Source organism: Pholcus phalangioides, unplaced genomic scaffold (genome assembly GCF_987345545.1).
Source record: "Pholcus phalangioides strain wild (caught in Gottingen) unplaced genomic scaffold, Ppha-v1.0 ptg000015l_1, whole genome shotgun sequence".
Taxonomy (NCBI): domain Eukaryota; kingdom Metazoa; phylum Arthropoda; class Arachnida; order Araneae; family Pholcidae; genus Pholcus; species Pholcus phalangioides.
In genome coordinates this window covers 57,614,793-57,758,971 of record NW_028301608.1, presented here as the reverse complement: position 1 = coordinate 57,758,971, position 144,179 = coordinate 57,614,793, and the positions used below count along the sequence as shown (strand labels likewise).

Below are 144,179 nucleotides of genomic sequence, written 5' to 3'. Positions count from 1 at the left end.
AAGCAATTGGGTGTGAAGGAATGTGTGAAGATGGGAAATAATCCTATTCATATCCGAATTATCATAACATCAATACGTTATTTGAAGAAAGCAGCATCAATACTTGAACGATCAAATGAACCCCCCCCCCCTTGAATGATCACCCTGTACATATTAGTTTGATGGAATTTTAATAAACGTTTGAAAGTGAAATGAATGTACAGTTTCTAATATAATCTTGACAAAAAGAGATAATATGTCATGCAAAAAAGTTTTTCATGATGAACTGATATCACTATCTTCGTGGTGAAAATCGTAACACATATGAAAAGTTACCAAATGTGGAGAACAGCAGGCTAACGGCCAGGAGAAGAACGAATGCGACTTTCATCGTCATGGTTCTGTATCATGGGCTGATTGAATGAAAAATATGATATCAGAATATAATATAGGAAGAGTATTTTAAGCTATTTGTTAAAGAAAATATAGTAATGTTGCTAGTAGGAACCTCTCTGATCCGGACTCCTAATTAATTTAGATGAGGGTGATTTTGCGGATTATAGATAATCTTTTGTTTTTTGCTCAAGTTTTCATATTTAAAGCAATAATATGCTTTTACGAGGACTCTGATTCGTACTTTTATTTGAAAGAAAACTAATAAAGTAATATACAGGGTGTTCTGTTAATGGATCGGCAAAATCAGAGGATTGTTAGTAGACATCCAGAGGAACAAAAATTGCAATGGAACATGGTGTCGCAAACCACGTTGAAAGGATGGAAATGCGTTTCGCAACGTTGCTTAAGTCAGATATGGTGAGCGAACCCACGAACGCATTCAGAGATCAACTGACATCCACCTTTCGTCTCTGGATGCATGCGTTTTTCGATATTTTCACCCTCTCAACCTGGTTTGCGACACCATGTTCCACCGCAATTTTTGTTCCTCTTGGTGCCTATTAACAACTCTCTAAGTTTGCCAGTTCATTAACAGAACACCTTGTATATGCATGCGATAATGGATAAAGTTTTTACCATTGATTCTAATTAACATACGGTTACTAGATATCTATAGAAAGAAAATTCTTTCACTTATTTTTCACCCTTTAAGCAGCGGCATTCACGAATATTTCACGTCCTTAAAGGCACCTTATTCAAGTATTGATTGGTTTCTAACGGAACGATTCTAATGGAATATATAATATAAGTTGATTTCTCAATGGAACATTTTTCCATATACCTTTAGTTTGAACCTTAGTTTGCACCTGCTGAAAATCGGAGGATAGTCTGTTCAATTAAAAAAGCTATTGAGTTTTATAGGATGTTTAGTGATTTCTTCTATGTTGGTTAATGGACTAAACACTGTTTGTTGGCACTGCTCCGGATCTTAAAAAGACTAAAACATATTTTCATTTTGCTTGTGAAGATCGTATATATGTAAACGATAGATGTTCCGATTCCAAATTCTTCACGCAACATTCGTAATGTAATCGGGATCAGCTTTATTTTTTATTCAAATTGATTGTGGGTGTAATCGAGTACTATAGAATCAATGAACAATAAAGCTGATCCCAATGATCTGCATTACAGCTTTTTCAGCAGTCAGCTCTCTCACATTTATTCCAAGTATTATGTTGCTGTCTGCCGCTTGTACCTGCGTGAAAAGTGAAATCCTACACTTGGATTTCACTTGAAGTCCGACAACCGCAATAACACACAAAATACATTTAAAAATTTATATGTACTGATAGAAAAAGCTGAAACTGAATTTGGATGAAGAAAAAGTATCAGAATGCCCGGTTTTAGGAGAAAAAAATTCTTGTCAAAGAAGAGTCTTTATTGAGTTTGTAATGTAAGCCGGAAGTTTAGATCATTATAAGTATGAAATAAACGAGTATTTTTAATATACTAGTAAACTATAACGATATTTTTATCCAGGTTCTCATCGTGAGCTACAGGGCTGTAGGACAGATAATTTTTCAATACCTAATAACTAATAAGTTTACCTACCACCCTCCCCCACGAGGCTTCGACTTACGTAGAATTTTCCTGTCCCTTCACGTATATAGCACAACTATTAGTTCCCTTATTTTTAACAATATAAATTTGTGTATTTTAAGGTGAGTGCTTAGAATTCGACTATTGTACATGATAACCAACTATTACGCGTAATAACCAATAAAATTCAATTATTATGCATATTAGCGGATTCACCCCAATTTACCTTAAAATTCGCAATCCCGTAACCTCTTCACATCTGAGATAAAACGAATTATTAAAAAAATATATTTATTTATTTGTGTTTATTGTACGTCAAAATTAAAATTAGAGATTAATTCATTTATTAAGTTGGGCCGATAACTTTACTAGGGCCATTTGACTTACGTACACATATATATGCATCGGATCTTAACTTCGAACAAGAATCATTAAGAGCAGTTAAAAATGAGATACGAATGTGTGTTCCAGAGCGAAGAAGTCAAAAATATAAAAGCAGGTCTATGACCACTGGTTGAATTTATTAGAAAATAAATCAACCAGATCTGTTTAGAAATTCGTTTTGTGACGACTCACTTAGAAACTAAATGCTAATTTCATCTCGTTTACGCAAAATATCAAACTTACTAAAACTAAACATAAAATATAACCAAACTATACTAAACACACATTTAATTTTCTACCAGATTCTTTGGATTTCAGCGAAATATCGTCAATACTTAGCATCTTTCCCATGTACCGTTACTTATCCCGCCATTAAATGAACTTGGCAATGAAAACTATTATGAAAACACAGAAATACCTTGTGTTAAGAAAAATTAACCAGAAAAATAATTTCTGACATACCTGACACGAATAAAGTTTAGTTTAAACCTTACGCGATACTTTATCGTTTTTAAATGCATTCCCATGTTTATATATGCACGTGTCCAAATAGTAGTAGCATACGCGAACCTATCGCATAATTGTTAGGAATTCCCAAAAAAACTGCAAGTTATATTATCGTACAATTTCGCTTTCGGTAATAAACCCCGTTCTGTTTATTTTCGTATAATTGCTTGTTCCGTTTGAATTTCCGTTTGTTTTCCCACAAATACACGAACATTACGAATCAGTAAGACCCGCATACATAACAAAATAAAAAAATATCTCATTTCTTTATTTATTATTATTTTTATTATTCACTGCAACTGATGATCAGGTTAGATTACGGTCAATTTTCTTGTTGGAGTAAGCGAAATTTTATTGCTCTACATTACTTAGCTAGTAAGTTGAAATACGAAGTAATAGCATCGTTTTAAGGAAGAGAATGAAATAGAAGGGAAAATATGGCTCCATTCCTTTCGACGTCATACACCTTTCAAAAGTTGTCTGATAATAGCCGGCACTGCCCGGGTTTCCACAATATACTACTTTACCGCACACCAACTCCAGTCATATATCGCCATATGGCAATTTCCAACTAGACGGAGTTGGAGAGATATAGATGGCTTTTTTCCCAGCCAGAGATATCAAGGAAACAGTAATTTTCCGGATATTATGCTGAGGTGAGCTCGGAAAGAAAAGTCATCACGTCTCCGCCGGGACTCGAACCCAGGCCCTCTCGCATACCGGGCAAGCATGCTACCATCTACACCACTGGAGACACATGAATCTGCCTTCCTAATTTCACGCACTTTGTCGTGAGGCGCTGAAGTACGGAGTTGGGTGGAGGTACGGAGTAGACGGAGTTGGGTGGAAAATGAAAGCGCCATCTCTGTCGGTGGTCGCCCAGGATTAATATGTAAACAATTTTTCTGATGTTCTTTTGGCTCGAATCGAACCCATGGACCTTCATAGTGTAAGACGAGCATCTTACCACTGCGCCACCCAGACGTTCCTCAACATACTGGGATCATTGAAGAAGTGGCAAACCATTGCGAAGAAATAACCTGTCTGACGCATTGTTAGGAAACCACGGCAACCCAAGTAAACATTCTAAAATTCGTTGTTGAGGCCCACAAACCATTGCTTCCCGACGGATTTTCGCCCATTTCGGGAATTTTCCCTGCTCTGACCAACTTTTAAAGTAGCTTATCATTCACTCCGGGTCTTGCTTGGTATATTTGGCTGCTGTCGGGACAAAATTGTTAATTTGTATAGAGAAATCGCAGACAGACCCACATACACCATACACAGGGAATCAATTTTATATGTATTGACGTATAAACTTTTTTTATGTCAAGTATTTTTCTGTAAAACGTAATGTAATTTTCGATAGCTCAATTTTTTTAAAACTTTGCATTCCAAACACCCAGCAGAGTTACACGCAATCTGGATGGCGGCCACTTATGCAAAACATTTTGCAGAAAAACCAGTGTTAGGGGCCATACAAGTATTGCGTGAGCATCGATGGGGGGGGGGGGGGGGGAGCGGGTTTCCGATTTGGTGACTTTTGATGACATGGGGGGGGGGGGTTGGATAATACTTACATCATCAACCATCCTTTATGAAATATTCTTAATGGCATCTTACTGTGTGCCCCAAAAACGAGAAAAACCTTTCGATAGTTTGTGGGCACTTGAAGTAACATCCCTCCCCTATTGATAAGTCCCGTACAGCGCCACTAATCGTCATATTCTGTGTTTTTGGTTTTTAAAAAAATGTATATAAAAACATTTTTTTTAATTATATTATTTTCTCAATACTCTGTATACTATATTAACAAATATCAACTATTGAGCATTGTACATGTCGAATTTGATAAAACTACATGGTATAGTAAGTAGCTGTTCAGCTGAGAGTTAAGACATTTTTGTTTAGTTTTGACGCATTTTTACTTACGCTACGAAACATGAAAATAAATTTCTTATTTGGAAGTTTTTATTTTGGAGAATCGATCGTGACCCCCCAGGGGTGCACGACCCACACATACCTCTGTAGGACTTCCAACGAACTGATACATGTTGGAATGTGCCTATAGGTGTTGCGAACGGGACGTGTGAAATTTGTGTCTGTGTACTGCATGTTATGTGTAGTGCCGCCATCTGCCTTCAGTTTTTTTAACTATGAGTGAAGTGTAATGACTGAATAATTGTATCGTTGTAGGGCTCTTGCTCTCTCGAGGCCAATTAAAAAGTCTCACTACAGAGAGCAACGAACACATGGGAACCACTGCTATACGCGAATAAATGCGGTAATTAGTTTCCATTTTTGAAACTCTTTAGTATTTACGTGGAATATACTGTAAAAAAGATTTAATTATAATTATCTTGCTTTTCCGATGATATTCCTCCGCTGATATGTTTTTCCCCTTCTTTTTTGAGGGGAAGGGGGGGGGTGACGTAAAACGAGTATAAAGAAACTATTTATAGTAACGGAATGAAGAAATGAAGATGACCAAAGTAACAGCCTGCTGATACATTAATCTTCGGAAATTCTCCAAACCAGTAGCTTAAAATAACTAATTAGCTTCTTATAATTACGGTCAAATTACTCGGTCATTTTGTACCACATTCGAGAGAAACTGAACCAATTTTTTTTTTAATTCTTTTTTTTTCCCCCTCGTTCAAGTTACCAGAGATCAAAGTGGAAGAGAAAGTAGTAGTGGAGTTACAGAAGCGGCTTTGAAATAATTACATGGTATTTAGTGACTAGAACTAACAGAATTACTCAAGCTTGATTGATGTCTCAAGCCGCGTTAAATCGCCAGGGCGTGGCGCTCTTAATTACTTTGTTGGCTACTTCCGAACATGAGTTGGGGGAAGTTTGAGCTGTTTTCGTTCGCAGCCTAAATTGAGCGCCGTGATTCCGGTGCTTGATTCCCGGTAAAAAAAAAAAAGTTTTTGCTTATTATTACGTCCTGTAGAATATACATTATGCTATTTTTTATCACATTATATAAAAATAATTATACCATTATATATATTCTAGCCAAATGAATTGAAATTTATGCATTAATTACATCAGAAAAATTAAATACTAAATTAGAAAATGACTATGAAATAACTAATGTCAGTTATTACAGAAGAAATTATGTAAACATGAAATCTTTAATTATGATGTAAATGATAATGGATGTAGGATTATACAATACTAATAATCCCGTCAAATTGGGTGACTTGGGCACATACCTTAATTTTTTTACTTTATACAGGTATGACGCTATAGCCGCCGTGAAGGAAATAGGGAGGTGATTCCAGATCCAGCAGCAAGAGGAAGGCTCCATGATTCAAAATTGTGCCAATATCTTTCATAATCACCCCGAATTTTTTCCTGTTTCTGCTTTATACTTTTATCACGACCTGTGCTTTAAGGATTCATGAAACCATTGCAAAACATTGTTTACAGAGTTTAATGGTTACATGATGTAGTGTTGATAGAAGTTTGCTTTGGTAGGTATACTTGGGGGTACGATTTAGCATTCAATTTTCTCCATTACAATAAGTTACAAAATTATTGTCTTTGCATAAAAAAATAACTTAACACTTCCTCTTTCTACAGGTCCACAACTTTAATAAAAAATATTAATTTATCAGGGAAATAATACAGAAAATGTCCAAAATAATGTTTTAAATCTTAGTGCTCATGTAATTCATGTAATTATTTTTATTTTAAAATATAAATTTCATAGAAACTCGTGTAAAAAACTGATGTTAATATTAAAGATTATTGTCATCTTGAAACCTTGAATGGTAATACAAGGGCCCTCGCTGTATAGGCTCAACGATTGCCTCTTTATTACATCTATGCAGATTTGAAAACATAAGTGTACTAATGAAAAAATATCAATAGGGTATAATGGGGAATACTTTAAATTTTCTTTTGTCTAGGGCTGGAATAATAGAATGGATCCAATAAAATCGAGTTTTATGGTAGGAGAGTTCAACTTATTTCTCAGGTGAAATTTTATAATACATCCGAAATAAGAGGAATTGTCTGTATTACCAACACTTCAATTTTTAATACCATCAAACGTCTCCAATAATTCACAAAATGAGCGCAAGCACCGCAGCGAGAAGAAATTGTGATCAAAAATTAGTAATGAGCAAAATTTACGGAGTCGCAGTTTTCTACAATGATGCGTATTCAGAAAGGTGATATTTTCCTTTTTTTATGGACAGCATGTATGGTTTTGTATGACATTTTTACGGAAAGAACTAAATATCTGAAACTAATATGAAAAATTATACTGTAGTTTTGTATTATAGACATGTTGTCTGCATTGCAAATTTGCTGCATATTTTAGGTTGAACAATTGGCCCAAAATATAGATTTCTTGTGCTATGTTTCTTATTTTTTAAGAGGTTGATTTTATTTACATAAATATGCTGCAGATGGAAAAATATCAACGTTTCTTTTCTTTTTCTTTTTTTGCGCGCGCATTCTCATTTTTCCTCACTTTATATATTATTCATTCCTCTCCCTCTCTCTCATAATTAAAAAAATATTCCCCGTGTTATCGTGTCCTAACTTATTAACCATCACTCAAATTTTGTTTCGGCTATCTAATTTCAAATTTTAAAAATGCGAAGTGAAATTTTTATAATTTGTTTTTCCCATTGTTATTTATTTCACTATCGATACTTTTCTCACCTTGAAAAATTGTAGTGGGAAAAAAATGTTTACTTAAAAATGAGTGAACAAAAATAAAGTATAATTTGATTTTTAAGTCACAGTGCGATACCGTGTTTTCTTTGTGAGGGTCATTAGATAATTTTTTCCTCTCTTTTAGCAAAATATTTATTCATCCATGTAAGATTATTATTTTTTTTTAACTCTCGAAATCGGCTGCGAGAGAAATTATAAAAGAACTGCAGAATTTTCCTCGGGTACTTCTTGCTGCATTTGTACAATTCACTGGTACCTCTTCCAATTAACAATCGATACCTACACTTGACTGTTTAGGAAATAAGACTTCCTTCATTTCATAAGTATTACCTTCTGTAGAGAAACAAAACATGTGTATTACATGTATTATTGAAAGGAAATATATATACATTCGATCCCGATTATATAACATTCCCACTCAGAACGTTTTTCCGCTTTGCACGACCAATTTTCGTGGGCCCCAACTCTCTTTTGCCGCCTAGAACGTTTTTCACGTCGGCGACGGTTTTGTGGAAAATTTTATGTACGGGATCTACTGTTCAATTATTCTTCCCTCCATGATTACCTCCACACAAAACAAAATGAACATATCTAGCGACGCTCGGCCATCACAAGTCTATACCATTTATACAAAACAATAAAAATAAATAATAGCCTGGAATATATTAAATAAGAACAATGTCATGTAACCTGTTGTTCGATACAACACTATCTGATAATGGGGAATTTTCGAGGGGGGAAACGAAAAGAAGGTCGTAATACTACCCTGTTCGATTTTTTCCCTCCGACTATCGGTACCGTACAAAGGACTGGAACCCACATTAATATTCAGAGTGAAAACAGAGAACCTCTCCGATATCGGTTCCTATTTTAAAGGGAAAATCCGCCGCTTCTCAAAATGTTTAGTCAAGCTTTAAACGTGGTGAAGAGATGTACACCCAAGGGAATGGAATCGGCTGAATCACGCCATTGAATATGAAAATTCACAATATTACTCTCTTTCAGTATTCGTACGTTTTATGAATTAACATGTTAAAATGAAAAAAAGGCAATGAATTTGTAGTTTTTTACTTAATTTTTTTTCCTATATGCGTACTATTTCCGTACACCACTCACACTCAGGAAAGTTAAAATTTTTTTCTCCTAATGAGCACATGTAACAACTATTTCACCTTTCCTTTGAAAAAAAAAAACATTGTATATATTACAAAGAAATCTAATCTTGTAACACAGGAAAATATTGTTGTAGAGCAGTGTTTTTCAGCTTTCTTCTCTGCCGCGGTGGTGGTCGGGTAGTCAGTGACGGACTTGCCATCCCATTGTAGCCACAATGCTGGTCAGCTGAAGTTGGTTTCATGTGGTTCCCATCTTCGAGACGCAAATGCGGGCCGATCTCCCCGTTAAAAAGTCTCGCCACACAGAACAAAAAGGTCTACAACGATACAGTTATTCTATCAGGTTACACTTCACTCATAGTTAGAAAAACCGATGACAGATGATGGTACACACAACAAACATTACACAGAAACAAATTTCACGTGAACGTTATAACACCTACACGCACATTCCAGCATGTACCAATTCGTTAGAGGTTTCGCAGAGGAATATGAACGAGGTGCATGTGGGGGTTTAGTAGCCTATCTTCTCTCGTGGCACACTTGAAGCTGCGGTTGAATTTTCGCGGCACATTTGAATTGAGATTTTTGAAAATTAGTTTTTTTTATGATTTAATTACTAACCCACACAAGATAATTCATTTCAAAATTGTGATAAAACGATACTTTACATTCCTGAAACAAAATTATAACATTCTAGCAAAAAATACCCGTTGCTGCTCGGGTTTTCTCCTTAGACTGGGCGCATTGAAAAGGTGACTAAACATTGTAAAAGAATAAGCGAATATACCCCACGGTAACCATTCCAAAAATCATTATTGAGGCCGAGAAAAACCATTGTTACCTGGAAGTTTCGCGCCCATTTCGGGTATTGTTCCAATTCTGACGAACTTTTAAAGTAGCCTATTGTTCAAGTGCAGTCCTGTTCGGTAGATGTAGAACATTTAGCGGCGATCGGCCAAAAATTGTGGATTTATGATATTTTATGGAAAACACACACACCCTCGCACACAAAAGGTAAATCAAAATTAAGTGCAAGGTGATTATAACTAACTTTCCCGTATTCTGAGTAGTTTTTCCTCAAAAACTGCTTATCCGTATACAGCCAAATTTTCTTAAGGATATCTTAATGACACCATGAGAAAGAGAGAGAGAGATTTGTGGAATAAAAAGTAATTCAATCTTCGACCATCAAAAGTAGCACATTTTTATTGCATTTCATAATTTACCATGGTCCATATAGTGCATATGTGAAGTTTCAATGGAATACGTCTACCAAAACTGGCGCTGCTTCTGCCTGAGTATAGTTTTAGTAAAATGACACTGCTCAAACCGAACTGCTTAGTGTACGGGAACTTGTGCACTTGGTGCGTGCGTGTTAAGTTTGTACAAATCATACAAGTTTTGCATCTACCATCTCCAAATTTTTCATATATACGAAACAAGACTCGATTTGAACGATAGGTTCCAATAGAAGGTCGCCAGAGTTGGGAAAATGTGTCCGAAATGGGAAAAACAGTCGGGAAAATTTTTTTTCTCGGCCTTAACAACGACTTTTAGAATTCTTACTTTGTTTAACATGGTTCCCAAACAATGCGTTTCAGCCATGTTTACTCCCTTACAATAGTTTTCACATCAATGTTCCCAGTCTATAGAATAAACCCGGCCAGCACCGGGCATTATACTACTACTGCTACTTCACCGCACATGCACCTCGTACAAATTCCTCTACGAAATTTCTAATGAATTGATATATGCCGGAATGTGTGTGTTGTGTAACCTAACGTGAAGTTTGTTTTGCGTGTGTATAATGTTTGTAATGTGTAGTGCACTGCCATTTGCCATGAATTTTTCTAACTATATAGTGAAGTGCAATGATTGAGCCGGACGTTATAGCTAGTTTTATATGCATAGTTATTCCTTTTAAAAATTGTTGGACACACCTAAAATCCTCTCACGGCACACCGGCTGAAAATCCCTGTTGTCGAGGAATTAACGTTATATCGAGAATCAGCATTAAACTCAAGCGTTACCAAATTCATGCTGTTTTGACATCTCTTTCTTAATTTGTGTTGCTCGTACCACTTGTAATTTATTTGCTCAGAAATGTATATTATATAATTAACTATTTATTTGATTAATAATATTAAGTTACGTTTGTTTCGCCCCTGTAAAATGGTATTATTCGTTTTACGGTTGTGTACTACACGGAAAAAAGCGATACTGACAACTTCCTTATCCGTCATCAGGTGATGTAAACCACCGTTGCCCTCAGAAACACGAACAAAGGCAGGTAAAAGTTTGAAAAATATATATATATATTGAAGTTAATTTTTTTAGCGAGATGGTGAGATACAAAAAGAAATTATTTATAGTAGTTTCACAATTTCTTCAAAAAGTGATTTTTCAAACCTGGACAAATCTCCAAAAATTCACATGACTATCTTAAAATATTACATTTTTGAATCAATATTTTGATACGCTAGCGTCGGTCCTGTGGTTGAAAAAAAAAATCCATGTCTTAAAATGCAATATTCACTCAGATATTTATATTCAAAAATCACTGAAAATCAAAGGAAGAGCAACATAAACTAACGGACATCTACACTTCACATGCTGTTCCTTCTCTCATTTCTAGTGATTTTTGAATTCTAATATCTAAGAGATAGAATAATACGTGGAAATATATTTTTCTCTCTCTAGAGAGATAGGGCAACAACGTTCTAAATATAATATACATTTTTGTTCTTTATTTAGCCCATGGAGGACGCTAGCTTGTTGAATAAAAGGAAAAAAAATCTGCAGAAACGTCATGACGTAGAAAAATCTACGTACAAAGTAAGAATTTATGTTTGTGATACAGATTGAAAGTTTTGAATGCAGTAATCATAATATAAAAACTCAAACTGAAATTTCCAAGAGGCATGGAATTTCTAAAGTTTGCTCTATCAAAGATTACGAAAAATGTGGATTAAATTTAAGATTTGTGAAAGGACGGAAGCTCTTGATCAGAAAAAACAACGGAAGGGAAAAATATAATTTAGACGGTGTCGACTAATTTCTATTGCAATGGTTTCAAGCTAAAAAAAGCCAAAAATGCATCAATCAATCCCGCTATCATTAGGCAAAAAAAAAAAAATCTCCATAGATTTTGAAAATCCGAAAATATAAAAACATATAATAATTTCAATTTGAAATTCTTATTTCTCTTTCTCTCTCTCTCTTAATTTGCTTTCTGGATTCATTTCGTCCCATATACATATATTCTAACTGCATTTGGCGCTGATATTGGTATGTTATTAATTATATTTTTTTTAAAATTTAAAATATGATACTTAGTTCATTCTGCTCTGATATATGCTCGGATAATATGATAATTAAACAGTGGGTGCATATTCGAATATCTCAGTGAAGATTGCACTTAGTAACGTGGAATTTTTTTTCTGCCATCAAAAGAAACAGGGCAACAATTTTTGTAATTGGATTCTTGAGCGCAGGGTGTCAGTATAAGAGTTAACATTTTTATTTAAATAACTATACGACATAAATGACATTCCTGAGTACTACACTTGATTGGATACTTTTTCTAATTGGAAGTATGACAAGAATCAACGACTCGCCAGTAACTTACGCACCCTGTATATACAGTGTATTTTTTCAATACAAAATATATGCAGTCGAATCCCGTTTTAACGAATACCGTTATAGCGAAAATCTCGTTTTAACGAACACTTTTCTACTTCCACAAATAAGTTTACATACGAACAATGCAAACCACCTGAAATTACTTTATATCGAAATTTCGTTATAACGGAGTGATTTCTCCAGTCTTTTGGAGTTCGTTATAACGGGATTCGACTGGACTACAGTACTGAATTGCAATCTAATTGCTACCCACTTAATCGGATATTATGAGCCGGAATCGTTGATATCCATTTAAGCGGTGCCGAGTATATTTATCTTTAATTTTGAAAGCAATCGTAAAAATTCGTAAAAATTCTATTTCTTTCGGATACGTTTCGTAAAACACCCAGTATATAAAACTCAACCAGTATTAATATCGCGAAATTTCTGATACATATATGGAGTCTTTCTTGAGGAGGGAATCGTTATAAAAATGCCGCCTTGTCTTAGTCTAAGGTATGTGTGAGCGTGTGCGTGTGTGTCTTACTATATCTTAGAAGATGATCCGTTCTACGTGCTCGAGAATATACCAAGAGCTTTTATTGCTTGGAAGGTGTTCAATTTCGTTCTTACATCTGACGGCCAATGTTCTATCTTAACAATACCCGTGAGAGAACCTCTGATCTCCTTGTCATGTGTTCAATCATTTTCTGTCATGTTGTATCCGGACTATCGACGATAATAGGCGAGCAATATATCACGATATTTGCTCGAGTGGATTGATGGCAACCTCTCTCCTCTCACTCCCCTTCTCCTAATAATTCTCTCCATTTTTTGCTTCTTCTCTTCCATTTTCCTTTAAAGATTTTCAAGAAAGTAATCCTGAATAAGAAACCTTAAAGGAGTTTCAAAAACAGTGTGAAAGAAAATATTTCCACTATATAGGAAGCAACATCGCTTTTAAAAATAAAATATTGTGTACCAAGCAAAGTAAAAAAAAATATGTTTCCGGTCTCTGTAACATTATTTATTTTCTAGTTTGAAGATACAGGCTCACAGCTATAATAAAGCTTTCGATTTATATAGTGAAATCTTATTTTCGAGGATAAGATATTTATTACTATAGATATTACTGAAATATTGGAAAAAAATCCCTTCAGATATGTTATTATTAAAATTCCTATTATTCGAGGAAACCGATGATTATTCTCTTGAGGTACGCAATTTTGAATATTCAAGAATAATTTATTATACATTTTCTGGCTTCCTTTTACAAAAAAAAAAAGTAATCAATTTGAATTACGTTGATTAAAATTTGAAATTGAAAATTGAATTATTATTACTTTTTAAATGCTGATGCTTTTGAAAAACTGAATATTAATAATGACGGGGGATGAAACTAATTAAATTATGAGCACAAAATGATATCGCGAACAAAATGTAATCAATTACACGCGTATATCGTAATAAGGAATCGTAAATTAAAGTTCTAAATTATTTCTGGTATTTCAATATTTAGAATGAATTTGAGGTCATGTATAATATCCGAGAAAATTATTTAATCATATTAAATTAAAACCATATTTCTTTTATTCTATTTTATAAAAGGAGAATGTAATCACGGAATAAAACTTCAATATTGCTTTATTAATTAGGAACCATTCAGGCACGGAAATCTTTCAGACATGTCGGAATATATTTGATTTGTAAACGTGGAATTGTTTATTGAAATAATATCATTGAAACCACCGAAGTGAATTTATTCTAAAACCGTAGTGATTAGATCGGTGAGATAGGAAATTGCTCAATAACAAAGAATGAGAAATCACCATAAAATTCTTTCTGGAATAATATATGTTTACTGAATTCCAGAAACAGAATGTAATGAAATATGTCCCCACACAAGCAAGGCTATCAGAAATATACAATTTATTTTTTGTATAGTGGTATCTTCCCCACTTTGATTTAAATAACAGCTTTTTCAATTTGAGGATTTTTCTAAACCCATACAAATCATCTTGATATATCAATTCATTATGAATGCAGTATTTCTTCAAATTCACGGGAGTTAATTTCGTCCAAAGATCCATGCCGTCGATTGCTATGCACTTCCCATTTGCCATTTAATATATATTCATTAGTTTTTATTCAATTCTTATTTTTTATAAGATTTTCTCACATTTCCTCTGCTTCACATAAAAAAATAAATTATCCGTTCAATATATTCATAAAAAAATCATTGAGAAATTATGAGAGATTCAAATGAAATTTAATTCAAATAATTTTATAAACATTTCGTGTTCCGTACGTTGAGCGATGAGTTTTTCTTCAAACGACCCTTGAAATCGAATTTTCAAAAATGACTTCAAAATATATTTCCTTCGATTGCAAATAAAATACTAAAAACTTCGTATCAATCGGTAAATTTGTCCTTTCATAATTTAAAGAAAGAAATACACAGAATTATATATAGTGTAAACGTATATTAGAAAAAACACTTTGAACTTTTCTCAGATTGCAGTTTTTCAGCTCATCCGCAAGATTTAAAGAAAACTACTGCCCCAAAAATTTCGAATCTTTGTAGAAAAGTGTAGTCGATATTTGTTAGTAAAATACTTCGGATTTAGCAATTGAATAATGGGAAGTATTTTTAAAACATGTTGAATTTAGTATTTTGAAATTTATATATTTTTTTAAATTTTTTTTTAAAAATTCATAAAATTCCAACGAATGGTCAGACATCAAGGTTCGAGAACAGATATCAAGGTAACCCCCGTAATGCTCAAAATTTTTTTTTCAATTAATTCCAAAGAAAAAAAAGAAACACAACACTGTGTGTGTGGAAAACTCACATACACGCCACGATAAAAGGAATGGACGGTTGTATATTGAATATGTTTGATTTTATGACTTTATTAGACGTCCGTGTTTCTTTTACAACAATACACAATCTATATATATATAATTGATTTTCTGTATGTCTCTATGTCCTCTATACAAATTTACTATTTTAAACCGATCGTCGCCAAATTTTGCATATATACCAAATGGGACCCGACTTGAACGCTACTTTAAAACTTCGTCAGAGCAGGACAAATACCCCAAATGGGCAAAAAACTGTCATGCAACAATGGTTTTTGGGCCTCAACAATCACTTTCCGAAAGTTTACTTTGGTTACCGTGGTTCCCTAGCAATGCGTTTCAGACGTGTATATGCCTTTACAACGGTTTTTCACTTCTTTAATCCTGTTAGTATATGTATAATAGTTTATGCCTTTATAATGGTTTGCCACTTTTTCAATCCTCCCAGTAATGAGACTTTTCGAATAGACGTCATAATCATCATCAGCATCAGTTTGAGGGTCAGGCAAAGGATGATTTCCATAGAAATCAGTGTTAAAATTGCCGATTTTACTGTAGAAATGCGGAAATTTGGTGGGGTTTTCCGCCCCATCAATAATTTTAAAAATTGTATTGAATTCTCGATTTTTGGAATATTCAGTTCGCTTAGAGAGATATACGAAGCCCGGTAGCTTAAATATGAAGTAATTAGTCGGACCTACTTTTGAGTTGGATATCCATGCAATAACATTGATTTCAACTTTTTATTTATATCTTCTCAAGCATGAAAATTAATGTCTCCGTATTGTCTTTTGATATTTATTTGCATAAATTCATGTGGGTTAGGATATTTTAAAATTAGTTATGAGCCCGTAAAAAGTGGATCGAAAAAATTCCACAGCTTTAATTAAGCATTTTTTGAAAGCTAAAACAGGCAGATGGGTAACTTGAAGTTCAGGAGGTGGAGGTTTATCGAAATACCTAGCGCCCCTTAAAAAAGGAAAAATATATATTCATTTCTACGTTTCTGTAAATCTAGATTTGTTCATTTCATGAATCGCGCAGGAAATCGCCATATTGGTTAACTTGGACACGGTTTTTATGTCCCTCAAGAAAAAGAGAGGGAGATATCACGTGATCCAAAAAAGCCTCATTGAAGAAACCCGGGCAGCGCCGGGTATTATAGCTAGTCCATTTATATACCGTGGGGTAATTACACTGACCGGTTTGAGTGAGACGTGAAGAATTGTTTTAGAATATTGACATTTGCGGCTTTATGATCCTTCGGGCATGAAAACGAGGCTCTTCTGTTGAAATGAACATGTGGAAAAGTCTGATAATTTTCAACGTATTTTATGAAATACTAGCCATAATACCCGGCGCTTCCCGGGTTTTCTTCAATTACTGGGGGATTGGAAAAGTGACAAAGCATTATAAAGGAATAAACTGTTATAATGGCAGAATTAAAGATTTGACAAACCATTGTAAAGGCATATATACACGTCTGAAACGCATTGTTGGGAACCACGGTAACCAAAGTAAACGTTCCGAAAGTGATTGTTGAGGGCCCCAAAACCATTGTTGCCACACAGTTTTTCGCCCATTTCGGGCATTTGCCCAGCTCTGACTAACTTTTAAACTAGCCTACGGTTCAATCCCGGACGTGTTTGGTATATATGCAAAATCTGGCGACGATCGGTCTAAAACTGTAGATTTATATAAAGAGCATACATACATACATACATACTTTCACATTTATATATAAGATACAGGGTTTCCTCTAAGTCTTAATTTGGCTTTTATTTCATCAACCGTTCGTTGTAGAGGCATGGTTTCAATTTAAAAAAAAAGGTCAAAATGTGTTCAGAAATTACCTTATACCAGTTTTGAGAGCCTTAAGACAAAAGAAAAAAAATGAAATTGTTATATGTTCCAATGTTCTCTACCTTCCAGGTAAAATGTTGCTGCTCTGTCTTAAAAAGAATCCCGCGTTTTTAACTGCAATATTCGTTAAGCTATTTCAATTTAAAATCGGAGAAATATTGGGAAAAACAGCATAAATATATGAGGGAAAGCAGCGTCATGCTGTTTTTCCCCAACTTTACTGTGCTTTTTAAATCCATATATACCAGTGATTATTGCACTTAGAAACATGGAATTTTTTTATTCGCCTCAAAAGAGACAGGGCTCCAACTGTTTGTTAGAAGTTAGAGGGGAAGGGGAATCTATATATATAAAAATTTAGATATTTTATTTTGTGGCACACTGTATTTTTACAAACTGCTACATAGTAGTTTCTGAATACACACATTTTTGTGAATTTTTTTTAAACTGGAACCATACATCTACGACAAACGGATGATGAGATAAATGTAAAATTTGGACGTACAGGATACCCTGTATGAGAACACTAACGTATGCTTCGGCACTCATGAGTCGCGTTTCCATGGTGGGAAACAAAGGGGGTAGCGTACTTACTCGGTTAGCAAGAGGACCGAGGTTCGATTCCCGGCGCAGACAAAATGACTTTATCTCGGTGCTAATATCTAGAATAGGTTTATTTCGTTAAAAAGGTTCTTTGCAAACGAAAGAATTGGTCAGAATGAGGAACGTTGAAAATCCAGTAGACTTTCGATAATCCCATCGTTAGTTAACCCGGCCCATTCAGTAATCCGATGCTTTTTACGTGGGTTCTCTTTGAGCATAGAAGAGGAAAGCATGTCACTGTATTTCTGTGTGCAGAATTTTATATTATTAAAATGGGCCTTTTCAATTGACTTCTAGTAATCTGGCAATTCCAATAATCCGGCACACTCTAGTCTGATATGTGCCAGATTATAGAGTCTACTATATTGAGTCGTTTTTTCTAGACTCAGTTATTGATTTCAATTATTGAACATGTACTTGGCAGCTGAAGATAGAGATAAAAATAGATGTACAATGCATTCACCATACACTATTTAAAAACACTGAGTTCAAACCATTACGACTCTAAGATCATATCACCAATGTTAAACAATGCTTACCACAATATTCCTAAAAAATTTGATATATTTTAACATTGTTTTACATTAAAAAAACACAATGAGGGGCAAACCAATTCAATACATTGCAACCTGGATATAACGATATTTAAAGTCAAAGCGGAACAAGAAAACATATCGTTGTAGAGGGATTTTAGTCATATCGAAAGGCAATATTGTGCCACCATATTCATGCTTTTGTTGACATCTTTTCTAAATCTGCCTTGTTAGCACCATCAGGAAATGCGCTTTAAAGTAGTTATTAGTCGCGAAAAACTGTAATTAATTCATTTATTAATGAAATTCATTCAGATGCATTGCCTCTGTAAATGAATTTACCGTATTGAACTTTCCTTATTATCAATATTTTCAGAGATCGTGTGATGCACGATCAAGCACCTAAAAATATCGTTGTAGAGGGATTTAAGGTCATATCGAGTATGGTTGTAGTGAGGTTTTACTGCATAACGAGTTTCTCGCTTATCCTTCATTTGCATGTAAATAAAACAGACTGACAGACAGTTGCCAGAACTATCAGAGTCAGAACGAAAATTAAAAAAAGAAGAGCCCATCTCGGCAATATTTTATCATTTTTTAATAACATCACCAAAGTTTCAAGATACGTAATCCCACATATGTAGTTCGTGTACATATATATTAGATTTATCATCATCATTACTATTGCATTTTTTTATAATCTTGATTTTGACAATCCCCCCCTGTAAAATATATTGGCTTTATATTGGTAACCATTGATTCCGTGACAATGATTTTCGGCGATTCACGCTAGGGGGGATTTCACCTCAGCGTGACCTGTCACATCACTCGCTAGTATTAATTCGGGTGACTGGCTTTTATAAAACCACCAGAAAGCTCACGTGGGGGGGGGGGGAGGGGGAACGTTTTTTTTCCAATAATCTCTCTCGGATGAAATATCCTGAATCGTTTGGTGAAAAAGTCCTTCGCTACTTACACTATAAGATCGCCTGCAGAGCCGTTTCGAAAAAAAAAATCTAAGAGGGGAAAATGAGAGGATCTATTTTTGGATAGATTTCACTTCAACTAAGGTCAGAATATCGTAGGAAAAATACGAAAAGAAAAAGTAGAGACAAACAACCGAACTCCAACCTACGCCATACGCACACACAAGAAGAGTTTTCCACACTTATATGTTGAGGAAAAATATGAAAGGAAAAATACATGTATAAATATAAGAAAAAAAATTCTGAAAGCTTAAAGTTGCATTCAGCCATATTTCACCACGGGATATTCCTGTGTGAACAGTAAGAGTAGAAAAAAAAATGGTTTTTAAAAGAAAAAAAAATTGTAATAAAAGAATGAAAGTCCTACCTATACCTTGGGTTTTAGCTTCTCAATACCACGACCTCTGCTTATACATATCTATGCCTATCCTACGCCAAAGTATGAATAGAGTTTTCTCGCTTGGGGCTTTCATGGTCTCCACGTAAATGTATTGCCCGGATTGTTTATGCATTTCCACACTCCCGGAACCTCAACCTTCTTATATGGGTGAGAAAAGAGCTGGATTTATGTCCTCCGTGTTTTGATTCAATTTCTCGCCCGCCTTCTGTTTGTGACTGCTTTGTGATTGGAATACTTATATAACTTCGAGACCAAAATATTATTTTGAGGAAAATTTTGAAATGTTTATAATTCCCATTCGGGATCGATTTTTTTTCAAGATTTATTTTTTTCAGATGGCGTAAATATGACTTTCCGCTTCAGTTTTTCCAGGACTTGGGTCAAATGTGATACAGAAAACGTTTAAGTTAAAAATATACTTAATATTCAGGATAATTCCATATAACTGGCCGCATTTTACTCACAAACCGTTGATCCTAAAGGTATTATTCAAATCTAAAAAATAATCCAAATATCAGGTAGAACTCAGATACGCCATTCATGGTGCAAAGGTTTGTATACTTATTAAAATATTAGGATAACTTTTTATACAGACTCCCTGTCCTCAAGAAACCAAGAAACCTCCAGAGCTCTTGAGGCACCGAAAAATTCCACGTTTTTGATTCAGAAATTGGACAAAAGTTCGAAAACGACAACATAAACTGACAGACAACGTTCGTTCCCTGATTTATGCGGTTTTACCCAACTTTCCTCCAGCATTTCTGCGAATATTGCATGTGGGAACGTTTTTTTTTTTGGAGGGGGCTCCGGCGTTACAAGGAAGCAACTTTGTAATTGGGTTTTAGAAAACAGGATGTTCATAAAGAAAGCTAATTTTTATATTTATATTACTATATAAATCTTTGCAACAGGAATGGGGAATCTGAATTCTACATGTTATTTGTATACTTTTTTTCTAGTTGAAACTAGCTCTAGAAAGAAAGAGAGCAGCATCCACGGTTCGACAGCAAAATGCAGCAAGGGGATTAGAATCACTTTGTATATACAATTGCGAGATAATACAATGCAATTTACAAAAAATACAATGCAATTCTCAGTATAATGCCTGTATCATTAGTATACCCACATTCATTGAGAGTTGGGGAATTATATATATATACAGGGTGATTATAAAAAAACTATCCCGACATATGGGCCCCTAACTGTCATACCATTCACAGAAACTGAATGAAATTTTGGCATAAGGTATTTTGATGTATGCGCTCAAGAATGATATGGAAAACAACAGTGTCACTTTAACAGTTACGGTTACAGTGAGAAAATTTCGAAAATATCAAATGGCAACACCAAGTTTTTTGTATTGGAATGTGATCTCCATTGTGCAAAACCCTAAATAGCGTTCGAACGGCAACTGTAGCATGAAAATCACCGGCGGTAGATAGGCTAAAAGTGAGGACAACCAATAAGGACAGAGAGGCAGCATAAAATAAAGCATTTTATTGTGTTTCACAAATTTTCCACATGACCTTGTGGAGGGCTAATCAGGCTGGGATCTCAGCAGCCGAAGAAACGGTGTGACGAATGAAACGAACATTAATGCTCTGGTGCACGGCAAAGTCCTTTTTACTTTTTCCTTGCCTAGCTCCGGGGATTTTCGTGCTACAGGTGCCATTCCAACGCTATTTAGTGTTTTTCAGTATGGAGTCGCATTCCAATACAAAAAACTTAATGTTGCCATTTTCGAAATTTTCTCACTGTAACCGTAAATGTTAGAGTGACACTGTTGTTTTCCATATCATTCTTGAGCGCATACCTCAAAATACCTTATGCCAAAATTTCATTCAGTTTCTGTGAATGGTATGATAGTTAGGGGCCCATATGTCGGGATAGTTTTTTTATAATCACCCCGCATATATACTACGATAAATGTGGTAAAAACGGTTATTGTGTACAATAACCCTGTTTTATGCATACTTACCAATTGTCTTGCTACGTTTGATAAATTTATCACTTTTTGACAGGTGAATCTGCAGCCATAATGACCAAGTGTCGTTGGTAAATTTGATAAATACTTCAAATTTATCGTCTTTATCTATGATTATTCATGTGTATTTGGTGTGCTCTCTCTCATGTTCTTTGGTGTGTGTGTAGTTGGTGAACTTGATAAATATGGAAAAAATTCCATATGTGTCTAGTATGTGTGATGAATATATAGCCGGACCCCCGATGTAATGATAACAATTTTTACGATCGTACTACGATATAATGATACAATACATGCATACATTATCACGTATAGTATATCATATAGTACGCTTTATCATGATTATTAATGGTGCGATGCTAGGGTATTATGCATTATCGCCGGCAAAAGAGATAAATTTAGGGAAATTTATTAAACTTACCAAAATGCTGGGCGATTGTGCATAATTCACCGGATTTATCACATTCACCGTAACATATATAATTAGCATATCTTCAACCATATTGGCTTGTGAATATGTTGAATATGTGAAAATCACTGTTTTTTATGAGACGTTTTAGGCAGCATAGGCAAAAACTTTGCATGGTATGTTATGTTATACAAGTTGCGTGAGTTTAACTATCGGTCTTTACGTTTTCTGGAAGATCGAACGTCTTGTAACTGTAAATATGCGATTAGAGTGCATTCAGTGCAGTTAATAGACGTCCAGAGCATTCCTAAAAAAACAAGGACCAATGACCTAACTCATAAAACCTACACAACTACTACAATCTTTTGCTAAAGCTGATTGTTTTCATGCTAAATTCGAAATAAAACTTTCAAAATTACCATGTCTTTACGGGTGAATAATCCACAGTATAAGAGTTGTCTCACTCCCAATTCCGAAAAGATGTTTCTATGCCATGAATATATGAATGTGCAGGTGTACAGTGAATGTGCAGTACGCATGTATGTCATAAAGACGCAATACTCTCATTCTTGTAGAAACAATACGAGCCACCCTGTACATTGATTATTTATTCGTAATGAAACATATTTTCTCTGATTTATCTGTATGGACATGAATATATACATTTTGTATTTTCTACATGATAAAAATCTTAGCTGTCGCACGAATGTCAAATGTGTCTTCGAGACATAGTGCATTTTCATCAATCTAGAAAATCTGTATTATTGGCTGCAAACGGCGCATAAAGAATGAAGGAAAGCCAATGAAAGTCTGCAGCCTAGTAGAAATACCGATGCCGTAATCGTTTAGCAATTACACAGTATATTTTCCACCGCTTTGAAGTTTGACAGCCTAATTCAATATACGTACATACATACGCGAGAAAACGTCCATTTTCCTGGTTTTCTGATGCGTAAGTCATGGCGGCTATGCAGTATTGTGTAACGACACGAGATATATACAATAGCGACGTAAACGCTTTAGCCAATTAATATAATACACGAGTTCTGACACCGACGCAACTAATATCGCTCTCGGATATGAGATACAGCAGATGGCTTCCCGGCGTTCCACCCTCGATGCAAGTCTCCCCCGAATAATTCTCATTTGCCGCATCCCACCGACCGCACTTCGGCGAGCATCGCTAAAATTGACGTTATCGATCATTAGCCCAAAAGGATCATTAATTACGAGGAGATTTTTAATTAGTCAATGCGAACCTTTCCTTTCATATGCGCATGCCGAACGATCACTTCACAAAACGACACACAATATTATGTCACGGCCCCAGAAACACAAAAAGAATACTAGCAGGGGAAACACACAGTAGCGAAGTTAATATCAACTTGGAGTTATTTTGGAAACTAATAACGCGATTTTCTCTAGAATTCAACGCTCCCAGAGCTGAATAACTATTACGCTAACTATCTTAGTGCACTAATATTCAAATCAGAGGCAAGTTGTTCAACAAATGAGACGCGGAGATGATCGGTTTTACTGCGTTCGTGAAGGAGTAATTAAATTAATAATTAAATTTCATAAGGATCACGAGATATTTTGAAGATGAAAAGAGATAAAATGAACTTTCCTGATAAACCCTAATTAATATCTCGAGCTATTTTAATTAATTTCAATACGAATGAAGCATTTGGTAGGTAGTCTTAGAAAATATATTAAAACATAAAGACGATATTTGTATACAGTAAATACATGGTATTATATAATTTATTCGCAATGAAAATATTTGATTAAAACCCTTGCATCCAAGAAATGAATTCTTATATTAAAGCTCAAAAAGCTCTGTTGGAAATCGAGAAACCTTTGTGTTAAGAAATTAATACTCAACCAATCGGCCACGTGGTAAATGTGGCCCTCGGAGCCATCTGATGTAGCCCGTCATGTGGAACCTAATTTTTTTTAAAATGAATTATGTGACACGTAAACTGATCAATAAAGTGTGTTCATTTGAAGATCACTCAGGTGGCGCCTGCGAAACATTTAGAGATCGCTTAAGTGGCGTGCGATGTACCTACGGAGATCACTTGAATGATCTGCGATATATAGGATACAGAATATATTGAGGGAAACACGAAAAACAATTCCAGATCACTCAATCAACACGCAACACATTTCCAGATCATTCTGTGATCTGAAAATGTGTTGCGTGTCTGGAATTGTGTTGTGCGTCTGAAAAAGTGGTTCACGGTGCAGTTCCCCATCATTTAAGTAACCCGCAGTGTATCTCCAGATCACTTGAATGACCCGCGACATACTTAGAGATCACTTAGTGGCCTGCTACATATTTCCTTCATGAGCTTAATAACTATTTTACGCTCACTCTACCTTATTAGTCCATTAATATTCAATTCTGAGGCAAGGTGTTCGAGAAATGAGGCACGGAGATGATCTGTTTTACTGCGTTTGTGAAAGAGTAATTAAATCAAATCATTAATTAAATTTATAAGTTTCACGAGAATATTTTGAAGATGAAAAGAGATAAAAAGTAATTATACACTTGATAAGCCCTAATTAATATCTCGAGCTATGTTAATAAATTTCAATAGGAATGAAGCATTAGAAATTGTATTCAAATGTATTTAATGAAGCTTATATTTATACAGAAAATGAATTTTATTATATTATTTAATAGTAATGAAATCATTTTATTAAAAGTCTGCTTGAAAAAGAAATTGGTTCTTCTTTCTCCTATTTTATTTAACTCAAGAAAGCACAGTTGGAAATCGAAAAACTTTTGTCTTTAGCATTACCATCTATTAAAACTGATTCAGTTTTGTATTGCATTTTTCATGATGCAACCATGTAAAGTTTTATTGATTAGGATAGGATTGATTGATGGATATGCCGCTGTGGTGGTCGAGTGCCGCTGTGGTGGTCGAGTGGTTATAGTGCCGGACTCGTGATGCGAGGATCCGGGTTCGAACCCCACAGTGGTGGTCGGCTGAAGTTGGTTTTCTGTGGTTCCCAACTTCAAGGCGCAAATGCGAGCCGATCTCCCCGTTAAAAAGTCTCGCCACAGAGAGCAACAGTCCTACAACGGTAAATCATTCAACCATAACACTTCACTCATAGTTAGTAAAACTGGGGGCAGATGACTGCACTACACATAACAAGCATTACACAGAAACAAACTATACGTCAGGTTGCACTACACGTACACGCACATTCCCGCATTTACCGATTCGTTGGGGGGGTTCATGTGTGGGGTAGCAGTAGTAGGTAGGGGCTCGGGGATCCATGATGTTCTTAAGTCAGCCACTTCGTTGGGCAATTTGCCTGTTGTGGCGTTGTATTTGTATATAAGCAGACGTGAAATTTCTTGTATCTCAATCTATGTGGAATCAATTTAAATTTATGCCGGATGAAACAATGGAACTATAGTTTTCTGTAGGAAAAATATTGGAAAAGTAACGTGTTGCTGTTAAATGGAATATATTCAAGAGAGGCTGATAAATACAAGGTGTCCCATAAATTATGTACCCATGTGAATAGTTTAAAAAATCATAAAAATTGAAGGAACTGGTATATTTGAATTAGGGCTGGTCTGATTAATCAAGTAATTGGGTTGGTTAATCGATCAATTGTTAATCGCATTTAAAAAATTTAGTTGAGTTAATCGATCAATTTGATTAAAATTGATCAAGTAAAAGTTTGGGAATTAACTTGATTTGTTTGAAAAAAACCGACCTTATAAATCATGTTCTGTACAGAACATTTCGGTTAAGTGACTATATTAGCACAAATATTTAAATCAACATTTTGATCGAATTCGATTCAATGAGAATTGATGATTTCAATTTTAAAGTGATTTTGATTGGAGTTTTAAAAGACAAGACCAAAATTCACTATCTCCAATATGAACAGTAGTTTTCGTATTCGTGGAAGCATCAGCTCATCTCCTCACAAGTAAAACAAGCAACAGTATAATCGAAAGTAACTTCGAAATCTGAATAATAATCAAAAATAACCGTTCAAAAAAACGACAAGTTTTGGCAACTATTGTGTTCAGCACACTAACTTGCTTGAATTATTGAACATTGACGAGATGCATGTGTGGATTAGTAGTGGTAGTAGCCTCAATTTCTCAACGAATTCCTATATCTGTTTACATCTACCGAGTAGGGGAGTGAAGTTAATAAATTAAATTTTATAGCATCTGTTAATATTATATGGTCACAAAAAATATTCGATTAAAATTCAATTTATCGGGTGATTAACATCTCCACTTACAAGCAATCGACAAGAAATTCGGAAGCTCTATATTTTACGAATCTGCAATAACTATAGTAACCTTGTGTCCTAACCTAACCGAACGTTAGAAAAAGAAAAAGAAAGTAGAAGAAGAGAGAAAAAAAAAATGAAAGAGTAAAAGACAGTGAAATACAGTGTAGATAAATTGATAAGAATGTGTACAAAGTTGATATTTCTCTTTTCACCTTTACCCTACCTGTTCTCTTTCACTCTTATAAAAACATACATCATATATGAGTGAAAAAATCACTTGTCAGGGTACACACACAAAAAAAATGAAAAAAAATTGTAGGGTTGCAACAAAGCTTCGGAATGATGACGAGAGAGAGGAAATAAAACAATGAACTTGTTTAAAAATTTATTTCACTGGCGTTAGGACGCAATATTACGTCCTTGCTCGTAAAAGGGTAAATCGATTAAAATATTTTGATTAGCCAGTTAAAAATTTTAACCGATCTCAGCTCTAATTTTAATGCAGTTTGCGAAAAAAATTATTTTCTTCAGACTAAAGGGGTTTTTTTTGGTGAAGAAAAACAAATTAGTTCAAATTTTCGTCGATAGAAAAGCGCTGTTTGAATGAAAATCACAGGAAATATGTCCAGCAAATGAAAGTCCTATAAATGCAGGGTCAGCGACTCATTTCTGAATTTTCCTGTTACTGGCGCTCACATAAGGTTTACATTCCGATGATGATATTGATGGATAAGGCGCTATTGTCGAAGTTGTTTTACCTTATCCACGAATCACCGATTGAATCTTTTCAAAAGTTCCGGATACCGAATAGATGGAGAAAATGCCAAAGTCCCATGACTGCCAAAACTAAATAGTTTTTCTGGACCAAAAAAAAATTTCTTTTGTGAAAATTACTTTTTCTTTGCAAAACTTGCTCCGGCCCTGTCATTTGGGGGGGGGGGGACGACGACGTTATATATATATATATATATATATATATATATACATTGAGTATAGGATCTTTGCTCCCTCTACTTAGAAAAAGTTGAAGTGACGGCCCTGACAGAGGGAGACTTGCCCTAAAAACCCAGGTTTCATTCAAGAGTTTGTTTCTTAAAATATTTTTAGATTCATTTTTAATTTTAATTTTGTATTTATAGAAATATTTGTTTTTATTTCACGGACATATTATTCTGTGGAAGTAGCTTTTAAGACGCTTCTCTGAACAAAAATGTAATGAGGCCTCGTGTGTGTGTGTGTGTGTGTGCGCGTGCGTGTGTGTGGTTGTGAATTCTATTGGAGCTAACGTTGTTATTCAATATGGTAAATATGACAGCAAGAACACGAAACAAGCGCAACTCTTGAAACATAAATACGTTAGGGTCACGCACGCACACGTACATGCACGATTAAGCAGTAATATGGTTGCTGCACATTTTTAAACAAACGAATATAATTTCCAGATTAGAATTTGATTTAGTGAAGAAAACTTTAATTACCAATTTTTTAAAATAATTTTTTTGATATCATACCAGCAGTTAAGCGTAAGTGTCTGAGATATCCATCATATATTACTAACTCCGAAATCTGCATTTTCGATCGTAGTCGTCGAATCTTGCATGAGATCTTGTATGTCCTTATTTTCTCCTTCGATAATAATAATAATAATTGAAAAACGATGAAGAGCCTTACTTAAACGAAATTGGAAAATTGGGAAACGGAGGGAAGAGAGAGAAAAATATCACCTATGCGCAGAAAATACTAGTAATACTTAATACATTCCCTCTCTCTCCTCTCCTGCCTCTGTATTCTCTGTATATTTGCCTTTTCTCAGATAACTGCTTTGCATCGAACAACGATTCCACGACCATTTTCTGGAGAGACGCAATAATTCGATCTATGGAACAGGGGGGGGGGAGCAAAACGACACACAAAGAAAGAAAAAAAGAGAAATGAGTTATTGAAAAGTAATAAAGAGGTCTATTTGCGGGAACTGCGAGTTCTTGGAATTAGGTTCTCATGTGAGTAATGATGTCGGTTTCTGCAAAATGTCTTAGTCTAGAGAATCGCCATTTTCCCAATAAGGCACATATGCGACAGCAGCAACGAACGTTGTTCAGCAGCAGAGGCTCTTTCAAGTTTTACACAATCTATTTTTATGTCATATTTCATTCCGAACATATCTTATTCTTGTAATTGCATTTATAAATCAACTGATTACAATTTCTTATTCATCCAGAATGAACGACTTTCAAATGGCATTCATGTACCCTAACTTCTAACTAACTAACGACGCCTAACTAACTAATAGTTCATAGATTATTCAGTGCACTAGAGGTAATTAACGAATGGTGAATCGACATCAGCTGATGTGATTCTACTTTACCGCACACCGACTCCAGTCATATATCTATCTCCATATGACAATTTCCAACTGATGTTGGGTGGGAAATTGAGGCGTCATCTATCGGTGATTTAATGTGATGCTGGAAATCACAAACGTTTGGTAGATTTTACATTTCCCCCCTGTTTTTTTCTCCCGAAAATCACAAAACACTAAATTTATTGTATATTGTATGACAATCATAATGATATTGAAAAACCCTTTAAATATTAATAACTTTCTGTTAGTAATATTTTATCTACAATTAAATTTTTAGTTTTTGATACATCCTTTTGTATGTACTGGAACCGAATCCCAGAAATTTCGTGGGATCTCGTATTTCTGAGGATGGAAAAAAACCCGGGAAATGTTATCACTACATGTGAGTAATAGAAGAGTTACGTTTAGGGTGAGGGTCTGCGTCAGTCAGCAACCAAAAGAGTTACCTAGAGAGTGTACAAGCATATAAACGATTAAAAGAATGAGGGGGCGGAATCAGAGAGCGAACATCTAAATCAGTGAGTGACGAAAAGAGACAACTATAGAGTGTATTAGCATGTGAGTGACCAAAAGAGTTGCCTAGGCAGTGAGAGTCGAGTTCAGTGAGTAAACAAAAGAGAGTGTGTGTAGGTATGTGAGCAACCGAAAGAGTTGAAGATAGAATGAGAGACTAGGTCGGTCAGCAACCAAATGAATGACCTAGAGAGTGTATAAGCACGCATGCGACTAAAAGTGTGACAGAGAGTGAAGGACCAGATCAGTCAGCGACCGAAAGAGTGGCGTACAAAGCGAAGGACTAGGTCATTGAGCGACCATAACAGAACTAGAGCGTGAGGGAGCATGTGAGTAAACGCATTAAGCATCAGTCAGTAGCACTAAAGTTCATGCACAAGACTATATGCACTCTCAAGACTGTTAGGTACACATGCACACTTCCGGGACAGCTCATTCAGTAGTGAATTGCTATAACACGATAGACTTACGGGACCATCATAAGTCATTGAACATGAACATTCAAATAGTCATTGAACATGAACATTCAAATAGTCATTGAACATGAACATTCAAATAGTCATTGAACATGAACATTCAAATAGTCATTGAACATGAACATTCAAATAGTCATTGAACATGAACATTCAAATAGTCATTGAACATGAACATTCAAATAGTCATTGAACATGAACATTCAAATAGTCATTGAACATGAACATTCAAATAGTCATTGAACATGAACATTCAAATAGTCATTGAACATGAACATTCAAATAGGCATTGAACATGAACATTCAAATAGTCTTCATGACTGTTTTCGACGTGATGTTCTAGATACAAACAATTATCTACATAATAGAGTATTGTTGATCCAATTTAACATACGTCAACTTTATTTGCATAAAGTTTTACTACTCGTCTATAAGAATCCTGATTGGCACCCCAGAGTGAATATACAAAGAAGCACTATGAGATCACAATATCTATACCATTACCTAAAAAAATATTTTCAAAAATCACTGTTTTCTTACTCTGAGAATATGTTGAGAACTTGATGTTGTTATTAGACAGCAGCGATCATTTTATATGTTTAAGAAGGCTATAAAAGATCGAAACACACTGGAAATAAACACATATTGGGTGGTTCGTTTCATTCGATGGTTAATGAATTTGAAAATGAATGTGTGTTGTCGAAAAATATATCAGTATTGTAACACATCTCAGACTCTAACATAACATATGAAAGAAATATATTTGGTGCGACTTGTCTGCAGCTATTGCAGTAGATGATACCTTCATATGTTGCTAAGAAATTTTGTATATAATTCATTAGTACGACCCATGGAAGGTTATTTGTAACCCTTTGGGTCGAAAAGCGTTCGCTTATAATTCATTGTCTGTTATGTCTGATGTGCTGTTTGTTCAATAAAAAAAAAATCAACCCATGGCTCGGGGATCAAATGTGGCGCTGGTAGTTATCTTATGTGGCCCACGACCTCAAACCTGATTTTGCAAAATTGAACCAGGTGGCTCATAAACAGAATATGCCACGGTGTTGCCAGTAGCATCGTAGCCAGGGGTGCAGTGTTTGCTCGTGTACATGATAACCACATATCACACACCGGCAATGCACTGTACCATCGATCTGAGCACCTCCCAGAATGCATTCAGAAATCAAAATTTGCCATACAAAGCACAAGTCAAGCACACGCACAGTAATGGTTTCGTAACACTTACGTCTCCTCTGCATATATCCACATAACACTTGAGTAATGTGCGGCACAGTTCAAGAGCACTTGAGCGGCCCGCGATAAACTCTCAGATCTTTTAGGTGACCCAGCGGAGAAGTTTCTAGATGGTTAACCGTTCAGTGAAAAAAAAGATGTATTATTAGCATAGGCGGAAGATCGAAAGTGGACATTCACGCAACTCCCTAATTCACTCTTCATATCTTCATACCCTCGTTGATTCGCCCCCCCCCCCCACCTGTTGGAGGAGACTGTATCTGCTTATGGTGCGGTTTTAAATCCCTCTCAAGCGGTCATCCGCATATTTTCAGATTACTCAAGTGACCCGCAGCACATTTCCAGTTCACTCAAATGACTGCTGTTCCAGATCACCGAGGATCACCGCCGCATTTCCAGATCGCTTATGTCGGGGGTGCACCAACTCCGGCCTGCTAAGGGATTATATCCAGCCAGCGAAAGGCGTTCTGGTCGAACAGTACCAATATTTTCCACTATATCAATACGTGCCACGATAAATACTTGGGCTGACCAAACTTCCTTCATAAAAAAGTAAGGATCTAAATGCCTAATTCTCGAGGAATATGAGACATCGGTAATTATGGCCCAAAAATTGCCAAAGGCGAGTAAAATTGCGAACTACAGGAAAAAACTGTCAGGTGCAAGTGAGAATGCCGATTTCTCTCTGCCAAAAACTGTCAGAAGTTCATTAAGTTGTTTGCTATCACTAAAAATTTCTGAAAAATTGTCAGTGACGGGAAAATAGGGCTACTCCTATTTGTGCAATGGAAGAAGGAGGCACAGGACTGTTACAAAAAACGTATACGTTTGACAGATATGGGGCATGCATTATGTGATGCCACACATATTTATGTGATAATTAGAGTCATAATCATCATACGTTCATTTGAAGGTCATGAAAATAATCTAAATTATGATTACAGTAAAGAATGAAAGCTCAAGCAAGCCTCGTTTAAAATGCTGAGAAAAACGGGACATCTGATAAAGAAAGTGGGACTATGTGTGTGTGTGTGTGTGTGTGTGTGTGTGTGTGGAATGTTCCGTAAAATACAGATTATGTGGCCATTCTTATATATACAAGTTTCTGGCCCGCGCGAGTGGCAGATAATATCGTATGTCTGGCCCAGTGACTGAAAAGTTTATACATCCCTGACTAGTGAGATCCACGACATATTTATGAACCAATTGAGTAATCCATGCCTAAGTTCACTAATCCCGCCTGATGCACATGTATAGATGATTTTAGTAATTTGCGTGTGGTCCCACATCACTACAGTTAAGTGGCTCGCTCATAAAGGTGTACAGTATAATTTTTCGGAAACAAAAATACCTTATAAATCAGTGGGTGCTGGAGTAACCACATACTTTTCCAGAAGGGGTCTGAGCCCCCCTCAGAATTAAACAACGAATGACATTTTCCTGGATAAAGCTCAATGTTAGCACCCACGTGTCTGAAACATTTCCGACGTCTATGGTATCTGGCCACAAAATATACGCCTATACTCTAAGTCAAATTGATGGTCCTGTAATACACTTGCTGCCAAACTTTGTAAATAAGAACTATGCTATGTAGGATGATTAAATAATGTTTCCAGAAGTTACTGTGACTGTAGGTTCTGTATCAGATATCATTGGAAAACAACTATAAAAAAAGTTTCTCTCTTTTCATTGCTTCATAAAATTTGAAATGACCTGTATAAGAGGAGTAGTATTCGGCAGTAGCGTCGAAGCCGGGGATGCAGGGAGTATTTCAGCACCCTCAATATTTTGTTGCACTTAAACCTTTGCACGTAATGTCTTTCAATATCACTATTGGGTGCTTGCAGGGTATTTTTCGAGAAAAAAAAATTGGAAGAAAAAGCTGCAAATTGAAAGCACCATTTCGTGAGCCTTCGTGCTCAGTCCAGCACACTCAAGGGTGACGTCATCTAATTCTTCAGTTGACAACAGACGCACAAATACGTTGACCATGTTTGAGGTGTGGTTGTTCCATTTAAGGCAAAACTGTTGTCTCGACATTTTGCTGCAACTAATTAGTCTATCAAAACAAAATGGCGAAACTGAAGAACGGTTTGCCGTCTACAAAATCAAAGCATTTTATTTTGCTTGCATGTATTACTATCTCTGAAATGCTTGGAAATTGTGGAATGTGTACGGCATGCAGATGCACATATGTACTATTTTATTTTGCATTATGGTTCCCGGTGATTGCTTTACGGCTAGAAATCTCGTGGGATATGGACAGCCATCACACGGTTAGTTAGTTAGTTAGTATTTTGTTGCACCGGTCCGAGCACCTCAGAGATAATTCAGAATTCAAAATCTCTTTCATAAAGATCAAGTCGAGCACCTCAGGTCTGAAACACTTCTCTGTCATAAATGTCTTGGAAACTTAACTTTCCTAGCAAAAAAAAATATACGTTAGAAAAATAAAAAAGAGGTTTGTTTTTATTCCCACGTGAGTAGTTTTTCTAAAAATATTTTTGACTATTATTAAACAGCAAATAGGAAAAAATAATATTATCAAGGATGAGACATGGAGAAGCGGTCCACCGAACCTGTTTCTTTGTCATGATCACGTAAACAACTCATTTATAACAATCTACTCCTCATAAATCAATTTTTTTTTCCCTCGCTTGCTGCTATCCATGATGGATGTCAAGAATATTTAAAAATATTCACCTTCAAAATTCTCAAGAATGTGTGATTCAAGTTTTTCCTGTTATTCGTACGAGGTTTTACCTCGAATCTTCTAGAATTGAGAACCAAAATAGATTTGAGGCTGTATAAAGATATATATCTAAAAAATGACAGAATTACCATGTTTGATTCAAAATTCCTTGGAAAGATGTTGCTTTTTTTCGTACATGTAACCTAAAATCTGCAAGTGCTGTGAATAATGCGCACGCATTGAAAAACGGGATTCTTTGTAGACGGATGCAATAGATGGCAAGATTTAAAGTATGCGATATTCTCTTGAATAACTAAACGATGCCATTCAATCAAATCATCACGTATAGAAATACGGACTGACTACATTTCCCGTATTCAGTGGAATCTCTCATTATCGGATAACCATGACACCAAAAATTTGTCCGCTAGCGGGGAGGGCTACGATATAGAGTGTAACATCGTTTGTACAACTTTTACATTTTTCGACGTTCTTTGTTCGATAGCTATCGATTCCCATATATTTCAATGTTCGAATGTATGTTACTGTGTAAAGCGATATATCGGTGGTTATGGGTGATTACAATCAAATCGATAAGCAAAGTTTAATTAAATGTCGCTACATTTATCACTTTTTACGGCGAATATGCAAAATTCACAAATAAAGTTGGAAAGCTTGATAAATATGTATAAAATAGCTTTTCTTCTCTTCATTAAACCAATCAATTATCTTTACCCATACATTATTATGTTCACTGCTCGTATTTTGGAATAAAAACTAAATTAAAATTAAATACGTTTGAAGAAGATAAAAACATTCAAGACAATATTATCAGTCTTGTAATGTTGGCTTCCTTCACATGTATCAACAAACAAGCATTACCGTTCGAGTTCACCATCCTGGAGCATAGTGATGTTCAGTTAATTATGCATACGAAACTAACTGACGATTTATCATGTTTACTAACACGAGCTGAGATTAAAATAAGCTTAGCTGAATATGATAAATTTTCGGTTCATGAGCAAAACTTAATAAATTAGAGTTTGGAAGAAAAAGAATAATTTGATTTTATTAAAAAAAAATCCACATTTTATTTCTCAAATTTATCAGTCACTTTCCTGCAGATATAGTCGACGCCAGATATAACAACTGCCATACTTTTACGTAAAACATATGTTTTATTGAGTGGTCCATACATCGAAAGTCTAAAATTAAAAACAATAAAAATTAGGCTCCTAAGAAAACGACAAAGTATTATTCATATTTTATGTCATTTAAGCAGTAGCAATTAAAATGTATCAGGTTAAGAAATTATAACAATAAATTTAAGTTAATTTAAGGTACAAGTACGATAGGGTTTTTTGAAAGTTAGTATATAACTAAGTGCAAGTTGCCATAAAATAAATTTTTACTGAATTGTTTTAATTCTGTTTGTGTAGTTTCACTTACTTCAGAAAACTACGGGGAATCGATTTTTACGAATTTGAATTTATTGAACTGTAGAAAAAAATGACTCTCAAATTAAAACAAAAAAGAAGTAAAAGAAATTTAATACAGAATAAATACATGTAAAATACGCATAATTTACAATCATTACAATGCAAAATATCAACACACTTCGTACACGTGGTGTATGTGCACGATAACACTCTCTCAAATATAGCCTCGTGTAAAATGGACACCGATCAAATTGACGGCAGGATTCTTCTTTTTTTCCGTAATTTCTTTTGTTTAATTATATTTGCAACAATTAAAAATGAAGTGCAGTGATTATAAGATAATAGAAATTCAAGGAAAACATTGATTACAAAATATCTGAACACAATTACATTATAATAATGATACCATTTTTCTGAAGGCAAAAAATTTTAAAGTATATAATTTGATCAATTTTCCCATAAATTTATGTCATGCGATAATATTAAAATTTAATCATGATAATTACGGACACACGTGATAAATTTTTATATCATTTACACATTCATTATTATCAAGAAAACCATTGTGAAATATATCAATGAAATTTAGAAATACAATACCGTCGTGCAGATAAGGATGAGAAAAGCGAGACTCATTAAAACTCATACATTTTATACACGCTCAAAACGTTTTGTACACGCTTTGGAGAAATTCATAAATATTGGAACTGAAGTCACTGCATTGACGCCAGAAAAAAGTTAAAACATCGATTGTTGAAATCAATAGTGTGATCATTGAAATGCGAAAGTCACCAATCATGCTTGTTCTTATTAATCGTCTATTATATTACAGTAACGTTAGAAAATACCGTGTACTATACGCGTGCATCCCAAAATACGTAGCAATATTAAATAAATATGTAAATCGGTAATCATTTGGAAGACGGTATTTTGTGGAGGTTCGTGCAACGATAGTAGAAGAAATAATTTTTTTTTACAGCGTTGATGAGATAATATATAACAACAACAAACATATAATATTGATTTACGTTTTACAGAATTCAATATTTTACGGATAAGTATTAAAAATCGTGATTCATCTGTTTATAATTATTTCCGATACGTGCAAGGGAATTAATCATCCATTATCACTTTCTTTATGTATATGTATATATACTCATGTATAATGAGTGTAATATGATAATTTCTAAAAATAGGAATACGTGAATGTTCACAGAATTTATCTTGAAAGAAATATACAACAAATTCATTTTTTTTCTTTGGAAGAGCACCGAAATCTTTCTTAATAGTTTTCTCAATGAAAATCTGACATTTTTTGTGTAAGCAGAGTGAACTGCTTTATAAAGCAAATAATAAATCCCAGTGATAAGTTAAATTTATTTGTTTCTTGAATATATAACTGCACCAAGATGTAAACTTGATGAATTTTACTGAGCCGTGGAAGTGTTATCAACATCAAGTTTGCAGAAGTGAAATTGTCCCAAACGTTAGCAATCGAAAAACTTACAAATTAAAATTTTCACTCAAATCGATCAGAAAAATTTCCCGAAAGATTTATGAACGAAAGGTTAGACCGCAAGTTTTTTCCCCTTGTCCGAAGAACACAGTTTTTAGACTCCGGTGACGCTATTGAGGAACCTAGACGTCCATGACAATGGCCGCATTAATCACTATAACTCATGGTTTATAACCTTCAAGTATTTGTGGAATGATTAAATTTTCTTAAATATTAGTGTATTTCAATAATCCTATTTGTTGGAGTATTAACCCGGGAACCCATTTAATGACTATAAAACTCCGTAATATGTGCGTTCTGTCTATAGGCCTTGAGCATTTGTGGTAAGGTGAAGTTGTTTTACAGTAGTTCTTCGTGGACTTCCCTGCCCTAGGAGCAGATTTAAAGAGTTTACCGAACTTAAAATCTTCCCTGAACCAAAAGTCAAGGTAACATGATGGGAAGAAGATGTCATGTTCAGAAGATTATAAAATTAGAGAAGTTCATTGTTTCCGACAACGGGGAAAAACCTTTTTGGCCGTCTTCAAGTCACTCAAATTAATGAATTATTGAAAATGTATACGTTCTATTTGTTTGTTCATTAGTGCGAAAACAATCAAGGTCATTTTTAATCATTATGCAAATTTGGATGGTATTTGAGTAATTTATGGGGTGGGGGGGGGCGCCTAAAATATAGAATTAAGCAGAGTTTCTGTTAACTCGCCACGCACTTGTTTCCTATGTACAGTGAAATGAGATTATATACAAATTCGAATACAATGAAAAAAGGAGTTATTCACAAATCAACACATCTCACACATACACGCTGTCCGAGATTTTGCATACCGGATAAAATTATGGTTCGTAAGTCTTGTTTCTACAAAGCCATTGAAGTGGTGGCAATGATACACACATAAGCGAATTCCCCAGCACTTGATATGTGTAAGTGCACTATTAGTTTCGCTGTAGAAACTGAAAAGCAACCAAAAACGGCAGTGTACCACCGATCGCATCCCATCCGTTCCCAAAGGATTCGATTTCCGCGTACAAAAAAAAACAAAAAACCGTTGCATTGGTTTGAAAAATTTCCTCGGCGGTCCGTAAAAAAGGAGTTGGTTCCAGGGAGCCGAGAGGGATAAAGCTGTTGTAACCAGGAGTGGTTGCCTCAATTAGGGTTTTGGGACACAGTTTCGGCTTCGCTTAAGGCGTTTTGAGCGGTGATAGCAGTTTCATCTGTCACGATTGCGGCTGATATCCGAGATTTTTCCGCTGCAGGAAAAGGTGTATCTCCCTGAAGTTCGGCCTGTCATTCTCATTCCTCTGCCAGCATTCCTTCATCAGGTCGTATATCTCCCTGGGGCAGGAAGATGGTTGAGCTAAGTAAACCTGGTGGCCATCCGAGTGGTAGAAATGGTTGACGTTCTCGATGACCCTGTCGTCGCTGAGTTCTGAGAACGGTTGCTCACGGGCGAAGGTCAAGATCTCCCACAGAGTTACCGCAAAAGACCAGATGTCGCTCTTTGTGGTGAATCGACCCTGAAATGAAGGAAGAAAAAAGTACACTTAAAAGTAAAAAAATAATAATAATCCCCTTATTTTTTCGTGTACATACAAGGCAACTTCAAAATCAAGACTGCTGAAGTCCATGATTTGACAAGATCGTGGGGGTTTTTCATTGACCTTTTAGCGACGGAAGATGAAAACAGCTGATAATGATCGAAGAAATAACTAAACAGAATGAAACAACATATTTCCTATGTGTATTTTTGAAAACAAATACGTGCTGTCGTACCATAAGAAAACTTTCCCAGGCCATCCATCTGATAGGGAGCTTCGTCCGTCCTCCGACTCTGTAGTAGTCTTTGGCGTACGCATCGCGACTCATTCCAAAGTCTGCTATTTTTATTGACAGAGCACGTCCCACTAGGCAGTTCCTCGTAGCCAAATCTCTGTGAACGAAATTCAATGACTCTAGATACTTCATTCCTGAAGCAATTTGATTCGCCATGAATATCAAGCTGCCGTAACTGCAATGCAAAAATGATTTCAATTTAATGTCTGGAACCAACCATTGTAGTGATATTTCGATACTCTCACAGTCCGTGTATTGCGTTATAACGTTACGTTCATTTTCACTCACCTTAATGTATTGCCACCATTTGACTTGTAGGGGCTATTACCGGAGCTGTTGTCAAGGACATGTTTGCGAAGAAACTGCGTGAGGTCACCGTTGTTTGTGTATTCAACCACCATAGAAAGCGGCCCATCTTTCGTGCAAACTCCCAAAACATGGACAATATTTGGGTCTCGAAGTCCAGAAATTATCTTTACTTCCTTATAGAAATCATTTCTCGCTTGTTCAGTAGCATTTTTTCTCAATGATTTCACGGCTACAATAGTCCTGTTCCCGTGGCAAGGGATATCCACGAGTTCTGGTATTCCTTCAGCTTCACAAAGATGAACCTACGAGACAAAAAGCAAAATTCCAAAGCAGACACGCAATGAATAACTAAGATTAATTGAAAGCTGGTAGATTGATAGGTCATGTTATACAGTGAAACCTCGATATAACGATGATCCGAGGACCCAGAAATATATTGTCGTAGAGGGATAAGCGTTATATCGAGAAGTAACATTACCATCATGCGCTACTAAATTTATGCTCTTCTTGACAGCTCTTTTAACTTGCTATTAAATTTATGCTCTACTTAACAGGTCTTTTAAGTCAGCATTGTTAGAACCACCAGAAAATGTACGAATAAGTAATTATTCGCAAAAAAAGTCATAACTAATTAGTTAATTACTAAAATTCAATTATATATCTTGTCCCTGTTAATAAGTTTACTGTATTACACTTTTGTGTACTATTCAGAAACTACATTTAGATTCGTGGCAACTTCATTAACACTTTCAGGGGGCACGTTGCGCAAAACACTGATGTGACGCCATTTGAAGAATAAAAACCGACTGGGAATTATATATGTATATATGAGAAATATATTAAAAGCGATTTTTAGCGAACTACAATGAAATATCGTTGTAGCGATTTAAAAACGTCCAAAAAATGTCGTTATAGAGTCATTTATCGTAGTAAAGCATATCGTTGCATTGAGAAGAATTTATCATTAGACTATAGGCAATTCCAAACAAGATTTGAAAAAAAAAATTGTCGTTGTAGATAGATTTATCGTTGCAGCGAGGCTTCACTGTATCAGCAAAATATATATTCATCATTTTGATAGAATTTATCCTTCTTCTATTAATCTTATAATGCCCAATATTGTGGTGAAACTGTCAATGAACATCGACCAAGCTGGAAACATCGATTTTATTTAATAAGAAAAAAAAACATTTTTGTTCATGAAAACACTTTTTTCAAAAGGGGGGTGTGTGAGATTCTAAACTTAATTTTCAAAACAAAAAATCAATCATTTCAACGTATATGTTATCAGTTATTTTTTTAAATCACCAATGTTCAACGAAGAATAAAATATATATTTTTTGTATTTAACTTTAATGTGTTATTTCTATGGACTTGGATAAAACATACAAAGAATGTTTTCATGAATTTTAATGATTGATATATGTCTAAACTGGAGAATCAGAAGGGAAAATAAAAGGAAAAAATACACATAAAAATCAATCTAAATCTGATTTCGGCTGGTAAAAGGTGTTCATACGGGGGTAGTTGTAAATAAACTGACAGTACTCAGACGTATGTAGCTCCCATTCTGAGGATGCAACTTGTTATATTTATGGACTATGGGAAACGAAAGATTCAATTACAAAAGCACTTTAATTTTGGAAAACCAGGTGAAAAAGTGGTGCTTTTTATCACAGTTATCTTTTTTTATGGTCTAAATAACGTATATATCAAGTTTCAATAAATATGTTCCTCACAACGGGCACTGCATAAGTCGGGGTAGTGTCAGTATAATTAGCACCATCTACAGCAGAAAGTCTCCGCGCGAAGCTCATGACGTCACTGAAGAAGTCCATTTCACCTATAGTCATTGGATATACTGCAAAAAAGGATAAAGATATCGCACTCGTCGGCCTGCTATATCCAATGGCTACAGGTGAAATGAATTTCTTCAGTGACTTCAAAGCTTCGCGCGGAGGCCTTCGGTTATAGATGGTGTTTGATTATACTGACACTACTCCGACTCAGTGTGATCCGAAAAAATGGTTTTGAGGAGTAATTTCACTTCTTTCCAAAAGTTTAAGGTGTAGTTTTGTAAAAAGAGAGGTTTTTTTTGTGAGAAACAGAGAAATTAGTCTATTAAAAATAAAGTTACCTAAAAGTAATTTCACTCCTCAACGAAATTTGGAGGAGCAAAATTTAGTTTTGATGCGTGAATCACGTATCCAGATGCATATCGGAAAACACTGCCCCCACTTATGTAGCACCCGTTGTGGCGAACCTAATTTATTTCATTAAAATTTGGTATATATGCGTTATTTTGACCATGGGAAAAATATGACTGTGATAAAAAAGCGCCACTTTTTCACCTGCTGGTGAATAATTGAAATATTTTTTAATGAATCTTTCTTTTTCCCATGGTCTATATATCTTATACAGCAACTCTCATAGGAATACCTCTATCACAATGGGCACTACATCTGAGTAGTGTCAGTTTATTTATAATCACCGTGTATTTTTGAAACTCGATGAAAACGGGGTGTAAAATTATTTTAGTGGCTTTACCTCTCCAAATTGTCCATCCCCGATCTTCTCTATGAAGCGCAGATTTTTTCTCGGTATCTCTCTAACGGCATTCTCTTCAGCGTTCAATAGATCCACACTCGGCACTGCATAAACGTTGTTTCCACTAACGCCTTGTATGTTAGGCAGTTTAGCACCAGCCGTTCGGTATTTTTCGGATGCGTGTCTAGATAACGGTCTCGGAAGCGTCTGAGGAAAAGCAGGCTTTGTCAGGGAGTTGCTTCGCTGTTGGATAGACAAAGTGGACGTCGCGCTCTTGGTGATGTCCGGAACAGCGTACTCTCTGGACTCATCCGACTCTGAAGAAGAAGAAATTAGCATTCATATACAGAATTGCTCACATTGTGCAATATGACAGAGCCACCGTCCTTACGGATGTGCGGCAAAAGCGGTCGCACCGGGGGCCTACGCTTCGTGAGGCCCCGCACTCACGGTAAATTATTAGAAGCTCCCACAATATGTTTCATTATTTTTTTTTAAATTTTCATCAATTCTGTAATTATGTTTCCTTTAATTCTGCAATTATGTTTCCTTTAATTCTGCAATTATGTTTCCTTTAATTCTGCAATTATGTTTCCTTTAATTCTGCAATTATGTTTCCTTTAATTCTGCAATTATGTTTCCTTTAATTCTGCAATTATGTTTCCTTTAATTCTGCAATTATAATTCATCAATTCTGCTATTATGATTCATCAATTCCGCAATTATGATTCATCAATTCTGCAATTATGATTCATCGATTCTGCAATTATGTTTCATCGATTCTGCAATTATGTTTCATCCATTTTGGAGTGATTTTTTATCGATTCTGGAATTATCTTTAATGAATTCTGGAATTATCTTGTATGAATTCTGGAATTATCTTTAATGAATTCTGGAATTATCTTTAATGAATTCTGGAATTATCTTGTATGAATTCTGGAATTATTTTTCAGTATAATTCTGAACTTTTACTATAATTTTGAATTTTATCAATTCTAATTTTTTTTTTTTTTACGTTTACTCTGATATTTCATCTCTAGAATTTTTTTTCCATCAATTCTGGAGTTATTTCTTTCAATTACTTTTAATTCATGAATTCTCAAATTTTCATTAGTTTTTTGAGCCTTTTTTTTCCTGTCATTAGTTTAAAATTACCTTCAGGGATGAATTTTCATCAGTTTTTGTGTTAACCTACATTTGTGTGTTTAAATTGTTTTGCATGGATATTTCTCAGCATTTTCCTGTAGGCCTATATTCTAAAATAATGGCTGCTGATTCCCCTCTCCCACGGCAAAAGAGAGGTTCTAAACGTTTTTGGTGTACCCAAATTCTCGAGACGCATCTGACATCGCTATTATTTTCGCACCGAGCCCAGCGTCTGTCGAGAGCGGCCCTGCAACATGACAATGTCATTGACAAATATTGTAGGAAAATTAAAGTATAAAATACATGCCGGTATTCCGTGGGCCAGAATACAATCCTTTCAGTTCATGCTGCTCTGGACACAGCCTCCTGTGCACGCTACTGTCATCGAACTCATCGTAAATCGATCCATTCTGCTTCTGTTGACAAGGCAATGGTAAGCAGGGTGAGTACGTCAGATCCAATGTCTATGAAAAGAAAAAGATCCAAAAAACAAAATTTTCAGATGAATACTGATGAATCAGGGACTAACGAAACGAAGGAATGTAACATATGGCTGGTTTTTGACATTACGCAAATAGATTAGTCCGACTAACCTTCATGCTAACTGTGACAGTGTTATCTACAGAGTTAAGTATGCTGTGAGGGGACGTCTGTTTGAGCCTTTTGTTCCTGAAAGTTATGATGACGATAGCCAGGAGCAGGGAAAGTATGACACCCGCCAGTAGACCGATGACCATACCGACGTGACGATGCGTCGAATCGTCCTCGCTTATGGCCGTGCTCACTGAAACCATGGAGAATCGTACTTTATATGATTCCACATCATTTACTAGAATGCAATTAAATAATGGTTAATCTTTTTTATTATAGCGAAGCCTCGTTACAACGATACTCCATAAAACTATAAACCCCTCTACAACGATATTTCTACAGATCTTGTTGTAAATTGTTCATTGCCTAATAGGTCTATGAGCTGAACTCTTCTCGATGCAACAATATCTTTTACTACAATAATTCCCTCTATGGCGATATTTTAAAGAGATTTCGAAACAACTTTAACTCCATTTTTCCCCAAGATATCACTCAAAAAATCGTCAGGAATTTAATTTTATCTTCGTCACTTGTTTTCGTTTTTCCGAGGACGTCTGATAACATCGGTGTTGCGCACTAAGTGGTCACAAAAAGTGTTAACCCTTTACGATGCCAAGACGAGATATCTCGCCTAGATTAAAAGCCTCTAATTTTAGAAATGACAAGCCCAGATATTGTGTAGTTTATTTCTCAATAGAAAACTTTTCCCTACAACGTCAGTTTGCATGTTGAAAATCTGAAGAAAGCCTAATTCATTAAAAAAGATATGACATTTTGAAATGGGGGGTTTAGTGATTTCTAAATGCAACTTAAAGGGTGATATTGCTTGTTTCTGTGTAGGACACAAAAGTGCAATCCGGTAAACCTCATTACAGGTCCATTGCATGTTTTTGCTGATTTTTGATGAATGTTTATTGCTCAGCTAATAAATTTTTTTTTTCTTTTTCTTGTGGCTGATAAACAATTGAGAGCACTCTCTCTAGTGGTAGTGACAACGCGAATTTTGAAAAAGATCTCAATAACAGCATAAATTTGATGGAACGGGCTGGCAATGTTGACTCCCGATATAGCGATAGTCCCTCTACAACGATATGTTTTCTTGGTCCCCAGATTATCGTTACTTTCGAGGTTTCACTGAGTTTTTATATTAATCAACCAGATTTTTTTCAGACTTTTAATGATATTTTTAGAGCTCACCGATAGGAGGATCAGGTGGTGGATCTTCTTCTGTAACATTGGTGGTGACAATAGCTACATAATGAAGGGGAAAAAAAAACATGAGTGTACGAATTATTATCCACGGAAATGAATGTATTCTAAATGAATTGTGCAATAAAATAAGTAACAAATAGAAAAATCTGGTATCAGTTTGATTGTGCTTGCACGAGCAAAATGAGAGTTTTTATGATGCATTAAAATTAACATATTCCCGAAATACTTACTGGAAACAAACGAAACTTCGCTGATGAGAGTCCACCTCGAAGCTAAACTCAACTCAATCCTAACGTATCGGCCGACGCGATTGTGGAGGTGAATCGTGACATCCCTGGCTTTTTCGAGCATGTTATCCGGCATATAGGAGAATTCGACTGGTGGGTTATGGAAGTATTTCCCTCCGACGCTGAACCATATCTTCGCAGAAGTGAACACTTGAGCGCCTTTGCTGAACATATTGTTGCTGTTGAAATAAGCCATCGAGAAATTCCTCACTGTATCGAACTCGAAGTTTATAACTATGGCTTTGGACTTGGTTGTGTCATTTCTCCAGCCCACCCAGCCGTATCCTGCAAGTATAAAAATTCTCAATGAAATTTTAGGAAAGAAAACTGAATAAAATTACCATGAAGTTATTATTTTTGCCCTGCATATGTGGGTGATGCCTACACTCAAAATAAAAGTCGGTTCTGTATAAACTGAATGAGAATTAATACAACGTTCTTAACACCTTTTAAATATTCCATTAGTTATTCACATGATGCCTTTACGATAGATCTGATTCAAATAATGCGGCATGTGCACTCCGTTATTGGAAACTTGTGATATTTTTTCACACCCTTTTTTTCTCCAGAATTTGTTTAACCATTGCACGGTTAAACGTATCAGAATAATTATTGTAATACAAATTTTGAAACTTCAATCAGAACATATTAAAATTCAGATCAGACGCTATAAGTTTTAGCATTTTGAATTAGAAATCTTAATTTCGTGTATTTACCTTTTCCCAAACCGGCCACGTCATGTCTAAAATCATCAGGACCTTTCCAACCATCCGTCAACTGCCCCAAACCCGAATGAATGTATCCACCATCTTTGAGACCATCATAGACTTTATCTGTGAAGTCAAACTCACCTCGGCGTTCTCCACCCGTCATTGAATACGATATCAGTCCATCTGGAGAAGACAAAAAAGTTTAACAGAAACCATAATGACATTTTCAGAAATTAATTATTTTAAAATTCCATACAATTTCAACCAAACCTCACAGATCAACTCGCATGAGCAGAATCAACATATAATAGGAAAGACAGTTCATCGATGTAACAAGAGAGTAACTTTTTCCCCAACGCTAGTTGATGGCATCATTAAAGATATTGTCTACGTTTTCTTTCTGGGTTATTACCATATATTTAAGGTTCTTCCTGCTTAGCGGGTGCTTTCGCCTCAGATTAATTGTGAACTTGAATTGTGGTTTCATCAGCCTGTGTGTGATCCATATTCGCAAGTCGACAACAACCAATTAAAGCAAAACAGCGTTTGCAGCAGAAAGATTAACAACATAGACATCTCAGCCAGATTCTGCGACGGATATGGCTGATGCTCAATTTTCCTCTGGCTTAAATGCTCAATTTTTTTTTTCTCCACAGCTGATAATTTATTTTCATAGTTGGTGACACGTATGCAAAGCCTTCTCCTAACCAGAACATGGCCAGCCTCTGCCTCAACGAATTAATAAAAGCAGCATATAGAATGCCTGAAAAATCATTAAAAGTTTCTCAAATTGTACTACTTCTATAGGGCCTCAAAAATCGCTCATAAAATATATGTAGTGAAGTAATATTACATCCAAATGCAATGGTCTGCAACAAGCAAAGGGTTGTGTCGTTAATTAGGAAGGACATCTGCCAGCAAATTCTAAATATAAAATGGAAAGAAAATGACCTCAGCTTATGTTCAAAGTCGATGCCGAATTTCTATCTTTAAACTCACTACAGTACTGGACGTCTAAAGGACCCTTTGCGCATATGCAAAGCTACGTATTTAAGGGTTTGATGCTGCGAAATAATTTATGCAACGCCGCTGACGTCACGTAGCATGATGGATTTGCTTATTTTCGGAGAGAATTATATTTTTTTGATTTCCAGATCCCATTGATCATGAGGGAGAGGGGATTTGTAATATTGGTAGGTTAGTAAGAAAATGCATTTAAATCACTCTATTTCTACCGGCGACGGCTGCAGAAACGCGATCAGTTACAATGAAACCTTGATATTCTGCGGGCCAAGAAAAAATGTCGTTATAGAGAGAGATTTTCGTTATATCTAGAGGTGACATTGTTATCATGTAGCACTAAATTTATGCTTTTGTTGATATCTTTGCTAAATCTGCGTTGTTAATACCATCAGAAAATCTTCTTTATATTATTCATTCGTCGCAAAAAACTAATTAATTAGTTTATTAATGAAATTTATACAAAAATGCAATTGCCCCTGTAAAGAAGTTTATCGTATTGCACCATTTGTGTCCTACACAGAAAGTGACAATAACAACATGTTTATCAAAATTTTCGGTGATCATGTCATGCGAAACACCGATGTTATTAGACGCTCTTGGAAGAATGAAAATAAGTGAGGAAGTTCAAATTAAATTCAAGACAATTTTGAGAGAAATATAAAAAAAAAATATCGTTTCAGCTGTTTCAAAATATCTTAAAAATATCGTTATACAGGGATTTATCGTACTAGAGGATTTCGTTGTATCGAGAGATGTCTAACATTAGACTATAGACAATTCCAAACAGAATTTGAAAATTAGAGGGAATTATTGTTATATCTAGTATCGTTGTAGAGGGATGTTTTCACTGTATATTAAAAAAAATATATTATTTTCCGCTTATATTTTATCAATACAATTGGTGTTTTTTTAGAGATTTAAAATCACTTCGCTTATTTTATTCTTGAGAATGATTGAACTTTTCTCTAAGACAGACTTGAGGCGCTTCCAGACTTTCTCCTTATTCTTTTCCAACCGTTTTCAAGTGGCTGCTCGTTATGAAAGAAACTTCCGTTGGTCCTCGACCTTGAGGAAAAAAGCTCACGAAGAGCATTGGGAAAAGAAAAATATAAAATTATTTTTCCTTTCGCTTTTTCTTATATTCTTCCTCCCGCAAGCTATTTACTTGGTGGGAATTTCGCCAACTGAAGAGAGGGTTCCAGTTCGAGAAAAAGGAGGTAGAAAGCTCGTGTTAAGGGTCTGAGGAGTGATTGAAGATCTAGTAGGGGGGCGGAATGGATTTTGCCGTGCAAAAGGGACAGCCGCAATTCGTTTTCACCTTAGGAAAGTAATGAAGCGTGGAGGGCGAAATCACCCTCCTTCGCTCACCTTTACTTAAATAGAACAACGATTCTCAACATTTTCCTTCGGCATCGAAATAGTTGCGGTCTCCTCTGGAGGAAATCCTTGGTGAGAGAACAGATGGTCGGGACCATAACCTTCAGAATGTGGGCACGTGTAGAGCTGCTACCACTACGACTACAACAACTTCTACCAATGTACCACACGCCTGTATATATCGAAGGATAAATATCCCTTCTCCAAAGTTGTGTTTCGAGACTTGGTGCGTTCAGAGTTCGAGGATAAATGACCTTTCCGTGTTACCATCTCAACACTGAGGAACGGCTGCCGTGGATTTCACGCCACTGTTTCGAACCCTCTTATTGTATGTGACACGAGAAAACGATAAGAGTAGGTTCTGCAGTAAGTAACAGGTATATTTATGGGAAGAAAAAGTATATATATGGGAAGGTGATTTTGTGTGTGAGGGTGAAGACACTTTAATGCTTTGCGTGGGATGGATTCAGCAGCTATTTGTGACTGCATGGGTTCACATAGTTCGTAAATACATACATGGGAGATATATACACCGTGCTTCTATGCGTACAATCCATATAGGATTTTATGGAGAAATACTTCTGAATTTTTTAATGCCAAATACAAGGTCCCACAAATTCGTAAATAGTAGAAAAATTCATAAAAATTGAACGAATTGCTACTCAATCGAATGTTTCGACGAGGGGACACCAACGAATGATTCCTGGTTATGGTGTCTTAGGGAATTTTTCTCAGACAGGGTTGTGCATAAATGTAATAACTTAACTCTGGTTGCCGTGAATTTTACCACAACTGATACGTTTAAACAGAAATACGATGTTTATAATGGGATGAATCGAGAAGCTATTCATACTTAGATAAGACAACTATGAGTTTTAATGGGCAGTGTATTTTATTTCATCATTATCATTAGTTTTTATTAGTTTTATTTTAGTGTGTATTAGTTTTTTCGTGAAAAATTTCTTTTATTTTGGGATGCCCCTATTTTAGTTAGTATTAGCTCTTACTTTACAGGCCACGCCACTTAATATGATCACATTGAGACTCGCGGTCTCTGATAGCGTTATACATACGATAACTATATTCGAAAAAAAATCCGTTTGCGAGTAAGGAAATTATATATATCCCGTTTAGTTGAATAAGACGTGTGGTAAACGTGTATTGGAAAAACGAGAAAATTCTGTTTTTCTTTCCCTCATTATTTTGCAAAAATGTTCAAAATCATTCCATTTTTTTAAAATTTTATTCTAAAACGGGACTTTCCCTTTAAGCCAAAGTCCTGCATTTTTTTTATTCAGACATCGTGAGGCGTTAGAGGGGTAGTAATATGGACTATGAAGTAAACATCATTCAAACCCCCCCACTTTCCTCACTTTTCATCAAAAATCAGCAAACCCGAACCCCCCCCCCCCCTTTTTCACTTTTATCGATGGTGACGCAATACTTGAATGATCCCTAACAGTTCATAGGGGATTCAAATTGTGTATTGTATATTTATGGATGTTTTTTCAATTTCCAAAAATGTTTTTGATCGTTTTGATAATTTTTGTCGCAACACGGTCATCTTCTGCACGCACACGAGGGCTAATTATACCGGGACCTACAATTCATTGACGATTCCGAACGGTAGCCTTTTTCATACTCGCCGAAAGGTTGGCGGCGTACTAAATCCTCCAAAAACTCCAACTTCAACTTTCAACCATATTAATGAAGAAACACACTTAGTGATTCTATTATTCTCTAATTCTGTGTAGAAAAATATGAGGTCTGTACATTTTTCCTTAAAAAAAAGTGTTTAACCTTTCCAACTGCATCCATAGAGCTCAACTCTCATGCAGACTGTCTTCATTCTGTTGCTGAAAGGCACGAAGCGTACTTTGGAAGCGATGATCGGTGGATCGACTTTTCGTCTCATGACCGTGTACGTATTTGTGTTTCCGGAAAATACCTAAATAAGCAACGTACATGTTATCTTAACATATCATTTAAATTAAAAAAGCAATAATCATGTAAATTGATCTACTTTCACAGAATAAAGGTGCAATATCGGGAAAATTACCTGTTGGCCGAACCTGTTCCTGAACCGTAGCCACCTTAGAAATCCAGGCCGCCAGTATTCAAGCATGTATTCTTCGACGAACTCTTGACCTCTGCCGTCTCCATACCTTCCCTGAGTGGCCACTTCAGTTATCACTTGGATCGAATTGAATGAAATTTCCAGATATTCGTAAACATCCTTCGAAATCTGTCTTTTAGGGCACCAAGCTCCACTATTAAGCTCTTTGTTCAATCTGCTCACGGACGAATGATAACAGAAATATAAACAAGCAAAAATAAACAAATATATTCATTGTGATCATAATTAAAGTTCCATTTAATAAAAACGCATAAAATGAAACTTCTGTATGAAAATTTTCCGAATTCAGAATGGTATGAAGGAGGTCCTGAGGTTTTATGTTCTGGGAAAAAAAATGGAAATAGTTCTGAAATTCACCAGTAGGAATCAAATGAAACTGCTTTTAGTTCAATATTGTATCACGTGAATCTTCAGGAATGATGGTGTTTTTGTTGTATATATATGAACAATTCGAAAAATAAATTTGAATAAATTCTAAATTTCTTGATAGTTAAACTTCAACAGCGCTGTATCGTAACCATTGACTCTTAGGCAAAACCGAGGGTCAGATTCAACCTGAATTTGGCAAATGTATTGAAAGTTTACAGATTTGAAAAATTTAAAACAAATTTATTTAACATTTTTCGCCTCTGTTCCATGGACTATTTAAGGCTATTATAATAACGGTTATAATAGGGCTGTTTCTCTACTAATGTTGAAATCCGTCTGGACAGCAACATTCTTTCAGTCCCATCTCCATCCACGATCCAAATTCCACTTTTGAAACGTTCCAAAAGCACCGTTTCGTATGTAACATTACAGCTTTTTGGTAACATAAGAAATGGTCAAAACTGAAATATACAATCGATCGCCTCATAACAGTGAAGCTCATGTTCCCACTCAGATAAGGATGAGTGTTGGCGACCAGAATACCTACGCGACCAGCTAACTGATGACTTAGAGTGCTAGTTTTCTCACTACTGCAGTACCTTAATTCAGAAATATTTCTTTGTATTTCAAGTATGACTTCTTACACATAACTAACGCACCTGTCATGTTTCTATATTGTGCACTGCTCGTTTTTAGTCAATTGATCGTTCACAGTTCATGTGTCAAAATGTCTCCTCAAGTTTAAATGCGATAATAAATGGTTAAATTTTTAATAAACGTTTTTTCGTAATATTTAGTATTGGCAAATATTTTCGTGAACGTGTGAATGTAAGGAACTTGAAGATCTCTCTCCGTAATTGTTTTTTTCGATTGATTTTCGAGCTACTCGAAATCGATTTAAGCATCCTCGTATATGAGGGGGGGGGGGGAGAGACTTGGTGAATAACGTAATGCTGCTCATTACCTTGTTGTAGAAAATGGTGGGCAGCAGGATGAAAACATAGTAGGTAACTGTGCTTTGTAGAATTTATTACAATTTAAATATTCAGACCCAACCTCTCCCCGCAATAGTGACTTTTTGAATTTCTTTTCTTAGAATATAAAATCCATGATCCACTTCATACAGTTCTCGAGATCAGAAAATTTTGGTCCAATATTTTTCATAAAGTAAAACCAACTATATAATTTCCGTGCATATTAAAAAAGAATGTCTAGATCCCGGATATGAAAACTCGATGGAAATATAAGAAAACGTACCTCTCTACTAACTCATATGTAAATAAATTTATATTCAATTCTTTGCTGCTTATTATTCTCACAGTTTTATTCATAAAACATCATGAATTCTTCGTATTTATCTTCAGAAATAATATACTGGGAGAACATATTTAGCATACGCATATGTGAAAAGAGTGGGAGTAAAATTTAAATTTAATACGCAATATGGGATACGTCAACACATGAAACATACATGAGCATACAATGCAAAATATATATATATCTGTATATGCTTCATCTTGTTTGTAAAACAAGATCTAATACTTTTTCTTTTAAGACTTTCGAATAGAAAATTGTTTGTTTTTCTTCCTCCTCCCGAATCTTACCTTATTTAAAAGCAGGAAAACCGACAGCCTATACGGAAGAGTTTTAAATATTAATCCACTCAACACAAAACTCATCTTAGCGGTTTCGGATGCGTTCAATCTAATTCCGGTGAAAATATTAATTTTTTTTTTCTTATGCGTATACTTCGTTTCCTTATTCTTCCAAAAAAATAAGAGTATAAGGCTTTTTGTTTCGGGCTCGTGGAGCTCTCCTGACGCGAAATTCCAAGATAGGTATTTTGTTTCTCTCGTGCAAAAATAAGTAAGAATCGGGTTTAAATTATGCAACAACCAAAAAACAATCTTGTATCAGGTGAAATGAGATGACTTTCCATTACATTCACGATTCATTTTACTCTCCTCTGTGAGATAAACACAGCCTCACAGCTACATGTTTGTCCGGAATGACGTTGTATCATGCGTTTTCGTGTTTTTCCCTTCACGATTTATATTCTAAAATAGATATAAATATTTTCAATGTTCATAGGAATTGATTTTGTTGAGCATGGTACTGCCGAAGTGTGGCTCGAGTCCGATTTGCAGAAGTTATTTTGGCTTTGACCGGACGATTCGCGAATTGGCTGGAGATCCCTGGCTAATATTCTATATGCTCATATAAGACGGTCCCGTAGGCACCAAATCATTTTTTTTTTCATCGCCAACATGTGACACATGACTATAGATATAGTATCTGCATTGGTTTAGCTCCATGTGAATGAAGAAATTAAAAAAAAGTAAAGTTTGAGAGAAAAATCATTTATATAATTTCATAGACACATGCTGCTGTGTTTTTACGCGTGTTTTTTCCGATAAATATTGAAAAACAAATATTACGGCATCGTGACTGCTATATGCCGGGTTGCCATTGTTTCCGTGCACATAATTCCAGCGAAAAAATACGCCAAATGATGACCCAGAATAAATCCTTTTTGACTCACGCCAGGGATTTACAGCCACTTCGCGAACTGGCTACTACTTCACCAAACACCAACTCTGGCCATATCGCTATATTGCAGTTTACTGCCATTAATGAGATGGGCTGGTGGTCGCCTCAAGTACGTTAGGGAAAATATCTTATCTATATCCTCCCTTGAGATTCTAACCCAGGACTGTGACAGCAGCCTTCACGGTGGTAGACAGGTATCTTACCACCACGCCACTCGGGAACCCCGAGTTGGCTGGCCAAAGCCTGGAACTCCAACATTGGCCGGTACAATTTATAATGAAATGAAATTGGCCACTTCGCGAACTGGTAGGATTCCGGCTTCAGCAGTAACATGTATATAAAAGTGAATACAATGTTACAAGGTGAAATATATGTTTCATGCATTAATATGGATGTATCAATAATCTCGGATTATCTCACGTACCGTGCGTTGTGAGGGCCAACGCTTGCGTGGTCGTGAGAAGAACTGGCGCTTATATCGTCATCTGGAATGCTTCCAGACTGCATACCAAGCTCGGCTTTACAGGTGTCTGCAATAAAAAAATTGATCTCAGATGTTACAATGACCTCAAAGGATAGCATTTGTCAGATTTTTGAGCAATATATTTCATTATTGGGAGAGTTAATTTGTTTACATACAGTATATAGGGTTCATGAGTTATATATATTTTGAAACTTCAGAGGTTCTCTATCAGCACCTATCGGTTTTGTTATACAAGTGCACGCTGCTTAATGATATGATAACATCGCTCGATGATATGATACTCGATGTTATGATAACAATCACTGATTCATAACTATACCCGAAACAATATATATATATATATATATATATATATATATTATATATATATATATATATCATATTCAAGAGGGGAGAAACACCCTGAGCCTCGAAAAGCCTAAATAGATGCTCGATCCTCCGACGTTCAGTTATTGTACCAATGAAATCAATAATTATAGAAAAATCGAGAGAATAAAAAATTATTAAAGCCGAAAATTGTTGTCCAGACAAATATTATAACCAAGGGTTGCAGTCAAAACATAATCAAATAAAAGTTACTAGTTACTTACTCTATTCTTATGTAACATTTTTCTATATATATATATATATATATATATATATATATATATTAGAAATTATGAGGAGATGGAATAGAACAATCAATTTTCAAACATGCCCTTTTTTTTTACTACCACCTCTTAAAGTTTTTCCTATCTTTTCTGTATCACCCTGTATACGTCCATATTTTGTAAACTTATTGACCATGAAAAAATGTTGCCTATCTTAGTTACTTATGTCTAAAACCACAATAAACGGTTAAAAAATATAATTTTATCATAAAAATATGCCTTCTAGAAAATATTGAAAATAACTATGCGGAGTACAGTTTTAAATATTATATGTAAAAAAAGGAATGAACTGCAACCCCTTCTGCCATCTATGCAATAAGAACCACAGCTTATAATTCTTCGATTCATATTGGTGACCGGTTTTCATTCATGTACCGCAAGAAAAAAAATACGTTACGATATATATAATTACGATAAATATTTTATGAGCAATAATATTAGCTTAAATATCAAGACAGCTCCAAAATTTTAACAGTAGCTATTTGCATATTATAAAATAATATCAGTCCGGATTCCGGGATTTCTATAGGATCCGTGACGTTTGTTCATGAGGAACCCCAAAGAAGCTGTCACGGAACCACCGAGTTCCGACGAACACCAGTTGGAAGCCCGTGACTTATGGGGGTAGAATTAAAAATTCTGGTTTAGCTTCAACTTCAAATTACGCAAAAATGAAAAAAAATATTTAACGAAAAACAATTGATAACATAAACCGAATTCTTGATTACTGCTCGCCCCAACTACTCGCGAATTTTTCCCCGTGCTATGATATTGGTCCGTTCCGTTTTTTGCGAGTCATAACAATACCCTAATGAATGATCCGTGATTCTAGTGCATACAACCGGCACGTCTACTATAAGTATTTCGTGTGGAATGATAATCCACAGCATTATTTAAGATTAAATACAGTGGAGCCTCTCTTAACAGTCACACCACTTTTACGGCCAAATAATAATAATGTTTTATTTGAAAAACTAATAACCGTCGGATGGTTTCTTTTGTCCCGTCGATGTCTGCGGGAGTTTTATTGCACTACCAATAAATTGAATTCAAAAAGTTCGTCATCTCCATATTGAATTCTTTTTTTCCCATAACTATTTGGGATTATATGAAATCGTATTACCCTAAAGTTACCTTAAATTACACTAAAGTTCATTCAATACAACACATAATACTAATAGGATGTACTCCATACAACAGGTGGAAAAAAGCTAATATTTTTCCCCATTGTGAATAAAAGTTCTAGTCTTTGCATATTTCTAGGGAGTGAAACACGCACTGTATATATATATATATTTTTTTTTTTGTCTAATACAGAAATTTTTTTCCTTGTGGGACATAAAGTATAGATGAACACTAGTATATTCTACACGATTCGGTTATACGGATTCAGCGCACGATCTCCGATGATGCCGACTTTCCTCTTAATCATTCAGTCAACGTTTCCAACTGGTGTATATAAATGCATATTGTGAGTATTGCAGTGAAAGTTTCTATTTCAGCCTCGATGCATAAAAATATTGTTCGAAAGACAGGAATATTTGAAAGTAGAAAATAAATATTCTAGGATGTATTGAAATTTGAAACTTCTCTCGTAGACTTTATTTCGATTTTCAATAATTTTTTGAAGAGTAAAATTATACCTATTTCTCAGGGAGAAAGCGGTATTTTATATGTGCATACATATTCAAGGTTTCTCATTTGATGTACCGGCTGTCCCAAATTGTTTGCACTGGGGATATCTCTGCAACCATACACTAGAATAACTTTCAAAACAGTTTTCAAATGACGTGTTGTTACTCAAAATGTCTTAAATTTCTCAAGAGGTCGTATACATAGACAAATAGAAGAATTAACTTTTATGTAAATCTTATGTGCCAAAACTTTCAATTAGTGAAATGTAAATGTGGCTCTAAGAAGTCAATCACAAAATAGCGCATTATTTTTTAATCAAATATTAACGTAGATATTTGAAGTTTTCAGCACTTACCACTGGTGATTCAGGGTGTGGTTCATAAATTGTGGAACGTAGATTAAATTAAAAGTTGTAAAATTCAATTATTGGCAACAGAATTGTCAAAAAATGTAATTGGTATTTATTCTGAATGGAAAAGTAAAATGGTTTAGTCCATTCTATTTGCGTGCAATCCCTAGAAATGACAACTTTTGAGCTAATGCAAATTTGTCAACACAAAGTTCCCGTAGTACAATTATTTTATGTATTCGATATCTCGATAAATATAGCATTTTATAATATTAAATATCACTTTTCAGAGCAGGATCTACATTTCAATAATTGAATAGCACACGGAGACCGTATGAAAAGTCAATTTCTTTATTTTTTTATGTACACGACAACTCAAACAAATTTTGAGATTTTAAGTAATTGGACTTTATTTTAATACGGTTTATAATTAAAAGTGTGTTCTGTCAAGTCACTGTTGCAGAGATATCCGTTGTGCAAATAATTTGGCATAGCCTGTATAGTGATAAAAGGTAAATAAATAAAATAAAATGAAAAACAGCTAAATTTTCAAGAATGACTATAAAACATACCCAATTATGAAACTGGAGAGGAAGGGATAGATAGTTTTATTTATTGTGTTCATAATTTCCAATTTTCCCTCACGGGCATTCTTATCTTATGTAATATTTGCATCAAAATCATTGAAGTACCAAGGACTTTAAAAAAAAGACACGTGCATTTTACAAAAATGAGATAACACAATGTAAAAATAAACAAGATAATATACATAAAAATCGAGTAATGAAATTAATATAAAAAAAATTCCCAACAATAATTTGGAATAGCATTGAATTCTATAATTCGGTAAAATGACAAAAGAAAATTAAAAATTAAAGACAAAAATTGAATATTTACGCAATAATAAACCATCAACTACATAACGAAATATTTTCGATGCCTACTTTGCTTATTATTACTATTATCAATGAATACTTTTGTTTCTTTCATTTTGTGAGGAAAAATTCGAAGATTTACGTGAAAACATAGGAATTAAAATCGAAAATATTTTCTCCAAATGGAAATGACATGAGAGAAAAAAAAATACATTTCAAATATTTATGTTCGTAAAAGGAAATTTCTTGAATTACAACGTTAATTTTACTAATTAGGAATTCGCTCACGTTAGGTTTGTATGAGAGGTGCATCGTTTTTATTTAATTTATTTAAGTTTTTTCATTATTTAATTTTATTAATTTCTGGCTTTGATAGTAATGAATCTTCTCTGACGAAAAGTAAATAAATAAACTAATTAGTTATAATGATTTATTTTGCAATGTTTAACTAAGAAATGAAGTACTCGCGATTGATTTTTTGCTAAAATGCATTCGTTTCCTTTTAATTTTCAGTTATGTTGAAGAGCAATGTTTTTATACATCGAATAAAATATTTATTATTTCTTTCCAAGCTTGTATTGGTACATGGATTCAACACCACAGAAGCAATGGATGTCAATAAATTATTAAAGTGCCACATTTCTATCTAATTATTACTATAATCAAACACAATTCTCTTTTAAAATTTATTTTTAACAAATCTTTTCCAAACGCAGTTTTCAATCGTGTGGGGTGGTTTGATTAGTTTATATATCCCTTCCAATTACGCCTAACAACTCATAAATTCATTAGGATATATCGGTGTTTTCAATCTAAAATCGATACGTCTTTTGAACGGAAAGTGTATTAGTCATAATATAGAAAGCCATTTTGCTGAAAATATCATTGACCGTCGAAAACATTCCATGTATATTCTTCATCTCTAAGCTTTCCACTCGTATCACAGTATAGCCACATGGATTATACTTACGCAGCATGAAAGGATTATTTTAATGCTGAAATAAATATTTGTAGAGATTATTATATGTATTCTTATAGTGAATCTATAATATAGAAAGCATGTCTGTTCGGTTTCAAATCTTGTGATGAATTATATCAGATCAATCTTTTAGGTAAATAACGAAATTTATTTTAAACTGCTTTGCGTTATGTAAAGGAAGTGTCATCAATGTTTTACACCGGCATCCAGACAAATAGGTGGCAGTGGTTAGAAAATTTCATTCATAATAATGTGAAGGAATGGAATAAAAAAGAATAAAAATAAAAAGTTAAATAAGATCTTCTGATAATCTGATATTCCATTTTGTGTGACGCATCTGTGACTTCGTGAAATATATTTCAGGAAGTCACAGATTTCATTCAAGATGACATAGCATTTAATAAAAAGAGATTGGCAAATTATCACGTGTACTAAGAGAAAGTGAGAGAGAGGCCACGTATGTACATCTCGTGCGGAAGCTGGAGATCAACCTTCTTAAATTTTGATACAGACATGGCCCTTTGGTTCCTCCGAAGGGGCATCCGATTACGTGATCACGCCGTATTTCAGTATGTACTGAAATGTCTTCTGCTGACCACAGTGTCCTCTATTCTTGGGGAGTTTTGAATATTGAAGGACCGGAAACACCCTGCTTCACATCTCAGAGAGTTATCGAAGCGTTTCCGAAGAATGAGTTTACACCAGTGAAAACACAAGCAAACCTCACACTCACACATTACAAAATTGGAAGTATAACATTCCTGCTGAGATCATCAAATGAACACTGCAACCCTCAATAAGAATATGAAATATCGAGTAGCCGCGTGCCTTTTTTAAGAAAACGGCAAAATTCACAATGAATGAGTGGTACTCGAAATAAAAACCGTGCACAATCCAAGGTCTGTTACGTATCGAACACATAATAAAATTTATGGCATCTCTTGTGATGTACCTCATTTTGTAGGGACGGTTCTATATAAATCGCAAAATAATTGAAGCTCTACAAATCCCTGAATAGAAAACTATATCCACAAATCTAGAACCTCAGTGATAAATTCTACGGTATATTTCTGAAAAATTCAAGTTTTCTGACTCTTCTTGCTTTTTTATTCCAAATTATTTAGTGTTTGTAAGACGATATCTATTACTCATATATTATATTTCATGAACGAATACCGTAACCTTTTTTAATAATAAAGAATTGTTCAGATCTGATAAATCTACTATCTGAAGTTTTCTTCTTGGAGATCTTTGACAAATCCATGAACGCATCGCTCAATTTAACTTCTTTACGATCATGAGCGTAATATAACGTCCAAACACCAGTGGAGTAAATTCAAAAAAGTTTTCCGAGTTTTCTTTCTTCTCTCTTCACTATCGCGAAGCTTTATAATAACCCTATTATCTACAGAAAATAACTTTTCTTTCTCTCCTTTCTTTCTATGCTCCTGTTAATGATTTTTTCATCACACATATAATGAATCTTTCTGCTAAATGCATGTAAAAGCAAAAGAGGCGAGGGTGAAAAGAGGACTCTAAAATAATAATCTCTTATCTACCTTATCTATTATACCTTTTCCTTTTATATTTGTTTATTTATCCCTTTTTCCTTTTTCCCAATGAGCACTAAGGCTAGGACAAGGTTACCAGATTTATCGCCGATTCGTGAAATAGAGATAATCCAAAAGCTTGTACGTAAAATGATTTAAAAAAATGGAAAGCTCTACTACTATCCACACTTGGCGATATTTCTATGCTGTAAATATTCTCATAAAGTAAGAAATTCTAAATTAAGAAAAAAAATGAAAAGGACGAGAAGGGATTATTTGATGTCAGCGACTCTCCATCACAATTTGACTGCGTGTGCCATCTGGCTCACGCGTATCTAAATGAAAAAAAAAAGTCATTCCATCTTTATCAAACACTGACAGGATAGAAATATGAGAAGCTATATTTTCAGGTCGGAATTTAAAAGAAGTTGTCTCGTGTGAGTAGAGTAAGAAGCTTTTCCCCTATGTATCTCGCTCACTTAAGCGGTAGAACAGCGATAACAACTTCTCCAAGGCAATGACAACATTGAACGTGTTTGCTCTGCTGTCAGCGGAAATTATCTCTACGAACATTTCCTGTTACGTAATACGCAGGTGAATGTTGGGAAGTTCCTTAAGAATTTATGAAGTTTCCAGTATCGTGTTACGGCTTCGCGAAGGAGAAAACTGATACGCCTCGTGATAGGATGGATAACTCTCGAATGAATCTTCATTCTTCACAAATTCACGAATCCACCCGATCTTTTATTATTTATGGTGTAATACATCAGAAAATATACGAATTTCCTCTCTCTCTCTCTCTCTCTCTCTTCATTCATCGGTTCAACGAAACAAGCCTTAGAAATTCAAATTTTGCATGCGTTTTAATTTATAAATACGCAAAAAAAGAAAAATAAGAAAACAGAGGAGTGAGCATCAGCGTGAATATAATGAGCGTTTATCGCTACAACCGGAAAATGATTCGATTATCCATGAGCTAAAGTAAATAAAACGCCGAAACAATATTTACTCGATGGTTAAAACATGAAAGCCAATTCGGAAGTCGAAGAATTAGTTTCCGTGAAATTACTTTGCTTTAACTATCACTTAATAGAGCGTAATGAAAATATTCCACTTCTTTTTTGTTATTTCATTATTATTGTTATTATTATATCTTCCTAGACGTACGAGAAAATTAATACATCAAAGATGGTGTGAGCGAAACATGAACGACGTTTGCATACTTAATACCAACAGCATCATCCATTATTCTAAGAGAGATTCTTTATACGAGTAAGAAGTTCGACTAAAGAAGCAAAAGGAAATATTCTTTGGTATTGATGGCGGGCGATGGAAGTGGTGGAAGTTTAGGAGGGCATCAGTAATTAGCTTCTCTCTTCGCCACCAATATTTTTCTTCTCCTTTACCTTCGGAGGGCAGAAATAATGAATAGAAACTTCCTGGAAAATATCGCGTGATTTGTCGAATAATTTCCAATCACGAATTTCTCCCGCGGCTGGAGGAAAGTTGGTGCACACATATACAGTGGAACCTCGTTTATACGACGTTTTGGAGGCCGGGCCAAACGTCGTATAAATGCGTAAGTCGCGAAACTGAGACTTGTTTAAAAAAAAATTACCACTCTTCCCAACAGGCATACAAAATGCAGTGAAACCTCGCTACAACGATATAACGGTAAGAAATCGTTCTGCTACGATATTTTTTTCCAACGATGCCGTTACTACAAAAAAAAAACCCTGTACGAAAAAATATAACGGAATTCTTCGACGGTATTTTGAATCCGCTACAACGATATTATTTCTATTTCAATCAAAATCGACTTCGATATATTTTCAAATTCTTGTTTGTTCTTGCGAGGGTTTTTAACAATGTCGGTATTTCGCACTATCTACCGTCCGGAAGTGTAATTGGAGTTGCCGTGAACATATTTTCTGCGTAGTACACAAAAAAAGGCCTGTGCGCAAACAATTTTGAAGTAAACTAACTAAAGACAACTAACTAAATTTTATAAATGAATTGCCTTCTTTTTGCTTTCGTTGAGAATATATGCATTTTATGGTATTATCAACAACGCCAATTCAGAAGAGATCCCAACAACAGCATAAATTTGGTGGCGACTTATGATGATATGCTACCTCTAGATATAACGATAACATCTCTACAACGATACTTTTATTGGTCAGCAGAGTATAGTTATATCGAAGATTCACAGTATTATAAAAATCAACGCATTTGAAATTGCACCTCCAATTCTGTAAAAAAAACATTTTAATCATACGCGAGGGGAAGAAGAAACAAAAAGAAAATGAAATTTTAAAATTACATTTCCCCAAAATTCATGGCTGATGCGGCGATTATTCAAGAAGTGATTCAACAACGCGTTTTCACGGTCTACAAAAGTTGCGCGTATTTGATGGATAGAAATGACGTCTGTTAAAAAGATATGGAGTTCAAGAAGGAACGTCGAATAATTATGGTACTATGTTGAATAAATGAATTATTTTAACATTAAAATGTATGGGATCTCCGATTCTAGCTCACGCATACACTCCCAATGGAATAGCCACGTTATCAACTGGACGTCTACAACTAAATTAAAACGTAATTACCTAAATAACAAATTATCATTCAAGATCAATCAAGTTCAAGCTCAGATAGAGATTGAAAAACCAGCAACTCAAACACTAAAGCTTGGGGAAATCCACTCCCAGACCTACTAAGATGCATGGGGAGCTGTGGTTCTAGCTCACGTATGCACTCCCAACCCAATGGGATAACCCCTTTGTCAACTGGACCTCGAAGCTGAATGAAAGTTTAAATTTTAAAAAAACTTAAAATTTAAAAAGCTGAATAATACCTCAGAGGCAACGAAATGTCAATAGAAACTGCCAATAGTTTACAATTAGAGCCATATTTCTTAGACGTACAGGATTCTCGCGCTGTATATGGAAAACTTTGCTAAAAAGACTTCCAAAAAATGCTTAACAGATCTTCAGACATTGATCCTGAAGGTACTTATTGCGATGTACATGGTACTGTACTTACCATCTCGTGAATCTACTCTGAAATTCTTACATAACATATGGGCCGATTTTGTAATCTGAGTTATTGTGGAGATATATACGCTTATATATACAAATCAATAATGGATTGTTAAACACTTGAAAAAAAATTCTATGGCCAACTGTTAAATTTCCTTTGTCAAAAAAATCGAGTTCATTATTGCTTTACACATTATTAATGTGTTTACTTATTAGAGACTAATGTAATAAAACAATGTGACGCGCGTCATTGTTTGATTACAATTTAGAAGCTTATTTTCCGAAGGGAACATTTCCACTTTTGCTAATTTTACAGTATAAGTAAAACACTTTTTTCCTCCGGAATGAGCTCTTTTACAAAAATTGAAAATAGCCCAACAAGTAACAACAGGTGGGAGTGGTATAAGAATATTTGAATATTACGTTTCTTGATCAACAGTCAAGGGATTTATCTACATTGATATTCTGGAAATGTTCTATTTTGAAAGAAAATTAGTTGAAAGTTAGCTTTTGGAACAGGTAAAGTCTGAAAAATCGAAAATTTCTACGTTACCCTCTGATTCCAGAAGGTTCCACTTAGCCAAATAGGGCACCCTTACTTCTCTCTTATGAATACCATAAAAGCACGATCATTCTACAGTAGAACCTCCCATGAAGGACACACCCGTTAGCGGACACCGCCCTTCCCCCTCAAAGGAAACGTTTTTGAATAACGTGGCAGGGCTCAATGTATTTTGCTATCTATTAACAGACACTATTCGTTAGAGGACAAAATATTCGGTCCTATGGATGTCCGTTATCGAGAGCTTCTACTGCAAATGCGACTTTGAAAGTGCTTCTGAAAATGTTCCGTTTTGAAAAAGAAATTTCCTTCAACGACTATGGGACAACTGCTTTGCTATGTTTCCTTTTGAATGAAAAATACCGAAGTGTTAATGAACAAGGTAGATGTGTTCCTTTTTCATAGAAAAGACTCACTTTAAATATTCCCGTTTGAATATGCCCGTTGGATAATCATCAGCTCTAATATAAAGATTCAGAAATCTTTGAATGTTCATTTCGAAAAAAAAGTTGAAATGGGTCTGTTTCTTCAATATCGGCCAAAGCCAAACGTCGTATAAATGTGCAAGTCGTATAATTGAGCGACGTATAAACGAGGTTCCACCGTATTTTTCTTTCATGGATTTGAACCCCACCTTTTTCCATTCCGACATTCCACGATACCTGATGCTCCTTTTTAATAAATCATTGATATACCTGATACTTGAGGCATTAACGTGCACTTGTGCAACTAGCACTCACTAACTTCCCACCCCACAGCAATATTTTCACTCGGCACCAGCGCGCGCGCACCATGTACACGGTAATTTCCTACCTGAGGCAGCAAAACGATTGTTCTTGCATACAGGAATCGATGTTGCGTTTCCATGGTTACTAAGAATTTCCCAAGTTCGAGGTATGCAAGGCACGTAAGCAACACGTACTTATATATATACACACTGCATGCACACATATAACAACTCCCACCCACTATCCTCGAATACCTATAATACTTTGATACTTCATACCTGAAGCTTTCAGCACAAGAAAAGAATTCCAACTTAATATGTAAGTAAAAATATTTTCTGTCCCGAGGAAATTTGCTGAAATATTCTTGTAGTTGAATTTCATAGCGGAATGTACTCGTTCCGTTTCCTCACATATTATTTTCCGCTTTAAATTTCATATTAAAGATTTCTCAATATATTTTTTTTCCCTGAAGGAATTCAGTTTTCGCTTCGGCATATTAAAGTAATAGCAGCATATAAAGTGGATGCATTAAATTAAAATAAGTGAATTAAATTTTTTATATAGATTTCTGAATAATTGAAACAATCAAACAATTTTCCACAAATCGGGCTGTTACAGTGCGGTATTATTAATACAATTATTCACTTTTTTAGGTGTAGTATTTAACGAAAATTCCCTAAGAAAAAGAATGGAATTCTGAAAGTCTAATCCGATTACCAAAATTTACACATACAACAAAAATATCATTTACTAAACACAGAAACATTCATAAGTTCGGGTTATGCGAGGTACGTAAGCATCACGTACTTGTATGTATGGTACGGTAAATGTGATAAGTGCGGCAATTATAGATAACAACCGGTTATAATGCATGCTTACCAATCATTTTATTAAGTTTGATAAATTTTCCAAAATGAATCACTTTTACCTGCAATTATGCGTCATTCAAGTGTCGCATGTAAATTTGATAAATTCACTTAAGTTAATCACTTTTGCCGGTAATTATGCATAATACCCAAGCGTCCGTCGTTGTTAATTAGGATAAATCATACTATATGATATACTATACAAGATAATTTATACATATATTGTATCATTATATACGGGTAGGATCGGGTAATTTGTTATCACTGTATCGGGATTCGACTAGATTCATCACGCATTCCAGACTCATTTCGAATTTTCTTCATATCTATTAAATTCACCAATTACACTAGGGTATTATGCATAATGAGAAATAAAGGCAAAAATTTAACTTAGTATTTACCAAATTAACCAACGACACTTGGGTAGTATGCATATTCGCCGGTAAAACTGATAAATTCATCATACTTACCAAGACGATTGGTAAGTATGCATAATAAGCGATTTTTATTTTAATAACCAATTTATCACATTCACCGTTACATATACTCAATACGCACACTTATAGCAACCCCCCGTTCCCGAATACCTAAAATAATTTGATACTTTACCTGAAGCTCCCAGCAGAAATAAAACAATTTCGGCTTGATTGGTAAGTAAAAATATTTTCTATTCTAAGGAAATTTGCTGAAATTTTTTTGTGGCTGAATTCCATAGCGGAATATACTTGCTGTTCCTCCTACAAATATTATTTCCGCTTTCAATTTTATATTAATGATGTTTTTTCCCCCCCAAAAGAAATTCAATTTACGCTTCGGGATATTTCAATAATAGCGGTATATAAACTGCTTGTATCAAATTATTTCTCAAAATTTTCAAATTAAAAATAAGAAGTAAATCGATTTTTTTTTCTGATTTCTGAATAATTGAAAGAATCGAGTTTTCCATAAATTAAGCTGTTACAGAGAGCGGAATTATAAATATAATTACATGTTTTTTTTCGAATCCAAGTGTTTAATAAAAATTCTCTAAGGAAAAGAATGAAATTTTGAAAGTCTAATCCGATTAAGATTCAAAATTCACGAATATTTCAGCACAGAAACAAAAAGAGAATATTATTATCTAAATGCAGTAACATTATATTTTCAATAATTTGAAATTTTTTTTAAAGAAAATATTCAACAATTTAGATTACATTTTGCAAACCAAAAGTTAAAATAACTCGTCATTTATTTTTAAATAATTTAATAAGTTAGAGCAGTAATTTTTGTTTGATAAATCAGAAATTTGTAATATTTGGAATAAAACTCAAGAGATATCTTTTAAATGAAATTGAAATAATAGTATTTTAATAAAATTTGCGATAAAATTATTTTTAAAAATTCAATAATTTGTACAAGAGTGAATATATCTATTATATATAATATAATCGAATTGAAAAAAATTGGCTATTCCATGAAAAATTGAAAAAAAATTAAAAAAAGAACGGATCATATAATTGTCTTTGTAAAACAAAATTGCAGACTGTTTTATTTCAAATTCATATTGCAAACAAATAGATTTATATAAATGAGCAATTCATAACGTAGTTTTATTTTGAGAAAAAAAGTAGGTTCAATATTCAAGAAGCACGAGTAATTTTTGAGAAAAAAATTTCAATGATAATTATTTTTCTTTACTAAAAAAGGAAGAATATACAGCAAAGATATAAAAATAGATACGTATTCTCCGGAAATGCAGTGAAACCTCGCTACAACGATACATATGTTTAAAAATCTTGTTCGGAATTATCTATAGTCTAATCCTAATGTTAGATTACCCGCGATTTAACGATATCCTTCACCACGGTAAATTCCTCTACAACGATATATTTTGAGGAGATTTCAAAACTTCTACAACGATATTTCTTTATATTTTACTTGAAATCGTTTTCAATATATTCTTTTAATTCCTCATCAGTTTTTGTTCTTTCGAGGGTGTTTAATAATATCGGCATATTTTGCACTATTTCCCCTCGTGAAGTTTTCGTGAAGCTATTTTCTATGTAGTACACAAAAGTGTTCCCTAGGCAACTTCATTACAGGGTGAAAAAATTAACTAAATTTTATACATGAGCTAATTTCACAACTACAAATTTTTTTTAATGAATAAATGCATTTTGTGGTGGTACTAACAACGCTAATTCAGAAGAGGTACCAACAACATAATAAATTCCGCGTTGCTTGCTGATAATGCTACCTCTCGATATAACGTTATCCTCTATCTATAGGTCCGACACACGTGTACCGTTTTATATTTTCCTTTATTTAAGTTTTTTAAAACACAGTTACAAAACATTTAGGGGCTAAACAAGAGTATTAGAGGTCTCGCTATAATATCTGAATTTAACAAAAAAGTCAGAAACATTTTCAAATTGACCCAACAGTCAAGGAGTTTCACCGAACTAAAAATAAATATCTTTCGACGGTCTTAAAAATGATCAAGTCGAACTTTGTTAATTCGAAGTCCAAAGTTAGTGGAAAAAATGTTCGAATTAGCCAATTAATCTATCCTAGATCAGTAAACTTACTACAAATTGTGAAAATTAATCATCAACATTCACACAGGATAATAATTATCAATTATTAAAATTTTGTCATCGGTTACGAAACTGTTTCTCAAATTTTAATGATTTAGAATTATAATAATTGATTTTAGCTGCTATATTTTTCTACTGTTCTGGAATGAGCATCACTGCAGAATTTCGTGACCATGTTCAAAGCCGAATTAATGGAAACAATTCATGATCATGATTTACGTAACGGTTTCCCAAATTTGGCTTATCATTCTTATGTTACCAAGGAAATCTACTTTCATTAACGTATTTTGCAATTTCAACTTCCCGATGCTTTCCAAACTTGGCAAGCATTATCGGTACTAAGTGTAACACAATCCCGATGCGCTCCAGCTGAAAAATGTGGAAATGGGCTAACTATTGAGGGAAAACATAATTTCCATACTTTTATAAGTCTTTCAGATTCACAGAATAACATGAAAATAAACAACGAGAAATTTATTCATACGAATAAGACATCGTTGATTGCGGACGGCTAAGTGATTTTTCCTTTTCCGTGGAAGCGAGCATTTTCGTTCACTACTGCAGTGCCACAGTACCCCCCCCCCCTTCCAGTGCTGGTCGCACGAGCTAATTACAGTCGAATTCCGTTATAGTGAACGCCAAGAAACCGGAAGAATCACTCCGTTATAACTAAATTTCGTTATAAAGGAATTTTAGGCTTTTGCACTGTTCCAATGTAACTTTATCGGTGGGATTAGAAAAGTTTTCGTTGCAACGAGATTTTCCGCTATAAGTGTATTCGTTAAAACTGTATTCGACTGCATTTACAAAAAAATAATGCGTTCACCGATGCATTATCTTTTTTTCGCAATTCGTATGGATAAATTTCTCGTTGTATATTTTCATGTTATTTTGTGAAACTGAAGTTCGTTTCCGGGGGGGGGGGGGTACTGTGGCGCTGCAGTCTTTAAAAATTTGTTGTTTAACAACTTGATAAAGAAAAGCATCGAGAAAAGCCTGGATTCTTGATTGATGGAAAAAGTATTTTCCACACTTCTTACGATATCCCGGGCTGCGGTCTCCGACCCTTATGCGCCACTGGGCGCGCGTGCAATTTTTCCCCCTAGTCATTCGATTCAGTCACCCATTTTTGTTAAATGGCTTGCTCGTTGCATCGAGTTGATGGCTGTCTTCATGGGGAGAACGACGGGAGTGATTCGAAACTTGCGAGCACGGGGCAAGGGAAGCAACCGCTATAAATCTTCGCTAACTTTTCCGACACAACTCTGCCTCTTTTGAGGTAACGGAAGTAAGGTGCTTTGTATCAGTCCGGGGTTTTGAGCGGTTCCATCTATCTATCTGGATTCCTGCAGAATTCTTCCAAAGTAAATCTGTTCACCGAAAAATCATGTTTTCCTCCCCCCCCCCCCCACACGCACGCACAACTTCGAATTACCCAAAATTTAAATTAACCGGGTTCGAGTTAACAAAGTTCTACTGTAACCGGGTTAATCAAACAGTTATTAATGAAACGACTCGAAATGGATAATGATGCATTTATTCAATAAACAATTTCCTCTATCGGAATTGGGTGACATTAAAGAGAGAGAGAGAGAGAGAGAGAGAGAGAGTATTATTCATAGACTTCAAAGAAAAATAAGAAGCAAAGGATATTGATTTCACAAAAAAATAAAAGTAAAATAAGGGGGTGAAAAAAAGAAGGACGCCGTGAAACATCCGTAACTCCAGACTTTTTATTTTATTTTTGGAACATCTGTTCCGAAATTGTTTAAGAGCTTCCACGCAAAGAGCTTAGACACAAGGGATAACAAAAAAAAAAGTATCGTCAGCTCTTAACAATGGCTGTTTTGATAGCTTTTACGGGGGAGGATGTTGCACAAAATAAATAAAAGTAAAAAAAAAAAATCACAGTGCCATTGTAGGGCCTTGCAACTGGCACTCGTCTAAAAACCGCGGTTTACGGTTATCGAGCATGGAAGGCCGTAGATAAGAGAACAAGGCTTTTTTTTTTTTTTTTGGTGGCCCGAATGTTTCCGAACGATTTGGTACTTTTCGGTCCGCACACGATCCACGTGTTTAAAGCTTCTTTTATTATTAGGTTTTTTTTTTTTCACTGTTTGCTATGGTAGCAGAAGCGCTGCCGACAAAGAGCGAGTTCACGTGCGTGGCCAGGGCAGTGTAATATATTAGTACTTCGGATGTAGAGGATCCCTCTATTCGTTCCCTTTATAGATAAACTTGAGACATTTCACGGAGATAATGGACCGACTAAAGCACATTCAACCAGACAGGACACGATCTCGTGAGGCCGAACCCGTTTTGTTATTAGATCGGTCTTATGTGTCTTCCGAGTAAATAGATAAAGCGCTCATCCGTTTAATACCAAATGCTGATATTACGGGTTAAAAGGGTGGGGGACAAAAGTAAATGAAGGGTTATTGAGAGTGAAATAAGTATTTAATGTGATTTTGAAGAGTATTTTCATGTAATATGTATTTAATGCTAAATTTTATAAATCGAATCGGTTATTATGCATAATCACCGGTAAAAGTGTTATTTTAGGAAAGTTTATCAAATTTTCCAACGACGCTTGGGTACTGTGCATAATCGGCGGTAAAAGTGACAAATGTAGAAATATTTATCAAACTTACCAAAATGCTCGGTGATCATGCATAATAACCGGTTTCTTATGCATAATAACCGGATTTATCACATTTATCCTAACGTATACATGCATAAATTACACAAGTAAAATTTGTTTAAAAGACTTACCTAAGTCTAAACTGTTACTAAGTGTCATGAAAAGTGTCGTTGTTATCAGCACGTTCAATAACACGTGATGGAGAAGATAATTATGGCCATGGGAAGGAATAATTGACTCTCTTTTTGTCTGCAATAGATTCATTTTCTTTGTCAATGTTTGGTTGTGTGTGACAGTTCAATGTTCATTCCATATGCGCGACTTGAAGCGACGAAACACAGACCGTTCGACCGTTTTCGTCGACGTGAGAAAAACATCGCTTCCACTTTGCCGTCTGCGTTGCCTGATGTAAGAAAAAACCTGTGAATAAAAAATGGTAATAATTAATGAAATTAGAGTGCCAACGTTAAGATGGAAATAAGTATTTTAGTACGCAAAGTATGAGATGGACATCATGATCACGTATCGAGAAAGAAAACTAAGAGTGACACATTCAGAGTCCCTCAGAAAAATTGGGTTTCCCAAGATGTTAGCCCTAGATAGAGGTGCGATAATATGTACAGAAAAAAACATTTAGACTGGAGGATATTGTTGTCCCTGTTGAGAGGTGATATTTCTAATAAAAAAAGACGTTCAGTTGTAAGGACTATCGCTAGTGGCTTCGACTTGTTCAAATGCGTTGATGAGCTTTCAGATCCTTGAGTTTGTGTGAACCGAATATTGGTTCTCTGTTGGTCGTGACTTGCACATTATTCGCAACTTGCAACACTAAAAAAACAAAGTATGTCATTTATATTAATATTCGTCTGATTCACAGTTTCTTAAACGTTTTTGTTTTGCCGATATGTATATAGTATATTTGGAAGCATTAGGTTCATCTTCTCACAAGTACCATTAAAAAGTAGTTTCTAAAATACAAGCGGCAGTGCAATCGAAAGTAGTTTCGAAATCAGTGAATAATAATAATAATCTGTAGAAAAGTATTGATGAAACAGAAGCACAGTAAAGCAAGCAATAAATCTGTCCAACGACAATGCAATTTCCCATCTCCGAGAAATCCTAAAAATGAGGCAAAAAGCCTGTCAGTGGATACATTATTTTTAAAATCACACAAAAGAAAATGAATGCAAACGGTCAGTTCGTAAATATCGTCCAACATTAGATAGTCCTCTTGTCTTTCATTGTTTAGAGTAAGTTAATTTGTATACATTATCGTATCGCATGTTTGTTTATCGCATTATACATTTTACATACTGTACATATTTCACTTGAAAGCTATAATTCTTCACCCCTCTTTCTGTGTGTGTGGCTCCCTTCAGCACATTTCGTGGCTGCCCTTTCTACCTGTGGTCCCCTTATAGAGTATCCCAGGGCCACATGACATCAGGTTGCGAACTACTGCAGTATTATACAACTGCAGTTGTATAACATGCAAAGAAAAATCATTTCACAGGAACTTTTGCTGTCACCTATCGAATAAAACTGTTATAATTTTCCGATTGAAGTTGTTGACTGGCTTCTGAACAGATTAAAAAAGTAATAAAAAATATTGTATCATATTGATAATATTTAAAAAAAAACAATAATATACATACAATTATTAAATTTATCAGAAAAATTTTATCAGTCGATATTTGTGTACAGTATATTACATTGGTAAATTTCGTCAAGAACAGCCACCTTTCGTACTGCTAGGTGAATGAGAATAAAAGATCGGAATTAAGTTCATAGAACCAAGGACGGCTGACTGACTGAAAATGGACTTCTTGAAGGCCACGGGCGTCTTATTTTAGCTTCCCCCTTGTTCTCTTCGAATGGAGGATAAAGTACAGCACCAGACCAGAATTGAACGTTTCCGTCGCTGCCCAGCCTTTGCAGGCTGTCTGGCGACTTACAGATCACCAGGGGTGGTATGAGAAGGAAAAAGACAAGTTTGTGCATGTGTGTAAGGTATGTAGTGTATGCGTGTGTGTGTAGAGAATGAATAAGCCAGGAGAGTATTGTTTACAAATCTTCGCGAAATGAATGCTCATCGAGATAAAACACAACACAATCGAAGAACAAGGGGGAAATGTCTTAGGGGAAGTAGCTGATGATATGCTACCCAAAAACTCCAACATTATAAATATTTACATAATCGAGAGACACTAACCAGAGATGTTTGAGGTACTGTTGAACCCTCATCTGTCATATAACCATAATCAAGAACGTCAAAGAAAAAGTTATAATGAAGACATGACACATACCATCTCTGTATTGTAATAACATAAGTTTCAACACGACACGAACCCAAATGCACCATTTTATGCAAGCGCAAATTATGAATAAATGAGAAAAATTATTAATTGCGAAAAAAAAACAAAAAAAACATATAAATGCCTCTGAATTGCGATCACAGCATCCGCAATATCAAACAAAACTGATATTAGATTGATAAATTAATTTGAAAAAAAAAAAAAAAAAAATCAAAATCATGAAAATGTTCTGCAAATTACATCAATTCGTCACCCAATCCACGCTCAGCAAGTCCATTGGCCTAGAGTGTACTGTGGGTATTCTAGGGTCATAATAGACAATTTCTCTAAGATGCGGGTGTTCAGAAGATCGTAGCCTGTCAAAATGAGCATTTGCAAGGTCCTTGATATAGTCCAAGATTAGTGGTAAGTCAAGATCTTTACGGATGTTTTTTCCTCTCACATACCAGGGGGCTCTGGTAAACTGACGAAGAATGATGTTCTGCTGTGTCTGTAAACGTTTCATATTTGCAAGACTGGCATGAGCCCACACTGGGGCAGCATATGTCAGAATAGGACGAATAATAGTTTTAAAAAGAATTACTTTATTCCTCAATGTTAGCCTGGCCTGTGGGAATGTGATTCTGGATAGCATCCCAACTGCTTGTGAGGCCTTATTTCTTACGTACATTACCTGAGGAGAAAATGAGAGCGACTTATCTAGTATACAACCTAGATACTTGACTTGGAGTTTTCTTGTCAACACCGTATTGCCGATGTATATGGGAGTTCTTGGAAACTTGTACCGTCTTGTGAAGAGAATATATTGACATTTTTGATGATTCAACTTTATATCGTTGTCTTGGCACCAGTCCTCAACGTCTTCAGTTGATTCTTGTAAATTTTCAATACATTTTTTCCCTTTTTTGTGATTGGTCAACAGGATGGCATCGTCAGCAAATAGACCAAGCATTCCGCGCTGAGGAGCTGGGAAGTCATTGATGTATAACGCAAAGAGCAGTGGTCCCAAACAAGAACCCTGCGGGACAGACGCTCTTATTGGTCTAACAGTTGAGAGACAGTTGCCATTTTTGACTTGGAATCTTCGATTGGAAAGGTAACTGTTTAAAAAGATGATGAAATAGTCAGGCAAACCCAGGTCAATTAGTTTGGATAATAAGGTCGTGTGATTCGTTTTGTCGAAGGCCTTACATATATCCAGACAGAGAGCACAGACATGTTCCTTGTAGTTGAACGCAGTCATCACGAACTCGGTAACTCTGTGCAGCTGAGTAACGCAAGAATGCCCCCGCCTGAATCCGTGCTGCTCACTTCGAAGAATGCCGTTGAAGGACAGGAAAGCGTCAAGACGTGAAATATAGATACGTTCAAAGACTTTAGAAATGTTACTGAGTAAGCTGATAGGTCTGAAGTTTTGAGAGAAAAGTGGGTCAGTTCCAGATTTATGAAGAGGTTTGACAATAGAAAGTTTCCAGACATTAGGAAAATAGCTTGTCTGAAGCATGCTATTAAATATATTAGTGAATGATTTGAGGATAGAAAGAGGAAGATTTTTAAGAGCGAGATTTGAAATTTCATCATGACCAGAAGCTTTTTTAGTTTTGAGTTTGTTAATCATGCCCCTGATTTCGTCAACATTGGTCAAACCGGCAGCACCCATTCCGCGCAAGGCATCCGAGCGAACTCTATCCAGGAATTCTTGAACTTTTCCATGATGAGCTGAAGCAATACTTCGAGATTGCAGACTGTTTGGCATGAATTGCTTTTCATAGTTATCAGCAAACGTTTCAACAATCTCTTCATTTGTATACAACAGTTGACCTTGTTCGTTTGTAATTTTGTCCACCGCTGGAGATTTTCGTTTACAGATTTTCCACGCCTTCCAAAGTGAGCCATCGGATGCTGTGGCCTCCTCAATGAAGTGGGTGAATCTCTCATTGACATATTCAGTTGTTTCTTGTCTTATTTCCTTTTCTAGTCTGTTTAGAGTGGTTTTGTCAGACCGTCTTCTAAATCTTTGCCAGAGTTTTCGGACCCGATTTTTTAGTCTGATTTTGTCCCGTAATTCTTCCGAAATGCCAAATCTGTTTTCTTTTGCCTTAATCTTCCTGGTAGAGGCTTGAATAGCTGTTTTAATTTGTTCAGTCACATCAACTACTGCATTTTCAATACAGTTCGTCGTCAATTCCGCTGAGTTCCACACTGGTAATGTTTCCAGCGTAGAGCGGAAGATTTCCCAGTTGGTAACCAGTTGATATGGAATATCCTTTGGTCTAGTTATATCGATGGTGAAAATAATAGGGTTGTGAGTTGAATTAAGTTTGGCAGTTGTTTCGAAAAAGATGTTGTGCCTAAAGTTTTTGGAGATTCCATAGTCCAGAACATCGGGTCGATAAAATCGACTAGTAGGATAATTGGTTGGAATGTTTGATGAATGAATGCACAAGCAATTATTCCTACAAAATCTTTCTAGAACTCTACCTTGTCTATTTGTGGAATGGCTGAAGAATGTAGGGCTTTTACAGTTCCAGTCGCCAGCAATTAGTACCGGATTGTTGATATTAACGAGATAGTTTAGGAGATTGATATCAACATGGTTATTAGGTGGTTTGTAAATTGCACAAATGGTTATTGGTGATCTGTTGATGAAGATGTTTACTGCCAAAGCTTCCATTTCAGTTGAAGAAGGAATCGAAAGTTTTTGGTGAGGAATGTCCTCTTTAACGAACACCGCAATTCCACCACCCCTTCCATGTAGACGGTCTTCACGTAAACAGATAAAATTAGAGATATTGGAAGTATGAGAAGGTTTTAAAAAACTTTCACAAACCAGTGCTACATCAATTTGTAGGTCATAGAGTAATTGTTTGAATTCTTGTAGTTCCTGTTTAAGCCCAGTGGCATTCCATGCCAGAATTTTCAGCGGTTTGCTGATAGTTGACACTGGTGTATTAATTTTTGAGCGCTGAAATAAAACCAATCAGAATTTGAATAATGTTATGAGCCTTATCTTCAGAAATGCCCATATTGACCAAAAGTTCTCGATGTTTTTCTTCTGTGAATTCTCCACTGTTTCATTAGTAGTTGAAGACATACGAACTGAATGTAGAGACGAATCAATGACATCAGTTTCATCAATGACAAGGTAAGGTACTGGCATTTGCCTGTTTACAGAATTATTATAAGATTTGGAAAGTTCAGACGGCTTAACTATGTGATCGCCGAAAGAATCATCACGATTATTAAGATGTTTGTTGAATTCATGAATTACATCTGTGAAATTAATTCCAAATTGATTATTTTTGTAATCTAATATTTTCACTTGCTCGGCTTCGTTATACTTTCTGTTCAGCTCCTCGACCAGTTCGGCTTCCGTGAGATGCACTTTGCCTATTCCAAGAATATGTGGTCCCTTTAAGACTTCATCTACAGAACGTTGTAATACCAACGGGATTGTACTAGCCTTGACCCAAGGATTTGACTCCGTTTTAGTAGACAACTTATTTTCAGAAAAGTTGTTTTCCCCATTTCTGTCTCTTCCTCGTTCTAAAACTACGTTATTTCCTACGCTGCCTAGAAGGGGGAAATCTCGAAGCGAAGGTGGAAGCTTGGAGATGAAGGTTCTTCCAGATTCACCTGTGGAAGCAGGTCTGGCAGGGCACTTAGAATACGTTCCTGTATGAGGGCCTCCACAGAAGTAACACTTTATCTTGTTCAGATCTCCCTTAACCAAGCAGCTTCTAGTACTGTGTCCTTCTGAACAAAATGCGCATATGGCTTGATTATGGCAAAAATAACTTGTATGTCCGAATTTCATGCAGTTCCTGCATTGCAAGGGAAAACGATTTCCTCTGTATCTTTCAATCTCTATTGGAACCCCGTCGATGTCGACCAAGTTGGCAATTTCTTTAGAGTTGATCGGAACTTCCACCAAGAAGAGCGGGAGTACTCTTCCTGAAGTATAGTTTTTGAGATTGCATACTTTTATCACATCGAATCCTTGTTTTGATAAGTCATTAGTGATGTCAGAGTGGTTAACATTTGCTGGTAGACCACGTATTACAAATTTTAAGGACCTTTCACTATTCATTTGGTACGTATGATACTCGAACCTGTTATCGTCCAAGAACCTTGTGACGTTCCTGTGATCATTTTCACTAAATAAATTTAACAGAATGTTCTTCTCTGTCGTTTTAGACACTGGAGCAAATTCACAATTGTTTTTTATATCTCGAAAGGTTGCAAGCCAGTTGGATCCCCAAGAGGATAAGACAATTTGGGGTACATTAACTTTTTTTCGTCTTCTGTTGACTTGAGTGAATTCATCGTTGTCACCATTAGGATAATCATTGTCAATTCTAGATTCTACCCTACTCGGTTCCACTGAATCCGACTCTGCATTGCACTCTCCAACCCCACCTGAGTCTCTCACTGGACTTCGATGACTTGTTGAAGCGATTGCAAACTCATTTGTTGATTTATCTTCAAATATGGGGGTAGCAGTAGCTCCAGTGGAGTTGTTAATTCCCGTGGAGAGCATCACCTCATTTGCTCTTGTAGACATCTTTTTTGCCTTTTTTCTAGCTTTTGATCTCTGTGACTTCGTCAATTTTGGGTGATTATCTGGCTCGTCAGTTGTGACCATGGAACCAAGTGCTGGATCCGGTTTCTCTTTCGAGATCCTGGATTGAAGAGACGGCAGATAACGATCTGAAGTTTTTGCCATACATGCATTAGATGGAGGGGCCTTGGCAACAGTGATATTTTTGTTAGCATGCTTGTCACTTTTAGAGTTCTTGGTTTTCAATTTTCCCACGTTGAATCTGCTTTTTTCGTTGCCATTGCCTTCGTCAGGGATCACTGAATTTCCAGTTACAGATGGCAAAACTGGATTAGCCGTTGAATTAGATAACTTAACACAGTCGGAAAGTTCCTTGGTGATCCTATTTACCAGTGCCGGATCATCATGATCAGTATCAGTGTCAGAGTCAGATCGTTTTTGCTGAGGCTTATCACACTCATTCGGCACTGGGCATTGAGATGACACAAGTTTGGATAACACACATCTTTTCAACTTCTTTTTAAGGGCTTCATTATGCTTACGTGATTTACATTTACTTGAAATATGACGCTTTTTACTGAAACCATTGATTGAGGCCTTCACCAAATTATCAGATATGTTGGCATCATCATCACAACCTTCACTGATAGTAACAAATTTACCCAATTTCTCAACATCAGAATTAGGTAGTAGTGTGACATTATTATTCATGACAAGTTCTTTTACCAAACAATCGGTTACATTGACATCATTGATACCATGTTCATCATTACAGACCACATTACCCAGAATTATAGCATCAACAACATCTGTATTGTTAACATTGACTTTTGGGTTACTATTATCATTATCAAATGCTAGATTTTCATTTACACCACACTTGTCATGATCATTATCATGAATAACTCTGTTTGATACATACATGGAACCATTAACTGATTTGATAACATTTTCGTTCGATTTGTTGATACATGCATCATGAATTAATACCATCTTAACATTATCACATGGTTTCATATCATTGACACTATTTTCAAAATTAAAGTCATTTTTATCACATAAATATACAGAATTATCGATTGATTTGACACAATCATAAATATTATTTGGGCTGATTACCTTATCATTTATCTTTGAAACATTTCCATTCACAAATTCTTTACCTGTAGCAGAGTTTTTAACACATAAATTATCAGCCATTACCTTCTTACTCTTACGAATTGATTTAGCACACTTGGGACCAGGATCAGTTACCAAGTTTACAGGCGTTTTCTTAAAGCTGTTAGACAGCTTATGAACACAATCAATACCCTCAAGATCTCCAAAAAATAAACAACCTGTACTAATTAGTTTTTTGAGTACAGTATCATTGTTATGTGACATTTTGAACTCAACAAAATATGTTATCAGATTTTGCAATTGATCAACCACAGAACATTCATCACTAATGCCATCGTTACTCAAATCATACATGTTCTCAATCCAAGGCAGAAATTTCTCTGTCAGTGTCAAAGACTTACCCCTGATGAGCCACGTCTCTGGTCTGGACCGGGTTTCACTTCACAACATACATATCTCGCCCAAAAGAAACAACCGCAGATAGCGGAAAAACACAGATCGATCCGCGACACTGAAATACAAAACAGGTTGAGGGTTCTTTTGTCCACTGATGACCACAACTCGAACAAAAAGTCGATGATAGTCGAAGCCTCTCCTGGATTCACACTGTCAATGCGTGTCGTTGTTTCACTTCCAGCTTTAAATCCACGCTACCCAAGTGCATTCAGAAACCTATAAAAAGGGAAAATATGGGGCAGACGTATGCACTGGGGAGGGGGAAGAAACACTGGTCGATCACAGCACACACAAAGTATCACTGGTATTAGAACCAGCGATATTGCAAGAATTCATCTCGACTTGCACAGAAAGCCGTTGAATGAAAAGTACAGTAAGGCTATGCAAGTTTTATTATGTAATTATACTTTACAAAAATATAAACTGTTAAAATTTTACAGCAAATTTGGTAATTTAATAAATGTTGTTGTTCATAAATAATTTTTCATAACCGTATTATTCTTTTTTTCAATATAGTTCACCAATTGAAAACCTTTTTACTAATGTCAATTGAAAAATCATATTAGTTTTATTTGGTAGGTGGCAGCAGATATTTCGGATCAATGATTTATGTTAACATGTTCGATTGCAGTGGTTCTTAACATGGTGCCATATGGCCCTCTAGCGTCTCTGAAATATTCTGGGGTGGGAGGGCACAGGTGAAAATCAGATGAAGGGGAAACACGACAAGAGAGAGAGGGAGTGCTGAGAAGAGGGGTTCTCACGGAAAAAGAGGTGATAGATTTCAAATGAATTATGGTGGGAAGAAAATGTTAATACTGTCTAAATCCAGTACAGCATGGAACCAGGACCATCTAAATCCGCGAGCCCGGGCCCTCATATCCATGAGGGGGGCACATGATGAGGAGATCTGGTACTAAAATTTCTGGATGTAATTAATATAAAAGCTTACTTCCTCCCAGTCAAGTACGGGTGACCCCAGAACACTTTGTCAGTGCCGTCTTAATACGTGGGCCTCAAGTTTGAAAAAGGGACGCTCATGATACGATATTTAGTCAAAATTTTCGAGAGCTTCAATATGTGAATTGCATACTAGACAGGCATTTCTTTCCAAGTACGGGGTCTTAGAAAAATTACTGTATTCAGGGGAAGGGGGGCGATGGGGCTCTTAAGACGACCTTGCAATTTTCCTGAGGACCCATGATGTTGAGACGCCTCCCTGCAATAAGGATGTTCACTGATTTCTAGCTCAAGATGGGCGCGGGCCAAGGTCAATATCTGAAAATTCATTGGCTCGTCCAATGTATTATAGGTCTATATCCTATGCAGGAGTTTGATTCGAATAATTTGATCAGTTTGATTCGAATAATTTGATCAGTTTGTTTCGAATAATTTGATCAGTTTGATTCGAATAATTTGATCAGTTTGATTCGAATAATTTGATCAGTTTGATTCGAATAATTTGATCAGTTTGATTCGAATAATTTGATCAGTTTGATTCGAATAATTTGATCAGTTTGATTCACGTTCGCGGAATGAATAAAGCTCGTTAACCGAGGTTCCACCGCATTATTTATAGCATCTATTAAGATTATATGGGCACAAAAAATATTCGATTATATTTCGATTGATTGATAAAAAATTTTGATTTGCCAGTTAAAAATTTTGATCGATTCCCAGCCCTACAAAATATGTTTCTTTCAATGAAAGCATCCATATAATTTGTCTGTGAGTATAGAAGAAATATTCCAGCTGGTATATGATATCTCGATAGAGAAAAATATACGTAAATATTCCGTAACTGCTGGTCACTTATCTTTATGATTATTTTACGGCATATATGCGTTCTAACAAATTTGGCTCAATCTTCCAAACAGCGTCGGGTTGAGAGTAGTAGCCGGAGATAAGCGATATAGCCTTCAAGAATATATTATGTGCAATATAAACCCTGATGAGAGGCTCACAACATGAGACGAGTCATAAAATGGAAACGTAAAATCTCCCAAAATAAAGAAGGTTATTCTGGTCTCTAGATTATAGTTGATGCCAGTCGCGTTGTACTGAGTATGAGCGGTAAGCAATCTGGAGATTGTGGTGAATTTGCGCGATATATATAAATATCAGGAGCTAAAGTACAGACTTAACTACACTGATGTTTCTGGAAAACGGCTTCTTTTGGCGGGTTGGTAAATCTGATATCATGAAGTGTAGCGAAAATATTCTATACTCTGTGCATCTGTACCTCCAAAATACTTTCCGAGGGATCCAGAATAATAATTGTTATTGTAACTTATGTGAAATATATCAAAATATGCAGTAGAACTCTTCTTTTGCGGACACTAGTGGGACAAAAAAAATTGTCCGTAAAAGAAGGGGTGATCGTTTGTCAGGAGTTTGAAATGCATACTTTTATCATATAAAGGGAAATTATTATTTGGCCGTAAAAGAGAGAGGGGGGGGGGTGTCTTTTCTTTCCTTTTTTCAAACGGAATGAAACTCTAGTCCAGCGGTTCTCAACCTTTTCTGACTCGCGGAGCCCTTTTCAGTGTATAATTTCTATGGCGGAGTCCTCTTTAACTCGAGGAGCCCTTTTTAGTATATTATTTACATGGGGAACCCTTTAGGCCTCGTTTTTTTTGTTTGTTCATCAAATTTATTGATTTATTTTATTATCCTCGAGTGGCCGCGGAGCTCCTGGGAAGTGCACACGGAGCTCCAAGGACTCCCCGGAGCACCGGTTGAGAACCGCTGCTCTAGTCTATTGCTACGAGCAATTTACTACCGAGTGAGTTGTGCTGGTAATGTGAGTGTGTGTTTGAACGCGTATCTAGTTTTGTGTTTGATTTTTCAGTGCTGCCATCTATATTTCAAAAGTGAAGTGTGATGATGGAACATTTGTATCATTTCTTTCGGAACGCGCCTTGTAGTTAGGAACCACAGAAAGCCAACATCTGTCGTGTCCATCCAACTTAATTGGTGTCCGTTAAGAGGGGTTTAACGGTAATAATTTCCCCATATATAATAAAGTTCAAACCCTTGATTAAACCCCTGGATTAACGGTCACGCTACTCCCGATGTTAGAAGTCCGTCGAATTGTCTCAGAAATTTTAATGGTCCTTGGATTCAGAAATGTTGAGAAACGCTGGGCTGGCCGAATTAAAATCAGTGACTCGTCTTGAACGTTTTATACGAAGTGAGTGAAATGTGAAGCTCCCTCACATGCGATTTAAAGTATAGCGTCTGCAGCAATTTATTTAATAAAGCCTCAAATGCTACTGAACGTTCGGCAAGGGATCGTTTGGACGTCTGCAGGCCCACTGATATGGTGTTCACATTGAACTTTATTAACCAGTAAATTAAATATACTTGAGTCTCCCCATTTATATATATAATGTAACTTAAATTTATAAGTGTAATCACTCAAGATATAAGTCATTTCTTATGAATACATTCAGACCCCGAATGCTCTGTATTTCTTTTGTAGAAAGTGACTGACCACGTGATTTTAATTTACACATAACTGTAATTAAAACGATTATAAATAATGACTGAATTTTCAATGGCAGTAAATGAATTGAATTGTATTTATAACGTCTTTTTCTTTATAAGAGATTTTCGTGTCTTGAATTTTTTATTGTCATTTAGTTATAAGAGATAGTCTACCTTTCCCACAAGTTCACACCATAAATCATATATAACTATCATTTGTTTGTAATCTTTCGGAACAATAGAGTAAAAAATGTATGAGTATAAAGCTGTACAGAGTATTTTCATACCGACTCCGCATCAAATAAATAACTGTGAGACCGAATTTATATATTGCACTTAAATGAATAGTATATAATGTAAGGACTACGATAATAATGGATAAACATAGGAACGAGGGAGATTTCCAAATGAGGACTGAAAACTGCTATATTCAGAAATAAATCATAAATAACAACCTCGGGTATAATTCGAAGACAATCGGTCGGTTGTTACCTTAATTGCAACGTTAACTTCTTTCCAAATGATTTTCGAGATAAACTTTTGCGTGTCCGTAATGATGTTCAAAACAAGTCTCTAAATTTTATTCTTCCAGAAGAGAACGAGAGAGAGGGAGCAAGCACTGTGTAATTGTCCGCTTTAAGTTACACTGAAAATTGCGGCATCAGTGAGATCTCGGGTTTTATTCCTGAAGCACCGGAGATCGGATCACTAATTTGCGGTCGGTTAGAATTTGTCCCCAAACTTGTCTTGTAAATTCTTTAATTGCATTAAAGCCTTCCCTTCCTTTAGCAAAGTTTCGGTAATTAACACTGAAGTTTGTTACTCGTAAACTGAACAGATGTTTTGGGTTAGTAGTTTGTTAGCGTGTGTATGTGTGTGTAAGTGCGGTTAAGGCATTGCAGGTGCTTTTGTGTTGAACCGCAGGAATTCGCCTTGTGTTTCGTTTTAATCAAAAGGTTAAAGTCCAATTACAAAATCCATTTGTGACGGAATATTTCATTTTCATTGCGCTGTGGCGACTGAATTTTTAGCCATTTTACATCCAACGTAGGCCAATTTATTTTGTCGTATGAATTTCAGGTACAAGTTCATTCATTCAGGCACACGCACACTTTAGAGCAGTGATTCCCAACGTGGGCGTTAACGCCCCCTGGGGCGGTAGAAGCTACGGGTATAACATAGGATTCTATGGGTTGGATTGCGTTGGTGGGCGATGGGAGAAAAACATTTCTGAAGAAGGGGCGATGGGACAAAAAAGGTTGAGAAACTATGCTTTAGAGAGACCATAGATACCCAAACATTTTGTTCCATCGCCCCCACTTCAGAATTTTTTTTCTCATCGCTCCCCAACTCAAGCGAACCCATAGGATCCTATGTTATACCCGTAACTTCTATTGCACCACTGGACTGATTTAACGATTAAAATCGGGTTTTTTCATGATTAGGAAACCATAAAATTGAAGAACTGAAATAAGAATTGCCTCGGGAACGATCATAAATTTTTTTTAAATAGAAGTACGTTATATCGAGGTTCCATTTCAGAATTGAGTTATATACGAGGTCGAACAGGAGTTATTCCGCGGTGTTCGGAAAAATTCGTTAATTCAGAGTTCATTACATCTGGCTCAGATTTTGGCTCATAGCTACGGACATCCAAATAATAAAATCTTAACATGGCAGTGATACCGGTTTATCACATTTACCAATCAGAAATTGTGATCATGCATAATAACCGGAGAATATGGCAAACTTAGTACGATTTACGATGTTTGTCAACGACGTTTGGGTATTATGCGTAATCGGCAGTAAAAGTAATGAATTCGGGAAAATTTATTAATCTTATCAAAATGGTCGGTTGTTATGCAAATTAACCGGATTTATATCACAGTTACCGTAGCAAAATATTTATAAAATATATCATTCATATTTTTTTAATGATTAACATTGAAATCATCGATAGTGGAGATTTTTCTATGACTTGCAAATAGCATGTAGATAATACTGCAACACACGTCCGCATTCGTTAACAAGTCAACTAGTGGAAGGAATTGAGGAAAAAGAAAAGAAAAACACACGCTCTGAAGTGTGTTAAACTATTTTTCAGATCTGATAGCAGCAGCAGCTTTCAGCATGAATGACTAATCCGAATCTTTTCTAGAGCGACAGGATGAAAGTCTCAATCACCGAGAATAGAAATCCTATCGGTACGCAGAGTGAGAAGTTCTCTCGAATCTCAAGAGGTTCCTACTCGAAATCTATTTCAGTGGAGCACTTGAGAGACACCTACAACTTCCTTCACGAAACATGTCGCGAATTGCACCGATGTTCTCTAACTAGCATCCGAAAGTATGACTCAGGACAAGTAAATTTGAGAGCTCTTTGAATCAGGCTATTTTTAGTATATAAATCGAAATTTTATGAGCTTAATCATAATTGACATGTTAAGAAGCACCATTAGTGAGATGCATCTCATAACTGTAATAAAATTCTATTGCCGTGAGCACTAGACGAGCACCGTTAAGAGTATATGGTGTGAAGTTATGTGTACCGCTTTCTCATAATTTTTCTCCGATGCACATATTCTATTATACGCAATCTAGTTTCATGGATGGCACCTGAGTGTTGCAGTGGTACGATGCTCGTCTTCCACCATGAAAGTTACCGTCGTGGTCAATGGGTTCGAATCCTGGGTAAGCACAGAGAACGGAAGAAGTTTTCCCGAGCCTGGGGCGACCACCGATAGATGTGACCTTCATTTCCCGATTACTCCACTGGTTGGAAATTGCCGTATGGCGATATGACCGGAGTTGGTGTGCGGTAAAGTAGTTACATTAATGTGACCACCAGCTAATGTCTGGGAAAACCGCAGTTCGGACAGTAGGTAGATTGCGCTTGTGTGTAGTCGTGTTGGCTTCGTGCGGGACTCTCATCGTGACCATACAGGTTGACACCTCATTCACGACACAGTGGTGGTTGGCTGACATTAGTTTTCAAGCTCCGAGGAGCAAGTGAGGGCCGGTCTCCCATTTGAAAAAGTCTCACCGCAGAAATAAGACATATCTTCAACAATATACTTACCTGAGCATAAAAAATTCAGGCATTTACCATCTTCACTTCATAATATGGATGACGGATGACAGCACCAGCAAGGACACAAAAGAAGCACAACTGGGGCAACTTAAATACGTTACGATCACTAATATATAGTACACACCTCTTCGTACCTGCTTGTACCCTGTTCGTTAGAAATTCCGCAGAGAGGCATATGTGCGCGGTGCATATACGGCCAAGTTGTAGTAGTCGGCTGATTACCTTGGATTGACACACAATAAGGTGTTGGAAGGTTAACGTAGAACCCAGCAGTCTGCAAATGATTCAGTAGTTGCCGAAGAGAATGCGTAAGATCTATTGAGAGAATATGACAATTGTGTTGGCCGAAATGTGTGTGTTTAAGATCCATTCTGGGTAATTATAGACAGGAGAGGGCTCTAGGAGCTTTGAGAACCGTAGAAAGGGGCACCAAGTCAGAGGTGCCGAAAAAAAAAGCACAGAAAAATATAGAGGGAAATGATTTGTGTCTGTAAACTGATTGGTTGCAAGCAGAAAAGTAGCCTACTTGTAAGTTTCCATCATGTTCTTTCTAAAATTTTTCAGACATTTCTGGGCCACGCCGTACGTCGCAAACTGTTCTTGATGATCCCATGCATTTCAAGAAAGAAAAAATTCATTGAAGTAAATGATATCCAATGATACATTCAAAAATTTATAACGATTGAAAATAGCTTCTAGAAGTATCAGTGAACTTAGAAATGTCATATAACGTATACGTCTCTCCAATAAATATACTATCGCCAGCTTGTATTCTCTCAGCAATGGTAAGTTTTGTTCTCGGAAATTTGTCCTCGATGCGACAGCTGCCATCTATTGCACATAGCTCCAAACGAGATTCGTCCAAGGAGGCAAACTTGCTGATTAGAAGAGGTTATATTTGGATATTGTCTCGCAAATTGCAGTTGTTTATACGAATGCAACTTCGTTGCCGCGGATGCAGTGAGTTTTCATTTGAATTCACCATCCATCAACAGCAGGATACTTGTGCAGACATTGTAGACAGAAGTTTAAAATCTTTTAAAATAAAGAAAATAAAAAACAAAGACAAATGAAAATATATTAAAAAAATTAGATGCAAAATTTTCTAGAAACCAATATTCTTTTCTGAGAAAAAAACGGGCCGAAATATATATTTTTTTCTAGGCCTTGGTGACCTTTCCCCCACCTTTTGAAGAAACGCTGGCATAAATACTGAAAATTTTGCTTTGCTCTCAGGCAGACCCCCAATAATATTTAGTCACTACGCAAGCAACAATTTAGTCACGAACGCCGATTTTTTACTCGCGATGGTGGCCTTTCGCCTGAGATTTATCAAGCCCTGTCCTATCAGGTTCATTTGAACAGTCGGTTGACCCTCATAGACTAAAGCTATATATTTTATTACTATTACTCTACGTTAACCCACTCACCTCTCGTATCAATGGTGCTTGGTTATGCGTTGTCAGCACTTCATAATGAACAGAGTGATGATATTTGTGTGGTTACTGTGCAATCGAGCGACATCAGTGCGCGAATATTTCACAAACTGTCTAGTTCCAGGTGCTTCACTGGTAAGCCAAAAATCACTATTATTAGTATTATTTTGCATCTGAAAAACAACTTTTTTTAAACCTGAGGGAGTGACATTTAATGCATTTTTGGAATGCCTACATCTCATCTCATATTCGCATCGAGTCAGATCGACATTTGCCTTATTTAACTGGCTACACGCAATCAAAATTAAAAGGTATCGCATTAATTTGACTCGACTGGTGTATATTATCAATAACTTTAAATTATCAAAACTTTCAGGAATAACGCTTCGCATACGTTATTCATAAATTAATTTATTATTTCCCATAAAGGAATGAATGGAAATTTGTGTCCGTGTATCTGAATTGTTTTCCATTGGTGATAAATGGGATAAGAGAAATTATGTATTAATACATTTTAGATTTATAGACTAATAAGTTGATACATCTTAGATATCAGCCTGTATCATTTCTAGATTAAATCGAGCAAACGCGAAATAACTTTTGAAATACGTTCGTGTCGCCGAAACATAATTCAATTTTTGATATAATAAAAATGTAATTATTTCGAAATTATTAGTGGGGCTTTTATGAAAGTTATTGAAGTTATATGTGGTGTGGATTGAATTTTATGGGAGATTTGACATAGATTTCAATTAATAAGCGATACTGAAATACTCAGCATATCCACTGTATGAATCAAAATAAGCGTAAGGACTTTTACGTTGTTGAAAGTATAATTCCAATATGCGACACAAGCATTAATTTTTCGGATAACACAGCTGTGAAGAAATTCATCAAAGAAAAAAAATGCAGGAACGTTCGTTCTTCAAGTCCAGAAATGCAATTTGGAACTGCTAAGCTGTTGACTAAGCCATAGATTTGAAGACGCCAAAGATAATATGGAAATTAAGATAACAATAAGAATAATAATTACGAATTTATTTATATGCATAAATGTTATTTATGCATATATTATGCATTTATATGCATAAATATTTTCAGTTGACGCGTAATATAAGTATATTTTATTCGCACAAATGATTCTACCTGGAACCACTATAGGTTCATTTTAATGCCCCCCCCCCCCTACAATAATGATAATACTGAGCTTTGTTGCGAGGCGGCAGCAGTATCGTCCCCAGTGCAAAGAAGAGCGAACGTGTTCCGAGAGAGAGAGATCGTTCTTTGCTGCTATACACTGTATGTTAGTTTGAAGGCAGAAACGCAGAATAGAGCGTCTATTGTGAGGAATGGGATCAAACAGGGTTCACTTCAAAAGACCCGGGACGTGAGAAATCATTTATCAGGGTTTTCAGTGCTTTCACTACAGACAGCTAACCGTTTCTCCGCGGAGCTAAGCGACTGCAGCTTTCAACAACGTTTACAATGTGCGAAAGCTTTAAAAAAAGGGAGAACCCGGGGATTTTTTTCGCATTTTTAAAAAAATAATAGATCTGAATATGTGTTTGGATAAAGCTACACACACACGCACACGATTTCGATAAAAATATGGGAAAAATTATATCAGTAAATATATTTTTTTAAATCTACGCGATAAGAAAAGCTATATTAATATCGTAAGTAAACCGGATTTAATACCACTCAGTAATACTGGACATCAGTATCTGCCGAATTCCATTTTTTTTTTCTTTTTTGATTTACTTATGATATGTGCAAAATTTATTAAAAGAGTACCATGAAACGATTTTATGGTTGAAATTGAAAACAACGTTCGTATAACATAGAAAAATGTCATGGGATCAATATAAAGAGGTGATCGGGACGTATACTATTATTTGTATTGCTATATTACACCAGGACTGGACAAATCCCAGGTACTAGGTCACCGTTGCGACTGAAAAATTGGTATCAGCGCCTAAAATTTTCTCTGAGTCACCGAATTGCAGGCAGCACAAAATGTTTGGAATTTATAGCCGCATATCTGCCAAGATGAAAGAAGATCACTATGCCCTGAAAAAGTCTTAAGAAGCGTTATTTTCGACTTTTTCTTAGGTATAATTTTTTTTTAAAAATCAAGATTTTTTTGTGATTTGTACAGCCCTGTTTTACACTAATGTGCTGCGCATGAAAAATTCATGCTTCGAGGACTGCCAAAGTTATCAGCTGAAGGGCCCAATAACAGGATTTGAAGACCATGTATGTGAATAGTATGTTAAGATTTTTTCAAGTTTTGGAATTTATGTCAAATTTTACATGAAATTCAGTCCCCGATATATTTCTTCAATAATTTTCATGTTAGCTTCACTAATATTTTGAAAATAATTAAATTTAGGTTATCATAAAAATCAGATTATGCTTCAGGAGGATATTTTATCAATCAATTTGCGTTTACTCGACGCAATTCAAAAACTATGCATGCTGATATTCAAGAAAAACAATTGCTTATAAATTCATAAATCTAAAATTCATCAATCCATTATATTGCTTGTTAACGAACTACCACTAAAACAATTATGGTACACAAAAACAAATTAACATTTGTTTATTCATGGGAAATAATAAATTCATTTCTTTTGTACGATTTATACTGGCGGACAGTTTCCGAAAGTTTTGATATAAAAATAGATAATGACTTCATTATATAATTTTGAAATAATAACGACACAAAAAGGCTTCTAAATATTCTGATTCGTGCATCACTTCGTTTTTTCATGAAATTCATGTGCGATCCTTCTTTTTCGATCACCTGTTTCATGGAGGGCAAATGCAATTAAGGCTGGTCATCGTGGTCTTGGAGAAGTAAAGCATTTGAACATACAATCCATTATAGGATATTACAAAGAAATATAAGAAAATACATAGACATTGGCTGGTTCACGACAGGCATGATGCGTGAGGGAGGAGAATTCGTGACTATCTCTAGATTTGTGCAGCAATCACCCTGCGGCTCTGCCATCAATATTGTTGGTTGAAAATTCGAAACCTGTTACTCGAATATACGTACATTTTCTTTCCTTTCCATTGACGTAAAAATAGAAGAAAATTCATCTCATTGAATTGATCCATTTTCTGATCTTCAGCATTTGAGAGAAGACACCTCTGCTACACTTTTCATTGTCAATAATGCTGTGTATTGCAGCGCTGACACGCCACGGCACATTTCTTTGCCGAAGAGGTTAAAGTGTGCCTCGTAAAGATGGAAATGATTCCAACCAACTATAGCAAGCAATACAATCACAAAATTGAGGAAATTCAAAATAAAATTCAAAATAAAAACTGTTTCAACTTTGTTAAGAAAGATATTACCTGTTTGTAAATGACATTAAAATCAAGGTTAACTGTATATTTTATCCTTAATTAACGATTTAAGCTAATTAAAAATTCACTCTAATTAACTGAATTGATGTGCTGATGTATTGTTTCAATTAAAAATATGCTAACAGCACACATTTACATCCGTGTTTTCTAAAAAAAATCAATACGTTTTTACGGGGGGATTATCATTCTCAAACACTCAAGTATCAGATGATTAACTATAATTACAACAAGTGTTTATATTACAAGTGCATTGTCTTTTTTCTGGGTTATTATTCGCTTGTGTCTGAATAGAATCAGACTAATAGCATTGAACTACTTGATTCAATTTTTCGCGAAAATAATGGGGATTTTACACGAATATTCTACTTAAGTGAAATTTAATGTCAATAAAATTACGAATATGATATACAATTTAGTAATAAATACGAATTTCTATGCGTACAACCACTTTGTAAATAATTCAAAATAATATATTTGAAGTAATTTTATAAGTAACTATTAACGTAGATAAAATACTAAATTTAAATTTCTGCAGAATTTTAAAACTGAATTTAATGTGATGTATAATATAATTGATATCAGACTCTGAGTAAGTCTTAATTTCAACTTATAACGTGGTCCTTTCTAAAATGAAAGGAATTTTATAAAATTATAATTTATTGATATTAAAAAAATTACTTGCTTTTTCTTTTAAATCCTCATTATTCTGTGATGGTTGAACGAATCCTCTTCCGAATCGCACTCCAATGAAATGTCACATGTTGCACAGTTTGGAGTTTATCCCTTTTTTTGTTCACTCTCACATGATTTAATGAATATTTGATTAATTTGAAATTATCATTAGCCAAAGAATAAGGGGGAAAGGAAACACTGAAGATATAGAGAACCGGATTTTTGTGTATTATTCCACTATAAGAGAGAGATCTCTGGACCCATTCTCCCGCAATGTTCCGCGAGGAACCCAGAACTAAAGGTATATTTACTACTCGCACGAGATCGGTGTGACATTTCGAACCTACCACGCGCCAGGTTATCGCCAATGCTGCCAAATCATACTTTTTAATGTGGTTTTTTTTATGTTATAAATCACCAGATTTTTTTTTTTTTTTTTTAATTACATATGATCTGTCTGTAACTCAATATTTTTATCTGAAGCTTGTGGGTTAGTTGTTTTTATTTGAAAATAATAAGTACGGGGGCATTATATTATTTATCATTTTCAATCTTGTGTAGGGTAGTCACATATCCCGGTTTTACAGAACAGTTCCGGTTTCCCGCGGTTAAATTCACTGTCCTGAAAAAGGCTTTCTGGACACCTATTTGTCCCGGATTACTTTGCGCTATAAAAGATCAAATGAAATAGAATCATATGCAAATACAATCCGTCCCGCTTCATTAGATTTAACAGGTAAAATCCTCTGCAATCAAAATTTCTCTTATAAACGCAATGTTAATGTTCCCCGCTTATCTGAATGTCACCTTTTTTCCTCCTCTTAACCGAATATTACGATCCACACGACAACTATAAATGTACGTTAACTATAAACATGACTATAAACACAATATAAACATGATATTTTTATTAGATAAAACATTTGAAAATTATGACAAATATATTGCCAGTTAAGAAATATAGATTTTAAAGCTTGAAGTGACAAAGCTGTCTTTAGTACACATACATTTAATTACTTTATTTATTTTTTTTTTTTCCTCTGTAGAGCCAAAATAAAATAAAGTTTTGGGAAAAGTTTGATGTGCAATAAGAGAAAAAAATCCCCCTTCTTCATGTATACGCCCTTCAATCGTGTATATACGGGCAGTTCGACTTTCATAGCCCTGCACGTTGGTTTATCAATTTCTTTTTTAATTCATAAATTTCTGCATTTTGTTTTGTTTCACTCACCGGAGTACTGCATTTCTGTCTTTTCTATAATCATATTTACAATCACTATTATATTATTACAATCATTACATTATTTGATTACATTTTATGATTATAATAATCATGTTTAATAATATTTTGAAAATATCGTATAAAAGTTAGAAGATAAATAAATTAATGCAGCACTGTACATTGAATAAAATAGAACCCTCAATTAACTTTCAAAACGATTTCAATTTCAAAATGGAAACGTGTATGATAAATATAAAAGAAACTCAGCAACTTTAATGCAAAGAAAAACAAAAACGAAACAATGAAATGTAAACAAATACAAAATTTAATTAGAAAAAAAACAATCAGAAACTATAATTGCAAATAATGTAGTTTCTGATTTTTTTTTTCTAATTTCTAGATTAGTTTACATTTCATTGTTTCTTTTGTGTTTTTTTTTCGCATTGAGTTTCTTTTATATTTATCAGACACGTACCCATTTTGAAATCGTTTTGAAAGTTAAGACAGGGTTCTATTTTATTCGATGTACAGTGCTTTATTAATTTATTTATCTTCTAACTTTTATACGTAATTTTCGAAATGTTATTAAACATGATTATTATAATAATTTACATCGAAGATTAAAGTTTGGAAATATGAAGAATTCTTCAAATAAAATTATGAAATTTTATTCTATATTTTGTTTAAATTTCCTATCATTTTATACATTTTTATCACAAATTAGAAAAAAAAAGTGCATGAATAAAAAACATACTTAAACTTTGTATGGCACTGAATCACTGAATGAAGAAGCAGAAGTTAGGTGTATTTTCCGATATTAAATTCCATCAAAAGTGATGAGAAAACTTTAATGTATTTTCTGACGTGCTGAAACTCTCTCTTTCTCTCTCTCAAATAATTAACTAAAATGTTTACAGCCATTCAAGGATATCTAAAACAAATATTACGAGTTCTTTTCTCAAATATATGTATTCATCACTCATTTGAGTATTTTCTGATTTCCGGAGTGGCGGAAAATAACTATACGCACATCATTTCAACTCTTATCTATTTCTAAACGACAGTTTTCTGTCTTGTTAGTAATTCCCACTTCTTTTATTATACAATTATTGCACCAGTTGCATGGAATCGTAACTTCGGAAGAGGAAAATCGCAAGTAGTTAAGATAAATTAAGAACGCCATGTGTGTGTATAGCCAACATTTAAATTTATTTCTTCTTTGGTAACATTTTATGAATCGAATCGTTCGTTTCCGAAATTCCATTTTCAGACTGTAAATCGGAAATGGTAAATTCAACATGATGCAACTCCATCACAAAAGTTTGCATTTTTATGGTTGAATAAATTATGCGCATTCAAAAATCTCATGCAACTTTTGCCATAATAAAACATTTAATTGGCGAAAATTGACCGTGGAATTTTTCGTTTGTGTAATGCGTTATTTTACGATACGTCGATTGCTAGAATACTTTCCGCTTTACCTGGAAGTTTGGAAGGTGTAAGAGGCGCCATCTATTGGCTCCTATATGGTCATACATCAACATAAGAAGTAATAAAAGCACTACAGTACTTTAGATTTTTTTTTTACCATCGGTGTTTTAAAACTCGGAATACTGTCTTTGGATCATATTTTCAGTCACAATCACCAAAATATAATAGTTTAAAAACGCTTTACACCATGGGTCTACATCTTTCCAATCCCCGGGAGAGATATCATGTAATTGTGTCAACATTTGTGAGACATGCATTTTTTTTTTTTGGTAAATTATATTTTATACTTGTTGCGATATTTACAATACTCCTCTATTCTTCCGTCATCGGCGATTTTTGGGAGATTTTAGAGTTTAGAGATAGCTGGAAGATTTACAAACTTTTGGCTATAATTGGAAGTTTTACACGCCAATTATAGCCAAAATCTTGACAATTATTTTCTCTGACAACTTCACTTGCCTTTGACAATTCTTTTTCGCTATAATTGACATTTTTACTTGCTTTCGACAACGGTTTTTGGCAGTAATTGACATTTTATCTGTTTTTGACAATGTTTTGGAGATAATTTGAGATGTCCGGTATGGATACTTTTCTACCGGATTGCTTTTCGCGGAGCGGATGGAACACCTGGGCAGGCCGCATTTGGCCTGCGGACCGGACAATGTACACCCGTGCTTTAAACTTATTAACCGTTCATTAACATATTTTCATATCACTTAAATTGCATTCTCTAATTGTTAGTTTAAACTTTAATAAAGGTTCCCGTTTCCACCAAATGGTATTGTTCTGAAACTACATACCGCCTCTACTATATCTATTCTCCTGGATATGGTTATATCTAAATTCCCCCGAATTCACACTCTGATCACCATTGAGTAAAGATAAACCCCGCTCTTAACAACCATGACTCTATGCAAACACTTACAAGAGGGGCATCGATCGACAGCTCAAATTTAATTGGATGCTTGAGAACCAAAACGTGTGTTTTAATAACCAAACACAATATACTACGAGTTAGCCAATGCAAACAGATGTATCGATAGCATTAGGTGTATCCAAACCTTGTTAAAGACACTCGTGATGAGGAAAATCACAATCGCTCAAAATTAGAGTTTTCTGAATATAAACTCGTGTTGAAAATGAACATTTATGCTATAAGAATGCATAATTACTCTAGCATTATTCTCAATATAATTCTATAGACAAGTAATTAATCAGCGCAACTCACACACATTAACAAAATTAAATGACTTTCAAATATTTAATTTGAGATATAAATATGAATAAACGTATTGTTCAAGAAGCTAGTATTCTTTTAAATACAATGTATTTATTCTCATGAATTAATACAATAGTAATTCTCAAAATTATCATTTCAGAATTCTCCTAAGAAATACAGGTTGAAGTCCTGTGGAAACATTTCAAAAATAAATACCAAATCAACCAGTTGGCATAAAGCAGTGCGGTTTGCACAAAAGCACTTATGATAGTGGAGAGCTCTTAATTCGAACTATAAATAATGAAAAAGGTTTGATAAACAAAAAAAAGTTCGGATTTCACTTACAGGAGATACTGTAAAACGGAAAAAACTCAGCATAACGCACAATATCATTTCAATATTAGTTCCCTTGTTTGCTCGGGCTACATCTGAGCTGGTGAAAGGGTGCTCATGTTGCAATATGCTAGTTTTTTATATGACGCAAATTTTCATAAACATGAATTATACAGTATGTGATTCATTTTATGTGTTATGTCGAGTTTCTCGTTTCACAGCACTACCTGTGAGTGAGATTTGTATTTCTTTTTGTTTATCAGAAAAGAAAAACAAACTCTACGTCATGATAAGTGTTTTAGTGCGAACCGCACTTTTTTATGTCAATTGGTTAGTTTGTTATTAATTTTCAAAATGAGCCTATATGACTTCTCGCCCACCCAGTATTATTAGCATTTTTCGTGTTAATTGCGCATCAAAGCGACATTGATGTTTATAAATTTGTAGAAATTTACAAAATGCAGATTTCTCTCTCTCTCTCGGAATGTGCATAGTCGGAACTTTCTGACGGCTTGACAGATATATCACTCAGATATTACCGATTGGTTGATAATTATGTAAATTATATGAATAGCGTGACAGCAGGAGGTTGCTTGAATTATTGAATCTGATGTGGGAACGGTGTAGGAAAAAGATCATTTGGCATATATTAGAAAGCAGGTTCCCCCTCCCATTACGTCGAGTGAATATTAAGATACAGTAAAATCTCGTTATAAAGGACACTAATAGGGAGCTGAAGGTTGTCCGTTAAAATGAAAGTCCGGTTTATAACAAATAATTCTTATACGGGTATAATGCTGCAGGGTGCGTATCAATGGAAGTACAGCAGTCAGCTGCATAAAAACTGCTTATTATATATATATAATAAAAACATCCTTCAAACACAAAATTCGTTGAATTGAAAAACATTTGAATATTATATATATACACTCTATTTTCTTCAAAGGAAACTCGCGGGCGAAGGCCATCGCGGGGACCCGGCGTGTGACGTCCGGTCGGCCGCGGTTGACTACCGTCTTGCGGACCGCGACCTTACTATATATATACACTGGATTAGTCCTAATTTTTCAAGCTGGCGAGCGGTATGAGTCATGCAGCACATCCATATTTATGTGAAACAAAACAGCAATCACGCGATGTTTTCCATTTCTAATTAAGCAGTGGAGTTTTTAGTTGTAATTGTAGTACCTGCATCTCAAACTGACTGCTTTAAACGTTACAAAATCAACAAAAATATTCTAAAACTTTTAATAAATAATAACTAATAAATTAATAATTAATCATTTCAATTCAATAAATCTTTTTTCCCAAATATTTTTCTTTTCATATTCGTATTATCATTTTTATGAGTTTTTTTTTAATGTGTGGATTTTGGCATAGGTTGAATTATAGAAAGGGTTAAACGTTTATTACCACAGTCAGTTTGAAGATAAAAATCACCTGAGATAAAAATCAGCGTCACCTTCACAAGCAAGGTGAGGTCATATTATTCCCATTTTATATTTCTAATTTACTGGTAGATGGCCCAAATTAACGACAGTGAAATTTTCTTAGTATCAGAGCATTTGCGACTGTGATTTCACTAATTTGCCAAAATGTTTTGTCTGCTTTTTTTTTCCTACTTTCAAGTTTTGCAATCCGAATTTTGTTTTCTTACTTTAGTTTGAATCACAAAAAAGGTATTTATACTGTATATTTGGAAGGTATATAACTACCATTTATATATATATTATATAATACATTACTTCAATATATTTCTTTTATGTGCGATTTTTGAGGCTTTGCAGATCTTCAACAACGCACTAATCTTTCAATGCGAAAAATTTGCTGTGAGAAAGTTATCAGCTCTTGGGAGAAAAACAATAATGAACTTTTAAGGGTTAAGAGAAATGCAGTTTTTTTACTTATCATGTGGCCCCTCCCGTACGCGTATACACAAGCAAAAGAACCTTTGACTTTATGATTCCTGCATATGTGGTCGATCCCCAAAACATTTTGCACAAGTTCCTTCCCTTACTCCACTCGTCAAATTTCCAATCAAGACATCATCGTGATTCCAAGCATACGGCGTTATTCGGTGTACATGGGGGTAACGGAGAGAGAGAGAGAGGGCTATGGAATCCCTTGAAAATCGGAAAGCGAGGGAAGGCTGGTTGGATAGCTGTACATTATTGTATATATGTATGTGAATGAAAGCTTTGGGAGAGGTTTCAAAGAAATGGAGGGAGAGTGGAATTTTTGAAGAAAATCTCAGAAATGCGGAACACACGAGACTCACGCGAGACTTGTTCAGGGTTTTGAACTCTTTGTGCCAGAGTAAAGTTGTTGCAACCTGTACGTGAGAGACAGGGCAATAGATGGCCGGAGACAAGAGAAAATGGATAGAGAATTCGAATTCCATATCACAGCCAGATCGTGGATACCAATAATTCTTCCAGAATAGAATAAACGTATAGGCTGGGGGTTTCCCCTCGTGCAGTAGTTTCTTTTGATGTCTTTCAAAGGCGTCGGATTTTTCTCAATTCTGTTTTTCTTTCTTTCTTTCAATTGAATTTCCGGTCCCCTTCTTAGTTGTTACCTCGAAATATATTCACTGTGATCTTAATCGTCATTCTTTTCAACTGCAATGCCGTATTTCAGAGTTCTGAAGAAATCGCGATCATTGTATGTTATGCCGCGGAAAAAAGCATTCGTTCAAATAATATGTTAGATATATTGAAGAAAAACTATATGAAACTATAAAATAATAAAGTATCTGATATAGAAAACTGTGGGTTCACTCATTGCAATGGCGTCGCCTGGAGGCCGACTTGAAGCTGTGCTTCAAACTTGTACACAACTCAGTCTGGGTCAGTCATCTTCATTCTTTGAAATCATTGCCAGACCGTCACTGAGAAGTCATCCATTACAAATTAAAACTCCAACTGTCAGTGGTAATGCTGAATTTTATAGTTTCCGATTCAGAGTTAGAAGAGTATGAGGCAGATTACCACCAGATCTCGTATGTTTATCCACATATCACAGATTTTACAACGCTTTACTTCTCGCAGCTTCTGATCTCTTATCATTTTTAAAGTGCTATGCATTTTGGTTCATCATATTGAGTTTTATTGGTGGGCATATGTGTGCTTATTTTATTGTGTGTTGTGTGTGTTCTGTTCAGTTCTTTATTTAGTTATATGTTTTACCTATTTTATAGGTGTCATCATTTTATGTATTTTTCCACCTTTGTTTGCGTTTCTTGAGTGTAATCGTTTTACTGTTTTTACTGATACTGCTGCTTTCTCTCATGAGCGCTATTATTTTGATTTGAAATTACATACAAAATGTTTTCTTTTTTTACTTTTAATTTTATCATATATTGAATTTTATCATATATTGAATTTTATCATATATTGAATTTTATCATATATTGAATTTTATCATATATTGAATTTTATTTTATATATATGTGTATTTTATTGTTTGTTATGTATTCGGGGATGTTTTTAACATATTTATTTTAGTGTCATCTCTTATGCATTTTTTTCTCTACATATGTTGATGTGTCTGATTAATTTATTGTTTTTACTGATATCCCTGCTTTTTCTTTCCATTTTCATTGATTGTTTGTATTGTGCACCTAGTGAAGTCAGAGCTCTTTGGCCTTTCACAGGTTGTTCTGTATCAGTAGTGGCCAACATAATGGTCAGACGCAGTGTTGCGGGACACCCCAAGGATAAAACTCCGGAACATAAGCTGCTTTCACGGGGGGGGGGGAGGGGGGGGGAGAAGGGGAAGAACTCCGGCATATAAGCCGCACCCAGTATAATTGCTTGCTATGGCATCGCGGACCTCAAAAATTTTGACGGGATTTATTAACTAATTAAGGGGACTTGATATCTTTAACATGATGAAATGCTGTGCTCTAATAGAAATATCATTACAAGTTGTAATTAAAGATTGATAAATTTCTTTTTTTGATTATATATGCTATCCTATAGGCCAGATAAATACTGACCCATATTATCGTATTTTTTGCATATAATCCATCCATTAAAAGTTGAAAAAATTTCTTAGTAATACATGCCACTCCGTTTTACCTGTAGCTTTTCTCCCCGTGAGAGGTTGGAATCGACATAAATTATGGATTTGCAAACATAGATTTTTAAAGATTTATAGATGGCATATGAGTACAAGTAGAAAAATTAGCGGTAAAAAATGGCACATGGTGTGAACTAAAATTTAAAGGATTGTATTATATGCTCATAAGTTATATTCCAATCTGTTAAATTACGTGTGAATTTTTATGAAATATCACTCTACATATCGTCTAGCACTGGAGATGTGGTGCTGGAGGCGCATGGAGCGCATAAGCTGAACATTGGAAAGGTTATCACAGTCGGAGTATTAACAAGTAACAAGTATTAACACAGGTTGGAGAAAATCACTAAATCCTGCCAAAGATCAAATATGCCAACAATGGTTGGGACACGTTCTCCGGACATGATCTAAATGACGCAGAATGTACCAGCTATAACCAACTAAAGAACAAAGGCCCAAGGCGGAGATGAGTGTCGGCTGCTCAACATGGGGGCTTAGGAATGACGTACAATTGATGACGATATCGTCTGTAAAACACTTTAATTAGATAACTATATTTGATAGAATTTAGATGTTGTTTCATAACCTTAACAATATATAGCAAAAATATCACATTGAAAATTGTGCAGTAGATTTTTTAGAAATATTGTTTCAAACTCACTTCAAATGACAGAAACAGCATTATTCACGGTTTACATGTATATAAAACGCAATACTAAAGTGGACGTAACTTTGGTTCTAAGCGTCATATAAACACAGCAAGTCCTGTGTTTTGGAATGATAAGAAACGGGGCTTTCATAAATAATGGAAAAAAAGTATACATATTGGTATTTTCTTCCAAAATGACGTTTTCAACATAGTCGGATACCATAAATTTCATCAATTTTTCCCGTATTTGCTGGTTTTATTAATAGTATTCAAAATCATCTTCAGTGAATACGATCTTTAATATAACGTACAGAACACCAGAAAAAAAAACGAAATGCATTTTATTGACTTTTGATATTGGAATATGCACTTCGCAAATCAAATGACCAAACTAATTCTGATCCGAAGCGCATGTTTTCGCTGAGTGAGAGGTTGTTCTCACACACACATATGTGAGAACTACATAAACTACTAATTTCGTGCCTCAACGTCCTCTAATGAACTTCCCATGTTTCGTAGGTCTCGCGGCAGCTAAATCGAAAAGCTCTCTCAGTAGGAAAAGCCCCGGCGTTGTCTCTCTCACCGTGTCGTACGGAAAGATAAATTCCCGGGCAATAGCTGCAAATCGAATGCGTACTCTTCTCTCCTATATAATGGAGGAATCTCTCTTGCACTCCATGTTCGACCCTCTCCTAATTCCGGAATAGTAATGTTAGTCCAAAATCTAGTTAAGGAGTCTTGTCAGAGCGGAACTAGAACCACCCCCGAAGGTAATATTAGAAGCTGAACAACAGCTTCTCTCTCTCTCTCGGCTATGCGTTAGTTTGGATCACGTTATGGGTTCGGCTGCAATTCCTCTCTCATTAAAGCCAATTCAAAGTTCAAGGCATGCGAAAGCTGTGAAGCTTGTTCCAAACCGGCGTTTACTCCTTACTACAATTGGTGAATGGGATCGCTCTTCTGCTAAAGTGCATTCAGTTACTTGTCAAATGATCAGCCGAGATCGAATTCATTAAACATCTTTTTGAGATTTCACTAATTATTTTTAAAAGAAGATCCTTGTCTGGTGATTGTTATTTTTTCGTAATGCTTATTTTTTCTCTTTTGAAGTTATCTATGTGGGTTTTTAGGTAAAAGTTCCTCGACAAATATCTATCCGAAACTTAAAAAATTGTGGATGTAGAAAGGTTTATTTATTAATGTTGATAACAAATATTCCAGGTCCCTGAATCGAATGTTGTTGTGTTTTCATGAAATACTTTGTCAAAATCAAAACACTTTTTACGAAAATAATTCGAATTTTTTAAGATGCAATATTTATGGTGCGCCACAATGACCATATTTCCCCATTTTTCGGAATAGGCGCCGCATGTGTTTCGTGATAACAAGAAAAATTCAAATAAAATAAATGAAAGAAAATGTAAAAAAAAAGATTCTACTTATAAAAATATTAACATTGAATTTTTTTTTCCAACGTGTCACATCATCCGCATGTTTCCACAAAAAAGAAAGAACAAAAAAACATTTTACGCTTTTTCTATTTCTTTTTTCTTCTTTTCCCACCACAAACTTTTCACATCATTGACATTAATTATTACTGCTTGAATTACTCTTAAAGGTACATATTGATATACTCGAAACTTAAATGATGTTTTTCTCTATCAAAAACTTCGGGTTTTCAAAATGATGAAAAATATATTTCTGAAAACGACGTAAGCGAAAAGAATGCTTATTCGGAGAAATATGCGTTTCCTTATTCAGATAATGTGGGCTTCGAATGCAGCAAAGTGTCAGTGTGTCAACATCGAAAAATAAAAACCTTCATATGAGTAACAGGCAAATTCAGAAACAATCTGTTAATCGTATACCTTGGAATTTTTTGGGACTGTGATCCGATTATTTCCAGTCATTTGCTTTCATATAGCGCTCTTTATCTCCCTGCGTGAGAATAACTTTCCGCAAACCGCATTCAAATATACCGATCCCTTCAATTTTTATGCATTTTTTGAAAATTTTATTAAATTATGAACACACTGTATATACACAGTAAGACTGAAAATACCTGTGCATCTTCATTCTACTTCTCTCTCACTCTTCTGATATTCAATTAAATCTCGCATTTTCCACATTCATATATAATTGATCAAAATATTCATAGTTATAGTGTTTCAAATGAAATATTTTGAAATTGTTTTGTGAAAAATTTCAACAGATATACAAACTACTGGGAAAAAAACTATCAACAGATTTCATAGAAATCAGAAATTATTCAATAAATGGACGTTGAGGTAGACCCAATCACGTAATTTTATAACGCCCTATATTTTACCAGTTCATCAAGCTATAGAGTCCCCTAACAGCTTTTCGGTACATTAGTGCCGCTAAGAGCGAGTATTCTCTTCGTACATGGGAAGCTGAGCCGAACTTCTGATTCGGAGTTCGGTCAGAAGCCCAGAGAGTGTATAACAGAGAGAGGACATAGAATGAACCGTGGTCTAGTTATCAAATTATCGAACCCAAGAGAAATCTGGAAGATGGCGTTGCGCGTGCGCTTGTTCTGGTGGGGTGGTTATGAGACTTTGGCGATTCTCTCTCTCTCTCTCTCGATCAACCCCAGGACCCCAAAAGCTCGACTTCCTCACCCCTGATGAAGATGGATTTGTAGCAGCACCTTCTGTTTCCTAAAGGACCCACTCTCTCTCTCTCTCTCTTCTTGCCTTAATGGTTGATATATAACGCTGGCGTCCATAGCACTACCTTTAATGAATGCGAGAAACGAAAACTGGTCCCATCTGTTACCACTTGTTAATGAAACTCTTCTCCCGCAGAATAACTTAATTAGCAAGGACTTCGACTCCCGGTGACGACAAACACACACTTTCTTATTTCCTTCCTGTTTTTCATTCTCTATTTTTGTTCTTTTTTGAATGAAGAAGTGTCTGTGATAATATAGCTTCTTTGATGAGGATCACAGTTATATGAGACCTCATCGGGTAAAAAGATAATGAAAGTCATGGTTTTAAGTATCCCGAATTGTTTTTATTCCCCCTTCCAAGTTTAATCAGGCTTTTTATCCCCTGAATATTATAAACCGAAAAAGAGCTGCAGTTTTTTTAGTGAAATGATAGATTTTTCAATGAAAATATGAATTCGTAGAATTTTCGGAATAATGTCAATTTTTTTCTTTGCGTGGGACATCTGAACCGTCTCATGCACGGGCGCTCAACCTTTAGGAGAGTGCGAGCCACAAGTAATAGTACCGATCTGATCATGTAGGCGCCATGAACACTATATGATAGCCTTTATTTTATGGGTCGGTTTGCTGAATTCTGGAAGTATAGCCACAATTTCCATGCCATATTCACTAATAAGCTTCATTTCTTCGCATCTGAATTTCTTTTCGCAGTGCTCTGTGGCCCCTTGGCCTCCTGCCATGGTTTCCTAATCACTTGATTTTCTATCGTGGCTCCCCTCTTAGAACATCCAAGGACCGCAAGGGATGCATATTATTTCAAGTTGAGAAATAATGAGCTAGTTAATTAATTATTAGTTGACTGGCTACCACTTGAGAAAATTTTGTATGGCCTTAGATATTCCGATGCAAGGTGAAATTTCGATGTCTCTGAACATTCGATTGAATTTTTTTTATGACAGCCGAGAAAAATCTATACAAATATACCAACACAGATCGTCCTTTTTCACCTTCATAAGACATCTGAAAGGCATCACAAATTAACGTTACATCAACATTAGTTGTGAATTGGTCTTCTCCACTACCATGAAGGAAAAAATGACAGATTCGTATTAGGTCGATTTTTTCTCCCTTTCACCTTTCAACATAATAAGATTACTTTTTTTTCCCTTCATGTCCATTTTCATGCTGAAAAAGAGGTGTGTGTGAGAGAGAGAGAGCGCGGACACACAATCGAAATGAAAGGAAAAATCGCCGCTGCTATCGGAAACAGGACGTCAAAAGAAAAAGTCCATTTATCGATCTCTATGAATGATTTAGTGACGACACAAAGAGCGGCCGGCCGTCCATTCTTTGCCGATATGGATGTTAGACACCCCTAACGGTAACGCTTTCGTTGCGGGTGTTTGAAGATACACCCACAGAAATCTCACTTCCAACCCACAAGTAAACACTTTACCGATGAATCTCTTGAACTAAGGGGGTCGTATATACATTGATGCCAGGGTTGCCTTTACCAGAATCTAAGCAGTTGCTAAAATTATCTCCGTAAGGATAGTTTTCACTATTAAATTTTGAGAATTATTTAGAATTTTCATAAACGTTCTCCCAGTTCAAATGCAGTCTCCTTGCCTTCGGTATTATTTAAAAAAAATTGTTAATTATCTTTTTTTTAATTTTTACGAGGAACATGGGGCTACAGGCGGCTCTGATTAAGGTAGAGGTTCTTAACCATAAGTCCACGGATCCTTTGGATTCCATGGAAAGATTTCGGGGCTGGGGGGTCCGTGATCCGTGAACTAGCATAACGGAACAACTCACTCATTGTTTTTATATTGGTTTTAAGTTAACTGAATGTTATTTTGTAAAGCTGTCCGTGGAACACAAAGGTTCAAGAACGTCTGGATAAATACATTAGTGAACTGCCCTTCGGCGTGCGTTGCATGCAGGGCCGTCTCAATATCACGGCAAAATGATGATTTGACACCTGGTAGTGAGTAGCAACTATTTGAAAATTACAATACTGGATCTTTTTAGTTTCAACAGTAATCAGTACTAGATCTTCTTTAGTTGTTAGGGTGGTATCATGATTGTTTTATGACTGCAGTATTAGAAACATGGTGATTCAGTTTGGGGTCATAGGACAAGTTTATCTAAAAATTTCTTTGATTTTCACCAAATACTTATTTGTGGTCTTTTCCGAAATGGTTGTGATCATGAATCAACAAGCCATTTGTAGACACCCAAACCTTGAAATAATCAAAGAGTTTTGGATTCTGTCTTTTTCATAGTGTTTTTTTTGTGAAAAAAACCGTAATAGACCGTAACAACAGAAAAGTTTTGGTGTTTTGAACAAATTAAATTCAATAAAAAGCGAAAACATTATTACCCATGTCCTCCTAAATTTAAGTATAAGTTAATTGCACTCTTATTAATCGTCTCGTCGACACCGTAATGGTCTTCATTTGAGCAAAGAGAAGGTGTTCATCTCCAAGGATAACACGAAAAACTAAACGCCTTCGTTGGAGAATAATCTTGGCAAGAATTTTTGCTTTATGCGAGTTCCGTTTTTGGAACGCCGTGGTACCGCCTATTCGTTGATTGATGGCACCTACAGGGGGTCAGAGCATCGGTTTAAATAGCCGTCTCGTATAAGCTGATTTTTGAGCAACAAGGCTGACCCTTTTCCCCTAGGCCCTAGTCAGGGTCGAAGGTGAACTATCCGCATACACCCCTACCTGTCACAACTAACCGAGGTGACTGTGCTTAAGTGAATTCGCCCATATTGCGCCTCAGTCACAACCCTAGACATTATTATTATTTTTTTTATAACGTAACTAGTTTCCATGATAGAGCACACGTTTCGTAGTCCTGCGTGTTCTTGTGCAATAAGGAAGATGTTGGTTGTGGTTTTTAGAAGGTATTTGGTTTCTTAAAAATGGATGTGTATTTGAGTAAATCACAAGACACTTCACACAAAAGCTTTTTTTTTTTGCGGAAAATTTATTAATTCTAAACAGCTCACTTTTTTAGGTGAACTAAGGAAAAAATTATTGAAAAGACCATGAATATGCTATTATATAAATTTCCATATTTTCACACAACTTCCAGTTTAGTTAAGGGGCCGATATTCTATTTTTTGGTCACCAATATTGGCTAAATGAGGCTCCAACTTATTTAATTATTTAATGCCACATTAGTTATCTAAATTTTTGTGTTTAAAAAAATTGATCTAAGTTCTTGAATTTTTGTAAAGAAATATTGATTCGCATAATTATAAAAATTTAAATTTCCTTTTTTTCGAATAATAAATGTTTCTGTTTGTTAAAATGTTCTTTTGAGTTAATTTTTGTAAAGTTTTGTAAATCCGATAACATTTCCAATACCCGTTACATTAAATTTCACTCATTCATCTTCAAATAATTTAAGGGAAGTTTAAGGAAAAAAGATAAAAAAATATTTTCTATGCTTTATTGGCTTTTAATGTCACAATTTTTAATATTTATTAAAAAAAATAATCTCAGAATGTGTATATTTTCTGAAATACTATAATTTTAACGGTAAGGTGTTTGTATGACATACTCGACATACTCGCAAAGAAATATAGAGCTTACAACGTGAATAAACGATACATCAGGCATCATTCATCGACTCCGACACATAAATCTCAATAAAACATCATCAAATTCACTTCATGACCAATAAATCTATTTATGACATCGGCTTCAAACATTTATAAAAATCAAAAAACATTACCGTAGGTTACACGCGAGAAATAACGTCATTCGAGCAATAAAATTTAATTTCCAAAACCCTTTAAAGAGAGGGGGAAAGCGAATCTCTTTTATAGACAAAACAAAACAAAAGAATATATAAAGAACATTAGCTTTTATTCTCATAAAAAGGAGGGAGGGAAGTAAAAGAATTTGCTTATAAATAGCCAAAGAATAAGAAAATGATGAGATAATGATAAAGAAAAACCATTTAGGAATTTATAAGTAAAAATATATATACATACATATAAGTACACAAAAAGAAAAGGAAAATCTGAGACAGACAATAAGAAAACGAGAAAAAAGGGGATTTATGGAAAAAGAGGTAAAAAAAATTGTTTTTAAAACAAAGAAGAGGGTATTTTAGAAATCATTTAGAAGATCCCGCTTGTAGTTCTTCTCTATTCTATTTTACATCCTCATTTTCTTTGTTACTTAGAATAATTCTTTTTGTTTTCTTATTTTTATCCTTTCTTATTGTTTTTTTTCCCGAAGCTTCCACCTTCTATTCTATCTAAAAACATCCCATCAACTTGTACCAAGAACACATTTTTCTTCACGTCAGTTATCCCCTCTTCTATTTCCCCCCCCCCCCGTTCCGGATTTTTCCTATTTTTCTTTTTAAAAGGGATAATAATAATAAAAGAAATAAAAAGAAAAGGATTTTGCTTTCTTTGCCTCTATTATAGCTTTTGCGGTGAAGACGAAAGAAGTAGAAAAGAAAGGGTGCTTTTTTCTTCTTATGTATATAGAAGGGATGGACGAGAAGATGAGGATGGCGTAAAAATGTGTTCTTAGCCGTTCACGCAAATATTTTCAATGTTAGCGTTTGTAAGAAGAGTCTCGAAGCATAAACCCTCTCCCGAGACGTGGTTTGAATGGATCTCCTCCGTTGTAATGTTTATCTTTCTCTCATTCTCTTATTTTTACATTCATCTTTCATTCTTTTTTTTTTATCTTTTCTTTTTCTCTATTTTAATATCTTACAGATGAGTTTTTTTATGTTGCAAAGTGATTTCTTCATTTTTTTTGACGTCTTCAATATGTCTCTTAAATCATCTTTCTGACCGAACCATACGTATTTCCGGGAAGCACATTTCGCTAGTGCACCGCTATACCGCGATTGCGAGATTTATTTTTTCATTGCCCTATTCAGCCAATCATGTCCCTTCTAGGTTTATGATAATTCCCATTACCATTAATATCGTACGATCTGTTAGGCTATCGATCACAAATCTTCGCTATGTAATTACTGCAATGTATTCAAACGGATTAACACTCTATATTCCATGCAATAGTTATGAATTTTCATGACTTTGAGAACACACCTCATATTTTCAGAATTCCATTCGTAACCATATAAAGGACCATTTCAGTTAACATTAATACAAAGAATACGTCAAAACATAAACCTCTCTGATACGGTCACCTCTATTTTACGGACAATTTTTTTTCGTCCCGTGAGTATCCGCAAAAGAAGGGTTTTACTGTATTTTACATAGTGGATTCAAAAGAAATTCCCATTGTCAGTATTCCTATCAGGAAAATATCAAATATTGTAAAAGAAATGAAAATTACTTGCAGGGATTTGGTAAATTTTCAAGTTTGTTTCGGAATAAATTCATATTCCATATTCAATTACACACCCTTTGCCACCCATAAGATTTTTTTTAAATATTCAATCCTGTTATTGCTCAGTACATTAAAGCAAGCTTAATTTGAAATAAAGTTTTTGTGCAGTGTTTCTTGGGAAGATGTATGGCCTTAAAATTTAACCGAGTGTTGATAATAATTCTCTCCAGTGTGTGTTGTGCAAGAACTGGGTTGCCGAATTGATACCTCATAGATGACAGAGGGTTCACTCTAAAAAAATTCATAACTCATTCGATACTCGAGAAACTCACAGATACATACTACAAATTCATTTGAACGTATAAATTCACAAAAAATACATATGTTTTTTGGGCAGCTAAATTGCATTAACGTAAATATTTTTGACAGGTTCAAAATTATTCAGAAATGTCATAGGAAAGACGTGAAACAATTATCCGTTGACAAATCATCAATCAATAACTCGGAATAATTACCATCATATTAATTGCAACAGGTGAAGTAAAGCGAGACTGGTGTAATTGCCCTGACATAATGGTTTGAAAAGCTCGAATTGAGGGCTCATTATTTGGTCAGGAGTACAATAATTAATCATATCGGCATTAAAACTAATGGAAAAATATTTTGAAAATCCCCGGTTATTGTCATCAAGCTCACACAATAACCCTTTCACCCCTTCAAAAAGGGGTTTTTTTTTAGAAATAGCGTGTGATCCAAGCTGGCTTAGGCTTCTTCCGTCGCGTATGTTGCAGGTTGTGCAGTACAGGACGGGATACCGACATCGCGTGGGTCTTTCCTCCCTTTATTCTCGGGTGGGAGAATTAAGCTCATTATACGCGTGTCAGGTGTCTGCCAAACGCAATTATTTTCCTCATTTTAATAATAATAATAAAAACTTCTACTGTATCGGCTGTTTCAGATCAGCGCTTTGAATTCGTTCGGAAAAAAAGTGGTATGATTATTAAAAAAAAGAAACGATAGCGCAACCGGGGATTATCCGTGACAGCAAGACTAATTTGAAAAAGAGGAATGCTGATCAAAAATGAGCAATCACTTTGTATTATGAATATTTTGCCTCTGCGTTTAATTAATTTTCACTGATTCAAAGATGTAAGAATAGTAGAATTTTGTTTACAATAATTCATTCTAGGCAAAAAACACTTTGACGACGTAATTACTCGAGTAATTGCTCTGGAATTTCTCAAATTATTATTTAGTGATTAAAATAATTAATATAATAGTCTGGATTACGTGAACAATGATTTATTTTTATTAAAAAACTTTGTTCTCGGTTGATGTCTTCCCCACGGTTCCGTACGTTGCATGCATCCCGATTTCATATGTATGTTACGGTAAGTGTGATAAATCCGTTATTGTGCATAGTTACTAATCGTCCTGGTAAGTTTGATAAATTTATCACTTTTACCGGTGATTATGCATAATAGCCAAGTGTCGTTGGTGAATTTGACAAACAAGAAAAGAATTATCACTTTTACTGGCGATTAGGCATAATTACAGTTGGTAAATTTGATATTTCAAGTTTCATTGGCAAATGTGATAAATACTTGAAATTTATCACCTTTATCTGCGATTATGAATAATATAATAATACCCTGTTGTAATCGGGAATTTGATAAATATAAAAAAAAAACATTACAGATGAGTCTAGTATGTGTGATGATTATAGTCGAACCCTGATATAACGATAATAAATTTTGCGATCGTAACATGATATAATTATATCATATAGTATGAGATTTATCATGATTACCAGAGACGCGACGTTTGAGTATTATGCATAATCACGAACTGAAGTGATAACTTTTTAGTACCTATCAAATCAAAAGACGACACTTGGACACTATGTATAATCACGGGTAAAAGTAATACATTTTGGGGAATTAATTTTTAGGAAAATAGTTACCAAATGTTTGCTTATTAGCGAAGTGGCCGGTCATGAATTGGCCAAGAGTTTTGGCTAAAGCCTGAATTGCAGAAATGATTCGAATATTGACCGGCCAGAAGTGGCCAGAGATCCCGACCAATGCTCGTCCTGGTAGGAGCCAAATCCATTTCTTTAATCGCCAACGTGAGATACATGTCTATATATAGCAGCTGTATTGAATTAGCTGCATGTGACGAGAGACAAAAAGAGTGAAATTTGAGAGAAAAACAATAAAATAATTATATAAACATATAGTTTTTCTGCCAGATTTTGGAGAGAAAAAAAGTTATTATCGCATCTGACTGCGGTTTGGTGGTTTTTTATAAGTAACGTGGGCATAATTATCACGAAAAAATACGCCAACTTCATGATGATATCGAATCATTTTTTTTTCGGATTTTGGCCAGTGATCACCGGCCACTTCACAAAGTGGTCGGCCCCGTCACGAATTGGTCAATTTCGGACTTTGAGAGTAACGTATATAAAAGTGTCTACAACCGTTTTTTACGACTACACCTCACATGAACCTTGTAAACATTACTCTGGGAAATTTTTCACTAATTGGTGCACGCCAGAAAGACGTGCTTGTAAACTGGCAATTACAAACTCAACTGCAAACTTGACAAAAATGCATGTTCAACCTTTTTCTACAAGCATTCCTGAGCACCTGCAGGATAATTTTGTTCAAGCATTTTGATTTTACAAGCGGCCATTGAATTAATTTTGATTATGCATGCTTGTACAAATCACGCTTGTGAAGCTTACACGTTGAATGTTTTTTGTACAAGCACGTGCATTTTCCCTTTTGATACCACACGGTGTGATTTTTTCCAACAGAAAGAAAAAAGTTCAACACCAAACAGTGCTCACTGAGGAGTGAAAACTGGTACAGGTTTGTACAAGATACCTGCATGGGTACACACCTTCGGTTTCGCTTGGTTGCTTTCTTTCAACTGGCAATATGTTATGTAAAAGCATGCATAATCAAAATTCGTTCGATCTTCAAGCCGCTTATACAATCAAAACTTTTACGCCGAATTCTCCGACAAAATCTCAAGCATACTTGTACTAAAAAATTGAACATGAATGCTTATCAATCTTGCGGCTGCGTATGTAGTTGCCTCAAAACCGTCCCGAGGATCAATATAATTTTTGAACTTCAAATAAAAAACTTAATTGATTTTAATATTTCCAGAAAACATGATGTCGAATGAGATCGAAAATAATGCAGACCATTTTTTTATCCAAAAACTTCACTAGCTCTCAAATTATTCTACATAGAAAGTTTCACGAAAATTTATTGAAATAGTGGTTTTTCCTCAACAATCACTTAATGTTGGAGAAAAACTCATTTTATTTCCTGAAATGCCACGGCGGTAGGCGTGCGTGACCAATAGGCAATTAACCAACCACAAAGGGCGTTTGAATCATGTGCAACATAATAATGATCAAAATGAAATTCAAACACACGAAGAACTTTGCACGGTGATTATTCATTTTATGGTCTTGTGTATTTGGGCTCCTTCATTTTCGGCACCCCGTGTTCCAAAGCTGCTGACAAATGTGAGTTATGTGAATAGGATTCCCCCCTTATTTTATTCATGATTCTACTACAGCAAGAAAAAAATAAGCTGCACCTGTAGTTTTCAGATCCCCGCTGAGCCTGATAATGAGTCTGAGGAAATGCCGTTTCAAGGATCCCTGCATGAAACCACTTGCACAGTACCTTTTTTTTTATTATTATCATGGAAAAAAAATGGAGCTGAAGCTGTCCACAGATCCGCAGGAGACACCGAACGAATAACTGCAACTTTTTGCAGATTTACAATAAGATTGTGCAGTGGACAAATGAAGCAACAAACGATGCATTTTCATCTCCACAACGAAGACATGTCAGCCACAGGTGTAGAAGTCATAAGGACTCACAATGAAGCTGTGGACTTCATCTAGGCATCAGACATAAGAGATTTCTGTTTATTTATGCCTGATTATACATGGTCTACGACAAGACAATAGTTCCAAAATCTTTTCATTCCATTGCCTTCTTGTTAGTTTTTTTCCCACCACCCCTATCTCCAAGCCAATCCATAGGATTCTGTACCATACCTATTGCTTCTACCGTCCCTGGACTATTCCATCAGCCGAAGCTGATTTTTTTTCCAATTTTATATATATTTTTCTTTGTTTTCTATCATTCGTATTATTGAATAGCATTGAACCTAACATAAATACAAAGAGCTAATACGTAAATTAAGTAACCTTTGTATATCTTGTACAAAAGGATCCACCGTTACACATCTCTATATCAATATACATAACTTAAACACTAACACTCGCGGGGAATGGGTACAGTATCCCCAACAAACGGAAATGGCTCACCATTGGTAACAGAATTTTCGTAATTTATGTTTTTGTCATGAAGATGTCATGGGAATTTTCGTCTTATATTTTTCAACGTTTCAGCAGTGTTTGCAACAATCAGAAGTTTTGTCGAAAATTGAATTTTTTACCGATAATTTATTTAGATCGTAATTTCCCTCAATTTTCTCGATCAGATGCATAGTCACATTTTCCCAGTCACAAGGTCAAATTTTTTTATCTGGAAAAATGCCATTAAAATGTAAGTTAAATTCAATTGAATATTTTTTTATTTAGAATAAGAGATACTAACCCCCGGCCCGGCAAACATAGTTCGCCATACGGGGTTCCCCGAAGGGAGCATTTATTTTCTCCACACAAAAAAAAAAAAAAAAAAAAAAAAAAAAAAAATCAACTTTACATCTTGCCCCAGGGAGCAACCATTAACAACTCGCGAGCAGCAATTTAGTGTCCCTGGGGTTTATAATAATTGCTTCACTTAAGTATTATATTTTACATTGTAATTATCACACTGTAGATACACATTCACATATCACACATGAGTCCGACAATCATTTGATCTTTCAACATAAAAAAAGAGAAAAAGAAAGAAAGAAAAAAAAAAAAAAAAAAAACCTATACACACATCAGGTCAGCTGAAATACACGAAGCAAATCAGTCCGTCAATCAGCTAATTTTGCACGAGATCGAAGAACACTACTACAAGTTATATTTCAGTCGATTTTATGCATTGTAACCATGTATTAGATATTAACATATATTTTATGTGCACTGCTACACACATGCTATCACGAACAAAAGTTTACATATTTTCGTAAAAAATCAGTATATGACATAAATTTAAAAAAAAATTGTAGTACGTATTATTAAAATTTACAGTATAACTCGGCAACAAAAAAGATCAAAGTGAGAACTTTACATTGAAAAAATGGTATACGCTAATCCAGTCTAAATCAGAAAATCCTTTTCGTATTCATCAAATGCACTTATATACAATGTTGTATTAACACCTTACAATTATTCAACGTTTCAATAATATCTATATATTTAAAACAAATATATCATATATATTATGTATTCATTTAAACCTTGTCATAAAATAGGACATTATTGGTGATGTATATAATATTCCACGCTTTTTTGCATGATGGATTTTAAGAAATTAGCTATTTTCTTATTTTTCACCAATGTTAAGATTTTTATGTTGTGATCGCTAAAATTGCATTCTTTTCTGTCTTTGTCCCATGCTTCACATCTATATACTATATGTTGAGCGTCGCTAGCCTCCTTCTTGCAGAAGATACATAATGAGTCTCGTCTGTGGAACCTTGCCTGATAGACTCCCAGTGCCCCATGTTGAGTCAACAATTGGTTGATGTAGAAGTCTCCATAGATGTTGGTTGTTTTAACCTTCGGCATTATTGAGTGTGTAAATCTCCCTTTTGTAGTTGAGTTCCACAGCCTCTGCCATTCATCCTGTATATTTTTTTTTATGGCATTTTTAAGTTGTATTTTAGTGATTTTAGTTTTAATGTCAATTTGGTCCTTTTTTGTTGCCTCTTTAGCTTTATTATCCACATAGTCATTTCTTTTATTATTATTATGCGCTTTGATCCAATGAAATTTGATATTATTTATCGTTGCCAGATTTTGTACTGTACGATGAATTTCGTTATAATTGTTAGGGTTTGCTAGCGCTTGTAGTGCCGATTTCGAATCACTAAAAATGTGCACATTTTGAAGGTGATTTTCATGAGTATATTGCACCGCCTGTGTTATCGCTGTAATTTCGGCTCTAAATACAGTGCTATGATCACTAAGCCTTGTTAGTTGCTCCTTTTCAATCTGTGTGTTTTTATAATGCACATAAGCACAGCCAACCCTGTTTTCAATCCTGGATCCATCTGTGTAAATTGAATTTTCCATACTATCCTTTTGATCTTCATTCCAGTCGATCTTCTTTTTCTCCCACGGTGGTATTAGAGCCGGCTTATCTTCTTCTATGTGCTCTCTTTTAACAATATTTTGATTAATGCATATTTGTTCTCCAAGTTGAAGCAATTTGTAACGTTTCAGCAGATTTTGAAGCGTAATCTGTATGGGTGGTATCCCAGTAAGTACATTCAATGCTTCATTAGAAACCGTAATATAGCATTTTGAGATTGCAATTAAAGCTTTCCTCTGGATAGAAATTAATTTGTCATCCTGAGTTCTTGTATTTGTGTACCAGATTTCGTACCCATATATTACCATTTTCTCCAAGCATTCCAAATAAATTTTTTTTAGCACTTCAGCTTTGACACCCCAAGTGGCCCTTGATCTTTGAACAATTTCTTGCGTCTTTTTGGCCATTTTGTTCTTAATGTATTGTAGATGGTCAGTCCATGAAAAGTTTCTATTGATGACTACGCCTAAGTATTTGAATTTTGTTACATATTTTAGTGATTTTTTATTCATCTTTATGGAGGGGATCGTTGGTATTTTGCCCCTTTCTTTTACTATCGTAAATAGACATTTCTGAAGATTAAATTTCAAGCCAAATCTGTTCGCCCATTTTGCAAGCTCCTTAAGGATGTTCTTTGATTTCTTGATGAACTTGTATGGTGCTTCTCCTGTTATTATGATCAAGAAGTCATCAGCAAACGCTTGTAGTATTATACCTTTAGATGTAGCCTTTTTTAAAATCTCATTTGCTGCAATGTTCCATATCATGGGTCCCAATACTGAACCTTGTGGTACTCCAATGTTATATTCTTCAAACTTATTTGTAAGTTGATTCCAATACGTTCTTTGTTGTAGGTAGTCAAACAATATATTTTTTAGATATGTTGGTATTTTCATTTCACTGATGACAATTTTAACTTGATCTATTCTACTGGAGTTGAAAGCATTAGATATATCCAAAGATATCAAGCATGTTAATTTATCTCTCTCAAAGTTCTCCATTATCTTGTTTTTAACTTTTTGTAGGGCTTGAATTGCACTTTTGTTTTTCATAAATCCATATTGATTATCAGATATTATCTTATCCTTTTCAAGGTGATATATTAATCTGTTATATATACATTTTTCTAATGTTTTCCCCAGATCTGATAGTAAGCAAAGAGGACGGAAGTTTTTAATATCATTCATCTGTATCTCCTTTTTGGTTATATATAAAATTTTTCCCCTCTTCCAAATCTGTGGGAAAGTTCCTTGTTCAAGGCACAGATTGTAGATATGAAGAAGTTTCTCGGGGCATGTTTGAAATATGATTTTTACGACAGATTTAGTAATGCCATCTATTCCCGGTGTGGTGTCTTTACCGAAATCCTCTATAATCATAGAGAGTTCTTCTTGTCCTATATACTGCATATCCAAATCTCCCTCTATCTTCATAAATGTCGAATATTGTAGATCATAGGGGAAGAAATATCTATTTTTTACGTCATTCATCTCTGCTACATCACACACTTCTTTTCCTTCTGAGTTCATGACCTGATGAATTTCCTGTTTTCTTTCTTCATTGATTATGACTTTATACCTCCTCCCATATAGATTTTCCTTATTTATATTTTCAAGGTATTTTTTGAATGAGTCTTTCTTTACTTTCTTAATTATACGTTTGTATATGTTATACTGCTTCTTATATAAAATTTCCATCTTTTTCCTTTCTTCTTGCACTTGTATTTTTTGCATTCTTCTTCTGCATGCTCTCACTTTACTTCTTTGTTCTTGCAATTGTGCATTCCACCATGGTTCAGTTTTATCTCGATTAATTCTCTTCAGGCTCGAATTCTTACACATTTTAATAAGTTCTTTTTGGAAGTTATCCACATAGTTCTCGATGCCTATTTGTCTAATGCTGTCTATATCATCTTTTTGTAGAAAGTTTCTCAAGCTCTCTTTCAACTTCATTATATTAACATTCTTAGTACTAAAGTTCAAATTCTGTCTTTTGATCTTTCCTGTTTTCCTGTTTTCTTCGTATTTGTAAGTGATGAGTCTGTGGTCACTAATGGTACATTCATCGTGCACCTTCCAATCTCGAATCTTCTCTAATCCTCCCCTTGTTATTGTGAGATCAATCCATGATTGTCCTCTGATGCAGAAAAATGTTGGAATATCTTTGTTGTTGTTAACACAGTCCATATTATTAGTCAATAAGAAGTTTTCAACCTTGTCACCTCTTTCATTCTTTGGATCCGGTCCCCATATTTTGCTATGAGCATTTAAATCACTATTTATAATAATAATTTCATTGTCATATTTATTACACACATCTTCGAGTTGTAATAGATGTTCCTCTATGTCTTGCGATGGAGAACAATATGTAGATATGTATACAATCTTAGTGTTATCAGTCTCTATCTTTGCAGCAACAATATTTTTACTGGTTTCTAATTTTATCACATTCAGTCGTTTGTTTGTTATTGCTATTGCTGCTTTAGGTTCTTCTTCATTGGCAATTATCCTCCATCTCATAGGAATTCCCATAACTTTTCCTTTGAAGACATATGGTTCATTAAGGCTGAGGATGTCAATTTCTTTTTCTGTGGCAGTTTGTCCGAGTAAAGACGACGCATAGTACGAGTGGTTCAAGTTTATATGACCACACTGTATCGTTTCCATATTCATTTTTTTTCTAAATGTTAGATGTGTTTGTATATTTCAAGCGAAAACCACTCTTACTCTTAGAAATATTTCTTATTGTTGAAAACTCTTGTTATGAGGATCCCTCCTTCTTTTATAGGTCTATAAGTCGTATGTAAGTCATTAGAGGTATCCTTGTTATGTGAAATATAAACTGCATTTTTGTTGTTTACATAATTGGCCCTATTTGCATTGTTTTGCCTGTTTCCCCGCTCATTTTCTTCTACACCATTCCATCGCCTTTCTCTCTCATATCCATTGGTGTTTTGTCGTCGATAATCGTTCCATCGTGCTTGCATATTGCTTCCAAAGTAAGTTCTTGTATTATACCCCATGCCATTCCATTCGTTTCCTTCACTTTTGTTCCAGTTTGTTGTTCGCTCATATCTGTTGTTATTTCCTTGCTTATAATCATACCATTCTGTTCTTCCATATGTATTCGCATATCCTCTTCTGGGGTTGTATATTTGATAATTTCTATTCCTTGGTAAACGTATGCTCTGCTTTCTTCTATTGAGTCTTGGACTCCATACATATATAGTATTTCTCCAAAATTCGTCTCGTAAAATCTTTTGTCTAATTTCTTCTTTTTCCTTCTCATTCCGGCAGTAAATTAATATTCCATTATTTATTTCCTGTAATCTTACTGCATTTTGCTTTGTTATTTGTTCGGTGATACTCCTCATCTTTTGCTGAAATGTGCCAGTTCTATCTTTCTTATTAGGATATAAATATAATTGATGCTGTTTCGATGACTCTTTCATATTTTTTCCGCTCCATCTTTGCTGTTGTGACTCTGCGACTCTCTGTTTTTCAGTCTTTATTTTATTTTTACGTGCGAGTTCCTTCTTCTTCTTTTTTGTTATTACCTCCTTAAATGTTGTTTCAACTTCATTTAGAGAAGTCCACGCTACCCTTTTTGGTGATGTCTCTCCAATCTGTTTTCTTTCATTACTGTGTGCTGGTATTATATCCTTCTCGTCATAGTTGATTTCTTCTATTACTCTTTCGTAAAGTAGGGAATCTTCTATTTCTGTTTCGTTCTCCACTTGCTTTTCATTCGTTCCAGAAATGTTTACTTGCATTGTAATATCTGATTGCACCATTTTATTCAATTTATCTTCTACTTCTTTGGTGATAGTATTTTTCTTTAGAATGTTAAATTCATTGGTATTATTTTCAAACCACTCTAATATATTTAACAGGATCCTGTTAGCTTTTTTTCTTGGAGCATTTGGTATGTTGAATCTTGTTACACCCTTATTATTATTTGTTGTGTTTGAATTCACTATAGTTCTTACCTTTTTAAGCAGTGTTGGAATATTTGTAATTTTGTTTCTTGTTGAAACCTCTTCTTCTTCACTAAAAGTAAGTTCTTCGGATGATTCTGTTGTCGAATTCTCCCCACTTGTTTCAACCATTGGCAGAGATGATTGTCCAGCTCTACTATCTTCGTTTTTTGCAATCTCTTCCCTTTGTTTCTGCTTAGTGCTTTTTTTAATTTTCTTCGTTTTTTCATTATCCTTGCTTGTTCCTGATTTTGTATACAGCGATGATCTTGCTTCTGTAGCACTTTTTGTTTCTTCGGCGCTGTACTGCTGCACTTCTTTTAATTTTTCCTTTTCCATATTTTCTTTCTCATTTTGAAAATAATTTTTTGCTGCTGTCTCTGCCGAAAATCGTCCCAGTCTTATCTCCACGTCCTCTTTGTGTTCTTCAATTCTAGAACTTTTGTTACCCTTGACTTGATCCTGTATTCGATCCTTTTCTTCCACCTCTGCCCACAGACGCCCCAGTTTTCCTTTTCCTGTGTCCTCTCCTTGGTCTTTAGAATTTTCTGATGAATCTGTGTCATAGAGGAATCTAAAACGACCAAGTCGTAGTTGTTGTTCATTACAATCTAACTGTGTTCTTTCCCTCTTAGGATTATTCAAGTTTAGAGTATTCGGGAAGGTGGTTGGAGAACATTCTATGGACTCCATCATCTGTCTTCTCAGTCGAAGTCTTGTGCTCCTTCTTATCTCTGCACTCGGTGGGGTCTTGTTATTTGTTTTCTCAACTATAAATTTTGTATCCTGAAAGTTTGTCCTCTCTGTTGTTCTGTTTGAAGTGTCACTATCAGTGTTTATTTCGTCCTCTTTCTTCTTTTTTGCGTTGTTTCCCTTTCTTTTCCATTTTACATTTGAAGCACTTGTCATTGAATTGTGCATCATCACACTATCGTTAAATTTCCTCGCTGTTCTCCTCCTTTGGCTATCGTCTTCATCACTATCCTTTTCGCTCTGTGTATTGGATTCGGTTTTCCTTATTTTCCTGTTCTTACACTTTTTAGTCTTTGATATATTTTCAGTAACTACCAGGTCACTGTCTGTCTCAACGGAGTGTTCACTGTGTGGTTCCACGTCATCAATTCCCTTGTCATACATCCTCTCATTCTTTGAGCGATGTAACGACATTTTCACTGAAGTTCAAGTTAAATTAGTCTTATTTTCGGGAATAAAAAATTTACTAATCGGCACACAGGAAGTTATAACCTCTTTTTTTTAATGTTGAGAACAATCTGCAGCCTTTCCCACAAAAATTTTTGAAATCGGTTATTTAGTTCCAGAGATACGTTACCACCTTCTCCCTGTGGCAACACTAAACCCGCCAAAACTTGAAGTTCTTGTGGAAAGTCTCACACACAAAAATATTTAATCAATACGTAGTTGTGAACCCGAAGTACGCGGTGGAGAACCAGGAAAAATAACTTGTTTGGAATTCACTCACCAGGTTGTCAGTTCCCGCCGACCATCCATACGCTTAGCATTAGCAGCGCCACGTGCTATCATATTTACAAGTCTTCTAGTGGACATAGCTTGTGAACCATCAGCTCAATTCACACGTAGTAACGCCCTATGTGTTCAGCTTGCACTCAGAAATACGCGGATATATCGCACAACACCTATCAATTACTGGAGCATATTAAAAAAACTATTTACTGGGGAGTAGCACCAACGTATATGTTGATAGTTCCAGTGACTGGACTGGACTCCTTATTTAGAATAAATTTATCAACTCCGCCCGAGGGCCATAGTTTAAGAAACGATGAATTAACTTAATTCCACATCAGACACCGCTATAAAAAACAACTTTTCTGGAAAGATAAACTAGTATATGATTTACAATGTCATTTTCTTTCTTGTCTGAACCCAACTTGTTAACATTAGAATTCGTTTCACAAAGGTAACACTAACAATCTTTAAGATACACATAAAAAAATCCCCGTATCAAAGTAGACGTAAAAACATCCTGTACAACTTTTGCATGGTCTTGAATGCAACAAAGAAAGTTGTGAATAGCCTTTATGATGAAGCGTAGGAGTCTCACACACACGTAATAATTATATAGCATATAATATAATAATAACACGCTTCAACTGCAAGTGATGAAATTCAAATGTGTCCCATGTTATGATAGCCTTGAAAACAGGTGCAGCGTTGAATTCGTAAAGAATGGAGAGTTAGTTATAAATGATAGGTGTGTGACTTACGAGAAACACATCACCTCTTTTCTCTCTCTGTATTCCACCCTTGTTAAATTTACAATGGCGATGTAGGCAAAGTACTTTCCTGGAACGTAATAATATACTCATCTAAATTTGATTATGTTATAGAATCGCTCATGTAGAAACGTAATGCAATTGTGGCGTCTACATCATAACTATCATGAAGGCAAATATGAATCTAACGGAAGGATTCAAAATACTGTGGCACACACCCATTTAACATTTATACATAACTTGATTGTTTGGTACATACCGTCGAATCCCGTTATAACGAACTCCAAGAGACCGGAGAAATCCGTTCGTTATAACGAAATTTTGTTTTCGAAAACAGACCTACGTAAACTTATCTGAGGATTAGAAAAGTCTTTGTCAAAACGAGGTTTTCGCTGTAACGTATTCATTAAAACGGGATCCAACTATAAAAAAATTATTTTCCTCATTCCTAATATGTACCGAACTTACTAACTGAATTTGGAACTTACGCTATCTAAGATTCCACGAAGTTTTGTGGTTATTACCGAAGCACAAACGAGGTTGACGTTTCCAAGACCTTTTTCCGGCAAAGGGTAGAAATCATACTGTGCACAAAATTTTTATTCCATCATGAGTTGAATGGCGATTATTTGATCGAAAAAAGTACTGTAAATTGGGATTATAAATACAACACTTTATACAGGAAATTATTCTCTCCAAACTTTTCGCACTTTGTCTATAAAATCGTCAAATATTGTATTTCTTAGAAATTATCATTGATGAGAAAGACACTACTACAGCATGTCCGGAAAATGCATTATACGGAAAATATGTGAGATTGATATTTTTGGTCATTAACATCATAATATAATTTATTAATTATGCAAATTACCTTCATCTCTGATTCTAGTAGAGTTTATGAATTAAAGTAATCTCTTCGTTAAAAAACGGGACAATGTTTTCTGAAAAAAATTCGGAAAGGGCTTTATTTCCGGAAAATACCGTTATGCCCATGTAATGAGGGAGTCGTGGACGTAACGGTAAACCAATCAGCAAGGCAGAGCCTCAAATTTCTTATAAATCTTTTTTTTTTGCATAAAAATCGTCGACGATCATTAACTCAATGTGAGGAGTTCTAATTTTTAAAAATCCTTAAAACAGTAATATCTCCTAAAACACATGCAAACGTGACGAGAAATTTGTCGTTATATCTGAGGTCATTGCGTTCTAACTGACGTTATAAACAAGTTTCATTGACATTATTCTAAAATAATAATAATGTCATTTTATAATTTTTTTTTCACCATTTATTTATATGGCGAATAAAAATGTTTTTCTGAATAGTTTTCATCACTATAGCAATCATCTATATTTTTAATGGAATTTAAATTCGAAAATGAGAACCCGAGGATTCAGCAATTTAGCTATACAATATCAGCAAAAATCAGAGGTACGGAATGCAAGATAGAGCTCATCCACATTATTCACATTATTCTCCCACAATACCCAAATATTTTTCGCGTTGTTTTCACCCACATCGGACATTACTGGCCGCAATCAATCTTCAAAAAAACCGATCGTATTGGTGCTACCCCCCCCCCTCCCCCTTAAACCAGGTTTAGAGTAAGAGTCACGCCGGTAAAAAGAATGAATGAAATCCCACCAAATGTTGAGTCATATCCATGAAAAAAATATATGACTTAATAATATGGTGGACACACTATATGCATTTTGCTATTCTGGAATGCCAATTATATATCACTACAACCATTTTGACTTTGTTTTTTTTTTAAGTAAAAACCATAAACGTGAATGTTATTAATATCGTGAATAGTACACGGTGTCTACGAATGAGTTTAGGCTAGGCCATAGTTTCCCAAATTTTTTGTTCCATCGCTCCCTCTTCAGAATTTTTTTTTTCCTCTCATCGCTCTCTCCCTGATTCAAGCATCCCCGATCCTATGAGGAACCCATAGGATCCTATGTTATGCTTGTAGCTTCTATCGCCCCCCGGACCATTCTATCGCCCACCAGGGCTGGCGATATTGCCCACTTTGGAAAACACTGGGCTAGACAGTAGGGTTACTCGTATAACAGGAATGTTCCAGGTCTTTATAATTTTCGAAAATAGAAATATTTTACCGTTTCGCTCGTAATATCATGGATAACTTTTCTTCCCTAGTAGTGCCATCGAATTTACTCATTCAATAGAGGCAAAATCATGCTCATGATTATTGTGTTGTACAGTAGAATAATATTATTTTTAGAAATAAATTCTGAAAAATAAAGAAATTTTCAGAGGAATGAAAAAGAAGCATTTTTTTTAATTTTAATTTTTTTAAATTTACTTATTTTTCCAATAATTAAAAATAATCATTTTTATCATTATCTTACGATGTTATGCTTGAATGCTATTTACCTTTTTTCATTTCCAAAATTCAGTAAAATAATGTTTGTATAAAATAAACATTTTCTAACTTCTCTTCAATTACTATTTCATAATTATTACCCTCGAAGAAAAAGTATTCACTGATAGAACTACATTCAATCCAACGAAGAAAGACAAAATCAAAGTAAAATACAAATAACTAAATAATGATGACCCAACACAGATCTGTCCAGCATGCCTAGAGGTAGTGTGAATAACATATGTTTCGAGTTAGATTCATAGGAAATACACCTCTATATCTCCTTATTTTTGTAAAATCACTTAAACCAATCATTTTAATCAAATGTGTATAAACTTATAATAAATATTCTATCAAAGAAATACCAATTTATTAATCTATTAAAAATCCATTTATATAATTGAAACAATTATTCATCGAATAAAAGGAGTGAACGTACTTCAATTATTTTAATTCTCATTCCGAATTTATTCAATACACACACTTAAAAACAGGTACCTTAATAGAGTAATTAAAACTTGAATTGAATTTCTAAAAAAAAAATTGATTGTAATGAGCAGCAAAACACACACACACACACACACGTCGAAATATTTTTTCGAAAAGCGTCATTTCAATTTAGATATTTCGGGAGCAGAAAAGTGTTCGCCATTACGCTCGTATAAACATCCAAGGAAAAATACGAGAAACAAAACGTAAGAAAACTCAGTTATCGAGAAACAAGAAGTTGTAACTTAATTAAAATGAATATCAATTAAGTAGAAACTGTTATTCCCTCGTGGAAACGATTTAATACACTAAAGAGATAAGCACGAGCATAAAGGAGTTGGAAAATAAGAGAAGAGGAAAGAAAGAAAGAAAAAACAAGTGGTGATAAAACATCTTTCTCGAATTTTCGTCAGCTATTTCCATATTATGTGCTTTAGTTCGTGGAAGTCGAGCGCACACCTTTTTCTTCGATGAGTGAAAACGAGGGAAATACAGAGATATATATAAGAAGATGAAGAACAAAGTAAGAAATAAAAGAACGAAAAAATGGGAGAATTCTTTTCCACTCTAGTGCATTCCCTCTCAGAATTTGATTTCCCAGTGGATTTGGCTTTCAAATCTTTTCTGGAAAAGCTGAGATTAAGAGGGGCGCGAAGAATAATCTATTGAAGGAACAGAAGAGGAAAAAAAATCACATATATATGGGAGTTTTTGAAGGAGGTGGAGGAAGGACGATTCTTTGTTTCGCTGTGAATACAAGTAATGAGGCCTCCGGAGAATTTACATGAAGAAAAGCGAATAAGCAAGAAATGAAAATCGCTCGCGTGCGCTAGAGCAGATGTTAAGAAATATTCAGTCATTTAAAAGAGTTCCCATACGCCTTACCTATATCAGAGGGTGGAGGAAATAACCGGGACTCGGCTCCCCGGGAAGCTATTCAATTTTCTTCAAAACCTAGGCAGTGAGTGATCCATCTCTTAACACCGTGCTTCCACCTATCTGGTGTGCTGCCATCTAGTGTTGGATAGCGAAGAGGGTAAAAATATGAGTCGATAGAAAATTCGGGGATTGTGTAATTTTATATTCGCAGGATGCTGGTTTTAGACTCTTACATGTAGTGCTCTATTTCATAATATTGTTAGAATAAGAATTAGCCTAAAGAAACTCGAAAATATTGTACGTATATGCAATTTTTTAAATCGAATGTAAATCAGTTATAATTCTATTGATCCAATTCTTCATTTACCGATGGCGTTTTAGAGTGCTAGATACCAGGTTAGATAATTTGTCGAACTAATATATTTTTTTAAATTTTCTTGTCTTTAATCAGAACTAAAATGGCCTACCATATAATTTACTAAATAATTATTTGTATGGCAATGCTTTCTATTCATTATCATTATACAAGGTAAACATCACACCATCATCAATCACTCATGATCTATAAAACTTAGACATTTGTTTCTTATATTCACGCATTACTTATGTTTAATTTTTTAAAAAAAATTACAATTTTGTAATCGAATGATAGTTTCTGAATCACACAGTATTCTTATTTAATTTTTATATTATATAGTAGATAAACATCATCAAACAATCAATATTAATTTTTCACCAATAAAAAGTTCTGTATTAGCTTCCTATTCTCTTAAATGAAAGATTAGAACTGTTAATATAGATTTTATTGGTTTAAAATTGTTACACTAACAAATTTCCAATTTAAAACTAAGTAGTATCAGAGTAGGTTTTATTAAAATTTTTGAGATAGAATCAACATTTTCACCTTAATCACGAAGTCTAGTAATCATAAAAAAAAAAGTTCGGTTCTGTAAAGTATGGTGATATAAATATCATATAAAGCCAAAATAAGGTCTTCGTGTGTATTTCAAATATTTCAAAGACTTTCAGATAAAACAATTACGCAAATCAAAACATTTGAGTCCTTTAAAGAACACTCACGGCGTAAATAGTTGGAGTACAGATCATTTAAAGTAGGCGTATTTACGAGAGAGCTAAGTAGGCTATACCTCAGGACAACATGTTCGAAAGTGTGGCAAATATCTTCGTAATTAGTGATTAAGAACAAGAACGTGAGCAAGTGAATTGTTCAACAAGTGAACAATTTTGTGAACAAGAACGTGAGAAGGGCGACGAAATTTGAATATCCGCGAACGATAAAGGTATAAATACGTCTCGGTAAAAGCCAAGTGTGAGCATATAAAGTAATGCAGGTTGTAACTCTGTGAAGCAGGTCGTAGAAATACATACACGTGATATAATCCAGCATATGAAGAATTATTTACGAGAAAAAAATAATCCAATTAGTGATTTATTTGGAAAACGTACGTATTCAAATACGATCTGGCAAAATTTGCATGCGATGCACATTCATCTTTCAAAACAGAGAGAGAGAGAGAGAGAAAGTCTGTTTCTTGAGCAAAACGTAGAATATTGGCGATGGATGAGCAGCTGACGCCCCGTGTCCCACCGGAAGAAGACAATGCTTAAAATCAGTTTCATGGGACAGCAATTACTTTTATAATTAGAATCCTCATATGATTAATGAATGAAGAACCGCTTCGCTCTCTCTCCCAGAGAAATGTGTTTCTCTTCAGAACAGCGCTTCCCTTGTAGTTATCAATAAAGCCTATGCCTCTGGGATTTAAGGGAGCCCGTCGAGGCAGTGCTGTTGAATGGGAAATTTCCGGGGGGGGGGGGTCGAGAAGAGAAATAGGTTGCACTGTATGTACGTATGTATGTACGATGAGCGTATTCCCTGCAATTTGTCAAAGCTTCTCTATAACCGAAGCCTTTCATCCGTTCTACCGATGACACTACATCAAGGTAAGGGGGGAGGTTACACCATCGATATATTATATTTGCAGCTATTCCCGAAGACCATGGAGAAAAGGGGGAAGAGAGAGAGAGAATTCTCTATTGATCCTTTTCGAGTGGTGATGTCCTGTAGCACCATGAATTCAGCAGGAATTTGCAACCGTATACATATCGCCGAGGATTGCAAAGGGATTTGTTCATCGGCCTGATTCATATCGCTTTCCATTCTGTGTTCATTTCATATGAAAGACTGATGGGGAGGGGATGCTGTCTGCAAATTGTTTTCCTCTAACCAGAATCTATTTCTCAGCTTTATGTGAATGCAATACGCGTTGGAAGTGCAAATGAAACAAACAAATGCCAGCAGATTTTATCAAAAATATAGCACGCATTTTATTCATTTTCACACGAAATTAATCCAGTCGTTCTTTATTATATTTTCAACAGTGTCAATTATACGTATCCATGCTAGCTCCAAAAGTATAAACCCTTGAATAATTTAACCGAATTTTTATTAATTAATCTCAAATCTTCAGCGTTATTAATGATGAAAAATGTTATCTAATACAGTAAAATCTGTTAGTTTTTGGACACTTCTGTAACCTGGATATATCTCTATATTGAACGGTTTTTTGAATGGAACGAACCATATTCCTATAACACAATATTCTACCTGTATATCTTGGACACCCTTCTAACATGGGCAGATTTTAATGGAACCATAGGTGTCCAACTTAGGCAGGTTTTACTGTAACGCACAATTTTTAAATTTTTATGATTTTTTTCAGATTTAAATTATCTATATCATAATTATTTTTATAGCATGCTATACCACAGGACATAATGGACCGATTATCCTCCGTCAGGCTCTCTCTCAGCACTTGATCTGGGGCTAAGTCGCTTACGTGATATAAGTTCATTGCCCCGAAGGGTGTGGACGTACCGGAGAGTATAAGGATAAAATTCTGAGTTATAAGGACAACAATAGTAATTGGGTCCCTATCATGAAACCCCCCCCCCCCCCACTATTTATTTATGTACTTTCATAAACAATTACACAAAAACATTCGTGAGGTCAGACATAAACGAAGAGAATGAGATTATACAATTAATAATGAAGTTTAGAGCCCAATATTTTAAGGCAGATAGGTAGGTAGATAGATAGTACCTATATATAAATAGCAAGATATAATGAGATCGGTCGTAAGTACCCATTTACAAATCCCAAAATCCGGTTATAAATCCATTCGTTGCTCCACTGGTTTCAGGGGAACCCTGGCTCGAACACAGGCACTTTTAGGGCTCTCTTTTGAGCCATGATTTCAAATAAAACATTTTTAGAGAGAATTCGGCATTAGAAATGCCATGGTATTACTACAGAATGTGCAAAAATGCTGAAAATCATCTAGGCCTATATAAATAGAAACCGATTAAATAAACATTAATGAAAATTCAGACATGATGCAAATTTGGAATTTGATTTCAGAATCGGAGGAAAACATTTTCATAATGATAATGAAAAATTATAAATGAAAATTGACGGAAATTAATTTCAGAATCGAAAAAAAATTCTATAATTCAATGGAAAATAATTGAAAACTAATGACAGAAATAATTCCAGAATGAATGAAAATTCAGATTTTGTGATAGAAATGATTTCGAAATTAGTGAAAGCTTTAAATAATTTGGAGACCCTTGTTGGATTCGGGGCTCTGGGCTCAGGCTCCTCTGGTCCACTTGTTAAAACGTCATAAACTGGTTTCACTAATTTCAAAAACTATTTCACAAAATGTCTTAAAAATTTCGGAGATTCGTCTTCAAGTTCAAAGAAAGAGTCCAGTCCAGGTTCTATCCTCTAAGAAATTCACGAGCACAAAAACTTGATGGTTTAAAAAAATAAGCTAACTATTACTAATTAGATAAAGTCATTACTATTTTCATTAAGTTGTAGTTGAAATGGAAATGGGAAACATAATTATGAATTTGAAATAATTATTTATTTCTTCTACGGAGAATATCCAAAAGATTATTCAGACTAATTACCATATTTCGTTGAATGCGTTCTGTAACATTCAATTTTTTTCAAAATATAATAATCTGGAAGGCTTACGACACTAACGCCTACACCAGCTTTTGTTTGAAAGAAAAATGAGAACTGAAGAAAACCCTAAAATAATTATCTTCTTTACATCTAATATTCGAGTTAATTGAAATGAATTTAAATTCAGGTCATACCCTTATGTGGCGCTTTTCCAACAAATACAGTAATTTCCATAAGTTTAACAGATAATGAAAAAAAAACCGCTGCATTAATCCTACATCAAACTTTTACTGACAGAAAACCCCACATGCGCTACTTCAACATTATTTTAAGGAATTTCTATAACTAATGCATATCGAAATTTGTTGCTAATTTGTGCATTGCTTGTACGTATTTATGGATGTCCGAGGTGAGCATATTACGAAGTATGGAAACAGTCCACGCCGCTTAATGTGATCACATCGGGACTCGGGGTTTCTGATGACAATAAACGAATGATTTATATACCCGACAAAAATTCCCGTTTGTGTGTGCAAGTACGGTGACCATACATCCCAATTGGTCTGTCTGATGGGACGTAGGTGAACGTGACATCTTGGTAATCATATTGGTAAAACGTGACAACTCTATTTTCCTACATATTTGGTTGCAAAATGTTTAATAATTCTGTTTTCTTTTATTCTCTAAAACGCTATACTTTTTCATTTCCTTTTAAATTAAAAAAAATAGATAAATCACAAATTCTACTGCTAAATGTATTTTTTCCCCTCATTCCTGAAAACTTCGACTTGAAAAAACTTCGAGTTTTCTTCGGGGGAAAATTTTTTTAACACTAAAAACGTTTGGGGCTAAGTGGAAACTTCGACTTAAACACATTAATTCGAGTTATCGGAGTATGACTTATTGCGAATTGACTGTAATTGAGCATACCATTACCCTGTAGTACTTATTTCGCATCCCTCTAAATACGGTGATTTTATTAATAACTGGTTATTCGTACAATAGGAAAATACTATAAGAGCAAAAAACCCTGAAAGCGCAAAATGTTCGTCAAAGTGGAATACATTCTAAAACACACATTCCTGCTTGATCGGATTTAACGGCATTGAATTTTTAATGCTGTCTGTGTGACCATTCGAGGTGGGACTTGCTTTATATACGATTGCTCAATGTTGAGAAACGACGTCTTTATTCTCATGGGAGCGGGAAAACGATATCTCGCGAGCCTCGCTTCGATATTAAGAGTTGTTTTTCTTCTCTTAAATGTATGTCCTTAATCATAACGGAGTGTTTTGAGATCTATTGTACAACGATAAAGAACTATAGCGTCTATTGTGTATATCCCAAAAAAACACGAAATGGTATTCTTAATATTTGAAGGTGTATTTTATAGGATCTATTACTTACACAACCCACGGGCAAGGAAAAAAATAGTCATTCGTTATATCCTGTCATGTTCGGATCACTTAATATAGGCATCGAAGATAAACTCATAACGTATTCATTGATCGCTTTCCAACATATATACAAAATTTCTTTTTTAACAACGATTTTGCACTTCGGTCGTGCATTGTTCGTGATCTTTTCAAGTTATTTTCAAAATTTCTTTTCGATCTATATTATAATAATTCAATCGATCTACCCCTTTAGTACGAAATTATTATTCATGATGTAAAAAACACATTATATTGGACGTACAGTTCACTCTTGTGATAAGGACACAACGTAAAAGTTGTTATAATGGGATTACTCTAATGCAGAGTCCAAAATGCTTTCCTATTCATCTCATGTTTTTACCAAATATAACGACCAAGAAAAACAATCAATCGAATGCAACGTCTAAACTCAGCTTGGTGCTTCCCCCACCCTTTTTTTTAAATGAATAAGATCCGTTGAGAATTCAGTACTTAGGTGCGTGAATTCAAGAAATTATTACAATTTTGCTATTACAGTATTTTCTAACTGGATGCATTTTTATTGCAACTGCTTAGATCTACTTGGATATAAACAAAATGAACAATGGAAATTTTTATTACGTTCATATACGCAATCCTTTTGCTAAATTCTTTTTTCTAGCTTTCAATATAACGTCCGTTTCCAGAGGAATGATGTGGCTCGTTAAACACAGCGTCGATTGTATAGTATATAGGGTGAATCCGACCTATTCTGCCAAACGAAAGGGCATAATAGATGTGCCCAAGTGGATCATGGAATACCCCACCAACCCTGCTCTATACCGAACCGTTTTCGAGTTACGGTGGATAATCGATATAGAAAAAAAGAATGTGTCAATTCTAAAAAAAACTGGATTTGAAAAAACTGATGTGGAACACAGATGTGGAAAGAACATAAACAATTTTATAAGATGACACCAATTTCATCGAAATATCTGGTTTTAATGCCGAGCTGCAAGCGCTGAAGGATTGGCGAAGTTCAAAATCGAATTGTCGCCAAAATTTTCAATCGCAATTCTGCAAACACCCTTCTATCTACAATCCGTCAGATTTTCTAAAAACTCGTCCATTCCACCAGCTTCCGAAAAAGTGCTTACAATAAACCATATCGGTTTTCTGGTTCAGGAGAAATGTAGTCTTTTGTTGGTAATACATCACAAAAATCAGCGTTTGTCGAAGTAGGTACTCGACGAAAATTCGTCGGAATTGGCGGTTACATATGTTGGCGACAATTTTATTTTGGGGGAATAATCCTATAAGGTGAAACTCTATCTACAATATATCCATATTTCGTGGTGAGCCACAATCGCTGAGAAATCGTTGAAGTGAAAAATAGAGTTTTCTCCAAGTAAAAAACCTACTATAATTATTTCGACAACTGCTAATTTCAGTGATGTATTGCAAACAAAAGACTAAATTTCTCTTGAACCGGAAAACCAATATGGTATGGTATATGGAAATGTTTTCGGCAAATTTCACCGATTATAGCCAGAAAGATGGTTGCAGAATTGCCGATCGGCAATGAATTGTTTTGGTGACAATTTGATTTTGAACTTTGCCAATGTTTAAGCGCTTGTAGCTCGGCATAAAAATCAGATATTTCGATGCAATTTGTATCATCTTATAGCATTTTTTTCTGTTCTTTCCAAATGTGCGCTTTGTTTACATATAATTCTCACAGAAACTTTGCAAATCTAGATTTCTCATACTCGATACATTTTTTTCATAATCGATTATCCATCATAACTCGAAAACGGTTTGAGATTGAACATGGTTGGTGGGGTGTTTCAAGATCCACTTGGGCTCGTCTATCAGCCCCCCCCCCCCCTTTCGTTTGGTAGAATAGGTTGGATTCACCCTGTATATTCATTGAATACATTAGAAGTTGGGAATTTGTCCATTTTGTAGAAAATATAATAAATATATTAATTTCGAAAATCATATAAATAATAATTATTAATAAAGTAGAATATTGGATAGAAATTCTGCTTATAAAATATCAGTACTTACTGGAATATATAGTTGAAATGCTGTGAATTCGGAATAAAATCTATATTACACATATTCTGCAATATACATCTTTATAAAAATTATTTTGCGAACCTTTTTTCGAAAATTTGGCTTCGTTCCCACGATATTTGTTAAAATTTTGGCCTCGACTACGAAATCTCCACGCTCTCGAACAAAGAAAGAAGTGATAAATGATGTCCAGCAAAGGAAGAATGTTTCGAATTTCATCACATATTTCCGAAATCCTGTGAGTCTATATTCTACACGAGCGTTTGGCGTTGTGGTTGAGTCATCAATCCTATACTCAGCGGGGGAACCAATGGCAACAAAGTTACTTCATTAATTAAAAGAATAGACAATGAATTCTTCCAAGAGAAATGCCTCAAAAGTTGTCTGTGGAAAACACACCTCTATAAATTCGTTATAAGATTGTATGAAAACTAAAAATTGTTAACCTTTGGCGAATTTTACATTATTAGCCACGATTTCTTTAGAAAAATATTTCAAACAATTTTACTTATAAAGTATATCAATATCTGATAAAATATAGCTCATTCGAAATACATTAGAGATATTTTATGCATTAATTTATAATTCAAATGTGAAATTGTTCGAAGAAAAAAACATTATTATCATAACACACACAGAAAACAATATAACTAATTTGAAGTTTTCCTTTTTGCTTTCATATTTGTTACTATTTTGGTCTCCTTAATTTCCAACTTTTTTTTCTGAACAATTTTTTCATCATTAGGAGTTTGTCTAATTAAAGTACCAGCTGTGTTCTTCATTATGCAAATGCGCATCCCAAACTAAAACATGCGCGCTTAATTTCTTGTGCTTGTTTATGCAGAGTCAACATGATTTTTTTCCTCTCTTTTTGTACTTTCTCTTTCTTCTTAGTAAAATAATTTTTTTCCTGATGTGAATATTACAGGATTAAGATCATTTTTTCCCATATTTACGTAAATAAAAATTTTAAGAAATTTTGTTAAAATAAAAGTGTAGATTTTATATAGAAATGGAGGTTTTTTATATTTTGAATAATGATTATTCGGATTGATAATTTTACATTCATGCAGATACGTAATAACTATGCGATTTTACGATGTTTCTTGACCATAATAAAAATTTTAAATGTCTTAAAGTTTTTTCCCAATGATTCTGGTTGGTGTCATTTATCAAAAAAATTATAATGTAATAAAAATCGAAATTTTTATGAAATCACCAAAAACTAACGCAAATCATTTTTTTTTTTCAATTAATAACTGACGTTTCATCATCATGAAATCATCATCAACAAAAACTCAGCGAGGAATTATTTCACTCTAACTACTCTTTCTTCTCCTCACGCAATATTGTATTTATATTACCGTATTCCAGGAGTTCCAACATAAAGTTTCTCACGCAACCCTTGATGATAAGGCGTAACTCAACAAATATTTGAATATTTATCCAAAAAAAAAAAATAATAATGTCCCTACTGCCGTCTCAAAGGGGTAAATAAAAGGCACCACATCTAATCAAACATATTTATCGTCATAAATCAGTCTGCCAGATCTTATCGTGGAAGTACAAGAGGTCTCCGCATCGCCCATCACAACTGGGGGGGGGGGGGGTTCTGACAGGGCTCCATCCCGGAGGCTCGAGGTGATCTCTCTCTCATCATTTTTTATTTTTACCACTACAAGTGTATCCGACCGTCAACATTATGATCTGGGGGCCCACTAAAGATCCCAGGCTAAAGTTCCTAAAGCAGGATATGGAGGCCATGGGTCCCTGTGACGTGCCCGGCTCGGACTCGTGTGTAGATGGCCGTAATGTACACGTAAATTCTGCAATCCAAGAATCCTCACTTCTAGTTAATAAAAAATTTCCAAGAAACGAATCAAGAGGTTTGATTTTAATCATCACCACACACAAGGAAACCTCCCGTACAATTGCTGAACCAGAAGTAATCATGATGCTAATCATTGTGAATCGTTCTTCGATCACCGATCTTCTGAGTGCGATATCAAGCATACATCGTCAACGGTTTATGTGAGCACCATGAACCCCTCTCCCCCATGGGTATAAATAACACTATAAATTCATTATAGAAGTCCAGAGAGTCTGGCTCTAGATTTTGGAAGAGGAGACCTCTAACTTTTTGTCCAGTTAGTGAGCGCATTCTCTTTTATTTTACCTGCACAGACCTGTTGTTTCTCTGCGCACGATATTTTGATATCTCGATATCTGCGCGATATATGAAGAAATTAAATGCTACTATATACAATATAGGAAATTTTTCTCTGCTCATTAAAAAACTCTTGTACAGTGAAGCCTTCACTCATTTCACTTTCAGCCTCTAAACGTCAACACTTAGCAAACTCATTCAGCATGAAAAAATGGCGCATTTTTTTTGTTACTTTTGTCCATAACTTATAAACGGGTGAAAATAAAGCTTTATTAGTAAAATTGTACCTTCTGGTAAATATCCTATGTATAAATGTGAAAGTATTATATGTATGTATGTTTGTTCTTTATACACAAATCTACAATTTTAGACCGATCGTCGCCAAATTTTTCATACATACCAAACAGGACCGAGATTGAAACATAAGATGCTTTGAAAGTTCACCAAAGCAAAGAAATGCCCGAGACCGGTGAAAAACCGTCAGACAACAGTGGTTCCAGGCCCCCCCCCCCAACAATCACTTTCGTAATGTTTACTTTGGTTACCGTGGTTTACTAACAATGCGTTTCAGACATGCACATGCCTTTTTGTCACGTCTTTGACACTGCCAATATTATAGTCCATTCCTTTATAATGGTTTTCCACTTTTTCAATCCTCTCAGTAATTGAAGATAATCTGGGAAGTGTCAGGTATTATAGCTAGTTGAATATGAGGCCTACACGCACGCATCAATCAAAAACCGGTCATCTCAATTTCATTCTAATAATCACAACAGTTGTATTTTTTATTTGATAGGTGGCAGCAGTAGTTATTGTTCAGTAAAGTTTCTTACATTATATATTCAGGATGATAACTCAATGCCCCCTTGACGCATTTTACTGGCAAACCGTTCATTCTGGATGCATACTTCTAATTGGAAAAAGTATCCAAATAACGTATAGAACTCAGATACGTCATTCATTTTGCAAGGGGTTGTACAGTTTACCGAAATATATATATATATAACGTCACTTTTTATACGAACACCCTGTCCTCAAAAACCCAATTAGAAACTTGTTTTCTATCTCTCATGAGGCGAAAATAATAATAATAATTCACGTTCCTGAGTGCTATATTCGCATAGGTATGTGAATTCAAAAATCTAGGAAAAAAAAGTGGGGGGCAAATGGCATAAACTAAAGAACAAAGCTTCTTTACCTGATTTATGCTGTTCCTTCAATCTGCTGATTTTTTTGAGACTCAAAATAAGGAACAGCTTTGCGAGTATTCGTAGAAAGAAACTTTTCTTCTTAGAAAGCTCTTCGTGTTCCATGATTTTTAAGGGTTCCGTGGCTTTTGATGATGTGGAACAAAAAAAGCAGTTACGGAACCCCAGAGTTCCGCGGAACACCAGTTTGGAAATTCATGCCATATTCTTCCGTGTAGTCGCATTTCCGATGGAGACCAACATACTCCCACGGGGTCCAGAATACTCACATTCTCCGGTATGCCAGGAAATTCAAGTCACACATTCCGAAAAATTCTTATAGGCACAACAAGCATATGCATATGTAATGCATATCGATGAAATTTGCTGATTTGAAGCTTACCATCTGCATTAACCGGATCCTTTCTGTTTTGGAAACCAATATCCAACGCACTATGTTTAATATTGTTCAAATTTTAGGTGTGCTTTTACTAAAATAAATCTTGGTTTATTGCAAATGTTGGATACTAAGTATATTTGTTCTCGTTGATTAGATGAGCTAAATGGAAACATTTATAAACTGCGAAATATTTTTGTATCCTTTGATCATATGTTTAAGATTTGAATTAGCAAAGCAAACAATGAATGTATTTCTCGGCGAAACATGATTATTGTAGTACTAAAACATTAGTGTATTGATTTCCTCAATCTCTGAGCAACATACAAAAAAAAAAATACCATGCAAAACACAGTACCAATATTTCGTATTTGGTTAGAACGATAAGTAAATGCTTAATTGCTATCATCATAAACTTGAAGAAACTCTTCGAGGAACACACTGTGTGTTTTTAATGATAAGATGCTGTTCGAAGTTCCCGCGCAACTGCACGCAATAGCTCTAAGAAGACATGTGCCTAATGTATCATCGTAAAATGTCAGAATGAAATCTTTCATACGATTGAAAAATACACAAAATACCAAGGCAAATTTACAACATTTAAAAAGTTCAGTCAATACCAGTGGTCTCTCACTCATACACCCTCTCACTTAGATATGTTTCTCGTAAATACAGAATCTCTTCTCATCCGTTATACTAGAAACTGCAATGGAATAAAATTCGATTTTTCTCCGTCCAAAAAAAAAAACCAGAGTAAAAGGAAATTATGATTATTAAACTAAATTGCAATATATGTAGAAACATCTAGTGTCATGTTGGACGAAAAAATCATAAATGTCTTGTCCCAGAATGTCCAGCAGTGAAGATGCACGAACACGGTAAGATGGAATTATTTACAACGTGGCAATTCAATTTCTCACTGAAGAGCTTTCTGGGAAACTCTTAATGTAAAAAACTTCCAGAATTAAATGAGTACAATGAAATCACTCTCTTTTCAAGAAATCTGGTCGTTACTAAGCAAGGCACGATTCCACAGACATACACGAACACATGGACCAGTTTGTTCTTTCAAAAACAAACGAATTTGTTTTAGAGAACGGAGAGGCGCTGGTATATGGCATTCGGAAAGGTTTTCTCCGTAAGAAGGGACGTGAGGAGGGGGCAAAAAAAAAGCCCTTCCTCCCACCACATAAAATTTTCCTATCTTTTGTCTTTAAGTACCTCTCAAGAAAACCTGCTGTTCATTCCACCTCCTACCTCTCTTATACATTATACAATACGTCGTGCTCCTCTATTGCGACACACGACAGTTACGATTCGTTGTTCTGAAAATTACGTTGTCCTTCTTATCTTGGTCGGAAACAAAAGTGCCCTTGTTTTGTGTGATGGGTTTTCTTGTCACACATCTCTCTTTTTCGAGAGCGGGATCTTTTTCTGGGGGGAAAACATTTCTTCCATTGAAAAGTTTCGAGAATCTTCAACTGTGTTTCGAATCTTAGAGAAATATTTCATCTTATTTCTAGGTCAAGCGACGATTGATGAACAATGTATAAGATGTGCATTCAATTAATAAACCATTTATTAATCGATTGATTCATGATTTCTTCGAAAACGGTAGTCATTTCCAAAAGTATTTTGTTGAAAGCATATATGTTGAGACACAATTTTTGGTGGCGATTTATTTGTTAATGATTCATCTTATAGTTGATGGAAAATATATCTATATGAGAATATGAAATTTAGGTTTTTTTCCCAAGAATCAATTATGTCTGGCTGAAGATTTCTCTATTTAAATTCTTAACTGCTCAAAACAATTAAGGGAAATGTAATTTTTATTTAATTGTTCTTTTAAACATTTTAATTGATAACATATTGGTAAAGAAGATTGTTAGGTATTTACAAAAAGTTGTGCCATCAAAACTAAATTTGATTATATAAATGAAATAAATATGATGAAATATAAACGAATGAAGTAAATTTAAATAAATTTATTCCATGAATTTAAATAAATAATATAGTTTAATTGTTTTGAACAGTGTTTATATCACGTTATTTAAGGCTGTCCCAAATCGTTTGCACGGAGGTTATCTCTATAACTGTTGACTTTAGAAACATGCTTTTAATTACATTTTTTATTTTTTTCAAATGGTTACTCAAAATATCTTAAATTTCCTCAAGGGATCGAATACATAAAAAAATAGAAAAAAACAATTTTTGTGTTAACCCGTATGTTGATTCAACTAGTGAAATATGCAAATGTGGCTCTAAGAAGTCTTTTACAAAAAAATTCATATATTTGAGTGCAGTATTCTCCGTAAACACGGAGATGTTATACTTTAAAGTTTTCAGCATTTATCGACAATGATTGAGGGTGACTCACAAATGGTGAAACTTAATTTAAATCTAAAGTTGTAAAAATTCTGCAGGTGTCAAAATGTTTGTCGAAAAATGTATATTCTATTTATTGTAAATAAAAAATAATAATAATATTGTTAATTTCGTTTGTGTAGTCACTTAAAATGGCAACTTTTAAGGCAATGGAAACTTGCCAAGACCGTGTTTAATTGACAAAACAAAGTGAATTTATATGTATTTCACAATTTCAATAAATATTGCCTTCAAAAATGTGATTTTCTTTTTGCAAATGAGTTTTTATAGTCGGATCTACATTTCAATAACTGGAAGTTTCAGCACACGGGGACTATACAAAAAGTTATTTTCCTCATTTTCTTATAAGACCCCGCGAAAAACTTTCAAGATTTTAAGTAACCCCTACCTCTTCAGTTGAAATTTTTTTATAATTGAAAGTATGTTTCCAAAGTCCACGATTGCAGAGATATCTGCTGTGCAAACAATTTGAAACAGCCTGTTTGTCTGATACATCATCACTGTAGATGTGTACACGAATATAATATAAGTTTAAATATGAATAATAAAAATATGTGCTTAATAAAATTCAACCAAACGCCTGTGTGATGAAATGTTAAGTTCACAGATTTCAAGATTCTCACCAGAAAAGTATTTTGGATATAATTTTTAAATTAGCGTGTAAATTGCTGATTCTAAAATAAACGTCTTGATAAAAGCGTACGCAGAAAGAGGGCTCTCAGTTTCCTATGCCCACGAAAGACAATAAAACGTTTGAAATATTTTTTTTTAATATTTGTTGTAGAAAAATATGGAAAGAAATTAAAGAAACCTTTATATGACTTTTTTGAAGATTAGTAACTCAAATCTTCTCCTGAAGAGATTCCTCGTGCACTGTACTCAAAATTTTTGATTCCTCTCCAAATGCTAATCTTGCGTACACCCCTGCCTCTTTAATTACGATCTGACAGTAAATTTAACGATGCATAGTTGCAGTGCCAGCGATATGTCTCCGACATTGGTGTCTTTGTTAACAATTATAGAAATTCCAGTGGGATTGGAGGGGGGGGGGGGTAAAGTTATCCCCTCAATTCTCACATGATCACTTCAGAAAAATATTTTTCATGCCACGAGGGATGAAAGAAAGAAAAGATGAGGGAAATAAAATAACAAATAAATTAATTAAATTCATTAATAGATTGACCAACGAAACGTCACGACGATGACAGGGAAAGGATGGGGATAATATTGTAACGCAGTGTTTCTCAGATTTTTGAAGTCCATGCCTCCCCCCCCTTTCTTATCCAGGCCTCCCTACCTTCGTCCAGGAACCCCCTGATTAACGGTCATCTCTCTTTTACGGAATATAATATTAATACCCAGTTTTATGCATTTGTCACGCGATATTAGTATTGTCACTAATTTTGGTACAATTAGGAAAATAACAAATTTTACTACTTAATATATATTCTTTGACCGGGGGGGGGGACATATAAATTTCAATTACCACATACGCTGTTTCAATTATCGTTTCATTCAAGTTTAACATGATACTATCACTAACGAATTTTCCTCTATTTTCTGATATTTTACTCAAATTTTAGAATCAACCACATAATTTCTTATTTCTTTCGGACACACTCTTCGTGGAAACGCCCCGTATAAGAGAACTGATTCTGAGCATTTTCCCTAAAAATGAATTTATCCAAACGTTCGATCTTTACTGCTGTGTTAGTGAGAGTATATATTCATAGCAAAACCTGATATATTTATGTTGCCCCATCTTCTCTTTACACTCGCGCACGCCAGCATAATAGCCACCGGAGTATCGTCGGGAATCGCCCCCAGACTTACCGAGTTATAGTTTCCTAGCACCTCTTACACTTGAACGGCTGCTGAGAATTACTACAAGGAACAAACTGCTTCTTTATGGCGTCATAATAATCGTTCAAGATGATGGATTGACCATATCTTGTTGCAGTTTGTTCTCGAGAGCGTTTTCGCATAGAATATAGTTGCATTGATGCATTCAGTTTCGGTGAGAGAGAGAGTACACGGCATAGAAAATGGTGAAATAGGGAGAGAGAGAGAGGGAGCAGCAGGTGGTGCATATCACACAGCATACACCACATTCATTGCCATTACACGAACCGGAAGATATTATGTGTTTTCCTCCTTCCTTATCGATACTTTCTTTCATAGTAAAGGCAAGAATGTGTGGCCCCATGAATACAAATTGCTGCGAAATCCTATTCTTGCGAGAACTGTATAAAATGATTATTATGTTTCCCATTCTTTTTCGTGTTGTTATTTTCGCTATTATATGAATTCGTATATTCTACCATACAAGAAATCGGTGTCACTTAGAAAAATTGGTGTACTGTATATTTCATATTACTGAACAGTTCAGCTCAGAATACAACTTATTTGCTTTTTTCCTAGAATTTCATTATAGAATTATCTCAAGCAAAGTTTGTTATCAAACGTTCTTAACAGGGAAGTTTCTCCGCAGAGAGAGCAGGCGGATTTCCAACACAATATGCGCTTACATAAAGGAATAAAAATAACCAGAGGCACTTGTCACTTTCACTTTTAGTACGAAAGGCAGATGGCGGCACTTCTAGAACACGAGTGGTTGCTCAATTGTCCAACATGGTTTTGAAGACGTCACCAGACGTTAGTAAGGCTTTCGCGCCCAGCCGTTATGGTTGAAATTTGCCTGCCAAATACAATCGTTATTGCCATGAGGGCACTATTTCATGTTCGTTTGATCAAGGTGGCTGCGGTCGTATAAGTTTGATAATCAAGGAAAACATTTTATACCAACAGGTGACCATTTCAAAGTCTATTAAGATTTCTACTTGGGCTATTAACGTAATCAATGCATTGTTGACTAATTGACTCGCTTTTTAGTAGGACCGATCATTTAGTCAGGATTTTGATTGCATATGTATATTTATTTGTTTATTTTGAAAATGTGATTTGGAAAAATTCCACGGCTGGTACAAAAGTGTCCACACAACAAAGAAGTCGGAGAATACCCAATCTAAAAGACGGGAGATAACAGAAAATACTTTGCAAAGGCATAAGGTGAAGAGGAGTCGTAAAAAACAGTTATCAACTCGAAACGTCACAGAACTTTTTTTCTTTATTTAAACAAATCGCAAAATACATACATGCATGCATGACGACGTAGACAAAACAAATGAATACAAATACCAATTATAAATACAAAAATATAATGCAGGAGTACAAAAATATCATACAAATACTCTATGACCTCAAAGGTTTGTAAAGCCCTTCCAGTAGGCCGTCTTCCAACGGAAATAATACTTATAGAGATTCCTATAAAAAGTGTTCATAAAAATTTCGTGAATCTAATCGGAGAAGAAATGTATGGAGGAATATTCATGTTGTAACATGCATCTGAAACAAAGAGATAGGCTGTGATGATTTATTACAATTATCAAATTGAACAGACATTGCAGTATTCGGGATTCATTAGTTTCGTTCTTCAAATTTCTTCACATGGGTAACTAGAAACTTGAGTGAAGCCAGGAAAAAAAAAATTATCAACGAACATATATGAAAGTTTGGAAATGGTGAAAAAATAACTCAAAAGTGTTGAAAATATGGAATATACCTTGGAAATGTCTATGATCTCTCACAAGAAAAACACTGAGAAATTTCGAGACGAACAAATAAAGAACAATCCAACGAAATCCATCGGGTTCATGTTCTGTAGACATATATAGGATAACTTATTTTTGGTGGCCAGGTAGTGTGTCACCAGTTCTCCATTTTCTATTAAAGTTTGGTTAACTGAAATATAGTAATATACTGAAATGATAGGTAGAAAACCAAAGACTGTCCTTTGTCCTATGTTCAGCGATATTTTGAATTGAAGATGGCAATCTCTTTAGAAAATCGCTTTTTATTCTACTTTGTATGAATCGATCGAAGCAATGCACGTGATTGCGAATCCCATCTATTCTATTCATAAAAAGAAATAACCTCAATACAATTTGAAAACTCTGAGATACTCTTTCGCGTTCGTCTAGAAGAAGTCTAAAATTAGCAGATGCATTAATGCAAATGAATATGCATCTTTTTAAGAGAAGTAGTGAACCTGTAAAGATTTTTCCAGCAGAAAATTCATTCCGATGTTATTTTGACTCTCTTCTTCCTTTTTTGTGTATAATATTTGACCGGATGCCCCGTTGAATGTGCACTAATGTATTTTTCTTGTTTACTTAAGGAACCCGAATATGCAAATGGAACTCTTAAAAAATTCAAAAATTATCTCGTGAAGAGCTTCTTTTTTTTCCTTTTTTAATCGCTTACTTTGTTCATTTTGTGTTTCCGTTGAAAAGATCTTCGAAAATTCGCTTATTATATATGCATGAATACTTTAAGCTTTGATGTTAACTAATTATTCTAACATCATTAAACCAGTTCAGAGTTTTCCAGTAAATTTATTTTCCTCATGCAACGCTATTTCTATTTAATTATAAAAGTGAAATAAAATAAAAAAAGAAACATTTTTTTTTTATTGAAGTATATATTTTTTTCTGCGGATACTCTCAACTTTTCATAACATTGCTTTGCCATTAATCTTCTTTTATGAAGATATTCGACTTCCATCCACGAAATTACTCCTGAGAATTTCTCCAATGGAACAATCTTGGATATAAAAAACGATGCTTCATAGCTAATTCATTATTATAAACATGCGTGATATGCAAATCGCCGAAGTATCCGTTGAAGAATAGAGTTTTTGATAAAGACTCATAAAATGTTTTATCCAGCTTAATTTAGGAAAAAAAAACAGAATTGATTCGTAGTTCTTCTTCCGAATAATTTCCATATAATCTTAATCTACATTGCGTTCATCGATTGTCTGTATAGTGTTGTTACCTTATTGTATCATTTTTTTATTAAATTTATTCTATTTATTTATTCCTGTTCGAATCAGCTAATGGATCTTGGGAAGAATAGTCCGCTTTAGGAAATGCGATTGTTGATGTTATAATGAGATTACATAACATATACTATTATTATTGTACCACATTCAATTATTTTATGAGGACTTTTGTTTCAGTTGTGAATTGAAAATATATTATTGCTTGAGGTGTATTATTTAGAATATTTTCATATTTTTAACATATTTTATTCATTCTTCTCACGTTGGACCACTGACATTTTTTTGAATCGCCATCGCTAATATTGCTTAATGAACGTCCTCTGAACTCATCAGATCACGCTGTCCACAGGATATTGTAAAATCAGCATTTAATCTATAACTGTTGATCCACACATACTCTATTGTTCGTAGAGTATTTGCAGTTCACCACGCTGCATAAAAAATATCACTCAATAATTTGTTTGAAGAATGTGGATAAGCCAATATACTTTGTTTTAAATTTTTTTTTCCAGAATATTGTTATGAAATTACTATGTTTGAAGAATAATGTTATGGCTGTAATTTTCTCGAAGAATACTTTGTGTTTGAAAATTTAAATTGAAAAATTGCATTCAAAAAATTGCGTTTGCCAATACTTTGTGTTTGAAGACTATTTTTACGAGAACACTTTGTTTGAAGAATATTGTTTAGTCAATACTTTATTAGAAAGAATATTATTGCACCAATGCTTTGAAGAATATTGTTACGAGAATACCTTGTTTGAGGTTGTATCAGTTTTACAATCTCCTCAAAAAATATCGTTATGGAAATATTTATCGTAGTAAATGTATGTTGTAATCGGAGTTGAACATTAGACTACAGAGACAATTCCAAACAAGTTTCGAAAAAAATATCATTGTTGAGGGATTTATCGTTATATCGAGAAACGGTGTATCGAGCTTTCACTGTAAATCGTTTATATTATTAAGTGCGTACAGAATACAGTGTGGTATAAAAATTAAAAAATCAGCTATTGAAAAAATAATTGAAAACGCCGAATTTCCTTTCAATTTTTTTCTCAATTTCATTCCAATTTGACGGTAAAGCTGCAGAAACACGTTAAAAAAACTAAAATTAAATTAGAGTAACGCAAAAAAGTGAATCACATTAACTTTTCGATTTTTGGGTGCCATCATGACGGGAATTAAGTTGTCATTAATTTCTGTAAGTTTTTACTTTAATCTTATAATCCACTGCCAAGCTTATTAAAAAACGTTTTTTCATCTTTTTTTCCCCCTGTTGTTAAAAGCGTATTTTTTCGCGTCGGACGTTCGTGGATTAAAACGTCGCTCTTTCTGTAGCTTTTTCCTCCTGCTTTTTAATTGTGAATCATAAGAGCAGCGGGTTATAGAAAGACAAATCGGTTCCGGACATTTGTGAAAGTATGCGTTGCAGTAACCCTTTAAGGCCCTCCGAACCACAAATGTTTACCACGGCCTACACCAAGAGCTAAGGTTGGCTCTGGGCAAACCGCCCTTTGATTAAAGCTCGGGGTTTATGCCAGTAGCACGTGCCACCTCAGAGCGGAATCCTGTAATTAACTGCGGATTGCTATGACGTGTCGTTCGAGTCCCGCAAAGTGTATGTCTGTGTACAAGAGCACATACGAACTCGGTACATATACACACACGCACGTGTGTTCGAATACACATATGACATTGCCTAGATGGAATTCCACTGACTGGTAGCGTTCATTGAACTTGTGTTCATTTATGTACAGGGGATGGATACCGAGATAAGGGAACGTGCTCTGCATATGTTACCCTGTTTCTCATGGACAGAATTAGTTTCATTTGTTTGAATCTAGTAATAAATTTAAATAATTTAGAAAAACTCGCTGGAAAAAACTTTTTTTTCCACCCTGTTAAATTTTCTGTAATGCATTTTATCAGTTATTTCGTATACTCACCTCTTATACGCCGCATTTGCGCCATGGCCTCCACAAGGGCGGGGCTGACAGGGCTGTAGCCCTGGGGCCCGGGATAGTTACCATCATTTTTTGTTTTTTCATGCTATAAACTCACTATAGAAGGACCCGTGAAAAGTCTGGCTTGGGGGCCCGCCAAAGATCAAAGCCTGGAGGCCCTGCTCGATGATGTGGGGGCCATGACTACAGCTTGGTTAATTAATATGGGATTTTATGATTAATCACGAGAATACCACTTTTAAATCAGCCATCTCACCGAAATAAGAGCATTTTACAAATGTTAGTGAAATTGAAGAAAATATTTCAATCTTCAAATAATCATTTCTCAAGAAATTCTTTGTGTAAACAGGGTGTCCTCTAAAT

The 144,179-nt window shown here is 34.9% G+C and overlaps 1 protein-coding gene across 2 annotated transcripts; it reads right to left on the bottom strand.

Annotated features, from left to right (window-relative positions):
• Positions 1-35,038: 35,038 nt before the first annotated feature.
• Positions 35,039-90,310, bottom strand: LOC149076290 (discoidin domain-containing receptor 2-like). Of its 2 annotated transcripts, XM_089243847.1 has the most exons (14): positions 90,024-90,310; positions 69,629-69,917; positions 52,986-53,091; positions 49,565-49,796; positions 49,306-49,453; positions 45,112-45,288; positions 44,339-44,680; positions 44,094-44,147; positions 42,899-43,089; positions 42,613-42,769; positions 41,160-41,476; positions 38,592-38,914; positions 38,244-38,478; positions 35,039-37,987 (listed from the first exon to the last, which is right to left on the bottom strand). In XM_089243847.1, the coding sequence occupies exons 2-14, from the start codon at positions 69,759-69,761 to the stop codon at positions 37,688-37,690; spliced, it is 2,715 nt and encodes a 904-aa protein (XP_089099973.1). In that variant the 5' UTR covers positions 69,762-69,917; positions 90,024-90,310; the 3' UTR covers positions 35,039-37,687. The 2 variants fall into 2 exon arrangements, with proteins under 2 accessions (XP_089099973.1, XP_089099972.1); XM_089243846.1 differs by lacking the exon at positions 90,024-90,310 and having other exon boundaries at positions 42,899-43,134; positions 69,629-69,895.
• Between the last annotated feature and the right edge of the window lie 53,869 nt (positions 90,311-144,179).

Excerpts from the sequence above, each read along its gene's own strand:
- LOC149076290 (XM_089243846.1), bottom strand. The coding sequence starts at position 69,761 with ATGAATCTATTGCAGACAAAAAGAGAGTCAATTATTCCTTCCCATGGC. Across the intron at positions 38,915-41,159 it reads GGGATGGACAATTTGGAGAG|GTTCATCTTTGTGAAGCTGA; the intron begins GTAAAGCCACTA and ends TTTGTCTCGTAG. Across the intron at positions 38,479-38,591 it reads AATGGTGGCAATACATTAAG|TTACGGCAGCTTGATATTCA; the intron begins GTGAGTGAAAAT and ends TTTGCATTGCAG.